This window comes from Sebastes fasciatus, chromosome 8 (assembly GCF_043250625.1).
Source record: "Sebastes fasciatus isolate fSebFas1 chromosome 8, fSebFas1.pri, whole genome shotgun sequence".
In the NCBI taxonomy this organism is placed as follows: domain Eukaryota; kingdom Metazoa; phylum Chordata; class Actinopteri; order Perciformes; family Sebastidae; genus Sebastes; species Sebastes fasciatus.
The window spans coordinates 34,376,582-34,506,673 of record NC_133802.1 but is presented as its reverse complement, the minus strand read 5'-3'; the positions used below and the strand labels follow the sequence as shown (position 1 = coordinate 34,506,673).

Below are 130,092 nucleotides of genomic sequence, written 5' to 3'. Positions count from 1 at the left end.
CAAAGCAAACAGACTCCATGCTGCTGTAGGTACAATTACAAGTGTTTTCAATGGAGTCCGGTGACGTTGGTGAGAGCGTAGACGGATACGACAGCTTCAGTTCCCCGTCTTAAAGGGCCGTCTGACTGCGAGGTAAAGCGGTGAAAATATTCTAAATATAGCGTACACTTAAAGTGATATGGATTTCTTTTAGGTGGCTGAAATACATACATTGTTTTACTTCTGTCTGTTTCTACTAACTCCATCTGCTGTAGGTAACACACCGTCTACGGAGAAGTACCTCATACAACTACACTTTAAAATACCCAAACTATCCCTTTAACATCGGCACTAACACATCATCTACAGTTGTTTCTGTCTGACTGTACGTTGACCTCTGGAAGAAGTAAAGACACTACTATTGTTCATGTTTTGCAAAACTTCATGTGAAGTTTTTCAATTTATTTTTCAAGTTAAAACTTCTCAAAGAAGAAGACAGATTCTTTTAGTAAAAGATTGATGTCAACATATAAAACGCCTTTATAAAAGGTATTCACTGGAAGATGAAAAAACATCTATAATAAACATTACAGGTACAACACATAAGCCAAATAATGGTTACACATATAGTCAGAATTAAGTATAATCATGATAAGATTTACAGTAGAAGTGGACCCATGGGATCCATATTGTTGATTCATCAACACCAAGCTGATGTCAGTGATACTCAGTATCAAAGATAGACAGTTTAAACACATCAAACCGTGTCTCAGACACGTAGATTCAACCCAACGTGGGCGTTACAACAAGATCATTCAGTGATGTTTGCAGAACAAACAAACAAAAGTAGTTTTTCCCCACAAGAGTAAAGAGTATAATGTGTATACACACGGTGTACATGTTCAGTAAAACCTGAATCATTTCAGTCCTCCCAAAGGAATACTAGTAAAAAACACTCAACAATATTGAATCTCCTGCCAAAGCAAAAGGAAACAGACTTCAGGAAGTCTTCAACTTTGTGTCCATGACGTTCACAGACGTAGTTCTCTCTGTGGTGGAGGAGGAGGTGGTGCTGCCTCCGTCCTACCAGGGCCTCCACAGAGCGCCGCCGGCCTGGCTCACCCCCTTACTGGAGCTGAGCCGATGGAGCGGAGAGCCGGGAGGGGTGACGGAGCCGGGGCTGGACTCCTGCAGGCCCTGGAAGTGGCTGAGCAGCCGGCGGTGGGCCTGAGTCTGGACCTCGCAGTGGGACAGGAAGCTGACGGCCTCCTGCACGCAGCGGGAGTAGCCTTCGCCGCCGCCAGAAGAGGTCACGCCGGCTTTCTGCTGCTTGTGCTGCTGCCAGCCTCTCAGATAGGCAACGGCCATCTCCAAGATGTCGGCCTTCTCCTGCTTGGAGTCGGGCTGCTGCCGGAGGAACTCGGGGCCCAGCAGGGACTTGAGCTGCTCGATGCTGGTGTTGATGCGGTCTCTGCGCAGCTTCTCAACCATCGGCTTTCTCAGCTGAAGAACAGAAGAAAAACATTTAGGATATAAAATCGGACTTTTTTTAATATATTATATGAACACTATTAAAACAAAAGGGAGTTCTTTATAGAAATGAGATTCACCTTATGAGCAGGAGTCAGGTGTTCCTTAGGATAGCTTGCTTGTCCAAACACAGTGGGCGCCATGGCTGTAGAGACAGAGCCGGTTGAGTCTGAGCTGCCTTCTCTCTGCCTCGGCCTCGTATTTATACACCCAAATCTCCATATGAATGTGTGGGTCTTGGGCTTGTTGGAGTTTCTCACAGTCCCCCGACCAATGGGAGCGCTGGGAAGGGCTTTGAGGAACGCAGGGCTGCCACATGCTCAATGAAGTGTTTATAGCCGCGGGGACAATGAGTGTGTCTCCGGGGAGCAGGTGGAGGAATAGACTGCGAGAGAAAGAGTGGGGTGGTGGTGGAGGAGGGAGGAGGCAGCGTAGCTGGGAGACTGACCCAGTGCTTGTGTTGATATGGGAAAGTGGTGACCCCAGAGGGAAGCACGCCGCTGTCTCATGTCATCTCAACCGCCACGTAATTGAGCACAAAGTGCCTCCGCCACCAGGCACACGTGGGTGTTACAGAGGGCCAGCCGGGAGAAAAGGGCCGACATGAAGCCACTTCCACCACGTTGACACGGCAGACTTCTCCTCACGGAGACGAGCAACAGTTGAGACGTCTCAGAGACGGAGAGGAAAAGAGACAGATCTGGGACTCAAATCAAATAAAAGAGGGTTATGTGTGAATTTATTCTTTCTTCCCACACACAGTTTGATGTAAATGTAATGAAGTTATAATACTTTGTTACAGTATTCAAGTATTTTTTGTGTACAGCGGAGTATTAGGTCCACACTGAGGAAAAAAAAAAAAATCGGAGATTTCGAGAATAAAGTCAGAATTTTGAGGAACGTGGAGCGTCTTGTGAAGTTCTACTTTAGTTTAAGTTTTACAAATAACCAAATACTTCATCTTTTGGCTCATCAGCACCACATTATCATCAGTATCAGGACCTGGAAAAGGTTATGCAAGAAACTGAGTTTATTCAGAAGAAAGAACCACATGGACCTGATGGAGAAACTGACTCTTTAGAGGAGGAAATTACTCTTTTTTTTGTAATATTAGGACTTTATTCTCGTAATTATTAAGAGTAAAGTCTTAATAATTACGAGAATAAAGTCCCAATATTACTAGAAAAAAAGTAATTTCCTCCAATTTTCTTTTCCCCTAAATGTGGCCCTAATACAGATACTCACAAATACAACGGAGTATTTAACTCGATTTTTTATTTTTCTGTCAACTTTTACTTTTACTCCACAACATTTCCCCGAAGCATCTTCATCACTCATTAATACACTATGTGTTGCAGGGATGACGTATTTCTGTAGGCCAACCAGGAAGTTAGCATCGCCCTGGTTCCCTCCACTAAAACCCAACGGGATTGATCTGAGTTGATTTGAGTGTGAGTAGAAACACAACGAGGCGGTAAAGGAGGACGAGTCAGTTTGATGATGTTTAGTCGTCTCATTTAGACGCCCACATTCGCCACATTAACTTCAGTCTACATTCTGATAGAGGAAACCCAGAGAGTTGCGGAAGGTCTCATTTGTTTTTAAGATTATTTTTTGTAGCTTTTGATGGAGATGGTGTTGAAAGGGGGAGAGAGAGAGGATGACGATGACATGCAGCAAAGGGCCACCGGTCAGATTCTAACCCCGGCCGCTGCGGTGAGGACTCAGCCTACGTGGGGCCTTTTTTTAGGTCAGGTCACAACCTGTTCACACATTAGCAATAAAAATAGATTTAAGGTACTATATGTAACTTTTAGAAAGTCCTTGTTATAATGACACCGTTGGCCGTTGAGAGAACAGACTGCAGTGAACTGCAGTCAGCATCCTGTAGCTCCGTAGGCGCGAGTGATCCTCCTGGGCATCGGCCAAAACAGTGACGTGACATTACAATCAGATATCACCGTTATTATCTGTAATGTCAAATCTCCATGATACTAACTAGCTCGCCAAATTACTTCATCAGCTTACGTTACGAAGCAAAACCGTCCCGAGTCCTTTACATAGAAATCAGTCCGCAGGCTGGTATAGGCAACCGAGAAAGTCTTTTTATGTTACATTACAATCTGTTCACTCAATGGCAATACAAAGTGATTAATACATGTATACATTGTTACATATAGTACCTTTAAAACACGTTTGTACGTGTAAAAAGTTACATGCAGTCCCATTAATCGATTATCAATGTGATTAATTTAATCAAGAAAATAATGGACAGCTTAATCAACGATGGAAATAATCATTACAGTCGGACTGTAAACATCCTAACAGTCTCCACACTCCCAGCACATGTTCACACATCAGGCTAAACCACACACACACACTCTCATTCACTTTCCCTCCCACACACACACACACACACACACACACACACACACACAGCTGGCTGACCTGCCTGCCGCTGGCCACGTCTCAGTCACACGCTCCCTTCCTGCCTGTGTGGAACGTGGGAGCCGCTGTGGTCCCCGGCTTCCCACACTTCAGTGTTAATGACACTGAGGCCGGCTGCACAAAGGAAGTGTGCCCCATCGAACAAAGATTGAGTGGCCAACCCCCCCCCCCCACCCCAACACACACACACACACACACCCAGGAACACAGTGCACAGTGCCGTCGACAGGGCTTCCAGGCACACCATCTGGACGGATCGGACGCTATTGTCAGCCAATCGAGCATGGGAGACGCTCACCGTGAGAATCAGAGAGGCTGAAATAGAGACAGAAAGTTAAAGAAGAAGAAAAGGGAGTGTGTGTGGAGGCTGGGAAACCTCGGGGAGAATTTGAGAAAGTTTGTTTTCACTGTTTTGGGCCTAAAAATCATAAAATACATGAGATAAAAAAAAAGTCCTCAAATGTGTCTCGTTTTGTCTGGAACTAACAATTAATTTCACTGTCGATTCATCTGAAGATTATTTTCTAGATTAATTGTTTGGTCTATAAAATACAAGTTTCTCAAAGTCCTAGGGATTTTAAATGTCTTGTTTTGTCCACAACCCAAAGATATTCAGTTTAATATGATATAAAAACAGAGAAAAGCAGGAAATCTCCACATTAGAGAGGCTGAAACGACATCATTTTCTGCTTTTTTTTTTTTAAATGAAAAATTACTTTTTGGAGATTATTTTCTTGTCGATCGACTAACTGATTAATCGTTGCAGCTCTAGTTGTCAAAGTGACACATTCACGCCACATTTAATAGTCATTTGGTCTATAAAATGTCAGAAAAATGTCAATCGGTGTTTCCCAAAGTCCAAGATGACGTACTCAATTTTTTTTTCAATTATCAAAATATTTGCCGATTAATTTAATAGTTGACGACTAATTGATTAATCGTTGCAGCGCTAGTGCTCTGAAGAGTTCACCTCCGCTGTCTGGGGGTGGAGGCAGAACGCTCAGAGACAGAAATCTCACAAACTGGGCAAATAAAAACAAATCTGCAACAGCGATAAGTGAGAACTTTGGGGTGAACTGACCCTTTAATAGATCACTTTAATCACCTGCCACAATATGAGACGGGTTACAACCCAAACAGCCTTCTTCAGGGTGTGTCAGTTGTGATTTTACGGGATCTTTTGCACCACTTTCTCTACATTTCTACATAGAAAGTGGAAGTGAAGTCCATCCGGCTTTAGACTGAGCACCTTCGTCCACCATGTTGTTAAATGAACGTCCTTTTCCCTCCACGTTCCCACCACATATCACCCCCGGTCGACAATATCTGACTCGTTTTGGAGCATCACAGCTGAGCGACAACGGCCCGGCGAAGGGCCCCTCCCACCTGTTTGTTTAGATCGGGGGCCCATTGTACCTCATGAATTCAACTAATTCATTCACATCCTATTGTCATAACGCTGCTCTTTGATTGGCCCAACGCTGTGAGAAGCTGCATCTCATTAAATGGATGGGAAAGTGGGGTATCAGTATATAAAGGAGGGAGGTCGCGGTGGGTGAAATCATAACTGTGAACGCCTCTCGTAGCGACACGGTTCCTTCTGGACTGCCCGGACACCATCTTTTCACCATGAGGGATCAGCACACAACGTAAGCTCCAACGGAGGAAACTCATCTTTTCCTTGGACTTTTTGTCTCATTCAAGGTCACTCAGGGGTCGTTGGGATGGTTTTGGTAGTTTTGGTTTTGTATCGTGATTCTTGAATGAAAGTGTCGACTGTTCTGGCGTTGTGGCGGGTGATTAAAGTCGTCCGTTAAAGGGTCAGTTCACCCAAAATAACCTTTTCTCACTTATTGCAGATTTTGTTTTTATTTGCCCAGTTTGTGAGATTTCTGTCTCTGAGCGTTCTGCCTCCAGCCCCAGACAACGGAGGGCAACTCTTCAGAGCACTAGAGCTGCAACGATGAATCGATTAGTCGTCAACTATTAAATTAATCGGCAAATATTTTGAAAATCAATTGAAAAAAAAAGTCCAGCTTCTCAAATGTGAATATTTTCTGGTTTGTTTCCTCTTCTGTGACAGTAAACGGAATATCTTTGAGTTGTGGACAAAACGAGACATTTGAGGACGTCATCCTGGACTTTGGGAAACACTGATCGACATTTTATAAACCAACCCTACACGTATAAATCGGGTCGGTGTCCCATGTGCGCTCGCATATGGCTACGCTGTTCAGACACAAACTACACGGAAACACCGCAAACTTATATCTAGTGAAGCCCGTCTTGCAAAATAGTGTTGACTCTTCCTGCTTCAGCCTCCAGACCTCAGCCAGAAGACACAGGGGAGTCTGTAGCTTTGGTCTCCAGGGCCGGAGTCAACGCTGTACTCTGCTCCTCTGCCTGCCTTCACTCACACACTGCGCTCGTTCTCACTCGCTCCACCTCTCACGTGCATGCACGCACACTACACACTGCAGAAGACGAGAGGCTGTAATTTTTTTCTGCCTAAACCTAAAGAAGTCGTGTATTTCCGTGAACAACTACGTCTAAAACTGGTGTGTTTTCTGTGCGTCCGGCATTAATCTGATGTGTCTGCTCTCGTTTCCTCCTCAGCATGTGTAAGATGATGGTTCTGGAGAGGAAGTGCACCGATAGAGCAGCAAGGCTCCGCTCAGCTCTGGAGAGCCAACTCAACAACAACGGGGTGTCCAGCTCTGACGTCTGGGACAAGACCGTCTCCTTCTTCACCGTGAAGAAGGCCTTGATCTTCCACAACGGCTACACCAGATCCTCCAGAGAGGCCATGCGGCTGTTCCCGTCACACGCTGAGGACGTGGCGCCGCTGTGCTGCCAGTGAGACGTGGACGCACACAGGAAGACGACACGGAACGGGACTGAACTGTGTGTCTACAAGCTCCGTGGTGCTTTAAAGGACTTTAAATCTGGTTTTCTGCTGAGTGTTTAAGTAGACAAGATGGGAGATGTAAACCGTATCCACGGTGATATTACTGGTCCACTGATGGGCCTTAAAATGTGCATTTCATGCCTGAAGTGCTCCTCGACTCTGGTCCCCTACAGACCACGTTGTCAGGTTATGTTAAACTATTCCTTTGTATAAAGGGGACATGTGTATGCCAATGCATACTTTAGATTTGTAAATGTTTTTTTACATTGTTATTGTTAGTCATGTATAAAATGTGCAATATGTGCTTCCATATGCAAGTTGAAAATAAAGTAATATTGATGTTTTTCTAACATTCACAGTTTGAGTTGAGAATTATTTCCTAACAGATTATTTAAACTAGTTAATTTTAAACTTAATATGTTCAGTTTGGTTATTCATATAAGAGTTTGTATTTGGTTAACAGGGAGTAAAGTAAGGGAATAGGGGTTTATCATTTTCATATCTCTCATCATCAGTGTCTTAATGAATATTGCCCTCTAGTGGATATTTTATACAACTATACCACAGCAGCTGTTTCCTCCATGGACTCTCTGGTCTCAACACCTCAGAGGTCGGCTACAGGTCAAAGTTCCTATCGATTAATCGATTAGTTGTCAACTATTAATCGCCAACTATTTGGATAGTCTATTTGGCGTGGAGAGGAGGTTGTGTTGCTCTGGCTCTGTCTATTTGGCGTGGAGAGGAGGTTGTGTTGCTCTGGCTCTGTCTATTTGGCGTGGAGAGGAGGTTGTGTTGCTCTGGCTCTGTCTATTTGGCGTGGAGAGGAGGTTGTGTTGCTCTGGCTCTGTCTATTTGGCGTGGAGAGGAGGTTGTGTTGCTCTGGCTCTGTCTATTTGGCGTGGAGAGGAGGTTGTGTTGCTCTGGCTCTGTCTATTTGGCGTGGAGAGGAGGTTGTGTTGCTCTGGCTCTGTCTATTTGGCGTGGAGAGGAGGTTGTGTTGCTCGGGCTCTATCAATGTATTACCTTCTAGTCACGACCGGCATTCCCCGGAAAAATCACAAGCGGTGATCTCTGGGAAGTGAGATACAAAAAAACAACTGCAATCACCACTTCTTGCCAGAGGTGCCGCCAAAGAGAACTAAACAGAGATCTTTGAGATTTCAACTCTAAAATCTGCATTTTAAAACACATCTATTCTGCCTCTTAACGGTACATTTAGACTTGTCACAGTAAAATAGGAGTTACTAATAACATTAACGATGGTTCTGTTCTAAGTCATGACGATGAGCTCTTTTCACCAGAGTGAAACTGAAGCAGCTAAACAGCATTCAGACATCATTCATTTTCCATTCACTTTTCTACTGCGACTCTTCGCCGAGTTAAAAACAGATGTGCCGTTTTAACGTAGAAGAGCACTTTGTGTAAAACAGCAGCTGGAACAGAAGAAGTTACCGTGGATCAGATTTTGAATTATTACGGCTTTATTAATCATAGGCTAAATTCAAAAAAGCAGACATTCAGCAACAAGTTGAACATTGTAGCAGCGGGAGTTAACAATAAAGTGGGTGATGTCCACACCATGCATTCAGCTCTGGAGTACAGGGACGCCGTTTCAACGGTCCGTGAGTTGAAAGTCAATCTTTGCTTTCCAGAAATCTGTTCTGACTGTATCGACACAAGAGTTAGAAATAAAACTACCTGCCGGGGAAGAAAACAAACTGAACAATTAGTCAAAGAAAAAGGTGTTTAAGGATATAATGCAGGTCTGTTTTATTATTAATTTAGACAGGTCTGATATTTCATTGCAACAGATGGAATCTTTCACAAGTCCAAAGTTCACTTTGTCACAAAGGCAGAGCTTTATGGGAAAAAAATAAACTTTTATTCATCCTTCTTTTCCCTTGTGAGGTTGATAAAAGAAACCTTTACACACACACTAAATCAAAAAACTCTCTCTTTGTCCGTCACTCAAATTCCAGTTAGAACCGACATGAAGACCAAAAACAGCAAGAGCCCCGAAGAAAAGGACCGCTTAGCTCGCGACCACGTGACACTGAAACCTTCCGCCATTTTTAAAACAAACTGAAACCAAACAAAGAAAAAAGGAAAACAAGATAAAATCAAATGCCACTCTTTAACACATGGTGGGTCAAATCCAAAACATGTTTAGTTACCTTAACATTGCAACCCAATATTAGGGAGGGGGGGCGGGCTGAAAGAGTTTCCACCCTAAAACAGAATTCCCTTTTTATTCCCATCAACCGAACAACTACTTCTCTTTCTGTTTTTAATGACCTCAGCCCGTTTCTCCGTCTCATCTGTCAGAACAACAGTGAAGCTTCAGGTCTGTTGGCGATAACGGCCGTCACGTCTCCGTTTTAATGAGCTCGGCGAGTCGTTCATCATCAGTCATCGCCTCCAGACTGAAGCGGTCTGAATTCTGTTTTAGCGTGTTCCCCCCGTCCCGTCAACAGCTTCGTGTTTTTGTGTTAAACGTTACAACGTTACAGAGAAGTTGCCAAAAGTGGATGATTCTTTTTTTTTAGACTACACATAGTTTCTGCTTAAAGTTAATTTGAAGATGTCATACTGGGGTGGGAGGGGGGTGAGTAAGAGGCATGGTGTATACTGTGTGTGTGTGTGTGTGTGTGTGTGTGTGTGTACTCAGTGTGTAAAAAGAGAAAATCTTTTTTTTTTTTTTCAGCTGGTTGGTGTCCAACCTGTGTTAGCTGGGCTGTTGTGTGTTGGAGGGTGTGTGTGTGTGTGTGTGTGTGTGTGTGTGTGTGTGTGTGTGTGTGTGTGTGTGTGTTGTGGGTTGAGGGTGGCCATTAGGGCAAAGAGTTCAACAAATCCTGCAGGAAGAGGTCCGGGTCTGCGATTTCCGAGAGGAGACCTGGAAGAGAAAGGTCAAGTTTCTTAATGACATTCACATTACAGTTTACAACTCACACCAGGCAAGAAGTTAAAGGGGAACTGTTGTATTTTACATCAATGTTTTTGTGCAGAGAATGCAGTTTAGTTGTATGGGAACGTAACTTTAGGAGACGGGGCTGTATAATCAGGTGTGTATGTATACTGACCTACGACGTCACAGAACTCTGACAAGGACTCGGCGGGCATGAGTTCATCCTGGAAGGCCCTGAGCACGCGCTCCGACGCCTCAAAGATGGGCATGTCGTTGTGACGGACATATTCTGCCAGCGAGAAGGACCAGCCCCCCTCCGTGTTGCTGGTGGGAACTTTCTGCACGGCCAAAGAGAAGAAAAAGAGAAGTGAGGAAAGAGGTGGTGAGGTCAGTTGATGTAGTTTTATCAGATATAATCTCAGCAGTTCTGATGTCAAAGAAAACTGTCGAGCTTTTGTTCAGGTGTTAACAATGATTCATTTTTAAACACATCTTTAACTTTACCAAGATAATGAAGACATACATCAAAGCATCCCAAACACATACATAGATTAATATCATCTGAATGATGTTTGTGGCATCAACATTTACCCTGAACATGTCGTAGACGAGATCCACCAGACCCCAGAAGAGAAGAGGCGAGCGATAGACTGCATATTCCTTTGGTGCTTTATCTGTGAGTCTGATAATAAAAGAGAGGGAGAGGATGAAGGTACTAAACTTGCACAAATACCGATCAATTCTGATGGTACGTGTTCACAGGCTCCGTCCTTTCCACCCATTCATTGTCTATGTAAGCAGCCGTGCAATGCATTCTGGTAGCATGGCGGCGCAATTCGAGAGACGGAGCGTCACGACGGCCGTTCCTGCATAAAGTTGAGGTCTAGTCTACTTTATGCAAATCACGGGCGTCCGACGCGAAGCGCCGCCTCTCGAAACTCAAAAATCATTAAAAATAAACGTTGGCCCACCAAGCGTCCAATCCTTGGAAGCGGCGTGTGCCCTCATGATAAAAAACGCCCCGGTGGACACGTACCATTAGTGACTTCAAGTTCAAGTTCCACAAACGATGATAAAAAAAGCTGCCTGTTACGTACATGAATAAAACTGGAAGGGTTAAACTAGCTGCCTCTTTATTTACATAAAAATAAAACAGAAGTTAAGAGTCCTACTTGTTGGTGCAGACTGCGGAGACCTTGCGGGCGTGTGCGTTGACCAGGAGTCTTCGTAGGAAGTATAAACGTGAACACCTCCAGCGTTCGGGCGGCATGATGTGCATTGCCAAGATGGTGAAATAGTGCGGCCCTTCGACCTCGTACGAGCTCTCCACCCATTTCTCACACGGCTGCTCCTGGAAACTCTGAAGGTTCTTCTCCTCCCGGGACGTAGCCCTTGTACTGCAGCGACAGAGGGAGGGAAATACATGAGCTGCACCAGCTGAATGTTGGCTAATTTATGGTGTGTGTGTGTGTGCGTGTGTGTGTCATCTAGCAGCTGGTACAGATTGAATGTGTGATGAGTCAAAATAAAAAGGTCCATACGTGTTGAGGACGTAGAGCACGGTGTGGATGATGTAGGGGATGAGGTGGATGTTGCTCTCCCGTCCTCCTCCTCCCGTGTCCACGCTGAACGATTGTTCCGTAGCGAAGCGGAGGAACAGCAGTTTGGTGTCGTGGATGTTGAGTTGGTACGTTGGCTCCCGCTGGCCCGTGCACTCCTGCAGATATGTGTTGTGCCTGTTCGCCAGAGAGAAATCCAGTCGGGTATTATTTACTGTGTCCCATATGAAGGAACATTTTTCTGTGTGTGTGTGTGTGTGTGTGTGTTGGGGCGTGATTTTACCTCGCTAAGCACGTAGCGAAGGCTGATTCTGGCACATGTGGCCCCCACACAGGAAGCAGCCCATTGCACTTGGTGTTGGCGTTCTGGAGAGCAGCACTCTCCCACTCCTCTCGCCCACGAGCCAGCCTGCATCGGGGGGAAAAGGGAAAAATAAAAAAGTGAGGTTGCTGCAGAACGTTTTTAAAAAGGGCAGCAGTGTAAACATCAGCAGGTACATGGTGGCGTTTGTTGATACCTGACAGCTGCCAGATGGCAGTCATAGTGGACTATGTTAAAGTGCGACACAGTGCTGTAGCCCTGCTGCTTCCGAGGCTTGTTTTCAAAGTCCTCCAAGGCCACACGCTTCGTGAAAGTGTAAATACCCAGGACTTTGGTTGGCTGGGATGAAACAGACAAAGAAATGTTGATTCAAAACACCACAAGTGGATTTAACACACAAGAAGAGTCCTACTCAGTCCTCAGCTGGTATATCACGGTGTCTGCTTACAGTGGCAGCTGATACATAAAACACTTTAATCCAAACTAAAGTGCGTTTTCTATAATCCTGGATGTGTACCTGGAATTTGTAACCTTCTCTACAGATACAACAGGTCAAGCCCGGCTCCTCTATCAGCTCCTCCATTTGCTTCAACAGTGAGGTCTTGGTCACCACCTGACCCTTCTCATTGGTCTGAAAGACAAACACATAAACCACACATTCAAAAAATAAATCAACAATGTAACACTGGGATGAGAGAGATGCCAATGAACATCATTTAAAAAACAGGGAAAAGTTAGATAAAGGGAGGAACAGGGTACCGTCATGCCCAGTGTTCCCAGAGCTTTCTGTCTCATGGCCATCGCCATACGCTTCTTCTCAGATCTGGTCTCCCGGCGGGCCGCTTCGATCTTCAGGTTGACGTCGCTGTGCTCCCTCAGAGCCTCTAGAAGGTTTTCCGCCAGCGTGCCGATGCCTTCGTCACTGGATACCTGCTCCAGCTTGTGCAAGTTGGTTATTGAATCTGTGCCAATCAGCACCTGAACAGAAGATAAGAAGACATCCAGTCATGTTGGGTAGGTAATTGGAAGTAGGTGAGTATTGTTGATGCAGAGTTTGTGAGCTGAGTCTAACGGGTTTAAATGGTTTACCTCGTAATCACTCCTCAATACCGAGGTTATAATAGGTTTATAAATCTAAATTAGTTTCTAATTTTATTTTAGTTTTGACTTTGAAACTGAGTTTCAGTTTTTCAGAAAGGTTTTACTTTTTATATATTTGGTTTTAATTTTACAGTAGTTTTACTTTGTTTTTGTTCGGGACAAATAATGAAGTATATAGTTATATACATGCAAAATACACGGTTGGACCTCCGTTCAGTTTCTGTAGCTCAAAGTCAAGACAGTTGACAGAAATTCATGCCGTCTCCTTTTTTCGGTAGCTAAAGCACTAAAACTTAACTGAAATTAATGCACTTTTATTTTGTTATTTTATTAGTATTTTAACCAGGAAATATAGTTTTAGTTTTTCTTAAAAGGATATAGTTTTTAATTTCTTTCAGTTTATCAAAATATTTTTCGCTGCTTATTTTTGTTTTAATTTTAGCTAGGGCTGCACGATCACGGCCAAAATGATAATCAAGATTAATTTAGATAAACATTGAAATCACAATTATTTATCACGATTATTCATTGATTTTAGGGATAAAATATTTGTATTGCACCTTCACATTTAAATAAACAGACTGCTTTGTGCTACATTCCTGCTAATGTACAAATCTTTGCATCAAAATAAGACACTAAAATTCAGTGCATTTTTGTTTTGACGGGCAAAACGAGTAATATACAGTATACATATATATATATATACGTATGTACATACGGTCCTGGTGGCTGGCTGTTAGTTGATCATGTTCATTTAATTGTGGGAAGCCAAACTCATGATTGCGATTACTATTCGAATAATTGTGCAGCCCTAGTTTTAGTTTACTATAATAACCCTGCTCTATACACGGGAACATTAATTATATTTAGTACCTGTGTGGGGGGATGCTGGGTAGCCAAACCACGGAGTAATCTGAGAATGAAGGGGAGAGCTGGTCTGGAGAGGAACTTCTTCCAGATGTCTGCATCCAGACTAATGAGAGAGGGCAGAACAAGATTTAAACAATCAAGCACATACAGTATATTTAATTATATCAAAAGGTATCGATGGACTTGATCTTTGGGCACTGGGAGATGACCTACTTTTTGGCGTTGGGGATATGTTTCTTCATGTAGTCCAGGGCACTCTGTGTGATTCCTTTCTGGAGAATAAGGTCTTTCAGCTGATGGCCGTTGCTGTTATTTTTTATCCCAGAAGCGATTTTACAGAAACAATCCAAAAACACTTTGTCATCTGCGCTGTGCTCCTCGTCGTACCTTAGAAAGCAAAGCCAGGGGTCAATTTTACTTCATCACACACTGTAATACCCCAAAACACTGTGAGAAAGCTGAGTGATTCCCACTTGTCAAAGCTGCAACACGGTTTGAAGCGTTCCACCAAGATCCTCATCTTCTCCAGTTCACCGAAGGACAGGTACGGGATGATGCGCAGCAGACCCTGCAGCACGCTGGGGTTGGAGCGCACAAACGGGGTGTTGATCTGGTCCAACAACATGACCAGCTGATCTTTGTCTCCTGTCAGCAGCAGGTTACCCTGCAAAAGACAAACCAGTGGCCGTTTGAGTTACATGCATACAATATTTACAGGTTTTGATATTATTAGGATTGTCAAACGTCTGAAAAAAAAATCTGAAAAAAAAGATCTGAAAAAAAAATCTGAAAAAAAAGTCTGAAAAAAAAATCTGAAAAAAGTCTGAAAAAAATGTCTGAAAAAAAAGTCTGAAAAAAAAAATCTGAAAAAAGAAGATCTGAAAAATGTCTTAAAAAAAATGTCCGAAAAAAAAGTCTGAAAAAAAAGATCTGAAAAATGTCCGAAAAAAAAGTCTGAAAAAAAAAAGATCTGAAAAAAAAGATCTGAAAAAAAGATCTGAAAAATGTTATTTTATTTTTTGTCCCTCAATGTGGCCCTAATACTAAAGATGCTTACCTTGTCCTCTGAAATCTCTGCATTGGCTTCGTCCAGAATGATCTCCATGATGCTCAGAACTTGCTCCGCTATGGAGGCTCCTCCACTGTCCTTACTCTCCTGTTCTGCCACTAAAGCCTGAGAGGGAAAAGGACATTAAAACAGTTTTCTAAAACATTTATAACCTGTATTAAAAAATAAAAATAAAAATGGAATTGACCTGCACCAGAACCCCCCCGGACTACACAACACAACGTTACACCGTCGCTGTAACACTCACCAGGTTCAGAGTTCCCAGCATGACGTTGAGCGTGTTCATCTCTGGTTTGACCAGCTGCTGCCTGTTGATCTTCACCTTCACACAGTAACTGAACAACTTCAGCAGAACCTGTGAGTGGGACAGAAGTTCACGTGTCACTCTGCAGCTCTGCTGTCGGTATTTATGAGAGCTGCACGAGAGATTTTCTGCTGTTGTCTGAAATGAAAGACGATCTAAAATAAAACTTTGTGTTGTTTAAAAAATAGACACTAATGTGAACCAAGTTTTCTTCATATGCTCTGGAATTTCTTCTTCAGTGGTTTATTAACAGCCACGCTCCTCTTTGTACAGAGTAAAGGATTAAAGTGAAAAAATAATTCATGTTAGCTAGAGGAAAGAAATGCTGATTGGGAAAATCTGATCTCTTTCAATCACAAAACTCCATTGGAATCTGTTAAAGGTACTTTATGTAACAATTTACATGTATTAATTGCTTTGTATTAACAGTGTGTGAACAGACTGTAATGTAACTTTAAAACTGAGATCTTCCAAGACTTTCTCTGTTGCCTATAACAGCCTGTAGTCTGATTTCTATGTAAAGGAAATTGTTTATTTTTCACATATTTTAGTTATTTTTTGGCTATTTTTCAGACAATTTTACAAATAATTTTGAGTCATTTTTCTTTTCTTTTTTTTTTAGATATTTTTCACTAATAATTTCCTGCCATTTTTCACATATTTCCAAATGTTTTTTCATGCTTTTAGACTCTTTACAAATATATGTTATTTTGTTTAGTTTTCACATATTTACAGCCACTGGTGTTATTAATAACAGGGATTCTCTGAAAGTTACATATAGTACCTTTAAGACTCATTTTATTATTTATGTATTAAATTTACAAACGTGTTTCTGTATCCTTTGAAGGTCAGAAAATAAAGATAATAGTCTTATTGTTGAGTGCTTACAGTGAGCAGATGTCTTCCTTGTTTAAAATCTTTGATTCCAGACAGCCGGCTGAGCATACACTCCAGTCCTCCACACTGAGCCATGACTCCTGCCATCTTGTACACCTCCTCATCATCCTCCTCTTCATCTGTAATACGGTCAGGTAAAACATGTGATGAGACACTGCACATTCATCTTTTCCATTACTCTTTCAAGAAGGTATAGAATAAAGACAATTATGAGGACAAAGAGCATGTCCTCGAGGCTACCGGTGAACAGCGTTAATGTTGGTGATATTATATATTATTACAGTGAATCTAACCTGTGGTTGAGTCCAGTGATTCTATGAACTCCTCAGTGGCGTCTCCCAGCAGACCTCTCATTCGATAGATGATTCTCATTGGCTCACCCTTTGAAAAAAAAAAAAGCCAGCAGGCTCCTTGAGTAACAGTAAAGGCCTTAATACACTGCCATCATAATCAGAAATACTTGATTTGATCTGCAGCAGAGTTTTCTGTGTGCAGAACGCAGATCATGTTCATTTAATTTTGGGAAGAAAAATGTTTTGATCGCGATTAATATTGGATTAATTGTGCAGCCCTACTGATGACAGACATTTAGAGTACTGTAAACATTTAATGGCAATCTGCACAATTCAAAATGCTCTTAAAAGGGTCAATCATTCACGGTTAAACTCACCTCGTTTGTAGGGCACCAGACCTTCTTGTAGACCTCGGCCACAGACAGATCCAAGCTAATGATTTTGTTGTTCACCAGAAGCTGCGGAAAACAGAGCGGCATCAAATAAATGTCTTGGAACAGGGTCAACTTTTAGAATTCAAAGTGAAACAGAGAAGAGTTTGATAAAAAGCTAAACAAGAAATGTGTTTTAAATATACAGGGGATGGAAGTTTAGAGTTCACATTTTACCTCCATGCCACTGTCGTCTTCAAGAAGCGCCACCAGGTCGCAGTCTTGGCAGATCTTGTTCTTGATGTCCCTCATTAGAGGGCCGATGCCGGGCTCGTTGCTGCTGTAGGGGTTTCCTGGCATGCGGCCCTGCAGGAAGTCCTCCTGCTGAGGATCCTTTTCCAGAGTCACAAAGAACTCTGTCACCTCGTTCTCCTCCTGAAGAACAAAGGATGAAACAACAAATGAAGACAAATTCACAGCTACACTGAATTTGAGAGCATTATTCTGGACGACTTTTGTAATAGATATGCATTAAGGTAAAGGTAACTCACAGGATAGATGATGCTGCACAGTCTCTCAAAAATGAACACCGGTGTCCTGTAGTCATCCAGGTTGTACCGCTTTGCAGTCTCGATGCACACTGCCATGAAGGCTTTGGTTTCAGACTCCGTACCTGCACAACACAATGTTGATGTTTTTAACACACACAAACACACACACACACACACACAATATACAATGACCTTCAGAAGACAGATTTATATTTTATGTGTTATCTATTTTATTAGGATACGGAAGCAGTAATGAAATACAAATTAAACCTCTTCCTAATTATGATTGGATATCTTTGCTATAAACACCAAACTGCAGCAGTAAAACCACAACATGTGACATGGTTAGATACTCAGTGAGTCAGTGCAGACCTGTTGTCATGTCCTCCAGCATCTCCAGCAGCATGTCCTGAGTCTCATCGATGAGCTTGGTGCGCTGCACCACCAGTTTCCTCAGACACAGGTAGCCGTTGAGCACTGTGCCGACCAACCTGCTTTTGAAATGCCGCTTAATGGACTCCACCTCCACGAAAGAAGAGAGCAATCCTGCAGAGGCATCGGACACATACAAATCATTTAAATATTCAAGGAAAGGCATCGAAACAACATTAAAAAATGAATCAGCCTGAAGTTTACCGGACACCGGGTCCTGACTCAATGCGACGCAAGCGAGCGTCAGCGACAAAATCAGCTTGATTACATTGTTTTCAATTGGAGTGTCCTAATTGGCCGCGAGCGATGCAACGTTTTGAGCTGAACTTTTGTCGGACGCACTGTTCTTATTTTTTTTGTCGCTCGCGTTGAGAACGCAGCAACCTGAACGAGAAACGGCTGATTAGTTCATATAAAATGAGCCGTCAGGGATCGCCGACAGCGGGAGAAAACCGGGTCAGTTGTCCTGGATGTAGACAAAGACGTTAACTTGATTATTGTCACTTTGAGCACACGCATTGACGAGAGAAAATGTATTACGAGCTACCTGGTGTCAAGAAATGTAACAGCACTGATGGTTAAAACAAAACACAAACACACAGCACAAAAGAGACAATTTTGGAAACTCTGGGAAATATGAGCCGTCACTACGATATTGCAGTACGAAGCCTCGTTTTAATCCGCTCACCTCGTGTTTTTTAATCTAGCTCAATAGAAAAAAACTGAGAGAAAGCAGCCCTACAAATCGGATGCATTAAAACACGATCTATATTGTACGTCACTTCCAGTAAATATCACAATATAAAACGTGTTTTCTGTTTAAAAAGTAGGCTACAAACGTAGATAGCAAGTACTACTAACCCATCTTTTAAGTAGTTACGTCCGGTCTCCAGTCTGATGTGGAGCACACAGCTGGTTTGTTTACATGACGTAGGACAGAAGTGCATATCTAACGCATTCAGTGTGGACAGAGAGCGTCAGATGGTAAAAGATGCGGCGCGACAGTCGGACGCTCGCATCCAGTTAGGACACGGTGTGAGGTATCATTTATTCTGTAATGGTGTTCAAGGTCTCATCTAAACCCGACAGCACCTTGTCAAGTCTAATTTCATGGTCAGACTATCAACAGGACTGAAACAAACATACCAGTCAAGCTCTTGAGGGCGTAGCCTTGCTGCAAGTCGGTGCTCAGTGTCGCCTCCTCCAGAGACAGCAGGTTGGCGATTTCCTGAACAGGGAATTATACAGAGAATTGAAAGATCCAGTTTTATTTGCTATATTGACATTAAGTAGGATATAGACATATGATACCTCTTACTGCCGTATTTGATAACAGTATGGATACCAAACATTTTAAATGTAATGGAAAGTAAAACATTCTTGAACTTAAACATTAATTTCAGCGCATCTAAACATTTAAATTCAAGGGAACCAGATACAGATATTCTATGAAATCAACAATCAATCAATCAACATTTATTTGTATAGCCCGTTTCAACAACCAAAAGGTACCCAAAGTGCTTTACATTAACATCAGGAAATAACAGGAATAAAAACATAACATATCAATAAAAATCTTAAGGAAAATGTCACAGCATGTAGGTATTAAAAGCCAATCTAAATAAAAAAGTCTGGAGCTTAGATTTAAAGAGTACTATGTCAGTGATAGTGCGGATATCAGAGGGGAACTTGTTCCATGGTTTAGGAGCAGCGACGGCAAAAGCACGATCACCCCACAGCTTACACCTCGACCTCGGGACTTCTAAAAAAAACAGTTGACCAGATAACCACAAAGCCCCGTTATGCTCGCGGAGAGTTAAAATCTCAGATAAATGCGGTGGGGCGAGGCCGTTAAGGGCTTTAAAAAACAAACATCAAGAGCTTAAAATCGATTCTAAAGCGAACTGGAAACCAACGGAGTGAGTAAAGTATGGTGGGTGATGTTTTCACGTCTGGAAGTGGTAGATAAAAAGCGAGCAGCAGCATTTTCGCACGAGTTGGAGGCGCACGAGGGAAGACTGGTTGAGACCAACATACGGCGCATTACAATAATCTAGTCTCGAGCTAATAAAGGCGTGAACTGCCTTCTCGAGATCGTGCCGAAATGGAGTTTATCTTACTATAAAATGCTACTGTTTTGAACTTTTGGGTTGTTTACCTTGGTGATCAGGTTGCCGATGTAGGGCAGGACTCCACGGGCCGCCAGGTAAACCTTCCAGTGTGTTGGCTTGATCAACTTCTGGTACAGACTCAGGTACTCCGACGCACACTCTCCGGCTACACTCAGCTCATCCAGATAACTGAGGGACACACACAGTCAGAGACATTTTACACCAAGTCACGTCTACAGCTTGATCCTACTTTCAGTCTCCTCACCACACCACATTTCCCTTTTCTTGATTATTGGTTGATTATTTTTACAGTTTTCATACTTCAGCTGTAGACATTTGTCAACACCTCTATAAAGCTAAGAAGCATGTGATTTGCCTGGTAACATACAGTAACAAACTGAATATACAAACATTTAGTAGTGAGGAAATCTTACAGTAATGACAGTTTATGAACATTCCTAATACTGTTAATAATAATGTGACGTTTGTTTGACTTGCTGGTTTTGTGTTCGAGGCTCATACCTGGTGAGCAGGTCCAGGACTTGCTGCTTGCGGCTGGGGATCGTGGTTAGAGCCTCCACAATGGTGCAAGCTGCCTGCCTGGCTGCCTGAGTGGCAGGTGTGAAAAGGACCTGCAACAAATACAACTTTTGTCAACGTGTGTAAAAAAGAACAAGCTATAAGACGGTATTATAATATCTCAATTTAAAAATTATAACTGGCTCCTTAATTTGATTTCTAAGAAAATATATATACATGTGCACTTCTGACGCTACCGCCGAATTCACACCAGAGCAGCGGCAAAGTGTGGCCTGCGGCCAGCTGCTATATAATGTCTATGAAAAACTGCGGCGGCCGCTGTCGAGCTCAGCCGCCTGCATCCGTTTGATTCTGCGGCGACTGCAGCCAAACTAAGAGCTAAGCACGGCCAGAGTGTACCCGCAGCCAATCAGTAAACAGATCCTAGGACTCCTGTGAAATGTTGACCCATGTTACAAAGAATTTCTTCCCGCCTGAAACACATGAAGACGCCTCCCGGCCGCAGAAAAATGTAATTACTTCACCGCTGCCTGGTGGGAGTTAGGTGTTAAAAAGAACAACAAGCAGAACACTAATAATACTTTCAACAAAACTGTATTTAAGAACAAAAAAAAAAAAAAGGTACCTGTCGCAGCCAGTTGTTGTGGCTCAGTTTGAGCAGGCGAGGGAAGAGGCCTTCACCTTTCCTGGACCTCATGAACTGCTTCCACTTCCAAACGTACTTCTCCAACAGGTACTGCCTTCGCAGCTCAGTCTTCCCCTGAGGCTTTGGCGTACTTTCCTGGCCTGTGGTTGTCAAGATAAAGGTAACAGTGAAAAGCTTATCATCAAGAGTTTTCAGTAAGAGAACCATCTTGCTACACTGGTAGATATTTGTTCGGACCCATAGTTACTTACATCTTGCTGGGAGACACTTTTTCCAAGCCTCATAAGATGCTTTGGGGTCCTTCTTGAGCCAGAGTTGAGCCTGGGCGTGGATTTCATTACTGTAGGGCCTGACTGTGGTTAGGGACTCAGCAGCATCCTACAACCAAAAGCAAACATACACTGCTGTGTAAGGGAACATGATACGACCAAGTAGTAACAAGAGCTGGTGTATTTGAAATGAAATGTATAATTATTCAGTGGTCTACATTACAGCTTGCATCATTACCACCTACGACCCTCTAAAGGAGAGCAAAGGAAAACCATGACAGGGCAGCAGCTGAATGGCAGAGTTATGGCATATTCACCTTGTTCTTCTTGCTGGTGGGAGCAGGGGGCTTGATCAGCTTCTGCAGGATTCTCAGACACATGAGAGTGATGTTCTCCACCACTACAGGAGTCTTTATATTCACCGACATGAGGAACAGACTGAGGGCTACCGGGACAAAAAAATACAATGCTATCAGACAAAGAACGTAGTCGTTATGAGCAGTCATAATGACTTCCCCAACACAATAAAGGCTGTGTGATAGCTAACAGAAAGCAGGACACTATAAAATCTATAGAGGTAGTTCCAAGTGGGAATTCAAGCAACATCCCAGAATCAGGGGAGAGTATAGGATGGTAGATTGATGTATAGGATGTTGATATTGTGATGCATCATATTGTTTATTAACTAGACAAATATTGTACACAGCATTGCAACAATACACATAAGAAAGGGACCTACGGCCACAGACAAGAATCAATCAAAAAAAGTCAATCAGACTCCCCATGAAACGCTGATACCCTTAAAAAATACACCATCTTTTGAATGGATGAAGTAAAGAAATCAGGCTTACCACAACGCAACCGTAACTCCCAGCACCCTCCCTCTTTTGAAATGGAGTCTGTCAGCAGCAGCATTTCATACTGCAGATTACTGACCTGTTCAAAACACAAAGACATCAACTTCATATCAAAATTCTTCAACAAAGTTAAACCTGTAAATCCAGGAGCTTTGTTGTTTAAATAAAAATGTAATTTCCCAACAAAAAAACTAGACATTACTTTCAATAACTGAATCACAATGCTTCTTTTACTTAATTTCTTCAGCTAGGACATGTAAGAGGACGTACCAGGTCAGGGTTGGCCCAGTGGCCTTTGAGGGCAGCCGACACCTTGACGATGATGAGGTCGTTCATCTGTTGGGTGGCCTCTGGATGATCTCTGAAGCAGGAAAATATGGAAGGAGACAAGACACAGAGTGATATTTAATCACCACTGCAATACACTCTATACATACACAGCTACATGCAAAAAGTAAAAAATAAATCTAGATGTACAACATAGGCTGATATTCCAACAACTTCTCAAGCATTTGGGTCGTCGGTGAGCGACTGTCGGCCTAGTTTTAGCAGTGTATCCTGCACCGTCAGCCCGTCGGTGAGAGAAATCACTCTGATTGGCTGTTCAATCAGTGCACGAGAACAGAAACGGAAGTGAGGTTTCCAATACACGGATATTTCTACGGCGACATGTCTGTCTGGAATGAAGCTAAGTGGTGAGTGATGTAAAAATGGTCTGCAAACGCTGTTTTGTTTCCGTTTTTGAATGATGAATACAGACTACAGCTACCTGCTGGTATGGAGAGTTATTTCATCTCACGCAGGCGCAGACCGTACGCGTTAGTTGGCCGTTGGCTGTAGTCTTTAGCGGTGTGTCCGAGTGAAACTTTTTGGCCAAGACAAAGGCGACGTGAGGCGACGCAACGGTCGGCCTTTGACGATGCTAGATGTTTGATGTTGGTTTGGTGTGTCTGGGCCTTTAGTGCCTGGGGGTTATGCATATAAACAATGTTCCCTGAGGGTACAGCATGGGGGATTGCATCCTCATGAGACCAACCTGAAGAACATCTGCCAAGGCCAATGAGACTGTCACAGGCAGGCAAAGCCCCGCCTTCCCTTAGGGCTACAAAGACCCGACACAATCCTCCTAAACTGCACTTCACCGAGCAGGAAGGGAGTGAGGGGCTGACTCGTTTCCCTCCCTACATGGAACCCTTTCAGTCAGTACACTGTACAACACACTAGTGTGGGGATGTATCATCATGGTGATGATGAGCGTGTGGCACCAGTGGGATTGACTGCCCGTATCTATGACAGTGTTGAGTGCCACGCTTTAGCCACTTAAGTTCAAGTTATAGAAATCTATCAACTTTTACTCAACTCTTCTACTTAACCACAAGATGGGGGAGGGAGGGACATACCTGGTGAGGAGACAGACCAACTGGCGCACCTCCTCCCTCATGGCTGCTGTACCTCGCCGCAAGTTATACTCAAACAGTTCACGAATGAGGCCCTGGAGGACCAGGATCTGCCGGAGGGCTGGGTTGGTGGCCAGCGCACGAAGCAGTGTGATACAGTGACCCGTGACGGCTGAGGCACAGCCGTAGCACTTGTTTGAGGAGGTGTGGCCGCAGCCCAGCACGGACAGTGCGCGGTACTGGCTGGCGGTGAAGGTGGGCTGGTGGCTGCTGCTGCTGCGGGACGACTTGGTGGCAGCTTCTCTCTGCTGCAGATCATACTCCAGGAGCTCTTTACGAGATGCAAGCACTTTCTGTAAACAAAGAGAGGCCAGAGTTATATGTGAGCAGAGGGGATAAAAACAAATGTGGTGAGTTGGAAAATGAACTCTTTTTCCTCTCTAACCTGTATTATCTTGGAGAGTTCATCAAATGACGTCTTGCAGTCTCCGCTGTACTCTTGAGCCAACTGCTGAATGTATCTGTTTACATTAGCAGAGGACGTACCGAGTCCTGCACCTGCTCCAGTGTCATCCTGAGGGCAACGCAGGAAAAGAAAAAATAATATCATGAGATATAAAATTGTAGAAATAAAACACAAAACAAGCTGAAATCAACATTTCAAAAGTAAACAAAACCATACTAAAAATACTGATACTACTGTGATGACCTGAGGTCACACCTTTGGCAGTTCTGTAAGAGGGATTTATGAAAAGGACACGATACATTACTGCCATGCCAATATTGTTGGTCAGTTGAATTCAGGGTTATTATAGTAAACGAAAACGAAAATAAGCAGTGAAAAATATTTTTAGTAAACTGTTACTGAATAAAAACTAAATCCTAAAAAAAGAAAAACTAAAACTAAACTGAAAATATATTGCCTGGTTAAAAAAATAAATTAAAATAAAATTAATTTTAAAATTAATTTCAGTTTTAATTTTTTAGCTATAATATATCACTACCAAAAAAAGGAGACAAAGCATGAATTTCCGTCAACTCTTGTGACGTTGAATCACAGAAACTGAACTGACTTGACCTTCCAGGAGTCCACTATGTCGCAATTTCTTCACTAAAGTAGCACGAAGATTAAACATTATGGCCATTCCTACACAGCTCTCCAACCGTGTATGTTGTATGTATATACCTACATACTTCTGAGACATTATACCTGGCCCTAACAAAAAATAAAAATATAAAAACTGAAACTAAACTAAAACTAGCAAACACTCTGAAAACTAACTAAAACTAAACTAAAATGAAACTGAAAAGTAAAAACTAAAATAAAATGAAAACTTATTGATAAACTATTAACATTGGTTGCAATGAAAGTCTTCCAGAGATTCACACTGGCTAAAAAATGATTTTGGGGAGACTAATCTAAATAATATGATGCATCAGTACAAACTGTGCATCGCATACATTTCAGTTAATACCAAATGTGGTCAAAGAGGCCTCCTCCTTCACATCACTAATGCCTCAAGTCCTTATCCAACATCTATTATTAGACTCAAAACTATTACTGTTCAGGCTAGGGATGTTAATAATTAACCGTTTAACAATTGATAAACTGATAAATCCGTTAAACGGTTAAAAGAAATATTAAAAATTAAATAAAAAGCTGAGCAAAACGCGGAGCATCGTCTCGTCACTTATACACTGCAGCTGGTGATAAATTTAACCTGTTTGTGCGTCGGCTTATTGTTGCAGCTGGGCGGCTTGTTAGGCACTACAACCACAGCACCGCTGCATGCAACGCACTAATCTTGCCAGTTAACGGTTAATAATTGGTTAATGAGGGTCGGCTATCGGTCAGAAACAAAATTCTAAATTAGCATCCCTCGTTCAGGCCCCTCTTGTGACTGACCTGTGGTTTCTCTGGTGCCGCCTCGTTGACTTTAGACAGGAGACTCTCCAACTGGGGCCGGTGGCCCATCAGCTGGTGGTAGACCCGGTCAGCTTTGTCCAGCAGGGTGTTGATGTTGGTCACAGCCTGCAGCGAAATATTACATTAAGAGATGCAGAGTGGAGAAGTGATGCAGATCTACTTTCCTCAGCAAGAAACAGGAACAAAACTTATGATTTGTCATGCAAGCTGATTTTTTTTTTTTGGAATGGCAACCCTTTTTGATTGCTTACCTTTTTCCTGTCTTCCTCGTTCTCAATGGGATCCACTGCACAGCATGGTTTAGCATATAGCATGAAGTCAAATCTGGCATATTTGCAGAAACCACAGGCATTGCACAGGAAGGGGTCTTTCTCGTCGTAGTTGATAGACCTAACAGACAACAACGACCAAATATTAAAATACAATCAACTTCAATGTCTCCAATCATTTCCACGTTTTCCCCAATCAGAGGAGACCTGCTGCTCACCTGCACTTGTGGCACTGATACACGTTCTCTCCGCAGTTGCCACACACCCCGGGGTTGGCCGGCACAGAGGCACTGCAGCGTGGACACTGCAGGGTCTCGGTGGAGGCCTGGTAGTTCTCGTAAAAATCGGAGAACTCGATCATCAGGTTGGATGCGACGATGGGTAAAGGAAGGTCGATCTTCACCTCCGTCTGTCCCGGCGTCAGCTGAACCTTCTTGGCTTTGTGCCAACGAGCAGGCCTAAAAACAGACAGTTAAGTTGAATACTTTTACTTTATACGGTCAAGTGAGAGGGAGACTGTGGTAAATGGCCTCTATGTAATCTTTATTATCTTAAAACTTAATTTTTAAATAAACACATGAACACAAAATTAGTGAAAATGAAGGAGAGAGAGAGAAAAAGACCAGCTGCTCTTTCTTGAAACGTACTTATTCTTCAGCTCCACAATCGCCTGTACAGTCCTGTTGTTGTAGTAGAGGTTGATGGTGCGGACCATTTTGGTGCGTTTCAGGTCACCGATCTTCACCGTGACTTTGCTGATGGTGTGGCTGCCAATGAGCTTGACGACCTGCTGTGTGGTGGTGTAGCGGGTGTCCACTTTGATCGAGGATAGTTTTATATTCTGGAGGACAAACGGAGGACACACAAGAGAAAGTTTAACACAATAACAGACTGTGTTTATGCCAGCAGAGTCCTATGGGGAGTCTTCTCGTAACTTGTCCTTGTTCTGTTTGCATATTTGTATTTTTGCCATGGTTTGCATTATAAACTAGAATGGCACTCGGAGAGCGCAGACCTCCACCAACGCCTGACTTTAAAAACAGATCACAGCTCCCAGCTGGCGGTACCGTGAGGTGATCGGCTTATTATTAACACGGTGTGTTTCCGTGTAACGTATCGGCGGATGCCTCTCTCATTCAGCAGCCTTGTTATGTCTGTATAACGTTACACTACGTTGTCTCTCATCCCGTCATCTACCGCTTTGTTCTTTCTCACTGCGGACGGCCAGCAGCTCCCGCACACACATCCACACCATGGATGGGTTAAGATCCACACACGTATCTCTCTGCTTGAAGAAGGAGGCGTGGTCATGCGTCATGACCATATTATGTTTTGTGATACTGTATACATTTTTGATTTATAGTTAACATGCAGAGATTAACTCAGTCAATCCTTTTTTTAATTTACAAAGAGATGCGCCCTCTCAGCGTATGTGTCCTCTCAAAGTAGTGCTATGATGTTGGATTTTACAGGGACTGTGATAAATGCAAATGCAGATATCACTGCTCTGATTGCAGAAAGAAAGTAAACTCTTTTTTTTACTCAGATTTTATACATGTAGTGGTGTATTCTTTATTCCATGACAGTTTTCCAAAAATTTGATTTAAAAAAAAAAAAATCGCTATATATCGCAATATATTGAATCGTAACCCCTGTATCGTGATACGTATCGTATCGCCAGATTCTTGCCAATACACAGCCCTGGTACAGTTTGAATTAATGAAAACAATTTACCTGAAATCTAAAGTACCGCACTAATTTGCCTCCTGCTGTTTTCTGTTCAGATCATGGTAACTACGGTTGGTAAAGTCATAAAGCTCCGTGTATCCAGCAAAAGTCACCACAATGAGAAAAAAACACTAATGACTTTGTGCACTTTTCCACAGATTTCTTTCAAGTCGAGGCGTTTTGGGGCGCTCCTGTATAAACGCGAGGCGCTCAGCAGCGCAAAAGTAGCGCAAAAAACCGCTTCAAACTCATTGAAAACATTTACAAAAAGCCACCCCAGGGTGCTAAAAACCCACTGTGTCTGATCAGGGCCTAAGCCTGTCACACTTTGTATTAGCTGTTCAAATTACAAACCTAAAACAAACCGTAGTTTAACTAACCATAACCAATGCAAAAGCCATGCAAATTTACTATTAGCTAAACGTCTTGTGTACTTTATGGCTACAGATTGTGTCCGTTTAGTGAAGTTGCGTTTCACTTACTGAGAAGGGAACTTCTGGATTGTTGCACACCAAGCAGGGGTCACTCTCCAGAAAAAATCCATCAAACTCCACTAAACCGGACAGAGTGCTGCAGGAGAAAATATCAAATCAGTACATGTTTATGTATGTCATGGGCACTGCTTGAAATTGCTTTCTCCTTGGGACAACATGGCAGGTTTGCGTAGACATACTTGTAGATGTTGGAGTTAGGGTGATTCGTCAGGATATGGTTCTGTGCCCTCAGGATTTCGACAGCTTTCTGGGAATACTCTTTCAGCTGAAACAGAGAAGAGAGAATTAAAACTATTTCATAAAGACTTTGCAGCATTATCATTGTCATAGCTATGTTTTACTGAATGATAAAAAGGCTTAAACATCCAGGATAAGAACTCGGAGTGATACATTATGGATACAGTCTAAATCTGAATCATTTATTAATTGAAAATCTCGACATTCCTGTGTTAAATTATCTTTGTATTTTGAGCAAGATGACCAAACAATCTTCTGTCAAATACAGAATACAATTATTGGGACAAACAGGAGGAGACTACACAGCCATGCAATGACTTAAATCCCACACAAGGCTCACAAATTACATTGTTAGGCATTTTATGATCTGATTTCATGATATTTACTATATTAATATTAGTACAACCATAGCCCCAGAGGCCTTCAAACAAACCTTTTTCTCCGTCTGAGGGGTTTTGAGTGAGAAGTATCCAAGCAGGTCGACAAACTGGGCAGCTTTGCGGCCGTACGCAGGCAGCTCAGGCCAGATGGCCCAAGTCAGTTCCAGCAGCAGCTCCTGCTGAGATTTACTGGAGTTCCTACAGAGAGAGAGATTCACATGTCAGGGATGTCATTTCACCATTTAACAATATATTTATGCCTTCATTCACACATTCTGTCCACAGTGCTACAACTTAATGTTCATTCACACATTCTGTCCACAGTGCTACAACTTAATGTTCATTCACACTAGTTTAAACACTAGTCAAGATAGTCTAAATTTAAAAGTAAGTGTTTAAAGAGGCTGTGTGTGTAAACTAGGCTCACTTTGGATTTGAGTTTGGGACTAAAATTGTCTGTCCAACTATGTCTCAATGTGTTAAATATCTATAGTACCTGTAGATATGAAGTGCCAAGCAGTGGGCTTGCCAGCGCACAGCAGACGAGTTTGACTCCAGCAGGAAGCAGCGCAAGAACTGGATCAGTGTCTCCTTGTCTGCAAACTTGTTGAGCTGACTGACCAGAGCCATACACAGCTGATCCTCCTGGCTGCCGACTCCATCGCCCTCTTTGTCTTTCTCCTTGTCCTCTTTTTTGCTCTTTTTACTGGAGGACTTGCTCTGAGAGGACTGAGAAGCTCCTGCCTGTCCAGCACTATTGGAGCCTCCTCCTGAGAATGATGAAGAGGACGAGGAGGAGCTGGCCAGCACCTTACTGCCACACAGGGCACAGGAGAGCAGCTGCAAAAGTACCGGGGAGACGCCTTCATCCACTAGGAAGCTGACCTGGAGCAGGAAGTACAACACAGCTGGACAGAGAAGAGAAAACAGAGAGACACAAACTACGTTAAACCTACTGGCCTTAAATGTTTGTTTCCAGTTAGAATAGCTGATCTGAAACAACTTACAGTCATCCTTCATGCAGAACTTCTGCCAGTTGATCGTCCTCTGAGTGGCAATTTCAGCACAAGCTTTCAGATGTTCCATCTGCACCAAGAGAAGCAGGTTAGTAAGTACAAAAATCTCAATCCTTACAGCAGCTGATCATCCTAGAGGTCACCACAGGTCATTTCATTCAGGGAGGTCAAGTTTGGTTTTCACTACAATGAAATGTCTCCTATGGGGACTAACATCATCACACATGAATACAGTTGGGCTCATTGGATCCACCAGAGTCTCAGCTTTACAGTGATACCCAATTTATGCAGAAATATTCTAACACATCATTTTTGGAATAGGCAAAAATAACACATTTATACTGCATGTATAAAACTGCATGTGATTATTATAAAGTGGGCATGTCTGTAAAGGGGAGACTCGTGGGTACCCATAGAACCCATTTACATTCACATATCTGGAGGTCAGAGGTCAAGGGACCCCTTTGAAGATCGTAATGCTGGGCGCCTCGATAGCTCAGTCGGTAGAGCGGGCGCCTATATAACAAGGCTGAGGACTAACCGCGGCAGCCTGGGTTTGAATCCAACCTGCGGCCATTTCGGCATGTCTCCCCCCGCCCCTCTCTCTCCGCCTTTCTAGACTATCCACTGTCCTATAAATAAAGGCTTGAAAATGCCAAAAAAAATAATCTAAAAAGAAAAAGAAAATCGGAATGCCAGTTTTTCCTCGTCAAAATGTAGCCTAACTTTGGAGCGTTATTTTAGCCCCCTTCCCGACAAGCTAGCATGACATGATTTTCTAGTTTCTTCTTTGGTTTTCTATCTTAACTTCAGCTTTAAGACTGAGCCTGCTACGGTTCCTTAAAGACAGTAATGTGTCGGTTGGGATGCCAGCGATCCCATGGGTCTCAGAGGGTTAACAAGAATTTAGTAAATGGGGGCTATGAAATATATATGCACAGAATAAGTTGAACGTTAGCTCAATAAGACAAAAAGCAATGAAGGAGTATGAAAGAAATATAATTTACAGTCATTAAACAGCATACAAAAGAAACTCTCTGAGTATGATGATGATTTATGACGGTGGAGAGAACACTCACCAGATTGATGAGTGTGTCGTACTGCAGAGCTGAGCCAGACGTGGCGGTGACCACGCCAGCCCGGAGGAAGATGCCCTGCTCCTCCAGGAGCTTCTTGATGCTGCGCACATGGGAGTCGAGCGTGTGCAGATCCCGCAGCTGACGATATTTCTCCTTTGAGCCGCAGATAAACAACAGCAGCTTTCTGACCTGCCTCCTGACGAACGGTGTCTGTTGAATCATCAGATACTGAAGAGAAAAGGGAGACAGAATTAAGGGCTTGTATCTGTCTTTTGTGTAGAAGATAGGCTGAAAAGGAAAGCAAGTAATATACACTCAATTGCTTACTTCAGACAGATAGTAGAACCAGGAATGGTCAAAGACAGGAGGTGGGATACGTGGGTTGGTGTCGGCAATCTTCTTGATCTGATACGGCAGCCGGAGCACCATCTCAGTCAACAGCTGGGAGTAGGCTTCAAACACATCAGCAGCATGTCCCTAAAGGCAGGAGCAACGGTTCATATTGACATTCCTTGGACATAAAATCCCAATTTCAAGTTTTAAAAGAGAAAGATCTGATACCTTGACATATTGCCGCAGGAAGAAAGGGCTCATGTCTGGAGGAGAGGAGGCGGTGTGTGGGCGGAGGAGCTGGCTGGTGGTCGCAGGCTCTTCTTCGCCCTGTTGGCTCTTCCAGAACTCCAGGAGCGATTTGAGCACGTGGAGACAGTAGTCAATAGCGCCCAGGCTGAGCAAGGCGGTCGCCGTGGCGTTTGAGATGAGGGAGGATGACTGGAAGAGAGAAAGAGGGTGCGCCTGCCATGTAGTACAATGTACAAGCAACTTAGTTTTGAGTACTCGTGAAGAAGTAAAGAGCTGTCCGTGAAGAAATTCAGTCACATAGAAAAATACATGTGAGCAATGCAAGTTGAATAGGATGCCTCCTTCATTGTTTATATACTTGCTGTTAACAGGACTGTATTCAAATAGACATTTAACTGATAGCTTTTAGTGAATTCGATGAGAACTGCGTTAAGAAAAGAAAGAGGATGTACCTCAGAGGAGGATTTGGAGCCAGACTTGGTTCGAGACATGAAGACGCTGAGCAGTCTCATGATGACCAGGTGAACTTCATTGATGGAGCTACGCTCGTTCTTCTTGGAAACGTCCTATAGAGGAATAACACGGATTAAGTAAACTAATTATCACAAACGAAGCTCGATTCATCACAAGGAGACTGTGGTTACCTTCTTGTGCATGCAAAGCTCAGCAATGAGCTGTGCTAGCAGGTCATCCAGGGCACCCTTATCCTTTTCATCCTCACCGTCCAGGTCAGAGGTCAACATGAGGATAACCTGCATGTACGGGATGGCTTGGACTCCGCCTACGTTATGGAGCTGAGAAAGGTGCTGAAGCAAGCGTTCCAGTAGCATAAGACGAACCATGTGTAGTCTGACAAGGAAACAGAAATAAAAAAGTAAAAACATTGAGAATAATTTTGAGCTTAATGTGGTATTTTTTTTTTTTTTTTTTAAATGGTATTTTTTTGGGGGCATTTTTTAAGCATTTTTTATTGATAGGACAGTGTTGAAAGGGGGAGAGAGAGAATTGACATGCGGAAAGGACCACAGGCCGGATTCGAACCCGGGTCCACCGCTGCAAGGGACAGAGCCTTGGCGATACATGGGCGCTCGCTCTACCGACTGAGCTAACCAGCCGCCAATGTGGTATTTTTTATGACAATCTACTGCTCCCCAAAAGAAATCTTAATCCCAAATCCCTTCCCTCTGTGGTCATAGTAGTGACCATGGATGGTAGAGAGATGGGGTCTGAACAGGCAGATGTTTGTTGTCAACAGAGAGCTTTCCTACTTAATATAAACTTTGCAATTCGGGATGTCTGACCTGTTGCTTGTGTGGATGTCTCCTTCGGTCTCTCCTTCTCCCTCTGAGCCTTCGCCTTCCTGCTGGGCCGTGGTGGTGCTGATAGCTCCGGTGCTGGAGCTCACGCTGCCAGGACCAGCAGGGTGGCCCTCCACTGTTGTGTCCCCGTATGCACTACTGCGTCCTGACACTGTGCACACACACACACACACACACACACACACACACACACACACATGAATGAACAAATGCAACTAGGCAAATTGGAAACATGGTGATATAAAATAAGTAGCTGTTAAGGTTTTATTTTTAAATGAAAAATGATGTTATTCTTCAAAATAGGGATGCACCGATACCACTTTTTTTCTAATCTAAAAAATACTGTAATCAGAAGGTTGTTAGAGGATGGAGTTTTATCAGAAACTTGTAAGGATAATTGATCCCTTAAATAGTCTGAAAATCAGTCTGTAAATACACACTGATATCCGTATGGTTTATAGATACTACATGATCTAATTTCAGACATGCATTTTTGGGGGGTTCAAGATGGCGTCGTAGAAGAAACACCACGCTTCACTGAGCTCCGGTGTTCCTTGTCAAGTTATCCGATTATTATGCACATTTGCCTGGCGAAAGTGCTACAGAGAGAGTAACTTTATAATGTCTCTTGAAAACTATTTTTCAAAAATACCGGACAACATGCCCAGGACCAGAACAAAGACGATTAAGAGCAAGCTTGCTCAAGAAAGCACGGAACAGAGTGAGGAAGCGAACATCATGCCAGCAGCTGAAGACGAGGGTGCTAACTGCTACAGTAGCATTGACCCGAACACTTTGAAAGCATTGGATAAGATTACCGACAACATTACTAAAGTTATTGATGCTAAAGTTGACACAGTACTCGCTGCTATACGGGAACAAACAACCCAAATACAGGCGCTGGGGGCTCGGGTCGGCGAGGCCGAGGGCAGAATTCTGAGTGTGGAAGATGCAACGGACTCGTTGCAGGCTAAAGTGACACAACTGGAGAAGCAAGTGAGCGGTATGTTGGAGCACATAGATGACCTGGAGAATCGTGGTCGCAGATGCAATGTGCGCTTGGTTGGACTACCTGAGAATGCGGAGGGAACAGATCCTGTGAAGTTCATAGAGACATGGCTACCTAGCTATCTCAAAATCACCACCAAAACTGGTAGGATCAAGCTGGACCGCGCACATCGCTCCCTCGCACCAAAACCCGATCCCAAACAACGACCCAGATCCATCATTATGAAGTTTCACAACTTCTCCGACAAGCAACGTGTTATGAATGCAGCCCGACGCCTCGGTACTGAACCGGACCAGCCAGCTCGTAACGGACCGAGGATTTCTTTCTTCAACGATTATTCAGCGGCAGTGGTCAAAAAGCGCAAGGCTTTCGATGAGGTGAAAGACCGGCTGAAGAGGATCAATATTGACTATGCACTGATGTACCCCGCAACGCTGAAGATGACTGTTAACGGCGTGGAGAAGAGGTTTGATGCACCTGAGGCAGCCGCAGCTTTCCTTGACTCGCTTGGATAACGTGTCTAAAACAGCACAAATGCATCTTTCTCTCTTATGTTCCGATTATTGGACTGGGACTGTGACAGTTTGAGTGATGTAAGTATGTGGCTCTGTCATTTATGATTGTATTCTTATATTTTCTTTATTACAATTCGCCAGGTGAAGTTGTCATGTCGCCGTGTGCGAGGTGGAGCCTGCGTGTGTTATTTCTATGGTTAGGCGTGAGTATAGCGCTTGGTCCATCTGTCGGCTGTCTGCCGCGGGTGGGAGAAGGACTGAGGCTCCCTGCATGTTTAGCAGGGACATTACCCCATTCTTTATTTATTTTTATTTATTTTTTTTTGTATTTAGTTGGAATGTGCTCTGTTGTGGTTCTGATGTTTTGGTACAGCTCGGGTATTTTATGTTTCTGTTTTTGTTTTTTTTGGAGTGTGCTAGGAGATTTTCAGCTCTTTATTTGCATCAAGAATTTTAATGGCAAATAAACTTCGGGTCTGCACTTGGAATGTGAGAGGGATTAATAATCCTATAAAGCGTAGGAAAATACTTACCTTCCTGAAAAAAGAAAATATAGATATAGCTCTAGTGCAAGAAACCCATCTTGATGACAAAGAACATTTAAAGTTAAGGCAGGGTGTGTTTGGACAAGTATTCTTTTCATCCTTTACAACCAGAAGCAGGGGTGTTGCTGTACTTATTAGACGAACCCTGCCTTTTAAGGTGGTTAACTGTGTTGAAGATCGGAGTGGTCGTTATGTTATAATTAAAGGGAGTTTACAAGGTCAAGATATTGTAATAATGAACGTTTATTTCCCACCAGCTCATCCAGTTGCTTTTCTTTCTAAAGCGTTTTTAGATTTTGCAGAAATGACAGCAGATATAGTATTTGTGGGTGGTGATTTTAATTGTATATTAAATCCGCTCATAGAGAGATTCCCACACCGCATTATGGCCCCCTCTCCCCAAGCAAATGCTCTTCGTGCCATCTGTGAAGATCTCGGATTTGATGATGTTTGGAGGAGTCTTCACCCTTCTGACAAAGAATATACATTCTTCTCTGCTCCTCATGGGTGTCAGACTAGAATTGATTATTTTTTTCTACCCAAATCCGAACTACACTCTGTTTTATCTTGTAATATAAACAGTATAATAATATCTGATCATGCCAGTATGGTTATGGACATAAAACTTAAAGTCTCAATAAATCAGGCCCGACAGTGGAGACTTAACACTATTATTCTTAAAGATAATACTTTTATATCTTATTTTTCCACTGAATTTAAGGCATTTTTGTCCATCAATTTACAATCTTCGAATAATCCCTCAATTCTATGGGAAACTTGCAAAGCCTATGCAAGAGGGTTGATTATATCATACTCTACAACTAAGAGGCGCCAAAAACTTAAAGAGCAAAAATCCTTAGAGAGCAATTTGTCAAATAAAGAAAAGATTTATATCAGCTCTCCATCACCTTATTTATGGCAAGAAATTTCTGCTCTTAGATCAGCTATAAACTGTCTTCTTACTAAAGATGCAGAGAAAAAAATTAAGTATATTAAACAGAGCTTTTATGAATATGGAGATAAACCAGGAAAATATCTTGCATACCTGGCTAAAAAACGAGCAGAGTCCCAGTCTATAGCAGTGATTGCGGATGCTGAGGGCAATAGGGTATACGAAAACAGACTGATAAATGACAGCTTCAAAGATTTTTACATAAATTTGTACTCTTCTGAACAGACAACTGACGCACCTCAATTAATGGAAGACTTTTTTGCTCAGATTAATCTTCCAACACTATCAGAAGAACAGGAAAGTTTTCTTAACAGCCCCATTACAAGAAATGAAGTAGCTAATGCCATCAAAAAGCTTCAGAGTGGGAAGTCGCCAGGGCCTGATGGGTTCTGTTCTGAATTTTATAAGGAGTTCCAAGACTTACTTTTGGAACCGTTACTTGAAATGTTCAATCATTCATTTTCTATTGCAGATTTGCCACAGACTCTTAAAGAGGCTAACATATCACTTATCTTAAAGAAAGGGAAATGTCCTGAATCCTGCTCATCCTATAGGCCGATAGCTCTTTTAAATGTGGACAGAAAATTGCTTTCTAAAATTTTAGCTACTCGTTTGGAGGACCTTCTGCCCATATTAATTAAAGAGGATCAAACTGGCTTTATAAAAGGCAGAAACTCAACTAACAATGTCAGACGTCTCATTAATGTTATTCAGGCCTTTAAACAAAAATCTAGAGATGGTCTGGTGCTTTCGCTGGACGCAGAGAAGGCATTTGACCGAATTGAGTGGCCTTTTTTAATTTACACATTAGAAAAATTTGGTCTTGGTAATAATTTTGTGAAATGGGTTGAAATCATTTATAATGATCCTCAAGCTGCGGTTATGACTAATGGACTTAGATCAGAGTATTTTAGTACACATAGAGGAACTAGACAGGGCTGCCCTCTATCGCCTCTCCTGTTTGCATTGGCCATTGAGCCACTGGCTGAGGCCATTAGAAGAGAGCCCTCTATATGTGGTCTGCAGGTCGGAGAGATATGCCATAAGATAACATTGTATGCTGACGACGTCCTAGTTTTTCTAACTGACCCAGAGACATCTGTTTCAGCCCTCATTAAGGTGATTAACATGTTTAGCAAATTCTCTGGGTATAAGATTAATTTAAACAAATCAGAAGCTATGCCCCTGGGTACTCTATCTACTATACCTAATACGGTCCCATCCTTCCCTTTCAAATGGTCCCCTGCAGGTTTAGTCTATTTAGGTATTTTTATTACCCCATCATTTAATCAGTTGTATAAAGCCAACTTTATCCCTTTATTTGGTAAAATAAGGCAAGATTTAGAGCGTTGGAACTCACTTCCTGTTTCTTGGTTAGGACGTATAGCCCTGATAAAGATGAATGTGTTACCTAGGCTACTTTATCCCATTCAAATGATTCCCATATTGTTTTCGAATAGGGTTCTTAAAGATTTGAATAGCTGGCTCAGCTCTTTCATATGGAGCAAACGTAGACCTAGACTCAAAATGTCAGTTCTACAATTGCCAGGTTCAATGGGTGGTTTAGACCTGCCAAATATCAAAGTATACCAGCTGTGTGCTCACTTGAGATTTATATCTGAATGGGTGAAAGATGAGGCATCTTCTGCTTGGCTGAATATTGAAGCATCATTGTCCCAGCGTAGACTACAGGATTTATTATTTTTTAAGAATTTTAAGGACATAAGAAATAATTGTATAAATCCAATAACAATCAATGCTTTAAAGGCATGGCGATCAGTCCGTCATCTGGAGGGGAGGTCCAAATTAACTTCCACATTTACCCCAATAATAAACAACCCTGAATTTTTGCCAGGGATATTGGATTCTGGTTTCCGACAATGGAACAATAAAAATATTACAAAATTGGGAGACTTACTTTCAGATAATAGTCTCATGTCATTTGAACAATTGATAAGGGAATACCAACTCCCAAAACAAGATTTCTTTCGGTTTTTACAAATAAGGCATTATATCACTAAGAGTACAACCATTATAGATCATCCTGAGGTGTCTGCTGTTGAGAAAATGCTGTTTCAACGACCAACGAAGGTGTCTCTGAGTTTGCTATATAATGTAATGAATGGCAAGTATACTACAAATACACAAAGGATTAGGAGTGTGTGGGAGAAGGAATTGTCAGTGACTATTAATGATGAGACATGGGACGATATTTGGAGTCATGCCAAAAAGATATCTATCTGTACCCGGATGAAAGCAATCCAATTTAAAATTATACATAGAATACATATATCCCCTAATCGCAGGCATTTCTTTGTCGGCAAGACCCCTCACTTTCTCCTCTGTGTCTCAAATGTAAAACAGAAATAGGTACCTTAACCCATTGCCTTTGGTCGTGTCATAAATTACAGAAGTACTGGTCTGAAATATTATGTCAAATGGAAAAGATATTTGATAAGGATTTAGAAATGAATCCAATGTCTTTGATTTTAGGAATCCCAAGTACAAATATAATTACTGCAGCCAACAAAAGGTTATATAACATTCTTACATTTGCTGCTAGAAAAAATATACTACTACAGTGGATCAGTGATAAGAAACCCTCTGTACAAGGCTGGCGAAAAGTGATATTTGAGATGGTCCCTTTGGAATATCTGACAAATATTCTACATACCAAAGTAGATCAGTTCCATAATATCTGGCAACCCTATCTGAATTATATTGGACCCGAACTCTCTTCCATTATCTTACAAGGAGTCTCTTAAACACTACCTCATATATCCTGTGACTTCCCTGCACTATGGACTATTTCCTATGACCTCCTATATACATTTTTTTTATTTATTTTTTTTACCTGAGCTGTACCAGTGTTTGTTTTTTTTGTTGTTGTTGTTGTTTTTCTCTTTTTCCTTTATCCTTATTGTGTTTGTGAAAATAGGAAAACCCAATGAACATATTAGTGTAAAAAAGAACAACAAAAAAACAAAACACCAACAGTTGTGGAGTGATATAAACTGATATTTGAGCTAATATCAATGGAATATCTAACATACAGATTTAAATGTAAAATGGGTGATTTCTTTAAGACTTGGATATCCTTTTTTAAATATGTTGGTGAAAAACTTGAACTAAAGGGTCTGATAGATTGCAATATTGAAAATTTGCCAAAGGGCCATTTTTGGTTCGTAGGGCGAGATATTTATTTGTTGACTTATTTATTTTGTTTCGTTTTCTTATTTTTCTTAAAATGTTTTGTTGACTTCCGGTCGATAGGCAGATGGAGTAGACGCACTAGCCGGTGCTCCGGTAAACTTTTCATTGTCATACCATCCAGCCCTCTAACTTCCACGCCAAAACGAAACCTTTTTTTTATTTATCTAATTTTTCTCCTGACCGACACTTTTATTTTTCACAATGACTTCGAGAGGAGCCAAGGGGAGCAAAAAAGAAGATGCTAACGTTAGCTTAACACTGGAGGCTATCACCACGCTGCTCGAGCAACACCGTGATGCGCTAGCTACTGAGTTCAGAACATCATTCAGCCAGCTGGACTCCAAACTAGACCAAACACGGCTCACAGTGGAGGACCACGGCCAACGTGTCTCCTCCTTGGAACTAGCTGCAGAAGACCTCAGCCAAAGAGTCGTGGATCTGGAGAACGTGTGCACCACCCTGAGCGAGGATAATGCTAGGCTAAAGGCTAAGGTCACCGACCTGGAGAGCCGAAGCAGGCGCCAGAACATCCGTATCCTGGGTCTCCCGGAGTCCATTGAAAGCGGACGCCCCACTGAATTCTTCTCAAATTTGCTGCGCGAGGTGTTCGGTACCGAGACACTGCCATCCCTCCCAGAACTGGACCGGGCCCACCGCTCCCTAGCTGCTAAACCGGCCCCCGGACAGCGACTGCGCCCGGTTATTCTCCGCCTGCACCGGTATCAGGCGAAGGATCTGCTCATCAGAGAGGCACGGCGGAGAGGTACACTGGAGTTCCGTGGCCAGCCCATCCGTGTTCTGGAGGACTACTGCCCTGAAGTTGTGAACCAGCGGGGGGAATACAGGGACGTGATGGCAGAACTTTATCAACTGGGACAGAAGCCTGCTCTGCTCTACCCAGCCCGGCTCCGGCTGACGCTGTCCAGCGGAGCCAGAAAGTGGATCAGCTCAGTGGACGAGGCACAGAAGTACATCAGCAGCCTCCGCAGGTCACCGGAACATTCATAAAGGGACTCCTTAGTAACTATGGACCCACTGGATGAGAGGTAGCACTGTCTATAGCCCTACCAGTTTACACGTAGTGCGGCGTATGTTAACTGTCACGTGGGTTTGTTTACATCGGTTCATTTATCCAGACTATACACGTGTTTCTGCGCTGCTCTCTTGTAAAGCTACATATACAGACAGTTGCAAACATTTACAAGCAAACATGACTTTATTGAGCCTGGTTCTATACTGGCTCTCTGGAGCTGTTATCACACATGACAGCTTTGCCCTCTCTGAGTGTGATGCCCTTTCAATGAGAATCTGCGCTGGATTTTAAAGGGCCAGTTGAACAGTTAGTTCACATTTCAAACTGGAATTATCATTTTAAAGACTGGTTATTCTACGTTTGTTAGTACTTCAGTGGGTCTTGTCCTGTACCGTTAATTCAACTATTTAGCTATCTGGTATGGCACAAGTGAATCCATGTTTTCTCCCTTTTATTTCCGTCTACTTTGAAATCACAATTCCATATGACTGTCTGATTCCTGCTTCTATGGTTTTGGTGAAATTTTGTTTTTAAATTTGATTTCTGATTTCTGAAACTCGTGCTAGAGCTTCCCAGCTTCCACAGTTCATAAAGTTGATTGTTTAAGCCAAAATATTGTTTAAGAGATGCTTGTAATCTACTTTTGTATGTATACCGGAGCAGCAGTTAATTTAGTTTAAGACAGGAAGAGTTGTTGTTGTGCAATGTTTGTTCTGAAGAGCTTGCTGCTTTCTTTTTTAGCAGTTTTCTTGGTTGGGGAGGGGGGTGGGGGGAAGGGATATGTCACTGCCAGTAACACCTTAGTAACTTACACAAACCTATTACTGTACACTAGTCACTCCTGGTCTTCACTGACCTGCTACAGCTGTATCTTAAAGCAACCACTTGAATACTGTGCTCACGTCCTAACCTTTTTAGTCAAGCTGCATGGATAGGCACTTAATACTACAGAGCTGGAATGTCAAGGGTTTGAACCACCCCATTAAAAGAAAGAAGGTTTTCTCACACCTCAAACAACTTAAAACAGAAATAGCCTTCCTGCAAGAAACCCATATTCGCAGTTCAGACAGTGGTCGCCTTCTGTCAGGCTGGATGGGGCAGAAATTTCACTCCGCTTTTCAAGCCAAAGCCAGAGGGGTTTCAATCCTTATCAGTCAAAGGGTTTCCTTCGAACCACACAATGTGATTGCTGACAAGTTCGGTCGATATGTTATTGTATCTGGGAAATTATATGACACACTGGTAGTGCTTGTGAACGTGTATGCCCCTAACTCAGATGATGTAGGTTTTTTCGAGCATTTATTTTCTCTGCTGCCAGACCTCAACACATACTCTCTCATACTTGGTGGTGATTTAAATTGTTGGCTAGACCCAGTTTTAGACCAATCTTCCACTAACCCCAGCACAATAAGTAAATCAGCCTCTTTCATTCAAGCCTTTCTCTCTGACTACGGTGTCTGTGATGTGTGGCGCTCTCTACATCCAAACGATAGGGAATACTCGTTCTTCTCGCACGTCCATCATACATACTCCAGGATTGATTATTTTTTTATCGACAACCAACTAGTCCCGCTGGTTCAGTCCTGCGCCTATCAGAGTATTGTCATTTCAGACCACACTCCTATTGGTTTGACCATGTCCCTCCCTGGCCTCCCACAGAGGAGCAGGCACTGGCGGTTTAACTCAACCCTACTGTCTGACGATAATTTTGTGAAACATATGGAGAAAGAGATAGCCTTTTTTCTTACTACTAATATATCCCCTGAAACCTCTAGCCTAATTGTATGGGATGCTCTTAAAGCTTATCTTAGGGGGCAGATCATAGCATACACCGCTCAAGTGAAGAGAAAATCCTATAAAGAGCGCTTGGATCTGGCCCACCAAATTGGAGAGATTGACAAACAATATGCTCAGACTCAAAGTCCAGACCTTTATAAAAAACGATTAGAACTCAAAACCAAATTTGACCTGCTTACAACTCACTCAACTGAACACTTGCTTTTAAAAAACAAGGCCAGGTTTTACATATATGGAGACAAATCTGACAAAATGCTAGCCAACCAACTCAAAGGCTTTAAAGCAAAACAAAATATCTCTAAAATCCGAATGTCAAATGGTCACATAACTTCAGATCATTCACAAATTAATGAGACATTCAGGGATTTTTATTCCCAGCTTTACACCTCAGAGTCTCAGGCCGATTGTAATGTAATTCTTGACTTCCTGCACAGTCTAAATATTCCCCAACTTTCTTTGGACTTCAGGAAGAGACTGGAAGAGCCCATATCTCAGGCAGAAATAGCTTTAGCAATTTCCTCAATGCAGTCAGGTAAGAGTCCGGGTCCCGATGGTTTCCCAGCAGAATTTTTTAAAAAGTTCTCCTCGCTACTTTCCCCACAGTTATGTTCAGTCCTATCTGAATCCTGTAGGCAAGGTTCCCTTCCTCAATCATTTACCGAGGCTTGTATCACTCTCATTTCTAAAAAAGGTAAAGACCCAACCGAATGTGCCTCCTACAGGCCTATCTCCCTCTTAAACACAGATGCAAAAATTTTGGCTAAGGTCCTAGCCCGTAGACTGGAGAATGTCATTCCTACAATTATATCCGAAGACCAAACTGGCTTTGTCAGGGGCAGACAATCGTACTTTAACATACGACGACTATTCAATATCATCTACTCTGCCTCTGAGAAAGTCCCTGAGTGTGTTGTGTCTCTCGATGCGGAGAAAGCATTTGACCGCGTTGAATGGAACTACTTATTTGCTGTTCTGGACAAATTTGGTTTCGGCCCGAAATTTACCTCTTGGATTAAGCTACTATATTTGCATCCCTCAGCCTCAATTCGTACTAACTCCCAGCAGTCTAAACCATTCAACTTACATCGTGGAACCCGTCAAGGGTGCCCTCTGAGCCCCATACTTTTTGATTTGGCCATCGAACCGCTTGCCACAGCCTTCCGCAGTTGCAGGGACATATCTGGTATTTGGAGGGGCAGCACAGAGCATAGGGTCTCACTTTATGCTGATGACCTCTTGCTCTTTGTCTCAAACCCGGGTACCTCACTACCCCCCGCTCTGTCGTTGCTCAATCAGTTTGGTCAATTTTCGGGATACAAATTAAATCTCAACAAAAGCGAGCTCTTTCCCATCAATGATGAAGCACGAGCCTTAGACCTCACCAACCTGCCTTTCAAAATTGAAAAAAATAAGTTTTCCTATTTGGGCATCTCAATTACGAAAAAGTACAAAGATTTGTTTAAGGAGAATTTTATTGCTCTGTTAAACCAGATTAAACAAACACTGAAACAGTGGTCACCTCTGTCCATGTCTCTCGTGGGGCGTATCAATTCCATCAAAATGACCATCCTACCCAAATTTCTCTACCTCTTTCAGGCCCTACCACTTTTTATCCCCAGATCTTTTTTCAATCAACTTGATTCAATTATTTCCGCCTATATATGGCAGGGTAAGCGTCCCCGTCTTAACAAGGTTCATCTCCAAAAAACCAAGGCTACTGGTGGTCTGGCACTTCCAAATTTCTGTTTCTATTATTGGGCTGCTAACTTGCGATGTCTTGCGTTTTGGCCTTACTTTTACAATCAGCCCGACTGTCCTTACTGGGTAGCGATGGAACTCCACTCGAACGATAACCTGTCTGTTCTCGCATTGCTTGGATCCTCGCTTCCGCTCCCCTCAATGAAATCTATCGGGAACCCGGTAGTTAAACATTCCTTAAGAATATGGGCTCAATTCAGGAAATACTTTGACTTGGACAGCTTCTCTACTCTAAGCCCCATTGCGTCAAATCATCTTTTCAAACCATCTATTCAGGACCCTGTTTTCCAAGAATGGCACAGGAAAGGTATTGTGCGTTTCAAAGATTTATTTGTAGATAATACTTTGGCATCATTCGAGCAGCTAAGCAAAAAATTCAGTCTTCCTAAGTCCAACTTTTTTAGATATCTACAAGCAAGGCGCTTTGTGCTCTCTCAGTTGTCCGGCTCCTCTGCATCGACAGACACGACAATTGTCAATACGATCCTTTCTTTAAATCCATCACACAAAAGACTTATCTCCACTCTCTATGGCATGATATCAGACTTGAAGCGTGCCCCCATGGACAAGCTCCGAGCAGCATGGGAGGAGGACTTAGGCCTCTCTCTATCACCGGATACGTGGAATTCCATACTGAAGCAGGTTAATTCATCCTCTCTATGTGCTCGTCACTGCTTACTTCAGTTTAAAGTGGTGCATAGGGCTCATATCTCAAAAGCCAAACTGTCTCGCATGTATCCTGAGATTAGTCCCAACTGTGACAAGTGCAAAAGCAGTGAAGCCTCCCTTATTCACATGTACTGGTCATGCCCTAGTCTTACAAACTATTGGACGGAGATCTTTCAAACTTTATCTCAGGTGTTAAACGTCAAATTAGAACCAAACCCTCTGGTTGCTCTGTTCGGGGTCACCGGAAGTGAGACGCAATTAACTGCAGAAAAACGACGTACCTTATCCTTTGTTTCCCTTCTGGCTCGGCGAGCAATCCTGCTCAGGTGGAAGGGCGCTGCCCTTCCCACTCACACACAATGGTTGGCGGACATCATGTCTTGCTTAAAGCTTGAGAAAATCAGATACTCGCTTCAATATTCACATGGGAAATTCCTGAAAGCATGGGGCCCTTTTTTAGATACATTCCAGACACTGTAAATACTTGATTACCAAGTGCAGCTTGATTACATCACACGGTATTCAATCATTCATCGCAGGTCATTGGCGTGACAGTTAGCTTCCCATATGGCGTGCTGGCAGTGACTGGGGAGGGATTGTTTTGTTGTTTGTATAAATCTTTTGTTTTGACTTGTTTATTTGTTGGCATTGGTGCCAGCTGCTAATAATGTATATTAATACCTGTCATTCTTTTTTGGTTACCGAATAGCGCTGTACCTTTGCTATATACTGCAAAAAACCCCAATAAAAAGATCTTGATTTAAAAAAAAAATATATGTTTTGTTGCATCAGTGTCGATTGCGATAAATTGTAACGGACTGAGCGCCTCCTTATCCCTATTTATATACATACATAGATGCTTTGATTTTTCAAATACATATGTGATTGTGTAAAATCATCTCTTTGAGTATATTAGGTGCTATGTATACTGTGTGTTAGGGATCTAAATCTGGTGTTTAGTTATTGTGACCAATGTGTGCTGATTTATTGTTGGTTTTGTCGGTGTTTGTGTTTAAAAGCATAATAAAAATATTGGGAAAAAAAAAAAAAAGACATGCATATTTGATATTTTTTTATATCAGGCTGGTTCTGAAATCACCCACCGCTGTGCTCCCCCGCTACAGAGTCGATTGCAGAGCCTCCACTCTCTGAGCCCACGCTGCCGCCGTGCTCAGCTGGCGAGGTCCTTAGCGTGGAGCCGTCAGTAGCGGCCGTGCTGCCCTCATCATCTGATGCCGGGGCTGAAATCATAGCAATAGCTGTAACAGTAAAATTCACCGCAGTCATCTGGCCAGGATATATGATTTTAGTTTACACTCGTGCACCAACAATGTAATAAAGCATGCAGTGCATTCAAAACACTTTGAACTGGCATTTATGTTTGTTTTTGTTGAACCTATTGTGGGCATCATCATATATATATTATATATAATACTACCTACTTTATTAAACGTGACAGACTGAAAAGAGGAGAAACAACTGCTTGACTTTTAAAATACTGAACTAAGACTACAAGATGTGCCACAGATTAGGTTATGAGCCTCAAGGTGGAATATTATCAATGGTCACAAAACACTTACTGTAATATTTTGGCAGCTTTTATGCTATTTTTTTAAAATATAAAAATGTACTAGTTACTGTGACCTTGCAGATATAAGAAACCTAGCTTCCTGCTGATCACATACTATCACAGGTTTGGTTTTGTTACCTGATGCGGTGGTGTCTGAAAGGGTGCCAGCATCCAGTGAAGAGGAGCTTGGGGCCTGGCCAGACAGGCCGAGGCTCTGAAGGCCAAGAGCACTGCTGCTACTGCCTATAAATTAACAAAAATATGTACATTACGTCAGCAGCACTCACCCAAATATTGATCTCCTAAGTGATGCTTCACCTGATAAAGATTTGGTCAATCAAATACCAAAATTGGTTGATATATAAGGGTGAAACGAATTCAGGTAAGTTAACTAATGTCCAAAACTGTGTTTTTTATTCAGTTTCAGGAGCATTTCAATACCTGCAAGTTTCACTTTTGTGACAAGTGTTAAAGCTTTTAATTACTTTTTTCTTTAGCTAATATGTGTTAACTGTGTTAGCCATATTATCTGCCACAATTGCAATCAACTGCTCAGTGCTTCCCCTTTGTCATTAAGCCTAATTTTTAGGTTCAAACAAGTCTGTTCTGGATGGTTGAGGACTATTTCATGACAGATGAGCAGAGTGTCTAAATGTGGAGTGGGACTCCCTGGCGGTCTCGGTTACCACAGAATTATTGCTTTATTTTGTACCTTGTTGATCCTGCTGAAGGCTGAGAGCGATGGCCAGCTCTACCATAGTCTCATCATCTGCATCAGGAGGGATGTCCAGCATGGGGGGGAAACCCTCGGCTCCAGCCAGCAGAGCCTCCAGAGGAGATGGATTTCCATTGTTGAGATTCTCTGCTGTCTCCAGGACCATGGACTCCGACTGAAGACACAGAAAAACAAAAGATGATGTGAATTTCTTCAAAATGCATCATTTATATACTGAAGTTTAACTCATATGCCAGGGAAATCAGTTGAGTTGGGTTCAATTTCAATTGAGGTGGGTGGGGGAAGAGGCGCACGCAAGTCCTCAGGAAGAGCGCCGGTCGTTAATGCCAACTTTCGTAGTGGTCAAATGGCGGTACTGCAACTTCCGTGTCCGTCACGTGACGCCATTGGGCCCAAAAAGACTTTTTCCCATAGACTTACATTGGGAAAGACACGTCTGTAACTCAGTGGATAATTTTTTTTAAAAGGTAAATCGGCGGCCCGTAACGTTAACGAGAGGGAGTGAGCGTGTGTGTGACGTGAGCATGAACTTAGTAGTAACGCAATACAGTATCTCTGAAGGTAGCAGTGCAATGCAGGCTCCTGTGTCTTGCTGGCTACCTGCTGGTTAAAGTGAAGGAGGTTAGCCCCGAAGTTAGCGACAAAATTGGCCCAGGCTCATGTAAGGTGGGTCGACCTTTGAGGTGAACCAGCTATTCTCATTTTAGTGACAAGCCACTCCTCCAAGTTTCGGTGGAGTGACCGCTGAGTTGAGTGCGTCACCTGGTGGTAAAATTTGGCATACCAGTCCAGCATGGTGTTGGGCTTAACATCAGCAGGATCATTCAGATCAGGTATGTTATTCTATACTTCAAATGATTTATTATTTTTGTGTAACAGATGCGTGTGCCAATTTCCTCTCACAATGTTAACAATGAAGGAGTGATGTGTCAAATATAACTCACAACCATCTCAAAGTCGCCGTGGTCCACTTCATTCTGCTCCTGACTCTCCTGTCTCCCCTCCTCTCCTCCAGTCAGCACGGAGGACTGCATTTTGTCATCCGCATCATCGTCGTCATCATCGTCCTTGTCTCCTGATGAAGGAAATCAACAAACAAGTTTTACAGAACTGAATCAACTTGTGGTCAGTGGAGCCTCAACAGAGGTTTTCATTATTTGATTAGACATTCAGTTTGTTTTATGACACAGAGCAGGCATAAAATGTGTATGCTGAAAACTGTAATTGTCCTAATGCCTTATAACAAGTCATTTATTATTTTAATACCGAAACTCCACATACAGAATACACATAGAAGCTTTGTATAAAAAGCCTGTGAAAACATACCCATGGGTGTGTTGGAGCGTGGGGGAGATGGAAGGGTCACATGTCGCCGTTTGTTTCTTGGTCGAAGCACTCTGATCAGAGCCTGCTTACATGCAAAGCTCACAGCGGTGTCCTGAAATTGGATCAAATCCAGAACGGTTACCTGATGACAGTCTGTCTTTAACTACAGTATTCCCTGGAACAGTTCCTATCCTAACTGTGAGATTATAACTTTGTCAAGTCATTTCTTGATTCCTCAAAATCCTGAACAGCCATGTGTTGCCTTGCATATACAAATGTATTAATGAGTTAGTGATTACAACATTACAATGTTAACAGCAATGGTAGAAAAAAAATGATTGTGATTTATTCTCATGGTTTCTTGAACGTCAGTTGAATTATGATTCTAGTGATCATTAGTAGTACTATACTTACTGGGCACAGTAACATTTGCATGTAGATCTTGGAGGCTACATTGTTGTAATCCAGTTCACATGCGCAGTATGCATGGATGATGTCCACCAAGGCGTTTACTGTTGCTTCCACATGAGTTAAACCTTCGATAGAGAGGAGAGGAAAAACATTCACGCACTGCAGCCTTGTTTTGAATCAGGTGTACAGTAGGGTTGGGCGATGGACGGATATCACATTACTTATTAAGATTATCTTACTTATTTTTCACACTGAGTCAATGTACTTGCACTTGGACTTACCAGGCAGGCAAGCAGGAGCAAGGAAGGCGTTCTTTGGTTTTAGGGCATGGAGCTTCCAGAAGTTATTCATCAGCTGTGTGATGAAATTACAGCTTTCACCGTCCACATGTTTCTGCCCATCCTCCGTCATTTCTGGGGTTAGAAGAGAAGAACATGAATATGTTTTAACTGAATGTAACTCCTACGCTAGAAAGTCATTCAAACCAGCAGTGGTTCAGGAGAACTTATTTTGACATTATCTGTTAATCATGATGACAAAAAGTACAATTGTGTAAGCGTATAAGTCATTTACACATAAATTGCTATCAGAATAGCCTCTTACCAGAGTCATGGTGCAATGACTTTGTTTCTGTGAAATGCACCAAGTTGTTGGGTCTCATGATTGCGATGGAGCGAGCAGTGATGACGAGCCTCTGGAAGACATCAGGGTCAAGCTCCCTGCCCTCACGGCTGCAGCTATTCAGACACTGCACTGCGTTACTCAGCAACGACTGGTCCTGATGAGAGGGAGGCAGATACGTGATGCGTTAGTTCTTCATAAGTGATGTAGAGGATGAGCACAACATTTAACACCTAAAAAGTACTTGAGTGCTTAGAATTCAGTTTTCTAATATTATTCTGCACTTCTGAAGGTGCAGTTTGTGAACAAAGTGCCCTGTAATTTATACATTTAATGGATTAACCGTTGATAAATGATGAAAGCACTGCTGGCTACACACTATTCTTGTAAAATGTCCAAACAATCCTGTTGGCTTACTTCCTTCATACAGGGTCAACACTAGAGCTGCAACGATTAATCGATCAGTTGTCAACTATTAAATTAATCTAATTTAATTAATTGAGTAATTTTTTAAGAGTAAAAAAGTCAAAAGTCTCTGATTCCAGCTTCTTTAATGTGAATATTTTCTGGTTTCTTTACTCCTCTATGACAGTAAACTGAATATCTTTGAGTTGTGGACAAAACAAGACACATTTGAGGATGTCATCTTGGGCTTTGGGAAACACTGAAAATTGTTTTTCTTACTATTTTATAGACCAAAGAACTAATCAATTGATCGAGAGAATAATTGACGGATTAATTGACAATAAAAATAATAGTTAGTTGCAGCCCTAGTCAGGGTTCATCAATGTAAACTACAAATATCTGTGATGTAGTTCTCCTTTTTCCCTGGTTCACTAATTGTTCTCACTTAATATTTTTATATGTGACATTTCATCTTTCACTCAGAGTAACTTTAACTGATTTAATGATTTTACTACATGTTTGGGGCTAATGATGATTACGGTGTTATTGATACAGTATACAGGACACATTATTACACCATGTGCATGTAAAAAGCTATGATTTGTGTCTAGTCTTGACACATGGGTTTTTTGTTTTACCTTGTGGTTGTGGTAGGCAGTTCGACTGGTGTGCAGGCTAGCAAGAAGACCCTTGGTCTGCTGCTGCACACCTGCAGGAGTCGGCATGGACAGGAGCAGAGTGGCCAACTCCAGAGCTGCAGCCTTATTCTTCTCCTGCACAGAATTAAAGACATGCAGTCAACAATGCTCCCTAAATACTGGCAATTTCACACAGGAATTTTCATTCAAGCACAAAGAAGAATCATCTGTTTACCTTTTCACCAGAGGAACCTACAGCAAAGCAGCTTTCCAAAGCCTCAAGGGCGCTGACTACCAACCTGAAATCAAAAGAGAAGATCAACACTGCTCCTACTGAAGATTTTGCCTTAAATCAACCAATCAAACAGAAAAAAAGCAAATCTCAGCCTGTTGCAGTCTGTGCTGATCTAAAATGCCAAAACAACACTGAATGCAAGAATAAATGTCAAGAAAAAAATAATAATTTTGTTGTTGCTGTACAAGTGTGGAGATGATGCATGGGCATGTTCACAGTCTCAGGCATGGACACACAAACTGGCACACATGCACAAAACCATACAAACAAGCAGAGAAAGGGCAGTTACTAACCGGTCCAAGGTTGATAAGGACTCAGTTTCACAACTTTTTATTGTATTTTTGGGAGCAAAAGAAAAAGAACAAAAACAAAAAAGTGTGAGGATCACAGAAAGAAACAAGTAAAATTAAATGATTCATTGAACAAAAAGAGAAGCATGCAAGAAAAGATGACATCACGATAGCCATGCACTAAATACTCTAAAGAGAACCCAACCCCCCCATTGTTAAGACTACATAGCTTGGACTCATGAAGGGAAAGATATGCTATATGGAGAAAACATCTATCACAGTATTTATAGATTTTCTTTTATCACAACATCTAGTTTAAATTCTGGAAAATCAATTGAGAAACTGTTTATAGATGAAATAACCACAGTAATGTTTTGGCTAATCCAGTAAAATAAACACCTGTCAAATCTAATTCATCACATTTAAGCAAAAATCATATAAAATCAAATTTTATCATAAAACAATACTGCTCATTGATTGGTATTAAAAGGATAGACGTATTAACAGTATCTGATGGTGTATATAAAAGGTAGTTTAACATAAAAGTGACACAAACTAGGGCATTGGAAAGTCAAAGAAATGGAGTGTTGTTAACTGAACTACACGGGACTGAGAAGTGTAAATGCCAACAACTTGTGTTGACCTCATGAACCTTTAAGAGGAAAGCTCCTACCTCTCCAGCACGGTGCTGCCAGTGGTGGTTGGGGTGGCTATGTCTCCATCAGAGGTGCCGTTGCCCTGGTTGAGGTTGGGACTGCAGACGTTGTTAACCGAGGCAGAGGAGAAGTCCTCCGGTGGATCCTCAGGCCAGCCAAACTGCTCCTTGGTTTTACCGTAGATCTTGATTGAATCGAGCATGGTGACTCCAGCTGGGTCAACGGATGCTCCGACTTTAACAAGAACAGGAAGATGAAACTGCATCAGAGGATGCTTTCTATACAGTCAAAGTTAAAGGAACAGCTCAGAGCAAAATAAATATCCTTTGTTTATATACTCACATCCATCATGTTGCTTAGAGGGTTAGCTATTGCATAAAATGCATTCGGCTCATTCATTATTTAATTGTTCCGCAAGTTCAGAGACAGAGATCGGTCCTTTTGGACCAGTAAATAAACACTTTAGTTCCACTGTTTTGAAGGAACAGCAGTAAAATAATCTGTATTTTAAGGTCACTCAGTTGAGTGGCAATTGAGTGTTCAGACCACATCAAGTTACTGTAGGTCTTTTTAGAGCCTATTGCCCTCCCCTCTATACCGCCCCCCTGTGGGCCAAGTTTAAAAAGGCGAGCATGCATAAGCTTCAGGTTGCCTACAATGACTGCATATACTATATTACTTTAAAAAAACAAAAAACGGGTGGTGTGGTGCAAGCGAGCTGTTCTGTAATGCAGATGTCAACACTTCCCAGGCTCTGTTGAGAAACCTGATGTACAAATTTGTCGGCTAAATGTCACATCCTTGTTTTAGTGTTATACGATACCAGTGGAAACATTGGTATAACTGTCGTTTATAAAAAGTGGCCGTTTCTATTTTAATGTATGTATTGTTGTTTGTGTTGTATGTTTTTTTAATGGATTTCGAGTCTGTCAATAAAGATGAATTGAATTGAAATTGAGTTTCAAAAATTACTGAATTCCAACATAAGAATCTTGGTATTGAAAGTTTGGATAGATATGCATAGAACACATTCATCCACACTCAACATTCACAGTATGGGGTGCTTATGTGACAACTTTTTTAGTAAAATCCTGTAACTTCAGAGAACATCAACATCAAAAAGCTACAAAAAGTACTAGAATTATTTTTGAAGTAATAGGTAATCCACATAAATGGATATAAATAGAGGCGAGGATATCAACAACAAGTAGCCAGATATAATCATCATGAAACACTCTTGCTCTTACTAAAGATGGACAGCTTCTTGTCCGCCTGCAGGGCCTCCTCTCTGGTGAAGGGGAAGTCGAACCAGCGGGCTCTCGTCAGGTTTATCTGCATGGTGCGGCCGAAGACCTCCACGTAGGAAGGAGCCCTCTCGATGGCTTGAGTGCCCACCTGCACCCGCATGCCCGTCATCACCATTGAGCTGTTGTTGTTGACCGCTTCCACAGTGAATCCCCCAGGCTAGGAGGAAACAACCAGATTCACATTTGTTGTGGTTTACACAGTACATAATGTGTCTAATAGTAAAACAGTACAACTACAGTATAATCATGTTTAGTATGTATGGCCTCAGGGTCCATTGTGAAATGCAGGTTTAGTTTGGATGCATACTAAAGCTTAAGTACCCAGTGTTACAGTATGTTAAATTGCACAACCGGTAGATGGCAAAAGATACTTTAATGCCAGGATCAGACTAAACGATATTTTTGACGGTTATGATGGTCACTATGTCAGATTAGACGATTGAGAGTCATAAATTCTTGTCGTGACACATGACAGACTACACGTCGCAGACGCGGCGTCGGTTGTCATGTACTATGACACTACACGAGATACAACGATCGATTGTCGCACAAGACACTCATTTATCATTCCCGATCCGATTCCACATCCTACAACGGCCTTGTCGGGCTATAATCGGGATGATATTGTGTAGTCTGAACCGGGCATAAGTGTCAACACAAATGCGGTCAGATGACGTCTATATAACCATACATTTGTGTACACATATACAGTACAAATGATTGTTTATGTACTTTTAAATCTATACTAGAAGATTCATAAAAGTGAGACCATAAACACCAGTGCATGAAAAAGTTGTCAAAATGTTGGTATAATCCTTTAACCACTACTACTCTACTTACAAAAGCACAAGAGCACAGCAGTCTCTTGCACCTTTTCTAACACAGAATAACTTTATTAAAATGTCCCTACCTTTGTGTTGGCCACATACATCCCAGTGGAGTTGAGCCTGTGTTTGATCTGCTGTCCATTGTAGACCTGCAGCAAGTCATTGCCGCCAAACTCCACTTCTGTCAGCTGCTGGTTGTGTTCAAAGAAGTCCACTGGGAAAGTCACCTGACTGGAGGTCCGGGTGGCTGAAAGTAAAGTCCATGCATTAGAACATTCTGCAGGCACACAGCATTTGCTTCATAAGTAAGCATCACAATCCCTCACTTTTCTGTTTTTGAGTGAATGTTTATGTCTTCTGTGTACACTGAGAATGATCCTGAGAAGGTACTGTATGTGTTTACAGAAATGTTAATGAAAATAAACAGCAACCTGACATTGATGTGAACTTGTGGAAACTAGAGAATTAAAGCCAAAAGGTCAGGCGCTCTTGAGAACAGAGTAAAATATTCTTCAGCTGTTACCATTTAAATGTCAGCGGTGGTTAACCTGGCATTTATGTTGGGATCCATTTGCTTAAATTTGTGGTGATTAATAAATAATTGCACTACTCACTGGTAGCAGCAGCTTTGCGCTTGCGGACCGGCTTCATGATGCTGATGCCACAGCTGGGCTGCAGCGAGGGCTGGAGCCAGTAAGAGGTGTTGTCCACATTGGCCATGTAGATTCGCAGACTTCCGTCCTCACAGAGAAGAATCATGGTCGTACGCTGTTGCTCGTTACTGGCCGTGTGTCGGATAGCGACCATATCTTGAATCTGGGGAAAACAGAAAATGAATTAATGTTTTAAGGTTATTGTTTGGTCTTTCTTTGCCTTTCTTATAGTACAGCCGAAGATAGACAGGAAAGGGGGAGAGAGAGAGAGAGAGAGGACGACATGCAGCAAAGGGCCGTGGGTCGGATTCGTAACCCGGGTGAGCCAGGTGAGCTACCGGGGCGCCCTAGCAATTACTTTATGTAAACCTTAAGAAATGGCAATGAAGTTGAACCCAATAGGGAAACATACACATGACTTCACAATTACTGCTGCAACTTCATGCTTAATTATCACATTTTGTAAGTATTACTAATTCCTTGTAATGTATGTTTGGATATATATATATAAAAAGCCTTTATCATTGTGCCCCCCAAGTGCCCCCCCTTACCTTAGCTTTGGCTGGCAGAGTTTTAATCTCTTGGATGAGGAAGGTGTCTGGCTTGACCATGATGACAAGAGGTATGCCTGTCGTCTGCTGCACGCAGCACACCAGGCCTGGGTGGTTCATGACCTCCGACCACTGGCACAGAGCCGGCGATATCTTACTGCTGCCGCCATTAGAGCTGAAGAGAGATGGAGATTTAGTTAGCTCGTCCAGGTACCCGTTTAATTTACCAGACCCAGTGCAGCGGCAGGTGCAAGTGAAGAGATCATATATGGTGGGGAAGAAGTGTTACCCTTTAACGTTGATGGGGAAGAGCCTCTGCACTTCGCTGGTGCTGCGGCTCACTGTGGCAGCAAAGGACTTCCCCTGGCTGTAGCTGAAGAAAAGCATCTGAAGCACATGGGAGTAATAGACGGACACGCCGCCGCCGGCTACCTGCCCGTTGCTATCCTGGAGCCACACAGAAAGAATTTACCTCAATATTACCATTCGGCATTTTCAAACCCTTTTTAACAAACATACATTTTGCTGTTGACATGAAAATCACACAACTCTGTGGGGGTTATTCCACTTCCTAAATAAAACATCCTGCATACCTTCAAGTCTTCGTGGTTTATCTCCAATACATTGGTGACATAGAAAGGGCCATGTTGGGCACTGCTGGATTCGTCCATGAGCTGGGTGTACATGTAACCCGCTGAAGACATGATGACGATAATGTTCTTCCCCTCTTCATTGAACAGGAAGGTCGCATCGCGGATCTTGGAGCTTGGGAGCAGGAAGTAGTACATGGGACTCAGGGCATCCACTGATAAGTCATAAATCTGTTTGGCAAGGGAGACAAAAAGAAGTAGTATTAAGTGGGTTTCTTTACCGTGCAAAAAGCAGAATAATCATAGTCACATGTTAAGCTCCCAAATCATCGTTGTAGCGGGTTCAGTTTTAAAGCTAGAGTGAACATCCTGGTATCATATGAAACTAAAAAACCTAATGAATCCATCGGTACCAACCATCACACCGTCATACTAGGTTGTCGTGAAGGAGGATAAATAACACCCCAAACTTGCGCTTAAAATTTTGGCGAGGAAAAACTGTCATTTCCATTTCCAAAGGGGTCCCTTGACCTCTGACCTCCAGATGTGTGAATGTAAATGGGTTCTATGGGTACCCACGAGTCTCCCCTTTACAGACATGCCCACCTTATGATAATCACATGCAGTTTGGGGGCAAGTCATAATCAAGTCAGCACACTGACACACTGACAGCTGTTGTTGCCTGTTGGGCTGCAGTTTGACATGTTATGATTTCAGCATATTTTTTTTATGCTAATTGCAGTACCTGTGAGGGTTTCTGGATCAATATCTGTCATTGTTTTGTGTTGTTAATGGATTTCCAGTAATAAATATATACATACATACACATATACATATACATATACATATACATATACATTTGCATAAAGCATATTTGCCCACTCACATGTTGATAAGAGTATTAAATACTTGACAAATCTCCCTTTAAGGTACATTTAGAACAGATACAAAAATATGCGATTAATCGATTGACAGCTCTTCTCTTAATACATACCTTGACAAAGTCAGCAGTGATGATGGCGAGTTCAGTCTGCGAGCCCGGTAACCAGATAGCTTTGATGATGAAGTTGCCAGTCGCCAGTTGTGGGTGCAACACCAGATGGTCAGACACAGAGCCCGTGCTGCTGAAAGTCAGTACATGGCAGTCCTTGGAAAAAAATTAAAAACAGTCAAAAACCAAATACCTATATAGCAACCATTCATATAAAAAGGTACTTGGATAACATGAGCATGAACAACTAGAAAACACAAACACAGAACAGAACATTAAATGTAGAAGAAGCTGTCTTTCTGACCTTGAGGCCGCACACAGCCAGGTAGTCTTCATTACAAGGGTTGCCTGTGAGGCTGAGGACAGTGAAAGGGACCGGAGCAGAGGCCAGACGGGTCAGTGTTAGCTTCCTCTTGCTCGAGTCCGCCTGTTTCAGGAGAGTGGACAACTGCAGGACTGTTATCTGTCAAGAGGGAGATAGAGAGAAAATGGGTGTTCAGGCGAAAAGAGACAATGCAAACTGGTGATGAATGATTTAGGAAATTAGAACAAAAGCAATAAACACAACATGAAAAACAACATCAAAAAACATTGTATAATAGTATCATTATTACAGGATTCAGTTAACTGGTTTGTGAAGCTTACCTTTCCCTTTTCATGGCTGACTGCGAGGTGCTGGCGGCGGCCGTGAGGTGAAGACAGGACGCACATGGCAACACGACGCAAGACGTGTGCACTGATGAGTTGGCGTATAGTTTGTCCCTGGTCGCCACTGTAGTTCATCCTCACATTCTCAAAAGCTCCTTCCTGAGAGCCGAGCGTGGGCACCTGAGGAGAAGCACCGGGATTTACATCAAATCTATTACATACAATGTAGTTTTACAGAAATTATCGCGATTTAAGGAATTACTCCAAATGATGTTCATACCATTAACTGGTCAGTCATCTCCACAGCTTTGTCCTGAGTGTGCAGTTCGTTGAGCGCCTGCTGAGCCCGGCTGCTGCTTCCCACCGCTGACGCCTGCTGGAAGTTGGTCTGGATGGCTTCCATGAGAAACATGAGCATCTCTAGAATGACTGCTGCAGTGGACGATCCCATCTGTTGTGGAGAGAGAGAGAGAGCCAAAAGCTTGAAATGTAAAACAAATCTGAAATACCTCTCTGCTTTAAGAAGTGGAATCATGTTCAGCCATTTCAGTGTTCAGCAAAAAAAAAAGAAAAAAAGACAGACAGAGGGTGTTTCTCAAATTCAATGAAAGATCCTTCAACGGCTGAATTTCAAGGATGCTACGTCATCGAATCCCGCCGAAGGACTGTTCCAACGTCGAGGAGCCTTCGTTCAGAGGATTTTGAAGGTTGTAGCTGTGTATCCTCTGTGCTCCTAAAACACCCACAATCCTATGCGCTCAATGCATTTCCTGTCCCCCGATTTGGAAACAGGGGAAATATGCTAGTAAACGTTCAGTTATTTTACCTCAGCAGTCCGCAAAAATATGTTACTGAACAAATTTGAGACGAGAAATTGCCAATCGAGTTGCTGAATCTTCCCTCATATTAGATCTATAAAGCCTAATTTCAAAGTTTGTTACGACTATGGCCGCTCAGCGAGCTGCTGACAGCACAGAGGTGGCAACTGCTGGGAGAGACAGCCGGCATATTTGAACATCTAACTCTGAATAAAAGGTTTTATTACCACCAAACCAGAGTAGGTGATTGTTAGAAGTGGAAAAGACGAGGCTAACCAAGACGAGTTTGATGAGTTCTATTTTGTTTCTGTCGAGTTAGAGGTATGTTTTACAATCAGCAAGAAAAAATCTGTTTCTTTTCACATCTAACGTGAATTAAGTGTTTATTTTGGCCAAACTAGAGTTCAAGGTCGTTGGAATAGTGGAAAGAGCTAACCAAGATGGTTTTATTTAGTTTCTGTCAAGTTTGAATGAAGTGTGTTTTACAATTAGCGAGGTAAAATTGCTGTTTTCCAATAGTCTGGTGGCTTTGAGAAGTGCATATTAATTATATAAATTATAATAACAGTCCAAATCCCTGTTGATTTAATTTATTCTTTAATAAGCCCGAGGAATGCAAAATCAATATTCCTACTAGAAATTCTAAATAAAGTAAAAATGTGTGCTCTCTGACTGCTATGAAGGAGTCCTGCCTCGCCTCTGTAGGACCCGTTCTAGCAAGGAAGCGTCCTTGACTTTGAGAACCACCCGGAGACACTGACATGGTGTTAAATTCTATTTTCTCTCACCACTTGTGTTACCAACTCTTCCTGGCAGCCCTCGATGCTCTTGCACACGCTACTCTTCTTAGGTCTGTCTTCGTCACCGGGTTTACCGTCACAGATGGTGACCTTGCCCTTGTCGGAGGGCGAGGCGTTCTGGTGGCGGATCGCGCTGTCCGGCATCCGCAGCTCACTCTGGAACGCGGAGGACTCTTTCAGGGTGGAGCCCATGCCGCTGCTGGGGCTGCGTTTGACCAAGGCCTGCGGACGGTATGACACAGAGTAGAGCGATTAGAACAGCAACATGTGCATGTATATACATCTGGCAGCATATAAAAATACACACATCTGTTTGTTTAACTTCTCTACAATTAAGATAACCTGCTGTTGTTTTCACTTTGCTAGCTCCTCCACATTGTGGAGTATTGTATATAGTTAGTCAAAAGGAAGGTCAGACATATTGTGTTGGATTGACAAGACTCCTGATATCACTGGTACAATTATTAACTGTATTGATAATAGGAATCTGCTGCATGGCAATTACACATACTTTCACTTTGTTATCTCCTTCAACAAAACTATAACGAGTCACAAGACTGACACAGAAGAAGTAAACACTGCAAACACAAATAAAGAATGTAAAGGACATATTATACTTCTTAGCAAACTAGCAGTAAACTGAAGGTAAAATGTAGTTGATGATATTTAAGATTAACTAGGAAAGCTGGCCTTTTCATTAAACAAAATGTTGACAGACATACAGTACGTAACATGACTTTCTCTCATTTTCTGGCCACATGTGTAGGCTAGCTAGAACCCTGACCAAAATGAAATGACTGGATGGAAGTCAATGGGGGAATGACTTGCAAGCCAAAGTTACCGCTGTTGTTCTCTTCCCATGATGACCTGAGGTATTCGGTCTCACCTGGCAGCTGCCATCCTCTTTGGCACCGCAGTCACAGAAGAAAGAGCCATATTTGGCATAGGAGATCTCATGGTCTTTGTGACAGACCTTGGCGCACACTGTGCACACACCTACCCCATCCACCATCTTACAGGTGTGACAGTGGTACCTGCAGAATGAAAAAGGAACAGGACGGGACTGCATATAGTATATAAACTATTTAGTAATGACAGAACGTCACCTGCAGAGAGAAATGTGAACACACGAACCTCTAAATCTCATTTGTGTATGTGCATGACAGAAACAAACAAATGTAGCATAGCAATAGATATTAGAGAGAGATTAGGGAGTTCAGTATAGAAAAAGTCATAACACTAACGCGAAGTAGCTTATAATACATCTTTAAAACTACTAACGCCAAGACAAAAATACAATTGTTTATTTCCTAATCATCTGAATTGTGTGTTTTTATGCAAATAACCTCTATAGCATATGTCAGGCGTCAGCAGCCTGCGGCTCCGGAACCACATGCGGCTCTTTAGCCCCTCTCCAGTGGCCCCCCGGTGGATTTTTAAAAAACATTTGTGGAAATTATTTTTTTTGTTTACATTTTCATTTATCATTGTTGTAGGTTTAATGTACGACGGAGTATTAGGGCCACATTGAGGAAAATAAATAAATCTGAAATTTCGAGAATAAAGACATATTACAAGAATAAAGTCATAATATTATAAAGTATATTATTTTCTTTTTTCCCCGTAAAGTTATGACATTATTCTCGTAATATTACGACTTTTTTTCTCGTAAAGTTATGACTTTATTCTCGAAATCTCAGATTTTTTTTTCACTCAATGTGGCCCAAATACACCATCGTACATTTTCACTTATATACTATATACTTAGACTATAGGCTGTGTTACCTTCATCACAATGCTCAAATGTTTTGCAGCTACAGATTTTTTTTTTGCCTAAAATGTCTCTTTTGATAGTAAAGGTTGCTGACCCCTGGTATATGACAATAAAAAATTAAAAGGATAACATTTGGATTTTTTTTTACATTTTTGTCCAAATCCCTGTTGATTTTATTTATTTTTTATTAAGCCTACATTTTCCATTTCGGACAAGCAAGTTTGGCAAGTAAAACATCTCTGCTACTTGCCTGAAAAAGCTTAATGTCAAAGCCCAGTATATTACAAAGTGAACATAATTGTGTGTGTATTGTTTCTTCTCAATGTCAATAGTGTGAAGTTGTCCTGTTTCCATGGATTTTAACAAACGCCTTTTCTGATTCATGTAAATCTGTTGTACGTAGGATCTTTAAAAGCCCTCTTTATTCTGAGCTATTAAAGGGTTCATGTGTGACAAATCTATTCTCAGGTGCAACAGTCTTGTAGTTTGTACCATAATGACCTACTGGAAACCTTTAACTTGATCATGATTTAAAGAAAGAAACAACCCCTATAAATAAACTTTTCTTTACCAGTGCTGGTTCATGAACTCCTTCTGAGTGATGGTGAAGGTGCAGAGTTTGTTGCAAAGGGAGTCTTCGTCCTGTCAAACAATGACAAACATGTTCAGAAGGACTGAATCAACTGCCGCACTGCCCCAGGAAATTAGTGTGAAGGTAAAACCCATTATATGTTATCTTTGTCATTTTTGTGTGCCATGAGCTGGACTAATGCCCGGTTCAGACTACACCATATCAGCCCGATTATAGCCCGACACGGCCGCCGTAGGAGATCGGGAATGATAAATGAGTGTTGTGTGCGACAATCGATCGTTTTATCTCGTGTAGTGTGTCATAGTACACAACAACCGACACCGCGTCTGGGACGCCTCACGACGTCCCGACAGAAAGTCTAGCATGTTTGATTTTTTTTTTTTTGCTTTCCACGACGTGTTCCGTCACGGCCGTGAATCTGACCGGCTGAGCGCGGACGTACACAGCTGTTAACAGAAGGCTACTTATTATGCAGGATGATGTCATCGTACCTTCAACTGATGCCGGACCTCGCAGTAGGATATTCAATCTAGGTTGTCTCGGAGTAAAAAACACCACCGCCGTTGCATCTTTGAGCATGGAGCATCCCATTGCGCGCCCGCTTTCTCTTCTCCTTGTGAATTATATTTTTACTGTTTTCCCCTGGAGACTCGTGGGCCCCTTTTCATGGTCGGGCCCAGGGGGGGTTTGAGCCCTGGTAAATTATATATATATATATATATATATATATAATATATGTATATTAAGATGCCGGTGCCAGGAGAGTGTGTGTTGTCGGAACAGGGGACCGAGGTGTAGTCTGTCATGTGTCGCGGCCAAGTCACGACAAGAATTTATGACTCTCACTCGTCTAATCTGACATAGTGACCATCGTAACCGTCAAAAATGTTGTGTAGTCTGATCCTGGCATAACAGACATACTATGCACCTCAACCAGATGAATTTTCCTTCTAAGTCAACCTGTAGCAGGAAAACAACTATTAAAAAAGTTTTCTGGGGCAAGGGGTTTGCACCGGGTTTGTTGTTTTATATTCTATATTCCTGACATTTGGTCAGAAGGCGTTATTGTATAATAATTTGGCTTTTCTATTTGATTAAAAAACTTGAGATTACATTCTACATAGTTTTCACAAAAACAATTCCATGGCATTTTATGTTCAGGTCTGTATGCCGCGTATTTATAAAACACGGCCCTGTTTCAAGAGGATAGACAATAAAGGGATGAGATCTCACAGAGTCCTCTGCTTGGGAATCATCCTCCTCTACTGCCAGTTCCTCCACCCAGTCCGAGTCCACTTCCATGGCCTTCTCCTCTCCCTCCATCAGCAGTGCCGCGGTGCCTTGGCCACTGCTTTGCCTCAAGGCATTCATCACGTCGGCCAGATAGGAGATGATGTGGCACGAGCATTCCAGCATGCTAGCGTGCTGGAATCAAGGAACAGGTGCATATCAATTACTTGACAGTTAAATGGTTCAAAATGCTAACGACTCACTTCGGAAATGCCAAGTAGGAAACGCATTAGGACGGTGTTTAAAATGGAATTACACCTGGATGAAGTCAAAATAAGGCACGTCTATAAACTGATGAAATATACTGAGAAATAAATATAAAATCATACCTTTCCTTGGGATAAGTTTGTGCTCACTTTTTCCACAACGTTCTTCTGTGTTAAATACTTTTTGCTGCAGAGAAAAAAGAATTTAATTTTAAAATGAATATTCATAAATGTAAGATTGTATTGCTGCTTGATAATGACTAAGAGATTGGGTCACAAATGTATGTGAGAGTCCTTTTACCAAGCATTTTTTTCTGGTGACATTAATATTATGCTGTTCCCCCTGATGTAAATTAAATCAGGCAACAGCACGTCTGTGAAACTGATTTCTTACCATCTGGTCAGCCAGTCGATAGCTGCCCTGTGCAGCTGCAGGTGACCGGCCCCCTGTCCAGCGCTGGCAAGCGTGGCCATGATGACCATGAGCTCAGGAAAGCCTGTTCCATCACCGTTGGCCAGCATGTCTGTTGCCATGGGAATGAGTGTGCTGAGGAGGACAGTGCACACGCCTTCGCCCACCTGGCTGTTGTCGCGCACAATGTGAGTGGTGAGCACCTGCAGGAGCTGCCGGTTTTCTTGCACTATCTCCAGCTGCTCGGAGTCCTTCGGCGGGGTGGCTGTCATGCGCGTCAGCCAGGACTGCAGGCGAGAGGGCTCCACACAGGCCAGCTGGGCCAGAGAGCCACACAGACACAACAGGCTGGGGTTTGGGCTCTTCTCCGCTGGGAACGACAGAATCACCACCAGAATTAGGCTTATTGAATCTGATGTATCTGCAGCTTTTAAGATTTCTGATTTGATTTTTGACAAGGCGTCAGTATGCTTCAAACCAAGTGTTTGTTGATCATCGAACATCGTTACCTGTTTCATGCACTTCTGTCAGGATATAGCGACCGTTTTATAAAAATAACTTTTTTTAATCAAATTTGCTCCAATCTCACCTCCTGATGCTTTAAATGTGGCCATTCGGAACAGCACTAAACACTTTTATCCATAACATGTGGTCAGACAACAATTAATTTGAAGCACACCTCAGCCTTTTGATAGCTTTTTTCTTGATTGACATGAACTCTAAATCAACCGTAGACTTACTGAGCTGGAAAAGCTTGGTGAAGAATTTCAGCACCCTGTTGCAGAACTTGGCTGATAGACTTTCGTTGGCTGTCGCCATCATAATCTGGACGAGCTCACCGCTGGAAACAAAGAGGAGCACAAAATAAGTGAGGTAGCAGTATAAATGTGTAATAATGCAGCCCGTGTCGTCAGTTGAGCAGATACCTGAATGAAAAGAACTCTTCCATGGCCTTGCGGACTTGACTGCTCTCAAGCTGCTTTTCAAGGTACTGAAGACATTCCTCAAGGACAGACTCATCCAAACCACTAAAAAAAGAAATGAGAGATCAAAGATTGATAATAGCAGCGAGACTCAACCAAACAATAAATGTGCAGGAAAGTAAACAAAGACAATATGCAAGAAAAGGCTAAAAGCTGCGCAGAGCTGCAGCGTGGGTTCAGCACTACGAACCCCCGTTTCACACCACACAGTGTTTACATATTTAAAGGTAGGGTTGGCGATGTTCTCCAGTCTACACTATTTGTTATATTGGTTGAAATGGTCTTTACTCCCCGACGGAGCTCCTGAGGCGACGCTACTTTCAAATTATGCTAGCTTTCCAACATCGTCGACCCTACCTTTAATATCAAATATATTTAATTAATTATCATGTCACACATGGCATACCTGCTGGGGTCTGAGTGATGGGCAATGATGTTGTAACACCCGGTCACCAGACGCTCATAGATGCGGGCGAGGAAGGCGTCAGACTCCGACGGGCCGAGGATGCGTTCCAGCGAGGTGCTGCTGATCTCAGCCACGCTCTCCGTGCTGCTCTCCAACAGGAGGGGCAGCAACGAGCGCACAACCTGCGAAGGATTCAGCTCCTCTGTGCTGAGGAGACAAACATGCAGCAACGTTAACTGAAGATTTTTTCATGAATACATTTTACATTATCACACACTTTTTGGACTGGACAAGCACTTACACAATGAGGTCTCCAGTGAGGCGAACCAACGAGAGCAGGATGTGTTTCAGAGACGAGGCCAGAGGTAAGGACTGACAGCTCAACGTGCCCAGGTGAGCTGCTTGGATGGCACTGATGTAGCTCTCTGATGGAATGGTGTCATTGGCAAATGCATTTCGCTGAGGAAGAAAAACACAAGACTGTTAGTCTCATAATTGCTGCTTGGTACAATGTTGTTGTTTTTTTAAATGACATGTTGAGTAGGGCTGGACATTATAGATAAAAAAGATAGATATATCTGATATAATTACACTAATTATTAGTATAGTTTTTAAGTGCTTTAAGGTAGATATTTTGGATAAGATTAATTATTTAAAATTAGCTTCCTGTAACAAATTAAATCAGAAATAGATAGGACAGTACATTGTACCTAATATTTAAAATTGGATGTTAAAAATAAAAGAACAAATATAAAAGAAATAACAGACATTGAAATAAATAAATAAAAATAACACATAAAAGACATTAACATCTTAAGGCTATGTACAGACTAACAAAAACATACAGTTGCTCTGAACACGAGGCAGACTCATGGTCAATGGCTTAGTACCAGCCGACTGGTATAATAAAGGCAAAAAACTAAATGGTGAGTAGATTGCCTACTCTCCTTTATAAAGTGCTTACAAAGAGGGACAGAGTCAAACTGAACCAACAACATACCCATGAGCCAATGTTGGGGAATTCATTGGTGTGGATGCCGTTCCAAGTCTCACATATTGTCTGAACAGCTGACGGTAAGTTCTGCATGATACTATGACCTGTAACGTTTCATTAAAAAAAAAAAAAAAAATTCAGGTTAAAAACAGTGAGTTTACAGCAAAGTTGTGAAAGTGAACGTCCTGTTTCACAGTTTTGTTCTTGAGTAATTCTTTGACGTACCCAGCAGGTTGGCCTTGCAGCGGGTGGAGCCGATGGACAGAACGGCAGCGTAACCTTGGAGCTTGGCATCTGTGAGCTTGTTCTCTCCTTCCTCTGGGATGTTCATTAGTAGGTAAGACCTGTTCACCACAAGTTAGCGTTAATCATTTTATTAGGATAAATAGAAGAATGATTTACAGCCTTTGAGCCTTTTTTTAAGGTTTGAAGCAGGTTTACATGTAAACACCAACTGGTGAAATGAATGTTAAAACAGTTAAACATTTGCTTTTTGGATTTGGAAAATACTGTTTGGCCTAGTAGTGCATGTATTAGACCGTAGCGCTCTTTGCAAAATGTGCTCTGAAAGCTCTACACTAAAGGAAGTGATGAAATGAAATAAAAACAAATCCTGTCCTCTGTAATTTCTGTTAATAGTGCTTTCAATGACTCTGTTCAAAACCCTTAAGTCATTAGTTCAGTGATGAAAACAGGGAAACAGTTGTCACGCATTTATCTGCTTTATCCAGAAAATAAAGCAACACATAAATAAACCCTGCAGTTATTTCAATCATAATCTTATATTTCAGCTAGCTAGACCTAATGCACGACCTGGATGAGCTTTTCTGATGTTCAGTGTTGAGTGATCCCTTTCTCACCTTGTGAAGGCCGTGTAAACATCAGTGAGCTGTAGTGTGGCAGGCAGGAGGTTCTTTGTCATCTCAGATGACTTGTTGGCGTCTGCTTCAATGGCAACCTTGGACAAATGCTCATCTAGGGAAACCTGCACTTTAGAGATGACTGCATCCAGTGTATAGATGGCTTGTAGAGAGGGTAGCTGATCCAGTGGGAGGATGGCGTTCGGGTCCACGCTGGAGAAGGTGGAAATCTGCCAACAGAATCAAGTTGTCAAAGAGCGACAGTTGAGCTAAAAACCTAAGTTTGGAAACAATCGATATAGAGGTCAACAATGACTACGTTGTAATCATCACCTGTCTGGCGATGTACTCCTCTGCTAGCTCCACATCGTATTTAACAGTGCTGCATTTAGCAGCCGTCATCTCAACCAGAGAGGCTGCTTGGTCAGCTTTCATTCCCTGCTTCACCAAGTGTTCCTGTCGGGGATGACATGGGCACAGTCATACATCAATATAAACCACAATGAAGAGGTACTAAAGAGATTACATTACAGGATTAAGGACACAGCTCAGTATATTGTGTAAATCAGAAATCAAGAAGTCAATCATTTCATAAATGCTAATCTGCGGCATCCAATTTCAACACATTTGTTTGAATATGTAAAACAATTCTGAGTAGAATAATCTAAAATATCATAAACTGTTACATTTTAAATCAGCCATGAAACAAAGTCAAATGCAACATTTTTGAAGTAATTCCTTTGTTTTGGCGTTCATCACGCTAATTAACATTCTGTTGGACTTTCAGGTGTCAACAGACCTTGATCCAGTTCACGTAGGTGGGCACCCGGAGACGTGAGGACCATCGCAGTGTGTGCAGGATGTCACTCTCACTGGGGTCGCTGCAGCCGGTCTTCAGCTGCTCCATGTAGGCTTTTGAGGGTGGCAAAACGCCCAGGATCCTCCATAGTATCAGGAAGTAATACTGAAGAGAGCACGCCTCCTGTGCAGAGTGATAAACAAACATGAACAGTTTGAAGTCTGTTAAGTTACTATTGATTAAAAATTAACACTTAACTGCTGGTGCTTCGCATTAAAGGGCTTTAAAAATCAAACAACTGGAAGGCTTTTATTTGAAGGAAATTAAGGAAGAGCACTCTTAAACCTGCAGTAGGCAGAATGTTTTTGGCATCATTGGGCAAAAAATCCATAATGACCTTTCAGCATATTGTAATTCAAGTGTTCTAAGAGAAACTTCTGCTCCTCCTCATGGCTCTGTTTCAGGCTTTAAAACATCTAGCCCGTGACGGGAGACTTTGACCAATAACAGGTCATGTCAGAGAGAGAGAGAGAGAGAGCGTACCTATTGGCTGTTCATTCAACAGAGGCTGCTGTCAATCACTCGCAAACTCCAATCAAACGGTCAAACTAGGCCACGCTGATCAAATATGATGAATTAATATTCTGTTACTATTTCTCTCCTCAAATGTTTTCAGAAACATCTTGTAGTGTACTGTTGAGCTGTAAGTTTGTGTTGAGATCAGTTGAGGAAAAGCCCACCAGCCAGAGCACACTTTCTCTCTTGCTAATGTCATTCATTCATTAGCCTTGTTTTGGATTAGCGTTATCCATTGCACCCACGTAATTAATTCAATTTTGTCTTGTATTGTGAATTTTTGCAACGAATATAATAATAAAACGCATAGGACTCGGTGTGCAAGTGTGCGCAACGTTTTTTAACGCATGATGGATGTAAAACAACACATACATATTTTGTTTTGCCACATTTAGTCACGGAGGTAAGCGACTGCACTGACTCAATTTCAACTACTGAAAGTGAATGATAAATAAACAAGGTGGAGCCACAAAGAGCTGGTATCTTAAAGCACTGCAGGCAACTGGTGCTTGCTGCAGTTTGTGACACCAGCTGCATCATGGACTTTGTTTACCATGCTCATGGTTTGGTCATGTGGTGTGTTCTCACCATAGGAGTGATCGGCTTGCCCTCCTGTCTTCTTGCTGTGTCAAACTCAGAGCCTGCAACCAGCAGTGAGATGAGCCACGCATACAGTTCATCATATTTAACTGCTCCATTGAACAGCTTTGGAAAGACCTACCAGAGAAGAAAAAGAGTTATGTTTGAACATGTTTCTTATTTATCTAGTATATATATTCATCTATTAGTGGTCAAAGTCTCACCTTGCTGTCCAGTCTGCTGATATCATCCTCAGATGCCTCAGGGGACAGAACGCAGTAGAATTTGGGCTGAACATTTGAATCTAAGAAAGGTTGAAATGCATGAGAACAGAAGAGATTATTTCCTCACCTAGTACCACCATTCTCCTCACAGATAAGACACAAGAACACAGACTACATGAAATACATGTGTGTAAGTTGCTGGGGTTCTATACAATAAGATATATAGATATAAGATATATATTATAAGCTCTGGATTACCAGCTGTTCCCAGAGTTAAAGCTAAACATGGTGAAGCTGCCTTTAGCGTCTATGCTGCTCAAATGTGGAACAAATTGCCAAATTGTAAATCAAATTTATTTGTTAAGTTTGTTTTATTGTTAGTAATCTGTGCGCTTTTGCTTGCTTGCTTTTATCATTTGTTTCATGTGTAATTTTTTAAAGCACTTTGGGTATTAAATGTGCTAAATAAATAAATTTGCCTTGCTTATTAATCTCTTGTTTTAACTTCCACTTTCTTGTTTTAACTTTGGTCTTTTTCTAGCCGATACCTAACACTAACAACAGTGTTCAGCGAACGATAGCAGACTCAGGAACAGTTAGTCACAGTTAGGAACAGTTAGTTACCAGATGAGATAAGATGTAAGTTGGGAGATCAATGCCACCAAGGTGAATAATTTGAACAACCACAGACTTTGGCGATCTGTGCACAAATAATCTTTCTTTATGCTAAAAATAAAAAAGTATGTGGTTGTGCAGAAAACAGTCCAAGCAACTGGTGAAGTTTTGTACCTACTGTCATGCTCTAAAAAAGTACATTTCCATCATTGGTCCTACCTGTTGAACAGTGTTTGGCCCAGTTCTCCTCCACCTCTTTGAATCCGTAGTAAAGTGGGAGGCCGCTGCGTTTGCCACCGTCCTGAACAGAAGTCGGTCCGGTGGATGGCGGGGTCAGGAGGTTATACTGCACCTATAAATAATATTCATGATAGAGAGAAGCTAAATTCCCAGTGCTACACACACACACACACACACATATAGTCAAAGATTCAGCATTAGAATAAAGATGATTTATACTGCCACTTCATTTGGCTGTTACCTCCTGTAGGTGGGGTAATCAAATCAAAATAGAAATATGTGAATCTGTGGTATTATCAAGATGTGAAGCCAAAAGCTGCTCCAAAGGAATTCACTTGGAAAGTGACTGTGAGGATATTCTGATTCTCAAATGAGCCTTCTGTAATACTCAGGATGGGATTGTTAAGGTTGTTCTGGATAGGCGGACTATTAAATTGCATTCGCTGGACAGTATTTTACTTGATAAGTATAAAAATAAAGTACACAAACCACCACAACCACCATTAAAATAAATAAACAATGAACCTGTTCAAAGAGGTACAAGGGCGCCCTGGAGTAGTGGCGCAGCAGGTAGTCAAAAACCAGACACAGGCGTGCCAGGTTGAGGGGCACGGCCTTCAGCTGGGAGTCTTTGCTCTGTGCCACTTCAGTGATGGCTTGGGTGACCAGGGTCAGGACTGACCGCCGACCGCGCTCTGACAGGTTGTGGAAAAGGAGCAGCAGGAGCTGGAGGTGCTCGACGTTGAGGTCGTCTTCTCCTTGCACAGAACTCTGGATGGTGTGCTGCTTCAGCGTTCCCAAAAATCTACGAGAGCAGGAAAGGAAAGGCAGCGGAAACTAAAATAAACTGTGGTCAAATGTAAGTTTCAACTAGGGATGTCACGAGACACGATACTTTGGTAGCAAGTTGATGCCAAAATTCAGAAAACTCGTTGCTCGTTTTTCTACTGTACTGCAGGTACCGTCAGGGCTCGAGACTAACGGCATCCCGTTGTCCCGGGGACGATAGAAAATGTGTTTGGGACGAAGTAAACTCACTATCGATGCATTCAGGGGACGCACCCTATTTTGTCCCAGAGAATGCTACATTACGAAAAACAAATCTGTGTTGAAATCGGCAGAACGATAGCTAGTTATCGTTAGCCGTTAGCTCCGTGCAGGACTGTGCTGCTTAACGGCTGCTAACAGCTAACGTTAACGAGCTCTCGTCCTGCTGACTCAACACGGGAGGTGCCATTGATTTACATTATGATGCGTTCATACATATGACCCAGACGAGAATTGCAATGGTTGCCATACCTTTCCCAGACTTTCATACACTCGGGTACATCTGGCTCTCCTTGCACGCTTGCTTTGTGCTGCCATATGAGGAGAAGTCTGGAGAGCACCGATAGTGACTGAGGGTGAATGTACAGAGGCCAGGGACCCTCTGAAAAGGGCGCAACACCCAACTGCTGAAGAAGGGTGCTCTGGGAATTAGAAGAGATACAATGATAAGTTTGTGACATTGAATAAACAATGTATAAATAATAGGCTCATTAATATAATTTACTGGCAGATATTTTAATAAAGAAATGCCTCTCACCTGCAGAGCCGGGACTGGAAGATCTGATGTTACCAGGGTGTGGTTGAAGTGATACAGAGCCAAAGAAAAGGCTTCATCTGAGGAGCCTGAGGAGAACAAAATGCATTAATCCTAACAGCATGCATTGCTGTCTACAAGTACGGGATACATCCTTCATTAGTTACCAAGCCAAAAAAAGGAAATTCAGTAATTTTCATGATAAGCAGTAATTTCTTCCGGCGTACCTTTGACATCTTTGTCCACATCTTTGATGATGCTGGCTAGTGTAGCCATGTGCTGCTCTGTAAGAGACACGCTCAGGTAGTTGCGGATGAAGTTGTTCCTGGACTTGAGCATTGAGGTGGTGATGAAGTTCAGAATGCTGGAGGCTAAACTGAGGAACTAAAGGAGCAAAAGTTCAAACCGAAAAACTTCTGTTAGTAGAGACATAACGACGAGTATGCTAGCATTAAAAAATAATAATACATGTGCTGTTTACGCTGGACTTAATGCCGCAATCAAAAATCAAAATCAGTCCTCACCAGTTCTGGGTCTTTGCGGCCGGCTAAAATGTTGCCGTTCTCGCTCGGATTCTGCTTGCTGGGGCTCTTCAGTCTGGGAGAGGTCTCCAGAGGCGGTGGGGGTGGAGGCGGTGGGGGGGCAACTTTGTCTTTGGTGGGCGAAATTGTCTCTTCAAACCAAAGCCCCAAGATGGGTTCACTGTCATCATCTGCAGAGAAAGACAAATAATGTATATGAATTTCTTAGAGTGGAGAAATGAGAAATGTCCCAAGACTTGACAGGATGTTGGTGGAGTGGTAGTGGCGTGACCAAACTAGTGACACCTACGACACAGTGCAGGCGGTGGACACGAGTCAAAGACTGCAGTAAATAGTGAACATGTAGTGACATCCTGGTTGGTGAATATCCACTTAAAGAACAATACTATAGAATGATTCTTCTGAGGAGGTTTTTCTCAAAAGACATCATGGCAATAAAGAATTTATGTATTACTTTTCCATTTGTATTTAATACACTTGCCATTAAAACAGGTAGTGAAATGATGATGGCAGAGCTCATGCTGTAGTGTTCCCCTATGTCACCCTAGTTGCTAAAAAAATAAAATAAAAAGCCAATCTTCTACAGTGTTGCATGCTCTCATAGCTAATATCCTTCCTCAAGTAACCTGCTATTATTATTATTATTATTATTATGGGCACTAAATGTTTTCAGATTTGGGTAGCTTCAACAGAATCCAGAATTATGGACATTGGACATAAAAACTAAAAGTTGGTTTCTTTTCATAAATTATATTAAAAATATAAGAGTTTAAATAGCAGGCAAAGTTGAGTTCATAGCTGCCTTTGTGTGTGTGTATATTCATACAAGCTATTGGCAACAAGGAGAGAGACAGACAATGCTATTCAGGTTGGCCAAACGTGTTTGTACTCTCTAATGGGAGCTGTACAGTATCTGCTGAACGGAGAACACATCGCTGCAGCATTATTCCCGAGCAGAAAGCAACAGGTCAGGTTACAACCAACAGGTCACAGGCGTTAGATACATTTACTTTTTTATGCACTAGCAACATGCATCAGCTACAACAAATTTTAATTCTAAATCAAGTTTAACAGAATTTGATATGTTTAAATTTTGTGCGCTCTTTACATTTTTAAGCACTGGATTAAATAATATCTTGGTGTAATAATACGAGTTTGACTCGTCACATGGCCAACCATCTATCTTTAGCGGTTTGTTAGAACGGTTATTTAAGCTTATTTTTCGGTTTATTTTACCGCCTCGGTTGAGGTTCCAGGCGAGCTGAGCCGATACTAGAAGGTGGAGTTAAAACACTGCAGACCACCGATTGGCCAGAGAGAATCGTCACTAGTACGACACGGACACATCCTGCACAAACCCGCTGTTTTTTAAATAGCCAAGGTTCTGTCAAAAGCAACCACAATTTTGAATTCACTAGACCCAGATTAAAAAAAACGACAGCTCACAAAAACCACACACTATTTACACCACGGCGTACGATTGACTAATTCTATGTTTGGTTGCTGATGAAATAATTCAGCGAGTGTCCCGTTGAAGGTGACGTCACAGCAGTTTTTTTACGCGCCGTCGCTACGACGCTCAGCTGAGAATCCAGCCTACATCGAGGGGGTCCTATCAGCAGTGGAAACACAGCAGAGAGAAAAGAACCTGGTACCAAAAGTGAGTCGAGCAGAGCCGTGCCATGTTGAATGTCTAATAACAAAGTCCTGTGATTCCATCTCATTGACTATTTATTGTAAATCACTTTATTTGCTCTGAACTGATGCAAAAACAACAACTACCAAATTAATATTAAGTCTGTCTTCTTCAACAATGAAGACTGGAATTTAAATATACTTTTTTCATCGAAGAGCATATGCAAAGAAATCATGTAAATGTCTTTCTTCAATTTGACTGCTTCCCTCTCCTGGTGCTCAACAATAGGTTCTTTGATTTGCTGCCACAAAAGGTTTCAACTACCTCTTAGCCAGAACTCAGAGCTGCCCCTCAGATATGGAACATTTCATCATAGCCCACTTTGATTCTATGTGCCAACCTCTTATGTTGGGACACAGGAAGAATTCCTCTGGAGGAGAGATTTTAAGACCTGGCAGATAGGTGCCTCTGTCGGTTCTTAGTTCACCCTCACAACACGACCGGATTTAAAGCATCTGTCTGGCATCCTCACAACCCGCCACCTGATCCAACTCAAAAAGCAGCTCTGCTCTTCTCTTCATCTCAGTGTAAAACATCCGGACGTCAAATCTGATTATACGACTATAAAGTCAATCATCAATCTGGTGTTCTGCTACCAACAGTACATGACCACTACCTCAAGCAGTGACAGTCCATGATGACTAACAGAGAAGCACCACTAGGGTTCAGATCCGGCAGGCCATTCCTTCCAAATCAAACCCTTCTAGGTTTTTCCGTAATTTCCCACAATGTGCACTGAAGTCCTTCTCCAGGACCAGGACCCTTCCGGGGTAATCCGAGACCAGCCAAATACTCCAAGATACTGCTCGTCGTTTGGGCACAGAAAACTATGAAAGCCTTCCTCCACAGGCAGCTGCATAGAGTTGACACCCCTCCAACACAGCAGTTTATTTTTGAGTTTTCCCACACCCACCGAACGCCTCTCACACTAGACAACTCCAGGTTATTAACGAGTATCGCCCCAATCCTGGGTTTTGGTTCCAGAACCGGTTCTGTGTGTACAGCTGGAGTCCAACTACATCTAGTTTATCACTCGACACTCCGCACTAGCTCTGGCTCCTTCCCCACCAGAGAGGTTGCAGTCTAAAATATAGTTCTTAAAGCCAGGCGTTGGTCGACCAAACACACTGATCTCTCTCACACCTTTCCCTCTGAGTGGCGGCCCCACAAGGCTACCTACCTGTTTCAGTAGCTATGAATCAATTAAATATATATTTAAACAACATTAGACTTGAAAAGCATCTCACAGCAGACGTACCCAGTTGAAGTATCCACAGATTAATTCAAAAACAAGAAACAACTTTTTAAGTGTTAAAATAGAATATCACTTTAAGTTGATATTCACAGATGCATGCAACATACAAAAATCATAATGTTTCAGGTGACAGCAAGACGAAGTAGCGTAGTGTGTTTAAGCCCATAGTTTACAAGCACAACTTGAATTTATCGTATTCAAGAATAATACCACTGTTGTGACATGGGTCCTACATTATTTTTGTATATAGGACGTTATGGGACGATGACATGATTAAAGAAATAAAATAATAAGATCTAAGATAGGGCTAGGTCAGGGGTCAGCAACCTTTACTAAAAAGAAAATCTATCTTGAGCCGCAAAACAATTAAGCACTGCGATGAAGGTAACACAGTTTATAGTCTAAGTATATAGTATATAAGTCTAATGCAGTGAGGGCCAAAGAGACAATGTACTACGGAGTATTAGGGCCACATTGAGGGAAAAAATTCGAAGATTTACAGAATTAAGTCGTAATACTAAGAGAATAAAGTCATAACTTTACGAGAAAAAAAGTGAAAAATAAGGGGCTGAAGAGACGCATGTGGCTCCGGAGCTGCAGGTTGCTGACCCCTGGGCTAGGTAATATAACCACAAAATCAATACCACAAATATTTTCCTCAGTATTGATAAATTAATAAATGTAAAAAAAAAAAGGTTTCACTTTAACTACAATGTGATCTGTCTGACAAGTACGAGTCTGCATTAAATTATGGCAGGACAAGGCAGGGGCACAGACTGGATGACAAAGGGGTGAAAAGCTTCTGAAGAAAACTCAACGTACCAAGAGGAGCAAAATTTAGTCAGTGAGCTACTATAATTATCGGTATCAGTCATTTTTCCATTCATCATCCAGCACTAATCTAAGGTTATAATGCTTTTAAAACAATCATCAGCACCCATGTGTCAACACTGCTGGTATTATCCTTTGAACCACACTGAGCCACAGATGAATCTCTTTGACCAAACATCGTCATCATCATGTCAATTTCAGTAGAAGGAACCTTTCAGACTCGAGGCTGTTTTTGCCAAAGACTCTTCATCTGTGGCTCTGTCATTTACTAAGCTATTAGGGCGACAGCTCAGAGCCTAAAATTGTGAGACATACAATAACAAAATGAATCTAGGACAGTGAAGTGGACACCAAGTCTTTGACCTGAGGACAGAAAACTGCTGACCTGAGACACAAGCTGCACTTGTCTTCTCCTGTCTTCTCTCTGCTGAAATAGTAGACACTGTCAACTACACTGTCACATTGTGTGATGAAGGGACAGACATTTAAATGACATTACTGTGTGGGCGTGTGTGTGTGTGCATTTACCCTTCTCACTGCTGCCATAACCTGACTGACTGATCCACTGAGAGCTCACCTGTTTCACTGCTTCACTGATACAGCTCAGCACTGACACTAGCTCAGAGACCAAACACAAACATGTCTCTGCTTTCAGCAGCTGCATCCACACTGGATCATGGAGAGAGAAATCTGAGGCATACCTTGAAGGCATTACGCAAAGCTTCTGGGATATTGGTCAATCTACTCATTAAGTGATGAGCGTATAAATGTGCCTCCATCACACCTAGTTACATGATGCCCCGATCATACCTTCAATATACACTTTGTAATCCTAGCATTATCAAATACTACTAAATAAATGTGCCACTTTTAGCCAAATCATCATTTTATTAACAGTGTTAAGTTTGTATTTCACTTAATATCCCCAGTATCTCCATTTTGCTGCACTGCTTTTTTAAATATGTAATCTCAAATGTATATTATTTAATAAGAATGGTGTGGTAAATACACCAGCTGCCTTTTTCCCCCTATCATGTCAATCCAATTCCTCTACTCCTTTCAAGGTGAATAAAATGTTTAATTCTCCTGTCCTTTTGTGCTGTTGTTCCTATACTATCAACGCTGTGCAGAACAATATGTGCATTGTTTCAGGATTTAAGTAAAAAAAAGATGTCCAGACAACAGCCAGAGGTCTGATTTTTGCAAACCTAAAGCTGCTATGTGAGTGCATACTCTAGCATGAACATTCAGTTTTAAAGGAGGCTTTCTAAAGTGATGATGTAATGCTTGAATCCAGAATGATAAAGTACCTTGACTGCTGTCCTCCTCTGTGCTGCTGAAATCATCCTCATAGTAGGTGTTTGAATCTGTGGAAGCGCTGGCATCGCTGCTGACTGAGCCCTTCCTCTGGCGCTGGAGAACACAAGCCTGATGGAAGAGAAAACAACAACCGTCTTAATGATGATCACAGTTTTCAATCTTTCCATTACACTTGATTCACACTCTTTTCAATCAAACACAAATTATATTAACAAAGCAGTATGTAGAGGACAAAAACAGCAGCCAAAACGTTTCTCTTTTATAACATAACTGACAGCTGAACGGCATCTTTCGTCTGTTTTCGCACTTTTCTATTTGCAATGGTAAAATAATAATAACATAACTTGCAATTATACAAATTACAGGTATTTAAATATAAAAGTGCACCTTTTTGTAGGAAGTGGAGAGAAGGGTGAAGAGTAGATTGGTCAGGGGCACGGAGTCGATGAGCCTTTGGACCCTCTGGATGGAAGTGCTCTGTGCCATGATGTTGAGCTCGGCTGGCGGCCCGTCACTCGCCCAACCCTGCAGGAAACATGGCTTTCAAGAAATAGAAGGTTCCTGTTGCATGTTTGTTACACGTTTTTTTCTTGCATTTTTAGATGAGAACATGAATTTTTGAAAAATCATATTAGACAACATATAGAGCAATTGTTTTGTTTCTTATACAGCTACAGTGAATGAATAATAAATCAACTAATAATAAAGTTTGATAAACCTGTGTGTTAGCTTTTGTTCACAGTAAAACATTAGACATGATATGGCTAAAACAACTGAGAAGTCATACAGAATGAGAAGTCATGTAGAGAGCCTAACTGAGGCACAGGAAGTATTTTGGTTCTTCAAACAACAGGTTGACCGTTTGCATTTTATTCATTGTAATGTGTTCAGCAGAGGGTTTATGTCTACAATCACTACAATGACTTGAGCTTATACAGTATGCTGTGATATGTGACACTGGTCACAAGTTCAACAGTATTGACACATGTTGTAAATAATGGAAATTTTATTTAAATACAACAGATAGTAAAGTGTATTTAGTTTATTACTTCTCTTACCCGGTGTAGAGCCTCAACTTGCAGATCCTGGAAAAGCGAAGTCAAAAGTTTGATGGCGTGGTTTGCCAGGATAACGGACAAAACACCAAACCCTTGGTGTCTAAAGGAAAACCACAAAAAAGAAAAAATAATTAATGCACACAAATCACTTTTCAAGTGTGACCTTTATTCTTAAATGTAATAATAAAATAAACATTACGCATCAGTTATCAATTTATTAATGATTAAAAATGTTAGTATCCACTGCCCACACCTTCATTTACATTAAAAAAAATGCATAACTGATGACGATCAAAAAGATCAAACTGAGGACACAGTGACACTGGAAATATTAGATTGACTGATTTCATATTCATTGGAAATTACCCTTTGCCAGGACCAAGTTTAGGCGATCCTGCGCCATCCTTGGTGCGAGCAACAATGTCACGAACACGCAGGGCAGCCAGGGGATCCTTCTCCTTCCCTTTATCCGCCAGGGCGGTGGGGCTCAGGTTGAGAATCAGGTACAGGCTGTTTAAAAGGCACCAGGCTCCAAGCAGCTGGAAGTTCTGATAATGCTGTAGTTCACAAATGAAAAAAGTAAAAAAACGATCACCAATCAAAGAACATTGAACTTGTTATTCTTTTACTATTCAAGAATAGTACTCACCTCTCCTCCAGCTCTGCGGGAGTTGCTGATGGCTTGTCCAATCATTTCATAGATCTCCAGCTGTTGCCAACACAAATTTTGTACTTGTTACCATTTTAAATGTGCTGTATCTTGATAAGGTACGCATGCTGAAGGTACGCATGCTGGCACGGAGGTCCGTAGAAATAACTAAAAACCACGAGGAGACATTTGATGCAATGCCAATTTATGAGATGATAACCTCTACGTAGATCCTGTCACAATACAAATCTCTCTCCCCACAATTCTTTTATTATTTAAAGTCAGTAAACACGTAACTCTCTGGGCCTATAATAATAATAATTATTATAATAATAATAATAATACACTTATTTGTATAGCATCTTTCATACAAGAAATGCATCTTAAAGTGCTTAACAATAAATACATTACATGCACTGAGTATTTCACATGAAAATGAACATAAAACATATTAAAAACATTTAGACAGAAAATAAAACACATTATAAAAGATAAAACATAAAAGTAGTGACCTAAACAATCTGCTTAACACTAAACTGTGGGTTCCTTAGTCTACATCAGTGACCTAAACAGTTGCTAAACAGCAAACTGTTATAAACAAATATATAAAACTTGTGAGTAGCAACATACAAGTTAGTGAATAAAGTTTCAATGTGAAACCAGATTATGTCTCATAACCAACATGTGCATACAGTGAGATTGTTTTACTCTTAATACTCACACATTTCTGGACAATCGTGGCTGCGTCATTTTCATAGTCCTCCTCTTTAGTCCCAGTGGAGGCTGAGCGAAGCTGCAATCCGCTACCGACCTGCAGAATGGCCATGCAAGTGGCCACGCTCACACCTAAATGGGTAAAAATATGTTTGTTTGTTTTTATATTTACCTGCTTGACTCAATACTATAACATTCAGATGTTGATTAAAGAGGGGAGATAACCGTAGCGGTGCTAGTACATTCAAGCACATGTCGTACGGCTACACTGCTTTATGGTCTATTGTTTGGAGAATGAAACTGGTATCGCAATCGCGTTTTTACAGTTCCCCCTTGTTTGTTGAAGACTATAGCAGTTTGAGTTACTGGACAGTATAATTTTATTTTCCCTACAGAGAGTTATCACCTACCAGCATAGAGACAGCTCAAAGCCAGCACGGTCATATCCAGTAATCTCCCTGGTGTCAAGGGCTCCAGTACCGGCAGGGAAAGTGTGTCCAAAGCCATGGTTACGTCTATCACCAGTGAATGAAATCTGGGTTTGAAGTAAAGACAGTTAATTGAATGTTTGGGAGAAAAAAAGCTTTCCAAACACTAGTTATTGAATACACATGCAGAAACCTAAACAAATGATATTGCCCCTTCAAAACAAATCATAATATAACAATGTAAATGATACTAGAATTTGACATTAGAACATTTAACCTAATACAGGGGTCAGCAACCTTTACTATCAAAAGAGCCATTTTAGGCAAAAAAAAATTAAATAAGAAATCTGTCTGGAGCCACAAAACATTTGATCATTGTGATGAAGGTAACACAGTTTATAGTCTAAGTATATAGTATATAAGTCTAATGCAGTGAGGGCCAAAGTGTAAATGTACGACGGAGTATTAGGGCCACATTGACGGAAAAAAACATTTGAGATTTCCAGAATAAAGTCATAATATTACGAGAAAAAAGTCATAACTTTACGAGAAAAAGAAAATAACACGTAAAATTACTACTTTATAATATTATGACTTTATTTTCGTAATCTCAGATTTTTTTCCCCCCTCAATGTGGCCCTAATACTCCGTCGTACCGTCGTACCATAGACCTACAACAATGATAAATAAAAATGAAAATGTAAACAAAAAACAGTTATTCATTTCCATTTTTAAAAATCCACAAGGAGCCACTGGAGAGGAGCTGAAGAGATGCATGTGGCTCCGGAGCCACAGGTTGCAGACCCCTGACCTAATACATAAATAAAAAAAGAATTACCCATTGCGGACAGCAGTGGCATCAGCCACTGTGGCAGGCATGATAAAGAAAGAGTTGGCTGATACAGCATCCTGGAAACGGTTGATGTAGCGCAGAAAGTAGGGCAGGTTGAGGCACACTCGTAGCAACTTCTCAGACCCACCTGGAAATACAAATTATGGAAAAAAAAAAAAAAAGAAGATTATTAGCTCTAGTAGGAAAAGAACAAAAAACTAAAAGTGAAACATTAACACTGACGGTCATGTGGCATGAAAAGGTCGAGGGAAAATGCAGGATACTGCTGCAAGGTGATGCTTCACATTTAAAACACTGTGTGTCTGTGTTTGATAAATTCACTGACATCACAAGCAAATAGATTACACCGAGAGACCCTACAACTGACATTCAATTTGGAAATCACTTAGAAAACATAATGACAAATGAGTGAACACTTCAAAGCTGTATTGGAAAAAGTAATACTGTAAAGAAATGCATTTCCCTTTTACTGATATATACAAAATCAAATCAAATCATTTACCAAAAACAAAGATTTCAAATGTGTTTCAGCACAAACAGCCGGGATAAAACTTTTAAATCAAGACACGTAAATGGTAAAAGTGTTAACTTAAATGTTCATGAACCAAACAGCTCCTACAACAAAAGCAACAATTACTCACCAAGTTCCTGTAAGCTTGACACATTCTGAGAGACAAAGGCATTTTTCATTTTGGCCTGAATGGCTTGATCTGTGGTTTGGTCATCGCAATCACTCTCAGCCTATAATCGGAGAGAGATGGAAAAACATAACAATACAACTGTATGTTAATTTCAATTTTGAAATGTGGCAAATTATATTACAGGTTTAAAAAGTGAGTTTTATTTTTTAGTAAAAGCATTGATTAGAAGAAAGTTAAACAAGTTGTTGTGGTTAACTTATGCTGTGCATTACTGATGACGGTGGAGCGGGCAGCTGGAGGGCTGCTCTGTAACACTTACCTGCATGTGTGATGCTGACGGGGAGGCCAAGATGGTGGTAAGGTCAGGGTTAAAAACTGAAGTCAGTTGATTAAAGAAGTTCATTTGTACTTCTTTTTGTCGAAGCTCTGGGTTCACAGCACTGGGCAACTCCTTCTGATCTTCCACTATTAGATGAACAAGGAGGACAACATTTTTCACATACCTAAGCTTTGAAGATTTCTTGTTTTGTAAAATGGTCTGTGGTCAAATTTTCCACCACAGTATGCACAAATACCAACAATATCACTGAACAATAGGCTACACCAGTCAATATAGGAAACTAATGAACTAATAAAATAAATCGTAATCAGCTCAGTATCGTTTAACTTACCATCTGAAAGGGTCTTGACGGTTTGAGGCAACTTGGCAGATTTCATCATAGCAGTGAAAGTTATGATTTCTGTGCGATCCAGTCTGCTGCAGCCCGTGCAAAGTCCTTTTATTAGAAGAATCAGGTGTTTCTGAAGAAACATGAACAGTATAACTCAATTGAACTCGTGGGTTTATACAGTAAATAATGTCCTTTCAAACAGAAAACGTATACACGTGTCCAGACAAAGCAAGTTAATATCTAATTAACAAACTGCATCAAGACATACAGCAGCTACATTTGGTCTGTGGCTGGTCCTATTTCCTTAAAACTGACAAAAAATTTTAAATTGGATGCAGTCCCACATTACAATCTCCCATGCAGTTTGTTTCTCCCACCTGTGATACCGCACATGCCTCATCTGGGTTCTCCAAGCGCATCAATGAGAATTCAATCAATACTTTGCACGCTGAAGCAACCGACAGCAGCTGATTTCTCGGTACTAGAGAGACAGAGCAGAAACAATTTGCTGGCTGGAAGAAACACAACCTGTAACATTTAAACAGTTTGGCTGAATGGCGATCCATTACACTAAAGAGAAAATGACAGATACATACTTTGCCCACATACTGTGGTGATGTAGTGTGCAGAGAGTGCCACGAATGATGAGTAGAAAGGCTCATACTGTTTGTCGTGGCGAAGGATGTCAGATTCACTGCAAAGGACAAATGGAATATCTCATTAAACACTGTCAAATATGAATTTATGTAGAACATCTTTATTGCATTTTTCTTTCTGGAGAAGAGAGGTAGGAGAGAAAGAACAGACAGATGATAACATGTTGTTTGTATGAGATACGCTTTAGTCCAGTGAACTAAATACCACATATAACATTTAGCAATAACCTCCCAGACAGGGTTTGCCTAAAATACTGATCTAGAAGAAAAAACTATATAACTGATTAACACACCTGCAAATGTCATTATTAACAATGCGCCAATGATGATAAGTGAAATGGTGGGCCATTATGTTGGGTAGAGGTGTAAATCACAAGTTTCATCACGATATAATATTATATTGTTTCTTTGGACAACAATACAATATTTGCTGATATCACAAAGTCTGCCACATTCTGTTCAGGGGCCTGTGATTGATATGAGACTATATCATATGCCCATTTAACACAATCAGTTATATTGATATCAACTTACAAAAAAATAAATTAAAATATGATTTGACAATTATATTAATGAGCTCTTCCAGACATTTAAATGAAAAACAATCTATCCTTTTTAATAAAAAGAATAAATATAAAGTGGGAATTTACTAAATAAATTAAATATAATCTTAAAGATGCTGACATGTATCGATATTTTCACTTTGCATCGATGATATTGGATCGTTGATCACTGAATCGATATATTGATCCAGATTGATGTATTGTTACACCCCTAATGTTTGGTACTGTGTTACCTTTGGATTCATTTAGATTTTTGAGTCTGTTGCCTTCTTCCCCAGACAGGCCTAGAGAAAATATGAATAGGCACAGCTATATGTATTTCACAAACCATGATAGTTTGTTATTAATGAGTTTTGATAACTGTATTCTCACATAAATAACAAGAAAACACAACTGGCCAAGGCTGTCAGTATAGTGGCGTTTCATTGCGCATTGCAAACATAACGCCTTTGAGCACTCTGAGTATTATGCAGTCTTTTCTAAAACATCCGACGGATCTGCTTTTTGGCTACTTGCTGTTTGTCACCAGGGAAAACCAGTTTGTGTTTAATTATGCCGTTAAGCTTAGCCTATTCGGTGTCTGTAAAACACAGCTCTGATGTAATGTTTCTGCTGATGGACCTCAGCAGTGTCCTACACCATCTTTCCAGCACTGCCACTAACTGCCCAAGCCAAATGACACCTCTTCAATCTGTGATCTGATCACATGCTTCCAGACAGAAGAAAGGCAGTCTTTGTCAGTGGAGACTGACTTGTGTGGCCAATCAATTAGCATCATTAGCATCAATCCTTCACAGGGACATGATGAACCCTGTGTTTCTTTCCTTATCTATACGTCTATACTAGAGATTTCTTCTGCAGCCTCCAAGACATCAATCTGCTCAAGTGACAGTGCAAAACCACTTCAATGAGCCTCACTGTGACAATATGCAGTTCAAAGTATCCACAATCACCAATACAGCTAAATACATAGAAAACACCTCAGCTCTCTAAAAATTAGGGCTGACCCGAATGCTTTGAGGCTTCGACCATTGCCATGGTAATTGATCTCCAAATCAGTATGCAAATGCTTCAGTTTTTTTCAATATAAGTATGTAATAAAACAATCCCCAAATAGACCATGAAATAAGGAATAATCCCATAGCATTATTCATTATTGTAATTCAATATTATTATTAGTTATTCTCAGGCAGATATCGCAGTTTGTTGTGTGTACTGAAACAGGGGAGATGGAGACAGACAGACAGAAGAACATGTCAGCTTGCTGCACCGCACCGCGAAGCTTCCAATAGCTTCCAATATTTCTCACTGAAGCTTCGAAGCACAAAAAAAATTGTATATTCGGGACAGCCGTACTAAAAATTACAAAACACAATCTGCTTTTTCTCCAAGCTGCATCTTACCAGGTTGAAAGAAACGAAGGGTTCCCACCAAACACTTAGTCCAATCCATCTCTGAAAGACCCCATGATATTATGCCTGCTACTGTTTATTCCATCTTATTTCTTATTAATCAACCGGAACCGTTTCTGCTCTCTGTTGTGTTAAAATTAGGAATATGGTAAATAATGGAAAAGACCTCCATTTTTGCTTTTCATCATGACACAGTTCTCCTAATCGCACATCACTTGAAATGCACTGCTGAAGACACAGCACATGCTGACAACCAAACTTTCCAGATGTAAACAACATTTCTGTTAAAAATGTCAAACTACTCTTACAGCACTCACTCAGCATAATCCAACTCCAAAAAGGTTGTATGGTGAGAAGAACATTGCTGAAAAAATGCTTTAGATTTGATACTGTAGCTGAGTGAGCATCAGACTAGTCATTAGACATATCAAACCAATTGGAAACGAAACTAACAGACCTTGGTAGCAGTATTACTGCTTTTACTTGCAGGTTGCTTAGGAAAAAATGAAACCAAAAACATCACAGGAAGCTCTACATTTGAATACCCAGAGGGATCAGCTGATGTCACCACTGAAAAGGAGTGTCAGGTGACAACCTGGCTACTGTGTGGGTACTACTGACTATGATTACTAATTACTCTATGGTGATGTATGGATGGGTAGTTTGCTGAGCAAAATGTGCACATACTACTTAGTCTTACGAGACAATTGATGAAAGGTTCCTGTAGATAATTATGCCTAGGCCCAACACTCGTCTCCAAAAACAAGTTCCCCCTGTGTGACAGGCACTGCACCAGCTTCCTTGTAGTTTAGCACAACCGTGAGGGGTTTTCCTCAACACGTTTAGCTTAACAGGAAAGAAAATACGAGGAGTGTAAAAACAATGGACTTTAAATCTGGGGACTTATAATACACTGAATTTTCTTTTCAACCACAGAGGACAGAATTGTCCTTGAAAAAGACACAAAGGAAAACAAGTAAGTCTCTTTTGGTCAAGAGCAGGACACTTCCACCAAATATCAGTATAAATGAATATAGAACAAATAAAAATCTCTAAAAGTAATCCATGTGGATACTTTGTGTTTCTGTCTGTACAAATATAAACCACAGATTGCACTTAATTAGACAAATGAATCACAAACATTAAACAGAACATGTGTAAATAAGTGATGTAAGTGCTTCTAAGTTTGACTCTGCAATTTGAATTATGATATCAATGTATTCATATAGCCTAACTATCATCATTAATTTACACTGGCCATTGATGCTATTGTATAACGCTACAATATCAATATGAACATCTCAAACTTCAAAATAACTTAAATTATGCACTAATTGAAGGTTAATTTGTCTCTGTATATAATAAGGTAAATAGGAAGTGATAAGATATTTAGCCTTTCATTTAATTGCGAAGCAGACATATCGACAAGTTATCGTTTTATGATCAATACATTCACCACTTCATCAAAAATTTTTAGTAACGCTACCAGGTCCCCACCTACCTTCTAGCCCAACCACAGACACACAGCAGCTAACGTTAACCTGACTCTGTTGACATGCACAGAGTAGCTCAGCATACCAACCCAATCAAATTCAGCCAACTTAAAGGTCCCATATTGTAAAAAGTGAGATTTTCATGTCTTTTATATTATAAAGCAGGTTTAAAATTCTATAAAATATTGTGAAAGTATCAAAACACTCAATCCATGGAGAAACAAACAGCAGCCCGTATTCAGAAATTGTGCGTTTGAAACAAGCCGTTAGGATTTCTGTCCATTTGTGATGTCACAAATCTACAATATTTAGACCATTACACGGTTTTAAACGTAAACATTCTAAGTGTGTCCCAGTTTATTTGCTGGTTGCAGTGTATGTGAATGACACTAACTGACAGGATGTAAACATGGACCCGAGCTGTTTCCTAGCAACGCAACTCCGTTGAAATGCACTAAAAGGGAGCGTTTCCGGCGGCTGGTTAGCTCAGTCGGTAGAGCGAGCGCCCACGTATTGCCAAGGCTGTGTCCTAGCAAGCGGTGGACCAGGGTTCGAATCCGGCCTGTGGTCCTTTCCGCATGTCATTCCTCTCTCTCCCCCTTTCCAACACTCTATCCACTGTCCTATCAATAAAATGCTTGAAAAATCTCTCCAAAAAAATAACTTAAAAAAAAAAGGGAGCGTTTCGAACGGAGAACAGTTTTATTTCCTTGGGACCATTTTATATTACACAAAAAATAAATCTGTGTAATATTAATACACTGAATTTGAAATACATTTATCTGTGCAATATATCCTTGATGCAATCTATACCTCAAGTGCAACTTTGTTTACATTTTATTTATTACATCTACCCTACCTATTTTACAATTCCCTCTGTTTACATTACATCTATTTTTATATTTTATACTTCTAGTGTAACACTTCTGTTTATATTTATTTATTACATCTACTTTACCTGTTTTATTTACTTTATAACTATGTGTGTTTTACCTGTTAAATGTTTTATCTGCCTCGTCTTTAAAGTATTTGTTTTAAAGCACTGACCAGAAGTGGCAGCTGTGAATCTCGTTGTATTTAATACCATGACAATAAAGCTTTCTATTCTATTCCCTTATATTCAGACAGAGGGTGAATACAGGTATATTCAGACACAGTATGAAGAAAATAAAGTGTTTTTTTAACATTACAGCATGTAAACATGTTCTAGTAGAAACACAAAATACAAGTATGAACCCGAGAATGAGCTGATGTGGGAGCTTTAAGTTAGCTGATGTAGTGAGATGTCAGTCCAGCTGGAAGGCCTCGAACAGGTCGCTGTTAGCTGTTAGCTTGCTGGCTAATGTTTGTGTTAGCTAGCTAATGATGAAGCACATTTTCTAAACGTTCCACTGTGACGCCGTTTAACGACCTCACAGCAACACTAACACATTCAATAAACACATCAACCACTCATAAGTCCCGCCATGTTTCACACAGTTTATGAAGATAACAGCCAGTGTAAACAGCATTTAGTGTAAGTTAGCTGACGTTAGCATATTAGCTAACGTCAGCTACGATGCCAGAACAAGTTAAGCTCCAGTAGCCTGCTAGCATGTTAGCCGTTAGCCACGGCCTATGGAAGGAGGTGAGGACACGGGTCTTGGGAGTGGGATACAGCGCATGCGCAGTGTAACTTTTTTTTTTACTTATACAAAATACTTTATTTCAAAATGACAGTATCCATAGTAACAGCAGAAAACATTAAAAACATTTACATACCCCAAAATAGAACCATTTTGGGACAGAGTAAATTCAGTATTAAAGGAGGTATTAGGATGTATAATCATTAAGAAATGTTCCATTTTATACCTGGGTAATATAACTACAGTGGTGCTGAAGGAAGATCATTACTTGGTTAAAATCCTACGGCATCATCAATTGTAAACTGAACCCCTCGCTGCACTGTTGCAAGTTTCGTTGTTATATCTGTGTTTTTTTGTGTATGCAAAAAAGCAATAAAGACTAAAGTGAAAAAAAACAAAAAACATTTACATACAAAAGAAGCATAGCGAAAACATAAACAAAGAGCTGTGCCAAACATAAAAAGACAACAGAAATTAAACAAAACCAACATAAAATTAAAAAAAGACCCTGGACAGAAACATATTGATGGATGTTTTTGTTGTTGTTGTTTTGTTTTGAAAAAGAGAACTATATTAAAAATGAGATTCTACTTATAGGAAAAAATATTACCAAACAAACCAGCAAAAGATATTTTGAAATACTTATAAAAGGAGAAAAATATTGTGTAAAGGAATTTCAAGCCTAAAGATAATAATATGAAAAATAAAAAAAAGGTTAATTTCTTAAAACAAAGTTGTGACCCAAACCTCCAGATTATTTTTCATTTCGTTTTTCCTAGAGTGAAAGTATAACACTTCTTTAATTAAAACAACTTTAAATGCAATACCTGATGTTGTGACTGTATATTTTTAACTACCTGTATTCATACTTAAAGATAATCTATTCGTTAATAAAGTGGAACTGGAGCTGCCGGCCAGATTCTACTGCGCATGCGCATAACCCGCCAGCCCTATGACGCTAGACCCAGCCTTCTTGCCGTTAGCCTGCTAGCCGTTAGCTCAGCAGCTAACGTTTCCCCATCGAACTGAACCAGCCTGAGCTAACGTTAGCTAGCATGTTAGCCAGCTCACTCACGGCTGGTATTTATAGTACATTAAAGCCCTGCAGTTTATTGACATGTAGCCCGGTTACCTGTTGATGATAGAGCCGATGAGCTGAGGCAGCTCCTTCGTCTCAAAAGCCGTGTAGGAAGCTGAGAGAAGCGGCCGAACCGCAGCCGTCCACTCGGGTTCTCCATCTCCTCCGCTCGACGCCATCTTGATCCCACAGAACACTACCAGCTAGCTGTACTGAAGAGGCTGAGACAGTTACCACGGCAACCACAGGGGGCGCTCACAGCATCACTACAGACAGTAACCACAGCAACCACAGGGGGCGCTCACAGCATCACTACAGCCTGTAACCTTTTTGTTTTTGTTTCAAAATGACAGTATACATAGTGACAGCAGAGAACATACATTTTTTTTATTTATTTTTTTTTATTTCAAAACGAAAGTATACATGGTTAAAGTAGAAAATATAAAAAAAAAATATTTTTTTAATTTTTATTTGAAAATGACAGTATACATAGTAACAGCAGAAAATATTAAAAAAATATTTTTTTTTTATTTTTATTTTTTTCCAAAAGACAGTATACATAGTCACAGCAGAAAATATTAAAAAAAAAAATATATATTTTTTTTTTTATTTCAAAACGAAAGTATACATGGGTAAAGTAGAAAATATAAAAAAAAAAAAAAATGTTATTTTTATTTTTTTATTTCAAAATGACAGTAGAAAATATTAAAAAAATATTTTTTTTTAATTTATTTATTTTTTCCAAAAGACAGTATACATAGTCACAGCAGAAAATATTAAAAAAATATATATTTTTTATTTTTATTTCAAAATGACAGTATACATACTAACAGCACAAAACATTAATAACAATTTTTTTTCTTTTTCTTTTTTTTTTTTATTTGAAAATGACAGTATACATAGTAACAGCAGAAAACATTAAAAAAATATATATATATATTTTTTTTCCAAAAGACAGTATACATAGTCACAGCAGAAAACATTAAAAACATACATTTTTTTTTATTTCATTTTTTTAATTTCAAAATGACAGTATACATAGTAACGGCAGAAAACATTAAAAACGTTTTTTTTTTGTTTTTTTTAACAATGTCTTTATTGGGTTTTTTTGTTACACAAACATCAGCATTATTATGCAATATATTCAACAAAGAGCTGTGACAAACACAAAAGGACAACAGAAATGAAACAAAACAAACATAAAATAAAAAAAGACAATAAAAATAAATAAATAAGCAGATAATAATAAAAAAGAGCACGCTAGAGTTTGACAATAATTTCACTTAAAAACTTTAAAGATATTGCATACATTCATTGTTTTCATTGCTTTTTTGTTATGTGAGGAAGAAATTGTTGACAGATATAATTCCATTATTACTTGTTACTATTACTTAATTACTTTTTTATTTTTTATTCACTTTGAATGTTATTTTTGATATATGTTGTTGCCCATGCTCAACCTAAAGTTTGTCTTACTGTTATGATAATTGACAGTGCCTTGTGTGTATATTTTTGATAACGAATAAAAAATAAATAAATAAAAAATAAAAAAATGCCTAACCTTAAAAAAAAAAAAAAAAAAGATTCTGACAGCATAAACAAATGTATTTATATAAGGAAGACAGTGTAAAGGTCTGTTTGGCTAAGGACATCGTATTTTGTGTTCAATCTTGCTGTGTTTTTTTTTCTTTTAGCCTACTGTGAAATCTTTAAATATTTTTTATACACAAATACTTTTTATAGACAGCACCTTTTAACCTTTTGTACACACATGTTTCTGCAATTCATTCTAATATTAATAATATGCGCAAATCACCATAAGTCAAATACAAATTTTAAAATTGAATCTGTGTCTGCATAAAAAAAGGTTATCATTGATTATATTGGACAAAAAAAGTAGATGATTTATTAAATGTATTTATCACTATGTTATTTTACGTTATTTGAGCTTTTATGACAGTTAAACCTTTAGTTTATTCTTTGTGAACACTGCATTACATTTATTGAAGCTGTATACCTCTCCAGCCTGCAGGGGGCAGCACCGCTCAGTCACAACACCACAAGGAAGCAGGTCAACTTCAAACTTCTTAAGCAACAGGAATAATAGAGATAATTTAGCCGTTGTTTCTCTTATCTTTTTTAAGGCCCCATGTTATAAAAAAGTGAGATTTTCATGTTGAGCAGGCTTGAGTCCTATATAAATACTGTGAAAGTATAGAAACACTCAATCCACAGGGAAATACACACAGCCCGTATTCAGAAACTCTGCGTTTTTTAACAAGCTGTCAGGATTTCTGCCCATTTGTGATGTCACGAATACACAATATTTAGACCCTACACAAAATTTTAAACGTAAACATTCTAAATGTGTCCCAGTTTATTTCCTGGTTGCATCGTTTGTGAATGTCATCAGCTGACAGGAAGTACACATGGACCCAAGCTGTTGCCTAGCAACGCAATTCTGTTGCAATTCCGTCAAAATGCGCTAAAACGGAGCGTTTCAGACAGAGGGTAAATACAGGTATATTCAGGCAGACAGTAAAATAAGATAAGATAAGATGAACCTTTATTAATCCCTGGAGGGAAATTCAGGTGTCAAAGCAGCAACATCAGCAAACAGAGTGAAACACAGGAGAGGTAAAGGTATACAAAAATTATAAAAACAATAATAGAGATATAAAAGATACAGAGTGAATGGGTGAACATAGTGTGTACAGTCCGTCAATAAATAAATAAATATAGTATGTGCAATAAATAAATGTAAGATGTACATGTGAGCGGTCTATAAAGTGGTATATAGGATGTATAGTGTAAGGAAGTGTAAAGTGCGCCAGTGGATAGAGTCCAAGATGGTTGCAGATAGTGCATGTTTAAAGGCAGATAGTGCATGTATAAACTTCTTAAAGTCCTAATAGTTCTCATATGGGGTCAGCCTTGGTTGTGGAGCCTGATGGATACCAGCATGAAGGACTGACCCGGGCGCTTTGTTGTGCCGAGGAATGTGATGTGAATATGAGGAAATAAAGGTTTTTTGAACATTACAGCATTACAGATTAACATTACAGCATGTAAACATGTTTTAGTAGAAACACAAAATACAAGTATGAACCTGAAAATGAGCACGATATGGGACCTTTAAACTGTATTGTTTTCCTGCCAATCTGCTGCTCCAGTCCAGTCCAGCAGGTGGCGGTATTGCACCTCTAAGCTGGTTTGTCAACCGCCAATAAACACCAAAGAAGAAGAAGAAGGAGCGCTTCCGGCTTCCTCCTCCTGCTGAAGAGCATCTGAAGCTAAAGCTAAAGCTAAAGCTAAAGCAGCCATGGCTCAGCTCATTCTGTCTCTGACGGCTCTCCTGTTCTGCAGCTCCGTCCAGGCTGTGTTCGAGGATCAAGTGGGGAAGTTTGACTGGTAAGAGGAATCTAGAGATGGATCATATATCTGTGTTCTATTTAGAGCATGTTTTAATGTAGAAACATGCTAATGCTAACCTCTGTGAGCTACCAGCTGCAGGCCGGTCTGAGAGAGAGAGATGGACTCTGAGAGAGAGATGGACTCTGTGAGAGAGATGGACTCTGAGAGAGAGATGGACTCTGAGAGAGAGAGATGGACTCTGAGAGAGAGATGGACTCTGTGAGAGAGAGATGGACTCTGTGAGAGAGAGATGGACTCTGTGAGAGAGAGATGGACTCTGTGAGAGAGAGATGGACTCTGTGAGAGAGAGATGGACTCTGTGAGAGAGATGGACTCTGTGAGAGAGAGATGGACTCTGAGAGAGAGAGATGGACTCTGAGAGAGAGATGGACTCTGTGAGAGAGAGATGGACTCTGAGAGAGAGATGGACTCTGTGAGAGAGAGATGGACTCTGTGAGAGAGATGGACTCTGTGAGAGAGAGATGGACTCTGTGAGAGAGAGATGGACTCTGTGAGAGAGATGGACTCTGTGAGAGAGATGGACTCTGTGAGAGAGAGATGGACTCTGAGAGAGAAATGGACTCTGAGAGAGAGATGGACTCTGTGAGAGATGGACTCTGAGAGAGAGATGGACTCTGAGAGAGAGATGGACTCTGTGAGAGATGGACTCTGAGAGAGAGATGGACTCTGTGAGAGAGATGGACTCTGTGAGAGAGAGATGGACTCTGAGAGAGAGATGGACTCTGTGAGAGAGAGATGGACTCTGTGAGAGAGAGATGGACTCTGTGAGAGATGGACTCTGAGAGAGATGGACTCTGAGAGAGAGATGGACTCTGTGAGAGATGGACTCTGAGAGAGAGATGGACTCTGTGAGAGAGATGGACTCTGAGAGAGAGATGGACTCTGTGAGAGATGGACTCTGAGAGAGAGATGGACTCTGAGAGAGAGATGGACTCTGAGAGAGAGAGATGGACTCTGTGAGAGAGAGATGGACTCTGAGAGAGAGATGGACTCTGAGAGAGAGATGGACTCTGAGAGAGATGGACTCTGTGAGAGAGAGATGGACTCTGAGAGAGATGGACTCTGTGAGAGAGAGATGGACTCTGAGAGAGAGAGATGGACTCTGTGAGAGAGAGATGGACTCTGAGAGAGAGATGGACTCTGAGAGAGAGATGGACTCTGAGAGAGAGATGGACTCTGAGAGAGAGAGATGGACTCAGAGAGAGAGATGGACTCTGTGAGAGAGAGATGGACTCAGAGAGAGAGCTGGACTCTGAGAGAGAGAGATGGACTCTGTGAGAGAGAGATGGACTCTGTGAGAGAGAGATGGACTCTGAGAGAGAGAGATGGACTCTGAGAGAGAGATGGACTCTGAGAGAGAGATGGACTCTGAGAGAGAGATGGACTCTGAGAGAGATGGACTCTGAGAGAGAGATGGACTCTGAGAGAGAGATGGACTCTGAGAGAGATGGACTCTGAGAGAGAGATGGACTCTGAGAGAGAGAGATGGACTCTGTGAGAGAGAGATGGACTCTGAGAGAGATGGACTCTGAGAGAGAGATGGACTCTGTGAGAGATGGACTCTCTGTGAGAGAGAGATGGACTCTGAGAGAGAGAGATGGACTCTGTGAGAGAGAGATGGACTCTGTGAGAGAGAGATGGACTCTGTGAGAGAGAGATGGACTCTCTGTGAGAGAGAGATGGACTCTCTGTGAGAGAGAGATGGACTCTGTGAGAGAGATGGACTCTGTGTGAGAGAGATGGACTCTGAGAGAGAGAGATGGACTCTGTGAGAGAGAGATGGACTCTGAGAGAGAGAGATGGACTCTGAGAGAGAGATGGACTCTGTGAGAGAGAGATGGACTCTCTGTGAGAGAGAGATGGACTCTGAGAGAGAGATGGACTCTGTGAGAGAGAGAGATGGACTCTGTGAGAGAGAGATGGACTCTGAGAGAGAGAGATGGACTCTGAGAGAGAGAGATGGACTCTCTGTGAGAGAGAGATGGACTCTGAGAGAGAGAGATGGACTCTCTGTGAGAGAGAGATGGACTCTGAGAGAGAGATGGACTCTGTGAGAGAGAGAGATGGACTCTGTGAGAGAGAGATGGACTCTGAGAGAGAGAGATGGACTCTGTGAGAGAGAGATGGACTCTGTGAGAGAGATGGACTCTGTGAGAGAGAGATGGACTCTGAGAGAGAGAGATGGACTCTGAGAGAGAACAGGACAAAAGATATGAAATAATAACCCTAGACATTGTGTTTGCTAGCTCACAGCAGGGATTAGTGGCTTGTTCACAATGTTTGATTTGTCTTTAGGAAACTAAAGGTCCAGTTAGCTCAGTGAGTTCTAGGAAATGTGATTTTAAATTGATTTCTAAACATTTGTAAAGCATTTAATAATAACCTATAAGATAAAATCAGATATTCCTTTATTAGTCCCTCACTGAGGAGATGTGCAGTGAACAGCAGCAAAGGGGATATAGTACAGAAAACAAGATGCATCAGTAAAAACAAAAAGCAGAATACAACACAGTAAAAAAAATATGAACAATTTAAATAGAAGGAAGTATAAAAATAGGAGCAGTATATACAGTATTGACAATAAACAGACTATTAACAAAATTGCACAAGTGGAAAATGATATTGCACAGTGAGAATGAATGAATGAATGAATGAAATTAAATTCCACAGTATGAATTACACCTGAGTAGTAATAATGATATTGTGACCTAATACATGATGTGCTATTTTATGCAATACACCGTATACCTTAATCTTCTTTTAGGTTATAGAGGTCAGACTCAACTACAGAACACCCTGTAGTCAAAGTACCTCCTCACAGTCAGTACTACACATGTATCTATGATGTTTGATTAAATGGAACCCAGCAAAGAAATAAAAACTAAACTGGAACTTTAACTTCTTACATTTACATGAAAAAAACATGTTATGGGTATAAATCTGACAATAACCTGATATCTTCAGGTGGAATTTCATTCTTTCTCACTGTGCAATATCATTACACAGCTGGAACGGATCATTGCACAGTGAGAAAGGCTCATTGCTGAGTTTCTGAAATCAAGTAACATTAACACACCGCTTAGGTTCATTTGTACAGTTAGTTATGGATGGATAAAAAAGCAAAAAAGTGTAACAAAATATGAACCATTTAAATAGAAGGAAGTATACAAATAGGATCAGTATATACAGTATTGACAATAAACAGACTATTAACAAAACTGCACAAGTGGAAAATGATATTGCAGGGTGAGAATGAATGAATGAATGAATGAATGAAATTCCACCTGAAAATATCAGGTTATTATCGAGTTATTGTCAGTTTTTTGGTGTGTAAGTGGTCTACTGGGAGTAGTGCTGGTTGTGGTCTACTGGGATGAGATGGACTCTGTGTGAGAGAACAGGACAAAATATATTAAATAATAAGACAAGACATTGTGTTTGCTAGCTCACAGCAGGTATTAGTGGCTTGTTCACAATGTTTGATTTGTCTTTAGGAAACTAAAGGTCCAGTTAGCTCAGTGAGTTCTAGGAAATGTGATTTTAAATTGATTTCTAAACATTTGGAAAGCAATCTGATAATAACCCATGTACCATCCATCAATATGTTCTTATTCTTTAATATCTGTTTGTCATAACTGGGTTTGATCCCTGTAGGGATACCAACATTGGTTTAGCTATAGTTCTAAACTATGTTTTTGACCTTCTGGCAGGTTGTTTTCTGTCTTATAGTCTTTTTTACTATTCTTTTATTGAAAGCCTTTTAACCTTTTCTTTTACCTGCTGGTTTAACGGGCTGTCTGTGAAGGACAAGGACAGTCTAAATAGTTTAGTCAAAGTGTGCTCCAACATTAGTGGAGTTCAGCAGAAGGACTTGGGCACAATTTGGGAGAAACAGGTGATGAGAAAGCAAAGAAACCATCAGCCAACCAGATCACATTCTTTTGGCTGAATTCTCTGTGATGCCTTCAGGCCGACTTTCTAATAATATAATGTGCCCTTAAGGAGAACAAATCATTACTCCAAGTCCTTCATCCCTTCTGCTGTTAAGCTGCTGAACACAGACCATACCCATTTGAAATGACTGTTATTTAGAGCAACTTTAAGATATGTTGTTCTCATATATTGTAACTTGTCCCTCCAACTGCCCCATGCCTTTAATATGTTTCCTTTGACTTGACTAATTATTGGTTGGATGGATGTATGGATGTATGGATGGAGTGGGAATGCTACAAATGAATCGCCCCCTTGGGGATAAATAAAGTTGTCTGAACTGAACTGAACTTGTGATTCCCAGGAGGCAGCAGTATGTTGGCAAGGTTCGCTTCTCCCATTTCGACTCACATATGCAGTCGTCCAAAAAGGTGCTTCTGGCTACAGAGAACAATGTTTTTGCTTCACTCAATACCAGGACTGGAGAACTCTGTGAGTATTTCATATCAGGGCCAAGTACAGAAAGACAATCCTCCTCTCAGTCGACATACTTTGTGTTCTCATGTGAGTATTTATTCCATGTCTGTTACAGTCTGGCGACATGTGGACAAGACTGGGCCGGAGGGAAACATTGACGCTCTCCTGCATCATGGACAAGGTGATTTTATGTCATTGTAGTTGAGTTTACAGAGCTTTCAGTTCCTCTATTGAAAGCAGATAACTCATTGAATCGTCCTTTGTCTCCTAGATGCGGTGATGGTGGTCGGTGATGGCCGCCTGCTGCGCTCCTGGGAGATAAATGTTGGTGGTTTGAACTGGGAGATTGTGCTGGACTCTGGCAGGTGATCACCTCTTCGATTGGCCGTTGTTTAAAGTTCAAAATTGTCTTTTATGTTGATCAGATGTTAACTGCTGTTGTTTCACATTTTAGTTTCCAGTCGGCATGTTTAGTTGGACAGCAAGACATCGTGAAACACGTCGCTCTTCTGAAGAAAACTGCCATCTCTCTCCATTACCTTTCAAATGGGCATCAAAAATGGATAGAGAATCTACCAGAAAGGCAAGTGGACGTTTCTTTACGATATTGGGTCAACATTGAAACATTGACTTTATACTTTTAATATAAGCCTGTCTTCTCCCCTGAAATTAAAGCTCCTCTCCAGACATGTTTGAAGACATTTATAAATAATATTTCTCCCCTAATTGAAAAATCCAGATTCTATGAAAATGCAAATATTGTAAATATTTCAAAAGTTAAAGTGATGGACACAAGATGTCTCCTACATCACTGAAAAGTCCATTGTCAGTGTTTGTGACCTTGTGAGGTTTCAAGTTTCCACATCACACTTGTATAAGCTTCACACTGGACCCCGATTGGGCTCCGATCTAGTTGTTGTTATGTCACAAATCACGCTCGTAGTTACACACCGTCAACTCAGATTTAAGGTGAGAAACTTCTTCAACAGATGTGAAAACAGCCTTCTGCTCTCAACCTCAGCACAGTGAAGCTCATACATCCAAGTGAAATAACAACAAGCAGACTTTGTAGAAAGTACGACAAGACGCTGGTCGTGGTTGGTGGTAAATATTTGGGGGAAATGATAACAATGCGTAGTGTCGTGAAAATAATGGATCAAAAATGATGTAGGAATCAAAAAGAATAGATTAGTCAAGTGACAACTCCCAAGATTTGGAAAAATCAAGTTGAATATGAAAAAAATAGCCATGTGCATAACAATTATGAATTCAAGCATTGATAGAAATGTAGTATAAATGTCTGGAACATGAAGGCACAACTTCCTTGTGTTTATGAACACGGTTTGCGTTATATAAATTGTATAACTGTCTGTTTTTACCTCAACAGTGACACCGTGGATTACCAGGCTGTGTATTCAGGTGGGGATGGTGAAGTGTACGCACTGGGAGTTGTTCCACATTCCCACATTGCAATTGTTGCCTACAGTTTGGATGATGGAGAGATAATCAAGCAGGTAATCCTGACTTATAGTAGCAGCATATAAATGCTGTGTAGACTATATAGAATATCATTTTTATAATACTTATATGAAAAATAAAACAATTTTTCTTTTCTCATGTTGTCTTCAGATCTCAGTCGAAGCTCCGTGGCTTTCCAACATACAGGCCAGCTGTGCGGTGATCGGCCAGGGGATGTTGACGTGCGTGGACTCTGCCACTGTTTCGCTGTACATGCTCGACTTACAGCTGCAGTCCCAGATGACCCAGATCCCCCTGCAGGTACCCACCACAATAAAACAAAACCTTTTGTATTTTATAGATCAATAAATGTGTGTCGTATTCTCTGCGTTGGGTCGGTCTCCACTGTTCTCATGCATTCTCTACCTACACGACGGGACTACGTCTCTTTATACCAGCCTCATTTCCTCTGTGTGAATGCTTCTCACCATTTTGTCTTCTTCTAGTCACTGGGACTTGAAGTCACCGACGGCTTCCAGCCGGTCCTGACGTCCACCCAGCCCAACCCGGCTCGCCCGCCGCTGTCAGAGTTCTTCCTCCAGCTCGGGCCGGAACACCACCTGCTTCTCCAGCTCAACGAGGATCAGATAGTCACGCTGAGGGATTTCCAGCCTGTACGTAACCGTTTCTCTACCTCGCACTTCTCTCTCGTGCATGATCAACATTCTGACAGTTAATATTCAGACCACTTAATGTTTGCCATCTTAAAATGTTAGCTTATTCTAATAAATGATTGTACTGTAAGTCACTCTGGATAAAAGCTTTAGCTACATGCCTAAAATGCAAAGGTCACTTGACTTTCTTGCTGAAATATATAATAATTGGATGGGTAACTTCAACAAAGCCAGGCTATCTATAAGGCTTTCTTTCAAAAGTTCTAAAATGTTATAATATGTCCTTATTAGGGCTGCACAATTAATCCCATTTTATCAAAATTGCAATATGGCCTACTGTAATTTTCTAATCGCAGGAGGCACAATATTTGTTAAAGGTGAAATTAAATATTGTGGTGCTGCAGAGTGTCACATGCATGTGTACACGTACACATCATTTTCTACAGACTTAAGAAAACATCTTTGTTTGGTAAAGATCCCCGCCAAAATCACACCATAATCATTTTAATATGTTTTTCAATGAAAATGAGAATAATGATGTAAAAATGATCGTCCCCTCTAATATCGCCAATCATATTGCAATTGCAATATCAGTCGAAATAATATTATATTAATGCTCTGATGTTTTTCAAAACGTATTATTTGTATTATTTAAAAAGGAGTAAAAATCTCCGTGTGTCATATTGAGATATTCCAACTGTTAATTTAACCAACAGTTTGTGAAAGTTGTTGATGACGCATTTGTGTTGGTTCACAGGCCATGCTGGTTTCATTTGCTACCACCGGAGAGAAGACTGTTGCTGCCGTCATGTCGCCCAAAAATCAAACGGTGAGTTAATGTGGAATCAAACATTCAGACTTGTTCATTATGTGGTTTACCATCGTGCTCTCTTGATGATGTGTATATCAGCAGGTTTAGTGCACAATTAGTTCTCTCTTTGTGTGCTTGACGTGTGATTCGCATGTTGATGAATCAATATATAAGATATATAATCAGTTTTCTTCCCTGCAGGCGAGCAGTCTGAACCTCTTTAGTGCAGAAACTGGACGCAGACTTCTAGACACAACACTGATCTTTACTTTGGATCCGAACGGTGGGAAACCAGAGAGGGTGAGTGATTCTCCAGCATGTTTGATAACTGGCTGGTCAAGACACTTCAAATTGACTTTATCCAAAGTTTAATATTATATATATTGAACATGCAGTGTTTTCTTTTTGTAATACAACACACTTTTTATTCTTTTATTCTTCCAGCTGTACGTTCAAGCATTCCTCAAGAAAGACGACTCTGTTGGCTACAGGGTGATGGTGCAGACAGAAGACCACACACTCACTTTCATACAACAGCCAGGTATGGACGGCAGAAACAGGAAGCTCTGTTAGTGTTGGGAAGACTCCTGTCTGATTAATGTTATCTGAGGTATTGGCATGCACTGCTGTCTGCCTCGGGGTGTTTTTTGATTTTACCACTGAGGGGCGCCAGAGACTGAACATTTAAATTCCTGCTCATAGTAGTAAAATAAGCAGACCCTGGCCAGATCCCAACGAAAACACAACTCTTGACTTTTTGCTTTTCATTTTGCATGAAAATGATTAGTTATTTGTATTCAGTTGTCTGCAGGTTGTAGGGAATCACATGGGGTTTATAGCCAGCAGCCAACAGGTGAAATAGTTTCTGATTTATGTGAAGAGTCCGTCCCTCATTGTGTTTACTGTGGAGATCCACTACTTCTGCATAAAAGAGAGCAAAGAGACCGGAGGGCCATGCTTTGGGCTCATGATATCATTTGGGTAAATTCCACTTCTTAATCATCGTTAAATACTGCCAACATCCGACCACAGGCTCCCTCAGGTCCTCATAATGTACGCACACACAATCTTGTCCTTTCCACAAACACGAGGTGGGAAAAAATGTTTTATGTCGTAATTTGCCGGAAAGCGTCAACACACATACCGCATACTGTCACAGGGTGTGTGTGTGAAGTGGAATGAAGGATTACAGAACAATAAGGCGTCTTGTTTTCCAGGGCGTGTGATGTGGACGAGAGAGGAGGCCCTGTCAGATGTGGTGACAATGGAAATGGTGGATCTGCCTCTCACGGGAACGCAGGCCGAGCTGGAGGGAGAGTTTGGAAAAAAGGCCGGTAAATGTCAAACCAGAATCCCATCATGTTTTTTCCTCCCTAATTTTCCAAGTTTAAGTACTAATAAATGCCGTAGATTGATATTCAGTATTGTATCTATTATTTTCAGAGTGTAATTTTCTTGCAAGGCAGCTTCCTAATCTAATGGCTATTTTGTCAAGTTTGCTTGGTTCATCATTGTAAGATTTTCCACTAATATAGAACTAATAATTAAAGGGTAGCTTCAGTATTTTTAGGACCTATTTTTCCATGTTTTTGTGACAAATAGGGACAAACATTTTTTGAAATTGGTCCAGTATTGAGGGAGAACACTGAGCTATGAGGGCAGTGAGCAGCATCTATGTAACGTTACGTTCACTAAAAGTTCTTGTTTTTGCTTCTGACAGGCTCACATTGTTATTGTTAAGTGTCTGACAACATAATGAAAAAGTTCATACAGAGAAATGAAAGTTTTTTTCTTGACCTTTCACTTGATCTGGTCTGTTTGTTATTGTGTCCAAGTCCAGCTCAATGAGAAGTCTGGTTGTGAAATCTGAATATCCGTATACTCTGGCTCAAATAAATACAAATTCAAACACCTCATCTACATCGTGGAAAACATCTAAATATTCAGACATGACATTGAAAATCTTTCAGATGACACTAAGCTACGCTTTCTGTACTCCAACACAACAAACTCTGCCCGTTTCCACCGTGGATGTATTCCACTATTCCACCGTTGTCACCTCGCCAGATTTCACAACCAGACTTCTCCTTGAGCGACACTCTTTCCATAATGTTGTCAGACACTTATAATAACAATCAGAGCCTATCGTGGCAAAAACAAGCTTTTTAAGTGGACGTAAATGATGATGCCAGCTTAACTCCATAGCACTGTGTTGCAGCCTGTTAGCAGCTGTCATGTACAGCGTTCTGCCTCAACACTGGACTGGTTTCAGTAAGTGTTGTCCCTGTTAGTTAAGGTTATCAGTTAAACACAAAAACACGAGAAAATAAGGTTGAAAAATACCAAAGTTCTGCTTTAAGTGCACTGAATTGTTGCTTTTACTTGTAACCTTACTTCAACTGCTCAGCACCTGCTGCATTTAATCATCGGTGTTGTAGTTCTGTTATTTTTGAGGCTCAGCTGTAAAAACAGATTTCTTGGGTGTGTTCACTTGGCCGCTATTTGCTTCACTTTCTTTTGTCTTTGTCCTGTTTTTATTGCTTCGCTTGGATTCAGCCATTCAAGGTAACACACCTCTCTCTGCTTCTCTTAAATACAACCTGGTTAAAGGGTCTTTTAAGGTTAAGATCTCCTGTTGTTGACTGAAAATCCCCCCCGCCGTATCCATATTAATGTTATAAGGTACACAATGTGTAAGTGGTGATTCTCCATCCACTGAAATTCTCTCTGTGATTGTTCCAGACGGCCTGCTGTCCATGGTGATGAAGAGGCTCTCCTCTCAGCTCATCTTGCTGCAGGCGTGGGTCGCCCATCTCTGGAAGCTCTTCTACGACGCCCGCAAGCCTCGCAGTCAAGTCAAAAACGACGTGACCATCGAGAACCTCTCCAGAGACGAGTTCAACCTGCAGAAGATGATGGTCATGGTTACTGCGTCTGGGAAGGTACGAGAGTAAAGCTCAGCCTCTTGTGGAGTTACTGTTGGGTGGCGTTTCAGGAGAGATTTATGATTAAACTAGTTTCTGTTTATTTAGTTTATGGTTAAATGAAACACTAATAAATCGACTCTATCAGGCCATGTTCTGCCGCTCTGAAACTCATGTTTCCCCTTTTTCTTCAAGCTCTTTGGTATCGACAGCAAGACGGGCAGTATTTTATGGAGGCACTACCTGGACTACATCCCATCTAATGCAGCTTTCAAACTCATGGTGCAACGGACCACTGCACACTTCCCTCATCCGCCACAGTGCACGCTGCTCATCAAAGACAAGGTATCTAATAACAAGAGCTCTGGGGTTGAAGACATTCAGGCTCGGGAGACAATTTTATTATATTATAACAAAGCAAATTACTTAACTGTGAAATCAGCTGATCATTTGGTCATTTTTTGTACCTTTCATAAAGTGAGGGGCTTCAAGACAGACAACTTTCAGTTCCTACTGAGCATGCCTCAGTTCTTCCTAACATACAGCGAGCGAGCAAACTCTGGCGAATGGAGCGCGAAGAATTATCCAGATATACTCCGAGCGATGTTCCTCTGTATTACATTACAACTGTCAGTTACTGTTGATTAGCGTTGATTTTGAACAGTGAAAACAGGTTGGAGGTGCACAAAACTTTGCATAAATAGAACCAGAGCAAACGTTTTTTCAAAGAAGTGACACGGCGCTTTGCCTGTTCGCTGACGCACGGAGCAGGTTAGGACGTCTTCATCGGGAAAAACTGAAACAATCTGATGTTCGCATTGCGTCCAGTTAGGAAGAGGTGTTGTACGCAAGCAAAAGCTGAATTATTTTATTCTCCTGCCGTTACCAGCACTTGAAAGGAAAACATTGGAAGTTATGTGTATTTATTTTTTGACATTTCTAATATATATTTTTTGTTCTACTTTATTTCCCAAGGACACAGGCCTGGCCACCCTCCATGTGTTTAACCCCATCTTTGGAAAGAAGAGTCACGTCAGCCCGCCTGCTCTGCCTCAGCCCATCCTTCAGTCACTCATGCTGCCTGTCATGGACCAGGACTATGCCAAGGTCTTACTCCTTGTTGATGACCAGTACAAGGTCAGTGGTAAACCTCCTCACCGGCCAGATCAACAGTCATACATGATGTGTGTATCCACGCGCATCAGGCCAACACATGACTTGTAAAGTTTAATCCATCTATTATTTTCCTCCACAGGTGTCGGCTTTTCCCTCCACGAAGAACGTCCTGCAGCAGCTCCAGGAGATGGCCTCCACCATATTCTTCTATCTGGTCGACTCCAGCCAGGGAAGACTTTCTGGCTACAGGCTGCGGACGGCAAGTCAACCTTATTTTACTGAATTATGTCAACGTTCTTTGCACATCGGGGCTCAAGAGTGTTGGACAGGTTTTAGAAAGCCGAGCCACCGCCGGTCTTCACCTTTTGGTTGCCGTTAGGTGACGATCCCATATTTTTACTGTTCATAATTGCAGTGATCATTTGACTTTGACAGTAATGAGAAGGCGATCAAGAACCTTCAAATATCGCTCAAACATATTTTACATAACAAATAATTAAAGGTGCAGTGTGTAGGATTTGGCAGCATCGAGCGGTGAAGCTGAAACGTGTCGGTGTCAGTGTTTGGTTTGTCCGTTCTGGGCTACTGTAGAAACATGGCGGCCGGCTCTGTGAAGAGGATCCGCTCCCTATGTAGATATGAAGGACTCATTCTAAGCTAAAGAAAACACAACGATTCTTAGTTTCAGATGTTTATACACTAAAGAAAACGTACTTATTAAAGGTGCAGTGTGTAGGATTTGGTGGTCATATATTTCATATTGCAACCAATCGAGTACCCCTCTGCTCACTCCTCCCTTTCCAAGACTGCGGTAACGTGAGTCAGCGAGTGTAAAACCGTGGTAACGCCGTTCTCCTCGCTCAGAGGCCGTCCATACCATAATAACACTACTTTAGGAGCAACGGAAGTCAGACGGCGGCTTTCGGTACCATGGTTTGTCACTCTGCAGCTCATGTTACCACAGTTTTATAAGATTGTCGGAGAACTACGGTGGCCTTCAGGTAACGTAGAAACATGAAAGTCTCTCTCTAGAGCCAGAGTTTAGTTTGTCCGTTCTGGGCTACTGTAGAAACATGGCGGACTCCGTGAAGAGGACCGGCTCTATATGTAGATATAAGCAGCTCATTCTAAGCTAACGAAAACACAACGATTCTTAGTTTCAGGCGATTACACACTAATGAAAACATACTTATTAATATTGTATTCCTTCCTGCCAATAGATTCCCTTAAATGCTACCCACTGTTCCTTTAATAGATCAAGAGTATATTGGAGTGTCTCAGTTTGAAGGATATCAGTGGAGCTCTATAGCAGCAACGGGACATAATGATGCTTAAAGAGTGAACCTCATAGCCAGAGGTCTGCTCTATTGTTCCTGATTGGCGAGAGTAATGAATGTGGATGTTTTATTGTGTGCTCAGGACTTGTCGACGGAGCTGATCTGGGAGATCGTCGTCCCAACAGAAGTACAGAAGATCATCTCGGTCAAAGGGAAAAGACCCAATGAGCATGTGCACTCCCAGGGCCGAGTGATGGGAGACCGTAGCGTCCTCTATAAGGTATGAGAACTTCCCCTGAAGACTTACTGTACTAACGCTGTGGGTTGGAAGGAGTGTCATTGCTCTTATTAGTGCCGGGTTAGGTCACCGTTGTCTCGACGTCTCTCTCTCTCTCTCTCATAGAGTCACTCCTCGTCTTCTGATGACGGCTGAAAACTAATCTTTCCAAGAATTACTGTACCTCATGTCATTGTTTCCCCAGTGAATCATATCCTCCCTCCACCACTGACCTTTCCTCCACTGGGACTCTTACACTCCCTCCCTACTGTAGTTCCTGTAGTAATCTGTGAAATGAATTATATTCTCCTCTTGATGTTGTAATGATGCTCTAATAATCGCTCACATGATCCTGAAGAACTGCTAATGGCTGTGAAAGAGGACATTTGGCATGCGGCTGAGAGGGCCCTTCAATATTTCCAAAAAAACACTCCAGCACATTGTTTTAGTTGTCATTGGTTATGCCTACTCTTTATTTAAACATTACACCTCTTCATTGAGCTTGTTTATATTTAACATGTTTGGAAAGATGTGACTGAAAAGACCAGCGTGTTAAATTATAAACGGCCCTAAAAGCTTATTTTATATCTTTAAGTCAGACTCCTACTAAGGTCAATATATCCAAATATAGATGGCTAAATACATTTTAAATGGCTGTAAATCATATCAAATCGATTGTCTTGATATAGTAGCTCAGTGATTCATCATATTGCCCATCTGTAGTCCGCTACACCCCAAATAGTATATAGTAGTGTATATAAGAGTCAGGGTTGTTGCGGAAAATAAAGACGACCCAGAAACACGCATAAGTTGTGTATTTTTCAACCTCGATTAAGATGCTGAGTTGTGTTTCATATATAATTTCTTCCAGTACCTGAACCCCAACCTGCTGGCCGTGGTGACTGAGAGCACCGACCTGCATCAGGAGCGAAGCTTCGTGGGGATCCTCCTGATCGACGGCGTGACTGGTCGCATCATCCACGAGGCTGTTCAGAGAAAGACCAAAGGACCGGTGCATGTTGTGCACTCTGAAAACTGGGTGGTGGTGAGTTCTATTGACCGCTGAATAGAATAGAATAGAATAGAATAGAAAGCTTTATTGACATCGTATTAAATACAACGAGATTCACAGTTGCCACTTCTGGTCATGCTAAATCCCCACGCTGTAGTCAAGCACTGAACACATTAGGAGACAAATGTTGAAGGAGAACGCCGGTTAAAGCCCCTGAATGAGCCCCTGAATGAGCCCCTGAATGAGCCCCTGAATGAGCCTCTGTTTGACTCCGCAGTACGAATACTGGAGCACCAAGTCTCGCAGGAACGAGTTCTCTGTGATCGAGCTGTACGAAGGGATGGAGCTCTACAACAGCACCGTGTTCAGCTCGCTGGACCGGCCGCACGCTCCTCATGTGTTGCAGCAGTCTTACATTTTCCCCTCATCCATTTCTGCCATGGAGGCCACGCTGACCGAGAAGGGCATCACCAGCCGCCATCTGCTCAGTGAGTTTCCAGCGAGGTCCAGATTTCCGGGCTGCAGGTTAACACGCCTTCTTTCCAACGTTGTTTATTAATACGTCTCTCTGGGTTTTCTCCGTCACAGTTGGCCTGCCATCTGGAGGGATTTTGTCATTACCCAAGATGTTCCTTGACCCTCGGAGGCCAGAGATCGTAACGGAGCAAAGCCGGTGCGTCTTCCGGTCCGGTTTGGTTTTAAAACATTTACATTGACTTGTGTTATTTTTGTCTAACTTGTTGACTTGATCTCCAGGGAAGAGAACCTGATACCGTACGCACCAGAGCTGCTGATCCGTACAGAGTGGTTCATCAACTACAACCAGACTGTATCAAGAGTACGAGGAATCTACACAGCCCCCTCTGGACTGGAGTCCACCTGCCTGGTGAGTCTGCCGTAACAATACTGACTAACATAGTTCAGTATATGACAGGGGTCAGCAACCTGTGCCTCTTCAGCTCCTCTCCAGGGGCTCCCTGTGGAATTAAAAAAACAATTAGTGGAAATTAATAACTGTTTTTTTGTCTACATTTTCATTTTAATGTATCATTGTTGTAGGTCTAATGTACGACAGTACGACGGAGTATTAGGGCCACATTGAGGGAAAAAATAAAACTGAGATTTCGAGAATAAAGTCAGAATATGTAGCCGTTGTAGAAGGGGGTGTAGCAGTGGTCCAGTGTGTTTTACCCCCCCGTGTGTTGAAGTGAATGTCCTGATACAGTTTTGGAGAAATGTTTCTTAGATTGGCCCGGTTGAAGTCCCACGCAACAATGAGTGCGGTCTTAGGGTGCGCGTTCTCCTGCACGTTAACTGCTCTGTTTAACTCCCGGAGCGTTCTGTCCGTGTCGGCCTGGGGGGGAATATAAACACTGGTGATGGTAACCGATGTAAACTCCCCGGGTAGCCAAACAGGCCGACACTGCAGCATGAGGGACTCCTGTCCAGAGCTGAAAACACAATAAAAATGAAAGTAAAAAAACAAAACATCCAGTCGTGACCACGTTGTTTTCTCCCCTTCAGGTAAATTCAGTGATCAGTAAATAGGACAATGTTTCTTTCTTTGCTTGCAGGTGGTGGCGTACGGTCTCGACATCTACCAGACGCGCGTCTATCCCTCAAAGCAGTTCGACGTCCTGAAAGACGACTACGACTACATGCTGATCAGCAGCGTCCTCTTCGCCCTTTTCTTCGCCACCATGATCAGCAAACGCCTGGCAGAAGTCAAACTGCTCAACCGGGCCTGGCGGTAAAGCGATGGTAAGAATCCCATCTCTTACAGCCCCGAGGCTGCACGAAGGACCTCAGCTTCGAGGAGATGAGACGGCTGAGGCCGCGCCTGTCGAAGAACACAGGTCAAAGAATCAATAAGGCCCATAAGGAACTGCAGGGGTGAGGGGACGGCGGGGTGGGGGTGAACGGAGGGATTAGTAGAGGTTTTATCTTTGTTTTTTAACTTATTTTGCAAGCACAAGGAATTATTTCATAGTAGAATAACTGTTGTCATTTTGATTCAATGTTTAACACATAACTAATTACAAATGAATGAATTGTGGAGAAATTCCCACACGTGAAAGTTCAATAATGTTAGTTTAGTTTTTTTTTCCAAGATTAGGTTTGTGACATTTCTGCCTCATTAGACGGCTCTAATGGAGAGTGATCGTACATGTGGAGGTCAGAGAAAAGACCGACATGCAACACGTGTGAGCATGATTTGATCACCGTGATTACCCAACATGCCGTTTGGTTTGATGGCAGATGAACTGAACTGTGTGATGAGGAGATGAAGCAGAATGGACAAGAAATGGTTATTCGTGCTTTCCTGAAGACTCTCCAAACAAAGGCTCCGTCACGCTGTCGTCACCATCTCACACACACACATGACCATCAGTAGCCTTTATTTGATGTACATCAACCATCCTGCAGCTCAACGTCTGTGTGTGTCGGCTACTGTTGATGCTCCATTAAAAGTTGTTCCAGAACTCCAGTTCAAGTGTTTTTTTATTCTGTTTTCAGACAAAAATGTTTAATTATGGTCAGAAATATATCCAACATTTTAAAAAAGGTGTATTTAATGCTTAGGTGCATGATTACTTTAAGTACGGATGTGTTGAGGTTAGAGCTGCAACACTTGAGTAATGAATAAGTTGTCAACTATTCAATTAATCAACTATTTTGAGTAATTTTATTTTAATAAATATATATAATATAATATGACTTTTGTCTCTTAAACGTCTGACTTTATTCTCATAATATTATTACTTTATTCTCGTTAACTTCTGACTTTATTCTCATAATATTATGACTTTATTCTCATAATATTATGACTTTATTCTCATAATACTATGACTATTCTTGTAATATTATGACTTTTATTAATATTGTAAAACATTTCCAGAAAGTTTATCGATGTATAAATCAGTAAAATTGTCTAAAAGCCTTAAACCGTGTCAGATGGCCGATAATTACGGTATTAAATGAATCATAGAGGTACATCCTGATACTCATTTCATGTCTGCATTACAATACGTTTTATCTCAAAGCAGCAGGACACATTTACACTCAACTGATTATAGTAAATTAAAGCAGTCTCTGCGGTTTATGGGACAATAAGACAAAATAAAGGGCTGATATGTTTCCTCTCTTTTCAAAGGAAGGCCGTAGTTTCAAAAGGATCGAACGTCAGAAATAATAACAGATTCCTCCTGAGAAGAGTTGGCAAAACAGACCAAAAAACCTTTCCATTGGTACATGTCATTGTTCTGGTGCAGAAAAAAGGACATTGAGCCTTTTATAGAATTAATAAGTTATTTTATTTCTATAAATAGATTAAAAATACAAATTTACAATGATTTACTTTTGACACACAACAACATTATGAACTTCCAGACAGCCTCTGCTCGGGCCAAATCTGACTCTTCATGAGAACTTCCAACCTGTTGGTGTGACGGAGGTCGTAAACGGGGGTCTGCAGCTCCACAGTGTAAACGTAACATCGTGTCCATGCCCACACACACACAATAAAGAATCATTCAAGGCCCAATCTGTACCTTGTTTGAGCGAAATGAACAAACATAATGAATAATCTTAATGAAAATGAAGGCTTTTTGTTTCTTTACCCCGGTGAACAAACACAACTGATGAAACTGTACTTCATCGTATTAAAAGACTCGTCAATCAGTCTGAAGGTGGCCGCAGGTATCAGTCATGTGTTCTGCTCTTTTCTTTCTATTCTGCTCACCTGATTTTACTTTAAATGAATTCAACTTTAGGCATGTTGAGTACTTTGCAGGAAGGATGTAGCTTAGTGTAACTTCATATCAGATCAGATTTTTGATCATGAAAGCTGCGTAAGAAAAATTAAGTGCACAAAACTCCTGCAAGAGTCATAATCACTGAAATAGAAACAGGAATTAAGAGTTTTATCAGTTGTTCAAAGCATGTTTTGGTTGTGTTGCGTCGGCCACACTGTTCATTGTTAAATTTACCATAAATCTTAATGTGAGAATGATTCAGCAAAACATTAAATCTATCAGTACATCATAATTAAGATTTCAAGCAGCATAGTCATAAAAAAAAATGCATACGGGATGAAGAGTTTGGTACAAGCCCAGCTCGTACGTACAGTAATTATCTGCTCTCTTGTAAGAAATATAGTATTAGTGATGTCAGAATAAATGAGTGATGAGACATGTTCCCTGTGAGAAAACTGCAGTATTTGAGTTTATATAAATATTTCTCCACGATTAGTGAAAATACTGGAATGTTATGATGTTGTCCACGTTGCTAAAATACTGACCGGTAAGATGTTCAGTTAAAAACCTCACAGTGTTGTGTGATGTAAGTGAAATAATACCAATACGACATTAGACATGTAGATGTTTTCGTAGTGTATCACCTGGTTATTAAAGGGACTATTTGTAACTTTCAGAAATGTCTTCTTAACAGCGACACCTGTGGCCGTGAAGTCAACGAAAGACGGCGTCGGGCTCGCGCTTGCTCGCTCTAAATAGACATGAAGGAGCATCGCTCAACACAGTGAGGCGACACACGTCAGCTAAAAGCACAATATCACTCTATATTTCAGCTGCTTGGCAGTAATGTTAGCTGACCAGACCAAGGTCTCTCCATGAATCAATGCTCGCTTTTTTTTGGAAAAGCGGGTCGGTGCCGGGGCTCCGCGGGAAGAGAAACGTTACCATCTCCGACCGGGTGCCGCTGATAACGTTTCTCGCTGCGGAGCCCTGTCACTTCACAAGACACGGGAAACCTCTGTTGGTCTGGAGGAGCTGCAGCAGTTATTTCTGCACAAACATCCACTGAACATTCACTAGATATTCTCAGAGCTAAACTAACTCTTCTGCAGTGTGGAGTGAGCAGCATGCACGTGAGAGGTGGAGAGAGAGAGAGAGAAGGAGCGCGCGCTGTGTTAGTGAAGGCAAGCAGAGGAGGAGAGGCTCCGGCCATTGGCGAGCGCGCATATGTCCCGACCCGGTACATTTATACACTTAAAAAGTTACAAACAGTCCCTTTAATGATATCAGTCACAGTTTTGTACTCATCAAGTTTCAGACATAAGCAAGGGCTTCTATCTGTTCTGCCAGACGCTGCCGTTTCCCGTCCTGGCCGGTTCACTCATGAGTCTCTCTCGTCTGTCCGAGTACGCCGGTCGGCCCGGCGGCAGGAGGATGTAGTGTGTGGCGCTGGCCTGTCTGCCGTCCTTCAGAATGGGAACGATGCAGGGAGAAAACGGAGCCGCAGGGGGCGCTCTTTCACTCTGCTGTCTCTGTAATGCCTTACTCACATATTTTGGGTTAGCAGCAAAGCTCTGTGTGGCAGGCATCACGCCGTTGATGTAAATCGGAAGGCTTTTGGGGCTCGGGGTACGCGGTGGGCAGGGTGGGACTAAAGGGACCCGTGGAGGAACTTTAGGAGGCTTGTCCTCCTCGTTGGCGCTCACAGTCTTTGAGGGAGGCTTTGGCGGGATGGGGATACGAGGAGGAACGAGAGGCTTGTCAGCGGGGGTGCTGTGGAGAGGCTGAAACCGGAGTCTAGATGATTGGTCCCCGACTGCTGACACCACATGCTGGTGGTCGTCTCTCTGGAGAGCTAGAGCCCAAAAGCCGCTTCCTCTACCAGTCGGTCTGTCCTCCCTGCTCGGCCAAGAGAACGCCACGGAGTTGGTCCCGGCACCACTGGCCCGCAACGAGCCTTCCTGGTAGGCGTAGTTCACCTGGCCAAAGTCTCTGTTCGTGCCCCTGCACACGGCCTTGGGGCAGCTTTTGGGCAAAAGGCGCCGTCGGTCGCTGGTGAAAAACTCCACCTCGCTGTCGGCGGCCTCATCAGACATGAGCTCCTCGGGGTCGGGCAGAGGCGGCAGCGGTTTGGCTTCTCTCTGGTGGCCCCCGAACGCGCTCCGTCTCTGGAAAGAAGGGACCACCTGGTCTCCCTCATGGGGCCGTAGTACGTTATCAGACGCTAGGCGGTACGTATCGGAGTAGAAAGGAGACTGGGAGACGGAGATGTTGTCTGGGAAAGAGAAAAACAATCAGGTATTAAAAAGGGCTGTGATGTGATACGCGATAACGTTTTTGAATATCGTGATATCAATAATACTTGTGATAAATAAACAGATATTTAAAAAAGAATGATAGTTACATTTTAAAGTGCAGTTTTCTACTGATACTCTCTTTCATCCAACTCAAAAAAAGAGTGCAATATTGCAGTCTTTCGCCATGTGTTTCTTGCAAATTAACTTGATAGAAAAACAATATATTGTGTGGGATTAAACAGTAAATTAAACTGTCCACTAAGAAACCGTTGCTTTGTTATACGAGGTTTTGCTGTCGTTGTTGTTTCCTTCACTGCACAAACAATTCTCAGAGGAAGAAACATGGAAAACAACTTCCAATGAGGGAACAACTTAAAGTGCAGTGATGGTGTAGGAGGGAGAAAATACCAGGGGGAGTGAGCTGCCCACTCTACTTAAAAAAAAACCTCCTGTTTTGCTGAAGGTATCTTACAGGAAACGGGAATAAAAACAAGTTTGAAAACAAACGCTTAACCTATCACCTTCTTCGTCAAACATCAGCCACAACACCCTGATTAACACGGGAATCGGCATTATCTGCGGGGCAGGCCTTAATCTTAACGGAGCTTCCCATAACCTTCTCTCTCTGTGGAAACATCCGACGTGCCCCAGACGGCAGGAACAGCTGCTGCTTCCCCTCCTCCTTCACCCCCGCTCTCTCCTCTGCTACACAGCTCAGTCCGGTGATGACAAAACTCACCTCAACCCTGTCTGCACGCCGTTTTATTAGTCAAACAGGGTGTAAACTCCAGCCTGAGTTGTATAAATCAACCTGATTTAATGTCGACGTTAAGAAAACTCATGATTTAGTTCAGCAAAAACTCTTTAAGTGTTTCACAACGATCCAAAAATATTTAAAAGGATTAAAATATCTCTGACATTTTGTTCAAAAATGTCAGAGATATGTCAGAGATATGTCTGCGAAATGTTATCAGTGTTTGGTTTATTTTAATTTAATTTGACAGATAATCATGTGTGCTGTGTGTCATGTTCCTTTCTATCTGTCAAGGTTTAAGTTAAATCTAATGTAGCTCAGCCCGACATATAAACACGTTATGGTAGCAATTCATTTTCAAAAAAGCATTCCTGAAATTATGAATATTAATATTATAGTATTCATTAGAAATATTAACTGAGATTCTGTGAAATTCACAAAAGCATTTAAACCATCACAAGTGCATCGGTGCTAGTTGTAAACAGTTTTTGATCTTTGTAGTAAAATCATTTCCTAATAACTTAAATCTGTAAAAGACTCACAGTTAAATTGCGCTGGCTGTGGTTGGAGCTCCGTCAGGTTCTGTTCCATGTCAGCACTCAGGCCAAAGCGCTCTCTGCAAAACAAGCGAGGTTGAGAAATCCATACAGAGCTGAACTTGTGTGTAAATCATTCCTACACATAACCTGTCATGAGTTAGTCATTAGATGTGTGAAATAACAAGCGTGACATATGCTTAAAACAGAACATATGTTCCGTCCTCCTTCATGTATTTACATTATGTAATGCCATTGGAAGTTGCTCGACGTCTGACACGTTTTCTTCACGTTGTATTTTCTCTTTATTGACCAAATCTCCCTTTACCGACCCGTCTTTTACTAATACCGTCTGCTCTGTACGTACAACATCTATTCATGTCTGTCATAATGTCATCCTGGATGAGGGATCTCTCCTCCGCTGCTTTTACTGAGATTTATTTCCTTATCCGATGTTTATGGTCTATGGCAAGGGTGCCCAAACCTTTCCCTTGAAGGGCCAAAAACTGGAAGTCAATGGAAGGCCACGGGCCAAAATTAAACACCTATTGTAGTGTATTACTAAGATGCAAAATTAATTGTAAATTGAATATGTTTTACATAGTTAGCCCCTTAAAACCCACCTGCTGAATACAATTGGGCTCATTTATGCAATTTATGCATTTCAAGACTGTTTAGGGACCCCAGTATGTAGAAATATTAAAATACACCATTTTTAGAATAGGCAAAAATAACACATGTATACTGCATTCAAAGACCTGCACGTTTCCCCCAAAACTGCATAGGGTTATTATAAAGTGGGCATGTCTGTAAAGGGGAGACTCGTGGGTACCCATAGAACCCATTTACATTCACTGATCTGGAGGTCAGAGGTCAAGGGACACCTTTGAAAATGGCCATACCAGTTTTTCCTCACCAACATTTAGCCCAACTTTAGAGTGTTGCCTCCTTCCTGACAAGCTAACATGACATGATGGGTAGTAATGGAGTCCTTTATTAGGTTTTCTAGTTTCATATGATGCCACTGTCTTCTAACCATAAACCCGAGCCTGGTACGGCCTCCAAAAGACAGTAAAGTCGGTTGGGTCTTTTAATAAAAAAAAAGAATTTGCTAACATCTGGCGGGCCAAATCAAACCTGATGGCGGGCCAACTTTGGCCCGCGGGCCCCACTTTGGAAGCCCTGGTCTAAGGGTAGAAGGAGTTGTATGTTGTACAGACTATAAGAGTAAATTCATGAATTTGGGCTACTTAAATAACAATTAGAGGATTCATTTGGGGAATAAATGTCAGTGAATGCGAGTGAATCTTTAGTGTTATGTGTATGGTTTTTGGAAGGGCTGCAGAATTAATCAACATTTTAGCAAAATCGCAATATGGTCTACCGCAATTTTCAAATCGCAGGAGGTGCAATGTGTGAATGTGTGTCAAAATACTTTTTTAAATTAAATATTGTGGTGCTGCAGAGATGTCGTGGCCCACGCATCATATTCTACAGACTTAAGAAATCACACCATAATAATTCTAATATGTTTTTTAATGAAAATGAGAGTAATGATGTAAAATGATCATTCCCTCTAAAATCACAAATCATATCCTAATCATATTTTCAAAATCGTTCTGAACTAGTTTTTGGATGCAAACATCAGTTAAGTGCTGAACTCATTTTTAATAGTGATTTTTTCTAGTTTGTTTCCACATAAAACAAAACAACACAAAAATAATTAAATCATTTTGGCCCAAGTATTAAATATGAATAGAGGCAGAATGATACGCCTGATATTGTTTGATGTTTGAAAGTTAAAGTTTGTGTTGTCAAACTATGTAATAATAATAATAATAATAATGATGATGATGATGCTTGTTCATGTTTTGTTTCTATCAGTGTTGGAGTGGTGTTTGCGTACCTGCTCAGGTCATGTTGTCCCCAGTAGTTACTCTGACTCTCGGCCATGTTGTCGAAAAAATAGAGTTCTTAAAAAGCACGAAGGTCCGTTTGGTATCTGAACACAAGTCAGCTCCATGAAACCCATCACAGCTTCATGCTCGCCAGCAGAACGCTGTTGGAGACAAACAGAGAACTTGGTGTTAGAGCTGTTTTTACCAGTTGTACATTCACATCTTGTTGCAGGTGAAAACACACACACAAAAAAAAAAAATCTTTTGCATTACATCACTCTTTTCATTTGTTCCAGTCACACCTTCGTCAGTGTGAAATGGTCATAAACGGGGCATATAAACAGTGCACATCTGGAGCACAACCAGCTGCATGCACCCACCCTACCAGGCAGGTCAAAGAACAAATACACAAACACATATATCACCTATGGACAAATCATTTATATTATTATTACTTACATTCCTCTGCATGGTTTTAGGTGAGCCTCTAAGAAACAACAGTCAACAACAGAAGCCCAGTAAATGACTTCAGTCTGCTCTGGCAGCTGCCCTGTGGATCTCTTTGTGGTTCCAGCAGCTTAAAGCCGTTTGTCTGATGAGAAGGCCTATTGCACAACCTCTGGGTCAGATGTGGGAGGGCAGCAGCACTCCTCGCCCTCCTTCCTCTCTGTGACCATGAAACCCGGCAGTACCGCCCTTACAACACGGGGCTAACTGTGCAGCATTTCTGCTATACAAACTACACCACTGAGACACACGTATAATAATAATAATAATAATAATAATAAATGTCTGTATGAAAGTGTTCTGGAGACCAGAAACAGAAGGAGGATCTCAGGTTTAGCGACGTGAAACCTGTCTCTATCTGTAATAACAAAAAGTTTTGTTTTGTATTAAAAAGCTAATGAGTAAAAGAAAGAATTTAATTTATATGCTTATGTACACCCACATGCCTCCGTGTTGCTTCATTCGGATGCTCGCCATTCTAACATTTAACCATGACGGCTGCTTCCTGCCTGCTGATAAGACATGAATACCAACTAATATCCCTTTAATATCACTGAGATGAAGGGACAGGTGATGGTCATCCTCAGATGCACCAATATGGAATTTGAGGGCCAAGTCAAGTCAATTTTGTATGTAATAAAAATAATGAATCTGTACAGGAGAAACCTCAGGACGAGCAACAGAGGAGGGGGCCAATAATGATAACAATTATCTGTTTGTTGTGACCGATACCGGAACGTTAATCTCCATGGCAACCAGGTTTTAAGTGTCATCTCTTGTCCGCACATCATCAGACATAATTATCGGCTGAACTTCCATTATAACAATAATTTAATTAAATTTTTTTCAACCCTGGTAGGGCTGCATGATTTGCAGAAAATGTCGAATTGTGATTATTTTGACTGATATTGCAAATGCGATATGATTTGCGATATCAGAGGGAATGATATGTTTTTACATCATTATCACTGAAAAATGATTATGGTGTGATTTTTACGGGGATCTGTACCAAACAAAGATGCTTCCTTTAGTCTGTACAATATGATGCGTTGGCCAGGACATCTCTGCAGCACCACAATATTTAATTTAAAATGCTATTTTGACACATTTCACCTTTAATAAATATTGCACCGTTTGCAAATTTGCTAATTGCAGTTTGCCATATTGCAATTTTGATAAATTGTGCAGCCCTAATCCCTAGTCATCCTGCTTTTATCTGCAAGGGGACACATTAGCCTTGCTTCCTTGGCTTTACTCACAAGGTGGAAGGTCAAAGGTCATTTTAAACACACCATTTGATGACTGAAGGGATTGAAAACTGAGAGAAGCCTCCTGTCCCGTACCCTGCAAGTACTCATTCCCTTCCAGCTTCCTGCAGCCCTGACTCTTCAAATATAGATAGCAATATAGAGTACGGTCTAAGACCTGCTCTATATATAAAGCGTCTCGAGATAACTTCTGTTATGATTTGATGCTGTATAAAAATAAATTGAATTGAATTGAATTGAATAGCTCTGGGTAACTTTAGTGAATTACCCACTTTATTGTGTTGAATCGGCCTCGTCAAGCTTTTAAAACAATATTTATTATGCAAATCCAAATGTTTTTTTTTTATAATAAAGTCAAATGAACTACAGTGGAAACCTCTTATAGTGATCACGTTTGTCTGGGTCAAACTGATAAATAAAAGCAGATGATTATAACGTCTTGTTCTTTATTTCTCATACAGATTACCACCTAATTGACATTTGTATATTATTATATGAATATAAAGTAGGACAGCTTCTCTATTTACTGAATTTAATTGACTGTTTCAAACGCTTTTTAAATTACTGTACAGTGTATAATTCAAATAAACTTTAATACAGTACAGTACCGTGTATAAAATATAGCTTACTGTAGTTTAAACTTTCATTAGGGTATAGCCTAGAACAGTATTGTGCTGTTTACAAATACAGTAACGTCAGTAGAGCATAATAGGCTACTAAACCACAGCTTGGTGGTGCTTTCAGTGCATTTCTAAATTTAATAAATCTAACAGGTCTGAAAATAAACTGTAGGTATCACCATCTATTATAAAAATAAAATACATAATTTTTTTCCATATGTTGTCATGTATGAAAAGACCCAAAATGAACACTGTAAGCAAAATTCTTGATTACTATAAGCACATTTTTTGAATAGCTTTTTGATCCATGTAAGCTGTTGATCAGTGTAACCGTGATCACTAGAAGCGGTTTCTACTGTACTTTACTTTGTGAAGAACTGATGGAGGCTTCATGCTTCATGATCATATTATATTATATCATATATAATAAAACGGTTCCTAATCTCCCACAGCTGCATTTCTAGATAAAATACCAACAGAAGACACTCTATAAATGTAAGTTCCTGTCTGTAGAATTGAACCAATTCACCTGCTAACCACTAATTACAGTCGTCACCCCCCCAACTCCTACTCACTCAGAGGGCAACGCAAGGTCTCCGTTTTACTATCACACTGCAATCTCATTCTTCAAAGTCCAGCTTTGTTTCATGTCACTAACGGGCCTACAGTCGACGTGGGAAGCACACAATGCAGAGCATGCATAATGCAACACGGAACCCACCACAAACAAAAAGTGACCCATGCGTCTATTTGCATATTTATGTCATCCTTAAAACAACTGACCGTGGCGTCATTTCCGCCAGTGATCCTCGGAGATGGAAGACGCTGAACAATTACGAATTCTGCCGGCAAGTACTCAGAGTCCATGAATGGAGCCACTCTCAGGCATGAATGGGGCTTTGTGTTACTTTGGTGGCGCAGTGAAGCAAGCCTGAAAAATACAAGTGAACTCTCCCATGAGGTTAGGACTGAAGATACGCCATGGAGACAGGCAGACGTGGCCGAGCTATGAGCTCTGGGCCACTAATCCCCTGCAGGAGGATTGTGCGTGCTGGCGCTGTTGAAAGGAGAAGCCAGAGAGGCTGACAAACAGTTTGTTTATCTCCTGCAGGAGCCTTGATGTGTTGTTGTCCTTGGCTGTCTCCACCTCACGTTCATTCACTGACTGGACCTTTACTGATCATTTCATTATGGTGCTTTACATCACTGGATTACAACGTGCTGTTAATTCACTCACAGCTCCGCAGGCTTCACAACATAAATGTTTTCACCACAACATCAGCAGTAGAGCTGCACGATTATGGCCAGAATGATGATCACAATCATCAACAAACGATTATTTATTACGATTTCATTGATTTTAGCGACAACATATTTTATTGCACTTTCGCATTAAAATAAACAGAGCGCTGTTTTCACTTCCATGCTGTGCTACATCCCTGTTAATGTACAAATTAGAGCTGCACAATGTTTTTTCAATTTACCTGTTTCATGTCCTACTGTCACGATATAGTGACTGTTTTATAAAAATAACTTTTATTAATCATATTAGCTCCAATCTCACCTATTGATGCTTTAACAGGACGCATTATTAAAGCATCAGTAGGCGAGATCGGAGCAAATATGATTAAAAAAAGTTATTTTTATAAAACAGTCGCTAAATATATCGTGACAGTAGGACATGAAACAGGTAACCTGAAAAAAATCATGTGCCTCTGTGTCCTCCGGTGCTCCTAACAGCATCTGCAAGATTTCACAGACCGGAGGAAAACAAGCAGTAAGAGCTGATCTGAGGTCTGCTGTCCAGCTGCTGTCTATGAGAGCCGGCTGTCAATCACTCTGAACTCCGACCAAACGGTCAAACTAGGCAGCGCTGATCCAATATGAATCAATATTCTGTTATGTTAATGTCTATTCCTCTCCTCAGATGTTCTCAGAAGCATCTTGTAGTGCACGGTTTAGCTGGAAAATGAGAAAGTTTGTGACGCTGCTGCCATTGTGAAATCTGTTGAAGTTCTGGTCACATGACTGGAGCACGGCCAATAGGAACGCTCTCTCTCTCTGAAATGACCTGTGATTGGTCAAAGTCTCCCGTCACGGGCTAGATGTTCTAAAGCCTGAAAACAGAGCCATGAGGAGGAGCAGAAGTCTAGTTATCTCTCAGAACACTTGAATTACAATATGCTGAAAGGTTATTATGGGATTTTTGCCCAATGATGCCAAAAACATACTGCCTACTGAAGCTTTAATGTACAAATTAGGACTGCACAATGTTGGAAAAAACTGACATTGCAATATTTATTTCTGCTATATATTTATATTGCAATATGAATAAATACAGGAATATTCACTCCGTTGTTAGCTACATTTTAAAGTTAAATGCTTCAATCTGGTGCACTTTGAGAGCAAATTTAGCAACATTAAGAGGCTAGATAAACTATTTTATGCTCTTGATTTCATCACATTGGTTGTATAGATAATATCTATACCCAAAAGTGAAGCCAAAACATCTGGATCACCGGCTGGATGTTAGTTTAGGAAGCGCTTGATTTGATCTGCAGCAGAGTTTTCTATGAGCAGAACACATATTTTAAAACGTCAATATCTCAGGAGATCATGGTCATTTAAATGTGGGAAGACAAAAGTGTGATCACGATTAATATTTGATTAATATTTGATTAATATTTGATTAATATTTGATTAATATTTGACTCGATAGATAGATGATAGATGATATATAGATAGATAGATATAGATAGATAGATAGATATACTATAGATATATATATATATATATATATACTATAGATAGATAGATATACTATAGATAGATAGATAGATAGATAGATAGATATATAGATAGATAGATAGATAGATATATAGATAGATAGATAGATAGATATATAGATAGATATACTATAGATAGATAGATAGATAGATAGATAGATATATAGATAGATAGATAGATAGATATATAGATAGATATACTATAGATAGATAGATAGATAGATAGATAGATATATAGATAGATATACTATAGATAGATAGATAGATATACTATAGATAGATAGATATACTATACTATAGATAGATAGATAGATAGATATACTATAGATAGATAGATATACTATACTATAGATAGATAGATAGATAGATATACTATAGATAGATAGATAGATAGATAGATATACTATAGATAGATAGATAGATATACTATAGATAGATAGATATACTATAGATAGATAGATAGATATACTATAGATAGATAGATATACTATAGATAGATAGATAGATATACTATAGATAGATAGATAGATATACTATAGATAGATAGATATACTATAGATAGATAGATAGATATACTATACTATAGATAGATAGATAGATATACTATAGATAGATAGATAGATAGATATATAGATAGATAGATAGATATATAGATAGATAGATAGATAGATATATAGATAGATATACTATAGATAGATAGATAGATAGATAGATAGATAGATATATAGATAGATAGATAGATAGATATATAGATAGATATACTATAGATAGATAGATAGATAGATAGATAGATATATAGATAGATATACTATAGATAGATAGATAGATATACTATAGATAGATAGATATACTATACTATAGATAGATAGATAGATAGATATACTATAGATAGATAGATATACTATAGATAGATAGATAGATAGATATACTATAGATAGATAGATAGATAGATAGATATACTATAGATAGATAGATAGATATACTATAGATAGATAGATATACTATACTATAGATAGATAGATAGATATACTATAGATAGATATACTATAGATAGATAGATAGATATACTATAGATAGATAGATAGATAGATAGATAGATAGATAGATAGATATACTATAGGTAGATAGATAGATAGATAGATAGATAGATAGATAGATATACTATAGATAGATATATAGATAGATAGATAGATATACTATAGATAGATATATAGATAGATAGATAGATATACTATAGATAGATAGATAGATAGATAGATATACTATAGATAGATAGATAGATATACTATAGATAGATAGATATACTATAGATAGATAGATAGATAGATAGATAGATAGATAGATATACTATAGATAGATAGATAGATAGATATACTATAGATATATATATATATATATGTACTATAGATAGATAGATATACTATAGATAGATAGATAGATATACTATATGTAGATAGATATGCAATATAACATTATTATCAATAGAATTAAAGTTATTAAATCATAATAAACTGGACCAAACTCCTCACAGCAACTCTACTGTTCCATCACCTCAGCGCCCTCTAGAGGCCGAGCGGGGAGAGGCCGAGCAGAGGACTCAACCAGCCGCAGATAGAGCTTCACCAGGCGGACACCGAGACACCGAGCAGCCGGTAGAGCAGCCGGTCCACATATAACCACTAGACCACTAGATAGACTGGATCAGCCCACACGGTTCAACCAACAGAGTCTGTCTCTATAGAGAAACTAATAGAGCTCCAATCCTGGAATATCTTTAAGAACTGTTAGTATTGATCTGCTCAATAACTGTTAGTATTGATCTGATCAATAACTGTTAGTATTGATCTGATCAATAACTGTTAGTATTGATCTGCTCAATAACTGTTAGTATTGATCTGATCAATAACTGTTAGTATTGATCTGATCAATCACAGCTCCTGGTCGCTCACTCTAAGAGGATTTAAAGACCAGTTTTAACGTTTTATCTTGAGAGTTAAATGGAAGTAAGTCTTACCGTGGAAACGCAGACTAGTCCTCCATCCCGGTGGACCTGATCCGGATCAATAGATCAGTTCAGTCCGATCCAGAGTCCCGGTCCAGACTGACCCATGTGCACCATCTTTCCTCTGATCGTCCTCTGATAACAACACTGAGCTGAACCTGGTTCTGACAGCGTGACGCGCGTTTAACATCTCCTTATAGACGCATCCAGACCAGCAGCCAGAGCGAGTCATAACTCCACCCAGGTCCTCCAGGTCCGCCTTCAAGACACAACTAAAGACCCATAACACATTAAAACCCATCAGGATAAAACTAAACTCTATTATAGGATAAATTAAACTCCATTATAGGAGAAACGAAACTTTATTATAGGAAAAACTAAACTCCATTATAGGAGAAACTAAACTCTATTATAGGAGAAACTAAACTCTATTATAGGAGAAACTAAACTCTATTATAGGAGAAACTTTATTATAGGAAAAACTAAACTCCATTATAGGAGAAACTAAACTCCATTATAGGAGAAACTAAACTCTATTATAGGAGAAACTAAACTCTATTATAGGAGAAACTAAACTCTATTATAGGAGAAACTAAACTCTATTATAGGAGAAACTAAACTCTATTATAGGAGAAACTTTATTATAGGAAAAACTAAACTCCATTATAGGAGAAACTAAACTCCATTATAGGAGAAACTAAACTCTATTATAGGAGAAACTAAACTCTATTATAGGAGAAACTAAACTCCATTATAGGAGAAACTAAACTCTATTATAGGAGAAACTAAACTCCATCATAGGAGAAACTTTATTATAGGAAAAACTTTATTATAGGAAAAACTAAACTTTATTATAGGAAAAACTAAACTTTATAATAGGAAAAACTAAACAAACTAAACTTTATTATAGGAAAAACTCAACTTTATTATAGTGAAAACTCAACTTTATTATAGGAGAAACTAAACTTTATTATAGGAGAAACTAAACTTTATTATAGGAGAAACTCAACTTTATTATAGGAAAAACTAAACTTTATTTTAGGAAAAACTAAACTCCATTATAGGAGAAACTAAACTTTATTATAGTAAAAACTAAACTCTATTATAGGAAGAAATTTACTTTATTATAGGAGAAACTGAACTTTATTATAGGAAAAAATAAACTCCATTAGAGGAGAAACTAAACTTTATTATAGGAAAAACAAAACTTTATTATAGGAAAAACTAAACTCCATTAGAGGAGAAACTAAACTTTATTATAGGAAAAACAAAACTTTATTATAGGAAAAACTAAACTCCATTAGAGGAGAAACTAAACTTTATTATAGGAAAAACAAAACTTTATTATAGGAAAAACTAAACTCCATTAGAGGAGAAACTAAACTTTATTATAGGAAAAACTCAACTCCATCAGGAAAAAAAAGATATGGCTTATAAAGCAGCAGTGGTGGAAAATAACTAGGCTACATTTGTGTTTTTTGTTTTGGACTATACAGTATATTGTACTATATATATTGTATTTAATTCAATTTAAATTTAATCCACTACTTTTAACAGACAAATATAGTCACTAGTTACTTTGCAGCATAATAATAATAATAATTGCACATTTGTAATAAACAATCAACAAATTTACAGTTTACAGAAGACGGTGCCTTACCAACAGTCTTACCAACAGAAAAAAAGTAATAAATAAATTAAAAAAAATAATAATATTAAATATATCAACCAAAAAATAAGTAATGTCAATGAAAATGTCATAATATAGTATGCCAAGAAAAGGTTAATGTCAAAGTATAGTATGCCTTAAAAAAGTCATGACATAGTATACCCAAAAAATGAAAGAAAATGTCACAAAAGGTCACAAAAAGTCATAGCCATAAAAATGCCATAAAAAGTAAGTATAGATTGTCATAAAAATATCATAGTATAGTATGCCAAGTAAGAGTCATAAACATATCATACAAAAAGTCATAGCCATAAAAATGTCATTAAAAAATGTCATAGTATAGTATGTGATAAAATATCTCATAACAAATGTCATAGTATAGTTTGCCATTAAAAAAGTCATAACAAATTTCATGAAAAATGTCATAGTATAGTATGTCATAAAACATGTCATAAAGAAGTTATGCCAAAAAGAAATTAATAGAAATATTTTTAAAAAGTCAGCCATAAAAATGCAATGTTAAAGTCATAGTATAGTATGCTATAAAATGCCATAAAAAAGTCATAGTATAGTCTGCTATAACATGCCACAGAAAGTCAGTGAACTAACTGGTGTATCTGCAGAGGGTCTGTCTGAATTCTGTTTCTATAATCAGGTGTGACTGCAGAGTACGTGGGAAACTCGTAATGAAGATGGTGATATTCATACTCGTTAATGTTTCTGGTCTGGCCGAAGTCATTTATAAAAGGCGACCATATTTTGTAGAATTTACCCTCCTGTCGTTTTAAGGAGAACTTTATTTTTCTCTAAATCTAAATGCGTCACCACTTCTCTTCTCCAGTTTACATGCTGCTGCTTGCTTCCAGTTAAGTAGTATTAATCTGTAGTTATTCTGTAGTATTAATCTGTAGTATTAATCTGTAATATTAATCTGTAGTATTAATCTGTAATATTAATCTGTAGTATTAATCTGTAGTATTATTCTGTAGTATTAATCTGTAGTATTATTCTGTAGTATTAATCTGTAGTATTATTCTGCGTGCCAGCAGAGTAACACATGTTATCGTGTTGCACGCTGGACTAGTTTTACCCACCTTAGGATCTATAACAGCAAAAACAGTCGTTAGAGGGTCTAAATCAACATTTCCAATCAATACCTTAAACAAAGTCTGAAAAATACTTCTCCAACAGTTCAACAAACTAGGACACAGCTCCAGAACAACATGTGCTGGCTCATGCCCACAACGCTCACATGAGGGGTCAATATTTGGTAAAGAGTATGTTTGTGTGGGACAATGTGGGACATGTTGCCCTCTGGTTGAAAAACAACTAACTTTGCAAGAACTCTTTGAGAGTCACCTACTTATACCTTCACCCAGGTATAAGTATAAGTAGTTTAACAGTCTTTGTTGTAGCTGCTCTTCCTTTTCTTTGTGGTAGTTCCATCATATTCTGCCTAAATCTGCACAGCTTGTGACTTTTCCCCGTTGGCCCACATAGCGTAGCGAAGACAGGTTAACCTGCGTTTGACCCACGTGATGACAGCCTTCAGCCTGCTTTCTTCACAGCCATCGGATAAAAGCCATATTTTAGAAAAGCATCTGTCCTGCCGAGGTTTGACTTTTGAAAACTAGAGCCGATCAAAATGTGGGACGTCGTCTCAATATGTGGGACACGGGAAAAAGGGGATACAAATGCTGTGCGGTCCCTCATAAAGTGGCACACCTGGTCACCCTATGTTAATACATCAACAATCCAATAATACAGTCTAAAGCTGCAACTATTCAACTATTAAATTAATCGCCAACTATTTTAATAATCGGTTTGAGTAAATGGTGAGATTGTTTTTACCCAACTGCTGATTCCAATGTCAAGAATGAACTTTGAACCTTTTAATCCGACATGGACGAGAAATCCTCCAACATCTCCAGTTCCATTTTCAAAATAGTTGCCGATTAATAATTAATAGTTTACAACTAACTAAAAAAAAAGTAAAAAATCTGATTTCAGCTTCTAAAATGTGAAAATGTTCTAGTTTCTTTACTTCTCTGTGACAGTAAAATAAATATCTTTGAGTTGTGGACAAAACAAGACACATTTGAGGACGTCATCTTGGGTTTTGGGAAACTGAACGACATTTTTCACAATTTTCTGACATTTTATAGATGAAAACAATTAATCGATTAATCCAGAACATAGCTGACAGGTTAATCAACAAAGAAAATAATCGTTAGTTGCAGCCCAAACACAGTCATTCAGCATAATTTTACTTTTTGATGCTTGAGCATAATTTGCTGCTACTATTTCTGTACTTTTACTTACATGCAGGATTTTGACTGGAGATGGAGTATTTAACTCCACTTCATTGTAAACTAGAGAAGAAGTTGGTGGATATTTAGTTCAAAATATGGGTCAAATAAGCCCATACTCACACAGAAACTCCCTCCAGGTGCAGCTGTCATCACGTGTGACCTCACTCCCTGTGAAATAGAAGAAATATGGAAATCAATGATAGACGTGACTATTTCAAGGCTCTAACTCGTGCAAAAGTACAACATTATTGAGCACTCTTAGCATATAATTTATTCCAAGATAATTTATGTTCATGAATCAGATGGCCAGTTTCCCCCGACACAAAGTCACTGTAGGTCAAATAACAACAACGCCCAGAGACGTCCAGAATTAGAATAATAATCATTTTATGTGCCTTGTGTGATGAGTGTATGGGAAATTGCCCTTCATACAGCAGTAAACAGTTTTGGTCTGACCTGTGTGGGTGGCTTTTGGCGTGAGTACAATACATGACTGATAGAGGAAAACAAGTACAAGATTGGCAGCCCAGTTATGGTGGATGAGGACTTGTTTTGAAGCCTGGATGTCACATAGGAGTTCACTGTCTGTGTTTGTCTTCGCCCACGCTGAGAGAGGCAGAAGGACAATACAGGAGGCCATTTACTAGAAAATAACAGGGAAGTGAGTGCAGGCCATTCTTGTTTTTTAACCGCAGACCACACTGAGCCTACAGTCTTCCTCCAGACGGCAAAATGATCTTTTTACTGTGGTCACAATCCAAATAAATCCACATTAAATAGACACATTAAACATTGTTAAAGTGCTGAATAAAATAACCACCTCATAAAAGTGTAAGAGAGATGCCAGATGACCCCGTGACCTCCCCTCCTTCTGTCTAAAACATTTCCACTGTTTTAATACTCTAATAAAATCCTTATTTAGTCATATATGGATTAAGGAGTGCCTCATACCTACAGTATATACCCAGTATCTAGTAAATCAATCATCGACTGTCCCTCTAACACCAACGTAATTTGTTTGTTTAAAGGAACACTCATACTTTTTAGCAAATAAGCTGTTTGATCAACTTCCTGTTGTGCAATGAAGTGACTGATATCACACGTGAGTCCAGTGAGACATAAAGAGGTGAAACTGCTGTCAGTTGTCACAGGGCCGGCTTATAGGCATCGGCCATATAGGCGGGTGCCTAGGGCGCCACCTTCTGGGGGGGGGCTGGTTGCCTTCTAAAATAATAATAATTATATATTTTTCTTAAAATGCCGGTGGGCACCCTTCCTAATTTTCTGCATTGTAGTAACAAATGAACAAATATATAAATAAAGAAATACACTTTTTCATCTTTCATCACTTATTTGTTAATAAAAGTGTAAATTGTAGTGAAACTGACTTAACACTTTAAAGCCAACAACATCAGGGACCAATTGTTTATTTATATTATAATAAATACAGTTATTTATGAAAATAAAAATCTTGATTTTTGTGTTAAAACAAACATTGTGATGTCTGATGTGATTTGCGGTTTACGGGGCTACGGTTTAGGTTCTGGGGGGTTGAAGCTGCAGTGGGTAGAAATGGAGCAAATATGATTAAAAAAAGTTATTTTTATAAAACGGTCACTATGACCTGACAGTAGTGCATGAGACAGGTAATCTGAAAAAAAAAATCATATGTCCACCGGTGCTCCTAACGGCATCTGCAAGATTTCACAAACCGGAGAAAAACAACCAATCAGAGCTGATCTGGAGGCTGCTGTCTCTGAGCAGCTGTCAATCACTCACCAACTCCGATCAAACGGTGAAACTAGGCAGCGCTGATCAAATATGAATCAATATTCTGTTACTGTAATGTCTATTTCTCTCTTCAGATGTCTTCAGAATCATCTTGTAGTGTACTGTTCAGCTGTAAAATGAGAAAGTTTGTGACCCGGGCAGCCATGTTGAGATCAGTTGAGGAAATACCAAGCACCGCCCACCAGCCGGAGCACAGCCAATAGGAACGCTCTCTCTCTCTCTGAAATGACCTGTGATTGGTCAAAGTCTCCCGTCACTGGCTAGATTTTTTAAAGTCTGAAAACAGAGCCATGAGGAGGAGCAGAAGTCTAGTTTTCTCTCAGAACACTTGAATTACAATATGCTGAAAGGTTATTATGGATATTTTTGCCCAATGATGCCAAAAACATTCTGCCTACTGCCGCATTATCTCCAAATTTGAATATCGCCTAGGGCACAAAAAGGGCTCGAGTCGGCCCTGAGTTGTCACATTGCACTCAACAAATGCAAGGCTTTTTCTTGCAAGAGTAATAGTGCGGCTCGTATCTTAATACTCTCAGGTTTTAGTCCAGTGATTTTTCTGTTTTGTGGTGTCGAGGTGACCCAGCACCATCCAGACTTCCAGCAGATTGTCTGCTCTGCTGTTGCTCCGAGGCCCTCTGTGGGCGCTTGTGGTGACCCAGGATGCTCAGAGCTGTGGGGGTTGTTGTCGGGGTGGGCCAGTCTCCCACAGGGGAGGTCAAGTCATTTCCTGCTCTGAGAGACCTCCGTCCCTCACAGCTGTCAGTGCAGTCAGAAGCCCACCTCCCACATCTGTAACCCCCCCCTCCTTCTTCTGCTTTTTTTCAAAGATGTGATGGATTGCTCTAAAGGAACTCCCTCATGCTGCTGCAAAACTAAAGATGGATCATCAAAGCTGGACTGAAATCAACGGCTTCTGTTTTATGAGACAAGAAACATCAAAGTTCAATCAGGAATCAATAGTGATAACAAACAGCAATAACAAACAGTGATAACAAACAGCAATAACGATTCCTGACATATCAAGCTGAGCAGATCTGTTTCAACACGCTGTGAACAGCAGATAACCCCTGAAATGAGAAATATATATCGCAGAAGATTAATGTCTGCCCACCGCTCATTTAACAATGTCCCGAGCTGGAATAGGAAATGAAGTAAGTAGGTGTTAACATACGTGTTCTATGGTAAATACATTTGTGTAGGTTGATGTGCTGACATGGTGACATGGGGAATTCTCTTATAGAGGAACCAGCTGTGTACAAACATGTAATAGTAATTAGAGCCCCCTAACAGACTGCAGACAGACGAGCCTGCTGCTGTTTTCAAAGTCACGGTCGACTTGTCTATGTTTGAGTTTCACATTCCTTTTAATCGTTGAATCAACGTTAGAGGTTGTTACAAAAAAAAGACTTGTATCACAGTTACGTTTATGAGACAATTAGGTAAAAATGTCTCAGTTATATCTACTACGAGTGTAAGAAGTTAAAATTCATATCCATTACATGAAGAGCGGATGAATAAACAGCTGGAACAAGGAGCATCGTCATCCAACTCTGGACTGACGTTGAGAAATTCTCATGAAAAGTAGTAAATTGCTCTTCTTTGTTACCACCCACCACTTCCTTCAGCCTGACTTGTAACATGTTTGATGTATTTCAAAGCAGACTGCCAGAGAGTACGGTCTACACATATCTTTTTATGAATTAGTTTTAGAAATAAGGGATGAATCGGTTTAGAATCAGTACCATTCATTCAGACTTTATCGCTGCTGTGATTTGAAAAACACACCCTTCGTTAAATCTATTTTAATTCAATGGATCTGCGGTCGAGTCTGACATGTTGGAGGCGTTGGGGAGGAATCGGGCTCCTCAAATGTCTGAGTGGGCTTGGCACCACGACCTTTGACCTCATCCTGTGAGCAGACAGCTCAGTTATCAAAGAGCCAACAGCGACCGGGAGGAAGAGGAGGACGGGCCGAAGAGTGATGTTTGTGCTGCCTTTGATTGTTGGGTAGCTCAGGAACTGCACTGAGGTCCAAAAGAAAATACTTTCTGTGCAATCTATTCTGATGCTAAATTGATTGAAGCATTATAGGTCGCTAATGTGTCCTGTGAATAAAATGTAGCTACAAGCAAATTAATGGATTAGAGGTGGAAAACACACACATATACAAACACACAGCTTTATGTGTAGTGGTGCTATCCCTATAAAAGACAAATAAGCAAAATACTGTTTTTCCCTCTCAGGGTACCAACAGAGAAAAACAAAACAGAGTCAGCGGGTAGAGAAGGGAGAGGAAGTGGCATGGATTAAAGTGATTTAAACCCTGTGACATCTGATTTCATGGTGGACAGCTTCAATGAATGGCAGAGGCTTCGAGCATGAAAAGAGTGATTCTTTGCCCAGGATGCAGCACCGCAGGCAGGCCTCAATGTGGGCAGAGGGTCTGCCGGCCCAGAGGGAGGTCTTCCGCAGCCCTGTGAAGTTGATCTCCACTTCATTAAGAGTTTCATTTAAATTAATGAGGATGAAGAAGGGAGAAAAAGGCTCTTCACTTCAATACAAAGAAACTGTATATGGGCAATTATATTATTTCGCTCCTCAGTAGCAACTCTGAGTAAACAAGACGCGGTCAAAAACGAGTATATGTCTGGACTGGTACAGTCAGTCTGTGAATTTGTAGCTAAATTGTCATAGAAATAGTCAGTGGTCATGTCTATAATGTTGGCGAGGACACTAGGAGACGCTCCTCCACTCAACTAGCCGTTCAAACAATGATGTACCCTATCGTGAAATGCACCTGATTGGTCTCTGGTTTTCTGCTCGCCGTTTCAAACAGGAAACAACATGGAGGACTGCTCGTAAACTAACGACC

At 40.8% G+C, this 130,092-nt stretch overlaps 3 protein-coding genes and 1 pseudogene across 8 annotated transcripts in view; 1 reads left to right on the top strand and 3 right to left on the bottom strand.

The window, feature by feature from the left end:
* Positions 1 to 398: 398 nt before the first annotated feature.
* Positions 399 to 2,247, bottom strand: LOC141772104 (transcription factor HES-5-like; annotated as a pseudogene).
* Positions 2,248 to 8,610: 6,363 nt separating this feature from the next.
* On the bottom strand, positions 8,611 to 87,845 carry ubr4 (ubiquitin protein ligase E3 component n-recognin 4). 5 transcript variants are annotated; one of them, XM_074642647.1, is made up of 105 exons: positions 87,686 to 87,845; positions 81,401 to 81,498; positions 81,182 to 81,285; positions 80,805 to 80,934; positions 80,453 to 80,598; positions 80,134 to 80,233; positions 79,478 to 79,619; positions 78,622 to 78,746; positions 78,219 to 78,343; positions 77,498 to 77,557; positions 77,215 to 77,405; positions 76,840 to 76,948; positions 76,178 to 76,330; positions 75,781 to 75,898; positions 74,856 to 74,897; positions 70,671 to 70,858; positions 70,374 to 70,530; positions 70,150 to 70,235; positions 69,864 to 70,033; positions 69,090 to 69,369; positions 68,544 to 68,676; positions 67,710 to 67,789; positions 67,495 to 67,623; positions 66,331 to 66,513; positions 65,865 to 65,987; positions 65,532 to 65,761; positions 64,897 to 65,015; positions 64,678 to 64,775; positions 63,979 to 64,136; positions 63,678 to 63,884; positions 63,215 to 63,316; positions 63,029 to 63,129; positions 62,271 to 62,658; positions 62,000 to 62,063; positions 61,614 to 61,805; positions 60,360 to 60,430; positions 58,856 to 59,048; positions 58,003 to 58,236; positions 56,677 to 56,847; positions 56,394 to 56,576; positions 56,053 to 56,211; positions 55,752 to 55,904; positions 54,761 to 54,988; positions 54,457 to 54,614; positions 54,168 to 54,342; positions 53,578 to 53,779; positions 53,047 to 53,210; positions 52,077 to 52,293; positions 50,847 to 51,063; positions 50,177 to 50,209; positions 49,824 to 49,887; positions 49,589 to 49,723; positions 48,528 to 48,702; positions 48,206 to 48,337; positions 47,928 to 48,049; positions 47,514 to 47,625; positions 47,132 to 47,262; positions 46,164 to 46,341; positions 45,590 to 45,694; positions 44,985 to 45,122; positions 32,373 to 32,541; positions 31,716 to 31,920; positions 31,524 to 31,637; positions 31,051 to 31,284; positions 30,817 to 30,966; positions 30,490 to 30,717; positions 29,402 to 29,480; positions 28,891 to 29,302; positions 28,448 to 28,592; positions 27,957 to 28,042; positions 27,766 to 27,853; positions 26,203 to 26,396; positions 25,774 to 26,013; positions 25,538 to 25,676; positions 25,266 to 25,391; positions 23,805 to 23,933; positions 23,363 to 23,712; positions 22,233 to 22,323; positions 21,957 to 22,041; positions 21,423 to 21,550; positions 21,088 to 21,214; positions 20,816 to 20,976; positions 20,173 to 20,282; positions 19,698 to 19,839; positions 18,686 to 18,767; positions 17,480 to 17,653; positions 17,108 to 17,229; positions 16,794 to 16,991; positions 16,563 to 16,643; positions 16,186 to 16,273; positions 15,884 to 16,011; positions 14,939 to 15,133; positions 14,680 to 14,796; positions 14,096 to 14,286; positions 13,836 to 14,009; positions 13,626 to 13,725; positions 12,411 to 12,629; positions 12,169 to 12,282; positions 11,848 to 11,990; positions 11,613 to 11,738; positions 11,312 to 11,506; positions 10,943 to 11,167; positions 10,362 to 10,452; positions 9,946 to 10,108; positions 8,611 to 9,758 (listed from the first exon to the last, which is right to left on the bottom strand). In XM_074642647.1, exons 1-105 carry the CDS (start codon positions 87,808 to 87,810, stop codon positions 9,694 to 9,696), a joined length of 15,729 nt encoding a protein of 5,242 aa, XP_074498748.1. In that variant the 5' UTR covers positions 87,811 to 87,845; the 3' UTR covers positions 8,611 to 9,693. The 5 variants fall into 5 exon arrangements, with proteins under 5 accessions (XP_074498748.1, XP_074498750.1, XP_074498751.1 ...); XM_074642649.1 differs by having other exon boundaries at positions 14,939 to 15,046; positions 31,051 to 31,260; positions 44,985 to 45,140; positions 76,849 to 76,948; XM_074642650.1 differs by lacking the exon at positions 50,177 to 50,209 and having other exon boundaries at positions 14,939 to 15,046; positions 31,051 to 31,260.
* Positions 87,846 to 90,882: 3,037 nt separating this feature from the next.
* On the top strand, positions 90,883 to 107,510 carry emc1 (ER membrane protein complex subunit 1). Its single transcript, XM_074642662.1, has 22 exons — positions 90,883 to 91,042; positions 95,361 to 95,488; positions 95,589 to 95,654; positions 95,745 to 95,838; positions 95,928 to 96,056; positions 96,861 to 96,987; positions 97,103 to 97,252; positions 97,438 to 97,605; positions 98,363 to 98,434; positions 98,618 to 98,716; positions 98,861 to 98,957; positions 99,634 to 99,750; positions 101,159 to 101,358; positions 101,536 to 101,685; positions 102,316 to 102,477; positions 102,596 to 102,715; positions 103,876 to 104,013; positions 104,882 to 105,055; positions 105,300 to 105,510; positions 105,611 to 105,695; positions 105,779 to 105,908; positions 106,597 to 107,510. Exons 1-22 carry the CDS (start codon positions 90,954 to 90,956, stop codon positions 106,774 to 106,776), a joined length of 2,886 nt encoding a protein of 961 aa, XP_074498763.1. The 5' UTR covers positions 90,883 to 90,953; the 3' UTR covers positions 106,777 to 107,510.
* An 802-nt stretch (positions 107,511 to 108,312) lies between these two features.
* Positions 108,313 to 130,092, bottom strand: part of errfi1b (ERBB receptor feedback inhibitor 1b) — a 23,247-nt gene continuing 1,467 nt past the window's right edge. Inside the window, exons 2-6 of one of the 2 annotated variants that reach the window (XM_074642685.1) lie at positions 125,547 to 125,594; positions 121,458 to 121,717; positions 114,271 to 114,423; positions 112,371 to 112,444; positions 108,313 to 111,052 (exon numbers count right to left, since the gene is read on the bottom strand). In XM_074642685.1, coding sequence (XP_074498786.1) covers positions 110,112 to 111,052; positions 112,371 to 112,444; positions 114,271 to 114,317 — 1,062 coding nt within the window. In that variant the 5' untranslated portion in view covers positions 114,318 to 114,423; positions 121,458 to 121,717; positions 125,547 to 125,594 and the 3' untranslated portion in view covers positions 108,313 to 110,111. Of the gene's footprint in view, positions 111,053 to 112,370; positions 112,445 to 114,270; positions 114,424 to 114,721; positions 118,249 to 121,457; positions 121,718 to 125,546; positions 125,595 to 130,092 lie in introns of those variants that run through there. The other variant, XM_074642686.1, reaches the window with a different exon arrangement.

What these genes read in the sequence shown, in the direction of transcription:
- ubr4 (XM_074642647.1), bottom strand. Translation starts at nt 87,810, where the DNA reads ATGGCGTCGAGCGGAGGAGATGGAGAACCCGAGTGGACGGCTGCGGTT. An exon ending in GTCAAGCTTACAGGAACTTG is followed by an intron (nt 79,620 to 80,133) that starts GTGAGTAATTGT and finishes TTGTATTTCCAG; the next exon opens with GTGGGTCTGAGAAGTTGCTA. An exon ending in TAAACCACGAAGACTTGAAG is followed by an intron (nt 54,615 to 54,760) that starts GTATGCAGGATG and finishes GTGTGGCTCCAG; the next exon opens with GATAGCAACGGGCAGGTAGC.
- emc1 (XM_074642662.1), top strand. Translation starts at nt 90,954, where the DNA reads ATGGCTCAGCTCATTCTGTCTCTGACGGCTCTCCTGTTCTGCAGCTCC. An exon ending in ACGGTGGGAAACCAGAGAGG is followed by an intron (nt 98,717 to 98,860) that starts GTGAGTGATTCT and finishes TTATTCTTCCAG; the next exon opens with CTGTACGTTCAAGCATTCCT. An exon ending in TTGTTGATGACCAGTACAAG is followed by an intron (nt 102,478 to 102,595) that starts GTCAGTGGTAAA and finishes TTTCCTCCACAG; the next exon opens with GTGTCGGCTTTTCCCTCCAC.